Source organism: Mytilus galloprovincialis, chromosome 12 (assembly GCF_965363235.1).
Source record: "Mytilus galloprovincialis chromosome 12, xbMytGall1.hap1.1, whole genome shotgun sequence".
Classification (NCBI taxonomy): domain Eukaryota; kingdom Metazoa; phylum Mollusca; class Bivalvia; order Mytilida; family Mytilidae; genus Mytilus; species Mytilus galloprovincialis.
In genome coordinates this window covers 19962053-20106231 of record NC_134849.1, presented here as the reverse complement: position 1 = coordinate 20106231, position 144179 = coordinate 19962053, and the positions used below count along the sequence as shown (strand labels likewise).

General features: G+C 32.7%; 2 protein-coding genes across 4 annotated transcripts; one reads left to right on the top strand and one right to left on the bottom strand.

Moving 5' to 3' along the window:
* The first annotated feature begins 29194 nt into the window (after positions 1-29194).
* Positions 29195-86396, top strand: LOC143053522 (E3 ubiquitin-protein ligase UBR5-like). 3 transcript variants are annotated; one of them, XM_076226315.1, is made up of 35 exons: positions 29195-29300; positions 29588-29742; positions 30176-30367; positions 30952-31033; positions 31542-31664; positions 32219-32354; positions 32755-32945; positions 35748-35931; positions 36758-37084; positions 37541-37687; positions 38667-38791; positions 39908-40031; positions 44274-44379; positions 44849-45015; positions 45292-45472; positions 45943-46113; positions 54509-54623; positions 68217-68357; positions 68795-68887; positions 70184-70297; positions 70513-70763; positions 71207-71444; positions 71891-73121; positions 73890-74048; positions 74601-74817; positions 77754-77933; positions 78746-78815; positions 79437-79720; positions 80076-80206; positions 80649-80867; positions 82971-83199; positions 83874-83999; positions 84185-84329; positions 84766-84851; positions 85941-86396. In XM_076226315.1, exons 2-35 carry the CDS (start codon positions 29629-29631, stop codon positions 86151-86153), a joined length of 6612 nt encoding a protein of 2203 aa, XP_076082430.1. In that variant the 5' UTR covers positions 29195-29300; positions 29588-29628; the 3' UTR covers positions 86154-86396. The 3 variants fall into 3 exon arrangements, with proteins under 3 accessions (XP_076082430.1, XP_076082429.1, XP_076082428.1); XM_076226314.1 differs by having other exon boundaries at positions 68795-68941; XM_076226313.1 differs by having other exon boundaries at positions 68795-68953.
* LOC143053524 (uncharacterized) lies at positions 63296-66708 on the bottom strand. Its single transcript, XM_076226316.1, has 2 exons — positions 66609-66708; positions 63296-65051 (listed from the first exon to the last, which is right to left on the bottom strand). Exon 2 carries the CDS (start codon positions 65046-65048, stop codon positions 63411-63413), a length of 1638 nt encoding a protein of 545 aa, XP_076082431.1. The 5' UTR covers positions 65049-65051; positions 66609-66708; the 3' UTR covers positions 63296-63410.
* Positions 86397-144179: the final 57783 nt, after the last annotated feature.

Here is a 144179-nt window from a genome sequence, read left to right as displayed (position 1 = left end):
CAGGTTAGTGATCTACAAGTATTGCAGTAATAAGTAAATTTTTCTCCGTGTTGTTTACAAATGGGCGTTTTAATTTCCGGATTTGTAATGTCGGCATCTTGAAAGATATGATTCCTGCATGGTTTGGTTTTTAAATGTGATATTTCACATGTCTTACAGAAAAACTGTTCACAGTCTATACAATATCTACTCCCCGGAGAATTCTCACATATTTCACATGATCTAACAGGACACTGCGCCATTATGACATCAAGTAACACTTTTAACGTTAATCAGATATTAAATATTACGTGTTTAAACAAGGCTAAAGTTTGTTTATCAGGTTGTTATCTGAAGATAAATTAAATTTGTTCTGTCTATCGAGGAAAAGGGGTTAATTTTGATTTATTGTTTAATTTAACTAATATTTCATATAATTACATCAAAATGATCAGAGAACTTCAAGAATTTTTCATGTAGTAAATCTAGAATAGACATAAATCTTTCCATTGATCATCTCACTATCAATCAATCAAATTCAAGAACAAGCAATATACCCTCATGAGGAGTGACAAACTGAGAGAAATTCTCAAACTGACTCTACATAGTTATACCTTCTCATTCACAGTGTTTAGGGAGTATACTAAAAAAAAACATTAAATTACAGCGCAGTGTTTTTTATGTGCGTTTTTGTTTGGAGGGGGATGTTAAAAAAGCATTCTTTTTATAAATTTACAGCCGATTCTGTAATACAGTTTTATGAAAGAAGTCGGAATATGTATATTTTTTTAAACATTGAGGGGAGGTTAAGCTATAGGGGAAATACTAACAGAACTAATATAGTTTACGATTTAAAGCTCTATCTACCTTTATAGGCAAACCACTATGAGGCTTTTATTTGGTTGATTTAATGTTATTTGTTTCATGTTCAGTGGCGAATAGTTTAGGCTTGGTTCTGGCAAACTACAAAGTAATAATCAATATAGGAATGTCCTGTAATATGGGGAAATTCGGGTTGATAAATGTCACATTTGGAATATCGGTCGAAAATTAGGATCAATTGATTAGGGACAAAAATTCACAAGCCAATTTAGTAAACGAGAACAGGAGAATATTCAATTTTCGAAAAAGTCGAAATAATCAATAATAGTACAATGTAGATGACGATGATTATCATATTTTTTTTTCTCTAAAAAATAACACCTTTGGTGAATAAACTAAATGAGATTTTTTTTTCAGTGAAATACTGGTTACTGTAAATTTTTGTCAGAATCAGAAAACTACTTTGAAAAAATTTACTATAATATGATACGAGATCTACATCAATTTTTAGCAAAATTTCTTCGAAAAGTTCCAAATCATGTCGCATCATGATAAAATATATTGTGGAACAATAAATTCATCAATAGATTACCAAATATTCATCTCATCTGTATAACAAATAGTTGAATAGGAAGCAAAGAATGACTTAAGATGAATAAACACCACTGATGCACATCTTTGGTTTCTCTATTAGGTCCCTTTTTGTCCATGATACCTCTCATTCCCTCAAAAGTAACATTTAAGGCTAACAAATCAAGATTTTGGGGTAATTTTCAGATATTGATGTAAGAAATGTTATAATGAATAATTAATTAAAGTGTTCAAGCTGAATGAACTATCCATTTTATGTTTACTGACTACGTGGAGGTTTCAATAAATCATTCTATAAAATTTTATTTTACCCCGCGTTCCAGAGAGAGACATACATTTGTTCTGTCCAGTACTACAGTGAAAATGTCATACACTACTTTTGATTGCATAGATATATGTTCAAAGACTACTTACCATTGATGAGTTTTTTTTCGGATTTAGTCTGTAAGCCGGATGTGTTTTCGCTCAATCGATCTATGACTGTTGAATAGCGATAGACTAGTGTTGCCTTTATATAAAATAATCATCACCGGAAGAAAATAAAACCTTATTTTCCATTTACCGGCCTCAGGAATTATGTCACCTGAAGTTTCAAACTTTTTATAGAAACATATAAAAAGTACGATGTTTTCAAACCCTGAAGATATCTGTTTAGAACTCAGATTTGTTTTCTGCAAGGAAATGCAGGGTGAACTTCCCTCAACTATCAAATTCAAGGATTTTTTAAACCCTTTTTCGTATGAAACCGGATGTGACGTACAACGATTTGTTGGTATTACACTAAAACAACAATTGTTCATTTTAAAGACATTTTATGCTTCACTGTGTTATTAGAAATATACATATATACGATGTTTTATGTTCAGTTTTTCTCGAGATAACTGCATCAGAATTTCGATAAAGAATAATTTGGGAAAAAATCAAAACTTATCCAAAGATCTTTCGGTCACCAATGTTTGGAGTGTTTCATGAAGTTTCATAAAGTCCTTAACATGTTACTATTTCCAAAAATAAACTTATTTTTTACATCTGAGTACAACGAATTTGATGCGACTGTCATATAAATGAGAGTTTTTGCGCTATATAACCAGGTTCAATCAATCATTTTCTACATTTTAAAATGCCTGTTAAGAGTATGACTGTTGAGTCCATTCATTTATCATTTGATTTTACCATTTGATAAGGGACTTTCCGTTTTGAATTTTCCTCGAGGATCAGTATTTTTGTGATTTTACTTTTTCAATATATGAATATTGTCGTCAATATAAAAAATTTAAAATCTTTCTGTGCTGGTACAAAAATTATACATACATATCTTTATAAAGTACTAGTAGGTATATTTATATCCATTTGTTGTGGCTCAGGACATCCATTCATTGTGTTATTGTGCTGTAGTGAGTTTTTGTATTGTTGTCTTTCTTTTTTGCTAATGTGCTGTGTCTATATGCCTTTTTGTTTTTCTTTGTTGGTAATTTTGTTTGCTTTTAAATTGATTAATATCCTAACACAATGTTGAATGCAGTATCCCTATTTTTGAGATTTTTATTTACTATTTCTGGGTTTATTTCTGTTCACACAGCGTTGTCAATATAATAGAAGTTTATGCGACTGTCATACAAGTGAGAGGTTTACCTAGATATAAAACTAGGTTGAATCCACTATTTTCTGCAAATGAAAATGCTTGTACTAAGTCAGGAATATGACAGGTGTTACCTTTTGTGTGATATGTTATAGGAGGAAAATAATAACATCAAATGGAAGTTTTACTTTTATTTCATCTTATTTCTATTTTTAAGTATTAGCAGAACGTTTTCCCGTGCTATCATTGATAGTGTCCTTGCTAAAAGGGGACACTCATTGAAAATAACAAGTTTTCATTGTGTGCAAAGGGGGTGTTATATTATGTCACTTGAATTTCCAAAGCATAAACGTGAACGAATACACAAAACAATTGTTCAAACATTTCTGAACGTGCCACTCTATCTACACCAGGCATCGGAACAAACGTTCCTTTTCTAACCGGATTATAAATCAACTTGAGCCACATGGACGTCTAACTTTGGCAAACATTTTAATGTCGGTTGGAAGAAGTACAAAAGAAGGCAGTAGTTTTATATTAAGGTACATCTATCTTTTATGCACCATCAACTGATGCATACTATAGCTTTCATGTTATGCAAACTGCATTAAAATGAAAATAACACTGTAAATATTTGTTTCGTTCAAAGTGTGTGTTTTTATAGTTTCATCAAGAATACACTCGGAACCAAAAATTTGCAAACATAACACTCCCTGCAATATTTCAGTCATGCCGATAACATTGTTTTGACAAAAGAAAATAACAAGTAAACTTGAAATTAAGGATAGTTCCGACAGTAGAAAGTCCGCTTCATATCTTGATCTTTTCCTCAAAATTGATTCGGATGGACGTTTTCAAACTTGAATCTATGACAAACATGATGATTTCAACTATACGAGCGTCATGAATAGCAATGCGCTCGTTACACACAATCTGCTTGTACAAAGAAGAACAACTGAAATCGACACTGCATAAGTTTTACGGTTACGAATTGTTATACATATAAACGATTTATTGCTGTTTTAACACATTAGCAACAATGTGTGAGCGGTCCTTGATCTTTAGAAACCGATACAGTCGTCTGACTTGTAAGTCTCCTCCCGATTGTAACATTTTTGCTGAATGTTAATTGTACGGCGGTTGATGCTTGCATGACGCACAAAAGCAGACGCACATCCTGTCATCGCTACAGATCTCGCTCCTTTAAAAATTAATGTGATTCACAAAGTGTCTTTTTTTTTACCCTGATATATCTCTTCCTGAATTGGACATCAGAAACAACTGTCGCATCAATTGATACAGTTTAGTGAAATTAATCAACATAAAAAGAGGTTTGACGAAAGACTAACCAGTGCAAAAAATACTACGTATAAGATGATAAAAACAAGAGCCCATCTTAAAACAGGGTTGAAAAAAATAATGGTTTACTTTTTTTTTTAAATTGTTATTTGGATGGAGAGTTGTCTCATTGGCACTCACACCACATCTTCCTATATCTATTGATCCTATTTACTATGGATGGGTCAGCGGAACTTGTACCTTCTGTTTACATCAATCGTGTTACTCTTGTCAAAGTATATCGCTTAGTCTTTATCAGTAATTATAGTATTAGTTGTCTTATTTTTGATATTCAAATACGGCGATTAGTTATTCTTTTTATTACATTGTTAAATGGCTTTTTTTATGAAATTAATGTAGAAAATGTAAGGAACTATATCTTTTTCCTACGCATTAACAATTTGTTTTGATCCGACGTTATCGACGTCTTGACAACGCCTATTGTTGTATGACGTCAGAGAGTGAAATAACCACTTTTATTTCACATGTGAAATTATCGGTTTTTATCTTACTGGGAAATCAATGTAATTCATTGCAACCAATGAAATAATACAGCATCTTACAATGTTGGATTGATAATTTTATTCTGTGTATAACCATAAGACATCAATATGACAGATACGTATCAATACCATCGGTGAATGGAAAGTATGAAAAAAAAGAGGGTAATTTTAACATTTACTTGCCGAGATAACACACACATTACACAATACTTCCGATTACAACACTGAAATTTAAAGCAAAAGAAACATGAACTCCATTTGAAAAATAGTAGAAGGGATCTCATATGCTTTTGACAAGTTAGCAGAACCTGTTCCTCCAGAGGCACGTGTCGTGTTTGATAGAACAAATACGAAGATTGATCTATATCGGTAATGTCATAGTCGATGAAAAGTCAGTTCATTTATATACTTTAAAAATAAGTACTAATACTCAGTATGCCTTTTTGTAAATTACAGAGATTTTCAGTTTCACAATCATCCGCTGTTCATTTGAGTACAATATATTAAATGTCATGCGATTTTCTGTAAGTATAATGTCGATCAATTACATATATTAAAATTTAGAATGGTAATGGGGAATATGTCAAAGATTTAACAACCCGACCATACAGCAGATAAGTCGAAGGCCAACAATGGGTCTTCAATGCAGCGAGAAATTCCCGCACCCGGAGGCGTGCTTCACCTGACCCCTAACAAAAATGTATAATGGTTAAGTGATAACGGACGTCATACTAAACTCCGAAATATATACAAGAAACTAAACTTAAAAATCATACAAGACTAAAAAATGCCAGAGGCTCCTGTCATGGGACAGGTGCAAAAAATGCGGCGGGGTTAAACATGTTTTTGATATCTCAACCCTCCGCCTATACCTGTAACCAATGTAGAAGAACAAATACACAACAATACGCACAGTAAAACTCAGTTCAAAATAAGTCCGATGTCAGAATAGGTATCAAAAGAAACTAAACAAAATGACAATGATTCATAAATTAACAAAGGACTACTAGCAGTTACTGACATGCCAGCTCCAGACCCCATTTAAACTTATTGAAATATTTGTCTTCATCATATGAACATCAAACACAATTCCTCTCGTTAGGGGTTTAGTATTATACCATCATAAAAAAAATTTGAGAAGAACATAACCTGTATTGTGCCAACAACTGATTTTAGAATAAATCATTTAATTCAAGTGAACACTTTTTTGATTATTATGCCAGTTCCATTTCCCTTAGAAAATCTCCCCAATCATTCAATTCGGGAAACTATATGTTTACAACACTTCCTTCTACGGACAAATAGTTATCAAAGGTACCAGGATTATAATTTAGTACGCCAGACGCGCGTTTCGTCTACATAAGACTCATCAGTGACGCTCATATCAAAATATTTATAAAGCCAAACAAGTACAAAGTTGAAGAGCATTGAGGATCCAAAATTACAAAACATTGTGCCAAATACGGCCAAGGTAATCTATGTCTGGGATTAGAACATCCTTAGTTTTTCGATAAATTCCAAGTTTTGTAAACAGGAAATTTATAAAAATGACCACATTATTGATATTCATTTCAACACCGAAGTATTGACTATTGGGCTGGTGATACCCTCGGGGACGAACCGTTCACCAGCAGTGGCATCGACCCAGTTATGTAAATAGTTATCAAGGGTACCAGGATTATACTTTAGCACGCCAGACGCGCGGTTCGTTTACATAAGACTCATCAGTGACGCTCATATCAAAATATTTATAAAGCCAAACAAGTACAAAGTTAAAGAGCATGGAGGATCCAAAATTACAAAAAAAGTGCCAAATACGGCTAAAATAATCTTTGCCTTGGATTAGAAAATTCTTAGTTTTTCGATAAATTAAAAGTTTTGTAAACAGGAAATTTATAAAAATGACCACATTATTGATATTCATGTCAACACCGAAGCGCGGGAAAACGACTTTGAAGTCTCGGTTATTTTACTCAATGATTCCGTTACGCCCCCAGCATCTTTTTAGCTCCAACAAAATATTTTTAAAAATGAGCATTTAATTAGCCAAAAATACACAAAGAACTAGCCAGTTTAAACATGAACCAAAATCAACATACAAACATTCAGCTACATATATGTAAAGGGTTTGTAAGAAATGACACGTACGAAGTGAAAAGCACATCACCATTATCGACACCATAAACTTTGTATCGTGATTCGTGGTCCTGTCCACTGTAACATAAATGGAAAATGGCGAATTCAGAAATAAAAAAATCTAGTCGAGTGGGGAAAATCTTTTACGCTGTTGCCAAAGGCCACACTACGGGCGTTTTCACCTCCTGGAGCCTGTGTAGTAAAATTGTAGATAAATTCCAGGGACAAATATATAAAGGCTTCCCTGACATCAATAGTGCCCTTGACTTCCTGTCACCCTATTCCTTCAAATGCACAACAACACCAGTATATGACGACCTTGGAAAAAGGGAAAGTGTTAAAGAATACCAACATACATGTACATGCTGTAATTGTGATATATCATTGTCAACAGAACTTGTAAATGATCAATCAGAAAATTCAAAAAATTATAATATTAACTCTGTTTTAACGAGTAATTCAACATCTGAACTTATAGATTCTGACACAGATTCAAACATATCAGAACTCGAATGTCAAAATGACCTTGAGAGCACTATAATCTCAATTAACAACAATAACATAGCTCCACTAAAACAGCATAATGACCTTCAGTCACGGCAAACAGAGCTTTTTTTACAGAGTATTTCAACTTGCAAAGACATGCTGTATATGCCATACCCAAGACGAGTCAAGCATGATAACCTGTAATTCTTGTAACAAATGGACTCATTACTCATGTACAAACTTACCACCTTATATCCTTTTTACTTTAAGCTCAACACAAAGAAAATACACGTGCCGAAAGTGCGTTGTTATACCTGAAGATTTTATTCAAAAGTTGGAAAACAACAAAAATACATCGACCACCAACGCTTCATGTCAGACATCCATAGACAATCAATCGGATGGTTCATATCTAGACAGTGTATCCAGCAGATTTCAAGAATCAATAGTTACATCAATCAATGCATTAAATAGAGACTTGCCTAATCTTGAAAGTGACTTGACAGCAACCATAGAGAAAGTAAACAACATAGAGCAAATTCTAAAAGAAAAACTTGCAACAATCATTACAATGTTAAGTCACTCAAATGAAGAAAGAGCACGAAGTGACGCTACATTATTAGAAATGGGTAAAAAAAGTAAAACAAACTTCTGTGAAGCTAGATCAAATTCAAAAAGACATTAAAGTACTTAACTCACTACAAGAGCCATCACTCTACGAGCTAGTAGAGAAAAGCTGTATGATGATCCCTATAATTAAGAATGCAACACAAGACTTACCAAAAGATAGGAAGAAAATGGACGGAGTCGTACAGCAAGTTCAAAAATTAGGCAATCAAATCAAAACGTCATCTGAAGAACATCAGAGCAAGCTTGAAGATATAAATGATATCATGCACGCGTTAACAACACAACTAAACCAAGCTATGCATGCAAAGTTCAAAACAAATTTGAATTGTAAGAAAACGAAAAATTATGTACAAATATTGATGTTAAAAAGGTATGTGAGAAAATAAATAAAAGTGATGAAAATCTTTGTACAAATTTTAATGAAAAAAATGAGCACAATGATACATTTGCATCAGAAGGAAATTCGCCAAAGGGCAACACACAAAATAAAAATTCTGTAGGTATTTCACCAAAGGGCAACACACAAAACAGAATTTCAGGCCAAACTAGTCAAACAACAAAAAACACTGATCACACAAGGCAGAGTATAGATAAACAAACCAATAAAAGAGGTAGCATCAACAAACAAAACACACAAAAAAAGATTTTATTGTTAGGAAACTCTCACCCAAGACCAATTAGAACAAATGAGTTTATTAGAGCCTACTCAGTAAGAAAACAGTTATGTTACACAATTGAGAAAACCAAATCATATATTAAATCTTGTACTGAGGTATTTGATTGTATAGCCTTGCACCTCTTCACAAATGATGTAAGAAACAAAGAAAACATGGAGAACGCCTCTGGAGAATTCGCTTCCTTAGTTGATAGCATACATGTAAAATTGCCATCTGCTTCTATAGTAGTCTCATTTAGAATATGTAGAGGAGACTCGTATATCTTGAACAAAACAATACAAGAATGCAATATAATCTTGCAGCACATATTCATGCATAAAAAGTTCATACACCTTTGTGATAATTCTTCCTTAGGATACAGAGGCAATGCAAACTATAGATTTCTCAATTTTGACTAGGAACACCTCAACTTTGAAGGAACCAAAGTGTTTGTCACAAACCTCAAATATGCATTATATAAAGCACTTAATATTAAGAGACTTTAAATTGTTTATTATTTTTGCATTATTATAGATGATTATATATTTATAGTTCCCTACATATACATGTACTTCTTTAGTTATGAATTTAAGTACAATGGTCACTGTATATGGATTATTATTTAATATTTTAATGTGAGATTGAAGACTCAAAACACTGGTGCAAATAATATGTGGTAATACAAAAGTTAATAATATTAAAATCAGGACGGATAAAGTTAGTTAAAAAGACCATCATGACACTGACTTTTTATTTTTTATTTTTTATTTGTAAAACATGTTAAAAGATACATGCAAGAATGAGAACTAGATTTTAAAGAAAAAAATAAATAATTATATTATACATGTATGTCATAAGTACGAATTTTTGATTTTGATTTTTAACTCTACTCCTCTGCAGAGAGAGCGTCTGTCTACAATATCTTCAGACATGCTGTACGCATCTAGAAATACATATATGTACACACACGCAACAACTGATATGTATACATTTCCTTAGAAAATGTACAATTTTATGAATATAAACAAATGTATAATTATGTACTTTATTGTATACATCACAAATCTCTGTAATACACAGTTACATGCAACTCATACTTTTATGACTTATATTTACTGGTTTTAGTGTATGCTTATGTTATTGATCATTGTAAGCACACATGATTTATGCAAAAAAACTTGAAAATTTCAACATGGAATATCAATGGTTATATTAGTAAATTAATGTATTCATGTGGGGTTCTTTTTTGTTTTTTTTTTTTTTTTTGTTTTTTTTTTTTTGTTTAAATGTACTGTAATCATTCGAATCATTTTCTGTGCTTTATTTTGTAATTCATTCAATTGTATAGCTCAAATTTTGAGCACCATGATTGGTTAATAAAATTATCTTATCTTATCATTAGAATAAAAAAATGATATTCACTGAGGCCGACGGAAAGAAAAAAGACATTTAATTTTGTTTTTTAATTTCAACATTGGAAGAAATTAGAATTTGTTTACTTTTTTTTGTCTTTTGACATATGATTTTGCATTTTATACAGAGTTTACGTGTTTATTCATATTATATAACTAGAGTTCCTATATAATACTTTCATGGTTTAACGAAAACACATTCTGTATTATTTTAACGAAGTTATTACAACATTTTAAATTTAGAATACATTTATAATTTCATTATTTTCCGAATTAAAATGTTATAACACTTCCTATTGTAAAGTTTTGAAGCCATTCCAAGTCCGTATTTCTAATAAGTTTACTTGTATGAGGAAGGTTAACTTTGCAATATAGTTCAACGAATATGATATGGACCTCCTCAATTTTCTGTTGCTCATGGAAAAATTGTAGTAATGCTTCTGAACTTCCTGCCAACAAACTGTGAAAGGTCCTGTTAATAGCAGAATAAGTACTTGCTTTAAACAAATATCTGTTTATCCCATTTCATCTTGGTTTGGCGTTACAATAACACCATGAGTTTGGCTCTAAAAAATTGATTGAAAATCCAAATCTTGTGGTTTTTGTGCTTTAGTATATCAAGGTTAAACGAGGAGACGTTGAATGTTTACCTTTCTACAAGCCAACAGAACGATATGGACCTCCTCGTTATTCTGATGTTAATGGGAAGATTTTGTCTTATTTCATGGAAAACCTAGATATACCTGTCATGTTTTTAGTATTTCTGCGACTTTTTTCGAGACAGAACTTAGATTCGATTCCATTTTCTGCAGAAGCACTGAACAAATTGTTTCATTTTGGACCGGTTCTTACAAAAGGCTATCATAGGTTAAATCTGAAATTTCGTTTGTAGCCTATGCTCCGGTTATAGATGCCAAGCCTAGCGGGATGTCAATAGTATTTACGACTATGAAACATTGTTTAGATATGTCAAAACCTTTCCTGTTTTATAGTAACAGTTAGCAAGTTATTGGTATCGGCTGGACTTTATGACCTTCTTGTTTACTCTGGAACTTATGCTCCTAACACGGTAGATCAGATGATTGTTGGAAAACAGTTTTATCATGGTGGTCGAGGATTAACTTTGGCATATGAGACTCGCATGGTTCTTTTGTTTAATTTAAAAGCATTCTTCAATTGGTGGAAAGACGATAACCGTTTAAATGATATTGAACCAAATGTATGGAAGGCGTCCTTTGAACGTCACAGTTCATTTGCTGAAGCACCCAAAAGCCCTGAAGGTATTGAATTGAACAGTTCATTTCTGTTTTAACAGAACATATGTTGCCATTGTTTGATGATCTAAACAAGCTAAGAGTGAAATTTGCCACCACAAAGCATGCCAGTCTTTTGAAAATTCCCCCGTGTGCAATGCTTTAAACGCAAGTTTGAATTAACTCTCATATTGCTGAACCAGTGATCATACTTTCCAAAGACTCTGGTTGCCAAGAGGGTGAAAACGATTTGCTCTCGGTTTTCTCTGAGAGACACCAGTGATCATACTTTCCAAAGACCCTGGTTGGCAAGAGGGTGAAAACGGTTTGCTCTCGGTTTTCTCTGAGAGACCTATGTCAGCAGATTTCCTTCACGACCTTGTTTGTACGTATACAAACAAGGGAAAACAGCTTGCAAAAAAATTGTGTATTCAACCAACAGAATTTGGCGTGTACCAATATTTGTTAATGCGAAGGGTCTGATTGTTGTAGAAATTATCTATCTCACCGAGCAATATTGGAGGAAGACGACGATGAAAACGATGTCTGATGTCAGGTTTTCGAAAGTTGTCATGCCCTTTGTTTGTTAAAATACCCCTACAACCACTCTCTGAGAAGTTAATGTGTGCTTTTATAAGGCAAAATCTCATAAAACCTGAAAAGTTCATAGAGCTAGACTATACGTGACTGGCAATAAATATACATCAAAGCAAAAATCCAAATTGACTTCGATTCTTTTTATAAATGCCATAAAATTCAGAAATATATCTGTAAAAGAATATGCGATGTAAATAAAAAAAAATGATAGTCGGTTGTTGTTCCATCTAATATTATAGATCATATAACTATTCAGATAGTATTTGTGGAGACTTTTTATAACCTCTTGTGAAATAAATTGACAATAGTGAAAAACTCAATAACTAGCCTTTGACTTTTTAAAAACAAATTGCACTATAATTTTATTCTTCGACCAGGCAAAAATAAAATAAAGAATAAATATTTCTCTTTCCAAAAAGTATTGTATTAGCCTTTAGGTAGGGTGGTTCATTAAAGTTGAAAAAATGTTGGCTTTATCACTCCACTATGATACTGTCTTAAGCATCTAAAAAATGTTTATCCAAAAATAACCGGGCTTGGTTCCTGCATGGTTTAGTTTTTTTAGGGGATATTTTACATGACTTACAGAAAAACTGTTCACAGTCTATACAGTATCTACTTCCCAGATAATTCTCACAGATTTCACATGATCTAACTGAAAACTGTGCCATATTTATATTATCGGATTAAATTGAAGTTGGCTAAAGATACGAAAATAAATAATGTCACGGAAGTTTTTCGGATAAGGCTAAGTATTTATATTGCGTAATTGGGCGATATATCTGAGATTTATGAAATTGTTGAACTGCATCTGAAAATCGAAAAAAAAATCATATTTCCAAATTAAGATGCAATCATTCAATAATATATATAAAAAACATTGGTAAGTACTTTTCACATGTTTCATCATGTTTATGTCCATTGTATTAGTTTTAAACATGTTAAAAGATACCTATAGTTGTGAACACGTTCGATTAAGTGATATGATAAAATAATAAGGGTGACCGTATTCATGTTTACTGTCTAAATCATTCAATCTTGAGAGGTGTATGAAAAAGCAACGTTTCTGCAGCTTCATGCTGTTTCTTCTTAAATAATCGGCTTATAATATATATATAATCGCTTGATTGATTGCGTCCGGTGTATATTCAGGCCACCCTACAAATAAATGACACAAGTGTTATATTATTTAAAAATATAAAAATAGATTAAACACACCAAAATTAATCAAATGCAAATCACTGAACGGCAAATTAATTCGTTGTCATTTTAGCGGTAATTTAAACTTTGCCGTATAAGCGGGAGATTTTGGCTAGCCATACAACCAGGTTAAACCTTTTGTAAGTGATGACCTTTGACCTTGATTTACGGCAAGATTTTACCAGCTTTTATATTTACGACACATATTTTCAAAAAGTATACGATTGTAGCTTTCAAATGAGCTATTAAAATCCCATGAGGTATTTAGTTAATTAAAATTTCTAAAATTGTCCTTTCCGCCGCTCCGCTAATGGTATTGTTCATGTATAGGTTCATCCAGACCTTCTGAAACTGCTGGTTCAGTGTATTGTGCATGTATAACTTCATTCAGACCTTCTGAAACTACTAGTTCAGGGTATTGTTCATGTTTAACTTCATTCAGACATTCTGAAACTACTAGTTCAGGGTATTGTTCATGGATAGGTTCATCCAGACATCCTGAAACTGCTGGTTCAGGGTATTGTACATGTATAACTTCATTCAGACATTCTGAAACTACTTGTTGCGGGTATTGTGCATGTATAACTTCATCAAAACATTCTGAAACTACTACTTCGGGGTATTGTTCATGGATATGTTCATCCAGACATTCTGAAACTACTAGTTCAGGGTATTGTTCATGAATAGGTTCATCCAGACCTTTTGAAACTGTTGGTTCAGGGTATTGTGCATGTATAACTCCATCCAGACATTCTGAAACTACTTGTTCCGGGTATTGTGCATGTATAACTTCATTCAGACATTCTGAAACTACTAGTTCAGGGTATTGTTCATGGATATGTTCGTCCCGACATTCTGAAACTACTAGTTCAGGGTATTGTTCATGGAAAGGTTCATCCAGACATTCTGAAACTACTAATTCAGGGTATTGTATAACTTCATTCAGACCTTCTGAAACTACTAGTTCAGGGTATTGTTCATGTATAGGTTCATCCAGACATTCTGAAACTACTAGTTCAAGAAATTGTTCATGGATAGGTTCATCCAGACATTCTGAAACTGCTGGTTCAGGGTATTGTGCATGTATAACTTCATCCAGACCTTCTGAAACTACTGGGTCAGTGTATTGTTCATGTATAGGTTCATCCAAACATTCTGAAACTGCTGGTTCAGGGTATTGTTCACGTATAACTTGATCCAGACCTTCTAAAACTAATAGTTCTGGGTATTGTTCATATATAACTTCATCCAAATCTTCTAAAACTACTGGTTCAGGGTATTGTACGTGTATAGGTTCATCCAGACCTTCTGAAACTACTGGTTCAGGGTATTGTGCGTTTATAACTTCATCCAGACCTTCTGAAACTACTAGTTCATGGTATTGTTTATATTTTACTTCATCCAGACATTCTGAAACTATTTGTTCAGTGTATTGTTCATGTATAATTTTATCCAGAAATTTGTTTGGATTTACAAAGTTCAAATTTCCAATCAGATTATGAGCTTTGGGTTTTCCTGAACATGGAAAAAAACTGTACACGTTCTAGTAACTCTGTACTCATACTCACTAGAGAAGCTGACTTTAAAGTTTTTTTGTCATGTTGCTAAAGGCATTCATGAGAATGGTATTGTTTTGCCCATCTATCGAGCTTTTCATTTTATCCAACACTTCTACGCCATTTTCTGTCTCCTTCTCGACCTTCATAATTTCGTGGTTCATCTTCTGGACTTCTTTCATTCTGTGTTCCTCAACTGATTTCAAATAAGTATCTTTCGCTGGATCAAGAGCGTTTACGATTACAGCCACTCTTTCCACAATATTCCTTTTAACATGGTCTGTTTCGTCTTCAAAGTTTTTGAGATAATTTGCTGTTTAGCTCTACTGATGTTACCTTCAGTTGCTTTTACCGTTACGTCCAAGCTATGTCGCGTTTTTGACGCAGCCTCATCTATCAGGCAGAAATCGTGCTTTTTATGTGCTATCGGCAAACACATGTTACAAATCAATGATGTACAAGTATTACAGTAAAAGGTAAACTTTTCCTGGTGTTGGTTACATAAGGGCGTTTTTACTTCCGCATTGGCGTCTTCTGCATCTTAAAAAACATGATTCCTGCACGGTTTTGTTTTCAAATGTGATAATTCACATGGCTTACAGAAAAACTGTTCGCAGTCCATGCAAAACCTTTTTCCTGGAGAAGTCTCACAAATTTCCCATGATCTAACTGAACACTGGGCCATATTTATATTATCTGAGTGAATTGAAGTAGGTGAAGATATGAAAATAAATAATGTCACGGACGTTTTCCGGATAAGGCTAGGTATATATATTGCGTAATTGTGCGATATTTATGATATTTATGAAATTGTGCATGCATTTAAACTCTTTGAACTGCATCTAAATATCGAAAAAAAAATCATAAAGATACCTATAGTTGTGTACACGTTCGATTGAATGATATGATAAACTAATAGGGCTGGCCGTATTTATTTTACTGTCTAAGTCAATCTTGAAAGGTGTATGAAAAAAACAACGTTTCTGCAGCTTCATGCTGTTTCTTCTTAAATAATGCTTATAACATAATCGCTTGATTAATTGCGTCCGATATATATTCAGGCCACTCTACAAATAAATGACACACGTGTTATATCATTTAAAAATATAAAAATAGATTAAAGGGAAACTTCGCAAAAAAATCAAAAATTGATATTATGTTCATTCTGTACAAAAATGCTCAAATTCATAGATATTAAAGTTTTATTCCGCTAGATAAGCGATCATCATCGATTTTAAATTTAGAGTATCAATTCTCTGCGTTCGGCCATTTTGTCTTCTTTCCCGATTAATACCACAAAGGAACAAAACAACAGTAACCGATGTAGTCGTAATTGCGTGTCGATATCTTGTCAATCGTACGGTTGTTTTATCCGACTAACTATCTTGATACGGAAAATATTCTTATCTTTTTAAATTACCATGGTCTGTTGTTTTTAAACTGTTGATATTGGAATTAGGTAAAAAGTCAAAGTTGAAATCATAAAAAGTAAAATCACAAAAATACTGAACTTAGAGGAAGATCAATTGGGAAAAAGTCCATAATCACATGGCAAAATCAAATAACAAAACGCATCAAAAACGAATGGACAAGAACTGTCATATTCCTGACTTGGTACAGGCATTTTCAAATGTAGAAAATGAAATAAGTGTTCCGTGAAAATTGTTTTCGAAAATCTAATTTGTTCATAATTCTTTAAAGTAATAAACTTTTTTCAAATAAATTCTGATCTTCCCTCATCTGATCACCAGCATGGCTAAAGGTATTACTTCCAAAGGTATTGTGAGGGGTGTGAGGTGACACGTCCAGGTATTCAAGCGATTTCCTGTCGGGCTTGCAAGTTCATGCATCGTTTCACTTCTGCAGGTATTGATCAGTGTACACGGCCGATAACTTATTACTTTCCATTTTGAACTATCAGATGTATAATATACAACTCTGTCTTACTTGTCATTACTAAACGCATACGCTTGTTTATAAATAACATTTCTGGTGTAAAGAATATTATTCATAAAAATATAAATAATACCCAAAAAATAAGATTTGATGAAATTAAACTCTATCTAAATATTTTTTCCAAGGGTGAATTTGGGAAAATGTAATATAATGTATGTAATACGTTTCCCTCGGTTTTAGTTTGTTACGCCGATTTTGTTTTTTGTCCATGGATTTATGAGTTTTGAACAGCGGTATACTACTGTTGCCTTTAATATATACTCATTGTCAATAGTGAAGGACAGATTGGAACATACCAGAAATATTGATTTAAAAAAATGTACGCACTTGTCGACGATTCGTTTATACGACTGGGTAAAAAGTTACGGAACTATAGCGCAATTTAAAATATATACATGTATGCATTGAACATAAGAAAAAAACATATATTTTGAATAAATTGGGGTAAAAGACTTGTAAATAGACTAGTCCACGTATGCCAACAGTATGTAATCATCGAATGTCGATAGACTATTGTATACCAGAAGAAGAAGAAGAAGAAGAAGAAGAAGAAGAAGAAGAGAACCAATTTGATTTAAATGCAGGTCGATGTATAATTTGCTTTGGTTCATCGAAGTTGTGTACATATTCAAATCACAGATTTATATTTCAATAAGATTGTTCACGAACAAAGGAAGAAATTCGTCATCACAATTGTTGTGCCACTGGACGAACACTGATTATCCCCAAGGGATGTGAATATTTTGCTGGGAAACTATTGAGTATCAAAGTTTCAAATTAATTTCGGGATTAATTTTCTTTCTTAGTATTCAATAACAGAAAAAAAAGAATAAATTACTTGTCCGCTAAATAGGGGTATTTTTGTCAGATAAAAGACTTTTAGTTATATTTAAAAAATAGGGAAATATGACATTAAATTGGTTCTGTCTTTTTTTAAACATCGTTAAAAAGATGTGTGTCTAAGGTGAACGCCACAAGAACCCTGTAATACTAGTACGAGAGTATAGCATGTAAACATTCCTTCTCAATAATATGGTTGTATTGGAAAGCTTTTCATACAGATTGACAACTCATGATCCGATATGCATGTAATATTTGCCACATGACGCCCATAGTTCTTTCAACCATCATCATCTTATTCTTTGATATAGCTGTAAACATCGATGGTTCACACCCAAACAAAATGGGAGTAATGTACCTTCAGAGCTTCTCCGTGTTATACACTTGTGAAACTTAATATATAGACGAAATTTCTGTATTGAAATGAATCTACATCTCACAAACAGGATTTTCAAATAACGATTTTGAGTAATCACCTTACAAACCAATATAAACGTATGGCAAGATATAACCATGAAGGAATTTATAGTTTTTGTCAGACGCAAGAACTCATCACTATCATAAACGTATACGTATATATGCATGCAGTTTCAAATATCAAGAACAAGCGGTCGATGTCGATAGTCCGTTTTCTAACTGTTCAGAGTTAGACATGTCACTTGTTCATTCTTGGAAGCCTTCATATTCCCCGTCCAACGATGGGAACTCTTTCTGGTTGTGTTGACTATAAATGCTTGTATGGTAATTCTGTCGTTTATCTGTACAAGTGGTCGCATTTCCTCTCCTTTCTCAACAAACAAACTAACGAAACGCTATACTAGTCTGCTTTCTCTGGAGCTCATCCTCAATGGCGCTTATACGTCAGGAAACTTACATGTATACTAATAATGATTGTTTCAAGAACAACGATGTATGGACGAACTATTCTAAATTCGTCAATATCAGTTATGCATGACTAAAATATAAGTTTTATTACAACTGCTGTATTACTTATTTGGATTAATGACGGCTATCATGTTCAACATTGCACAAAAATTATCATAAAATTAAAAAAAAATGTACAAAAATCCTCAAAAAAATAATGCCTTAGCTTAGATAATTGGTATTCTTTTCACAAAACGTTCGTGTAAATGATTGTCAAATGAATTTAATTATGTAAGAATGAAATGTTAAAAAGAAACTAAAAAAAAAATCATGCGTGTTGTATGTTGTATTTTTTTCAATTAAAAACTTTAAAATTGCGATAGTTTTATGAGCATTTAAACACAGCCAGATTTTAATACAAAATAAAAAATTCCGGTAAAGTCAATGATATCAAACAGATGTGCAATGGTATATCAAATTGGGTAATATTGCATTTAGTTTTTATTAAAGATTAACACTACTATTTTTTACTTCATATTTGAATCTTTACGCCAATTACCGCTAAGAAAGTAATAAAAAATTGTTTCCTTTTATTTTTATACACTTTCGGAATTACGAATCTGAATTTTATTTTCAATTAATTTACACAATTTAATTATTGTATCTTTATTCTCATCGTGTATTAAATCTTAGTGTATTAAATACAGCATACTCTTTCTAATCCTTTCTGTCAAGTTATCCTTTCAAAATAACAACATTCATACCTGTGTACGCTTGAACTCACACCTGCGGCTAAATAGCTACAAAGTAAACGAATTGACCTCAAGCCAAGAAATATACAGTGACCTTTACAAAACAATATACACACTCTGCTCACACATTAGTTGCATTGAAATGATTATCAAAACAATAACGGTAAATAGAAATGAAATATTTTCAGTTCAATATCAGTAAAAATGTTCAATAAATATTTTATGAAAAAAATCTCAACAATAATTAATGAAATTTATTCGAAAACATTTACTAGAGATAATTTTATAGGAGTTTAATTCAATCAATACAAAACGGTATATGCATATTCATTTTCGTTCATTTTTATATTGTGGTTAATAACTACGACCATTCGTCAGCTGTGCGCTTTTAATTACGCATATTGTCGATAAGCTATAAGAGTTAAACAGATTTGATTTTTTCCCAGAATTCAACACATCGGGCTAAAACGTCACGACCCACTCGAGAATTCAACCAAAAAAGTTACAAATACTTGATTTTCTCCGTTATTAGAAGGAATATAAATTAAAAACTTTGCAAATGTGTTTTTTATGTTAAGATGAACATAATTAGATGATAAATAAAAAATCGCGGAATTTCCCTTTAAACACACCAAAATTAATCAAATGTGCAAATCAACGGCAAAGTAATTCGTTGTCATTTTAGCGGTAATTTCAACTTTGCCGTATAAGCATGCGACATAGTGACTTGGATAGAGAGTTGTCACATAACGTGTTTTATCCGCTAACCAGAGTCCTTAGCTGTAGACCTAACTGGAACAGAGGGCGAAAACACGTTAGTAGCATATGAGCTCAAATATAAGAGGTAAAAAGAGACATATGGTGTAGGATATCCAAAACGATTTCCCAACGTGTGGCTAGGTATATGGACCTTAACATTGTTTTTTATATTGCCATTATCTGCTGGAACATAGTCAATTAATTTCCCCCTTATTGGATTACGGTTATCTTTTTACGTTATATTTACAGGACCTGAAAGATTACAGAACATGAAAAAGAGATATTTTCAGCATGAATGATGCTAATTATTACTCCATTTTACATTGAAATACTAGTTCGAAAACTTTTCCGTCCCCACGACTCCAGCTTGTCTGGCAAAACAGCCGTTGGGCGTCAGAGTATTCTCGGACTGGTATGCATTACACTAGAAAAAAGAAAGATTCAGATTCATCACACAAAGTATCACAAACATGAACAAAAAAAAGAATAACACTTTATTTTACTGATTATTGTTCTTCGTCTCAAAGAAACAGCGAGCCCCGAACACGATGCAAAAACTCTGACTTTGCTACAAATTCGATGGTCAATCAACACCATGTCCTGTACCATATATTTAAATGTTGGTTAAACAGTTAAAGGAAGATAACTCTAATTAGGATTTGTCTTCAACAATTTCAATTACCTTGCAAACTTCTAACGCCAATCGCTTCTTTAGAATGCTTCTACATTTTGTTAAATAAAATAGTTATCCATTTCCATCCGTTGTTTCTTCTATGCAGAAAGGAATATAACTTTTAACACTTCAACACAGTTTTGAAGTTTAAATTAAGATTTAAACACGGGACAAAGAAGTTTTATTTGTTGAATATCGTATGTATAAATATAAGAAGATGTGGTATGAGTGTCATGCAATATGTGACAACTCTCCATCCAAGTCACTATGTGTAAAAAGTAAACAATTATATATAGGTCTGGGTACGACCTTCAACACGGAGCCTTATTAATCGCTGTTTTTTATTCAGGTAATGGCACATTTATTCACTGAAACTTTATTATTCGGAGAAGGGTTAGATCCACGAAATCCGTTTAAATACATCAAAATCCAGACAAGTATCACACTGCATGAGTTGATTTCGTCAACCCAAACTAATTTTTCAAAATATACACAAATATTCTATCCTCAGACGTTCAACAAACAACAACAATCGTGATATCAACAGTCCATCAAACTTATGTATTGGTAAACTTTTAACGTCCAGTGGCAAGTATTTCATTCATATATAAAACAGGAATATAATATAAAACTTATATGAACCTGCTTTATTCTAGAGTGACTTGCATTATAATTGGATAACTTATGACTTAGAGTAATAAGATACTTTAAATTAAACACGCGGCAAAAAAAGACGAATATATGTATTATATTCTATCTTGAATGTGTTTTTTTCTATAAACACCGATAGACTTTCTTTTTTTATAAAATCTTATTTCACAAATATTTATTGTTTTCCCGTACTCTTATTCGCCAACAGATTTTCTGTATTTTTAAATTACAATATTGTGATCGATAATGACAGGTCTTATCAAGTAAACGTGTAGGGTATGTGTGGTAGAAACAATATTTATGTATGTGCCTGTCCCAAGTCAGTAGCCTGCAATTCAGTGGTTGTCATTTGTTTATGTATTACATGTTTGTTTTTCGTTCATTTTTTTGTATATAAATAAGCCGGGCTTTTCTCGTTTGAATTGTTTTACATTGTCATTTCGGGGCCTTTTAAAGCTGACTGCGGTTTGGGCTTTGTTCATTGTTAAAGGCCGTACAGTGACCTATAGTTGTTAATTTCTTTGCCATTTTGGTCTCTTGTGGAGAGTTGTCTCATTGATATGACGTTATACATATAAATATAATCAGTTAACGTTACCAAGGAATTCGGTCAACAGAAGAATTTTTAAATGAAATCATATCATAAAACCAAATACAAAATAGAAATATAAAGTTAAAGCTTAAGAGATTACAAGTTAGGATAAGTAAGATGTGTCCACTACGAGCTCAAGAAACGAGTCTATAAATTTATAAAAAAAAATCGTGATAAATAAAGAGATCGCATCCAAATCAGGAATAGGCAGAAAGGAATGCATGAGCGCAAAAGCACGATGAATTGTATTATATGCAGTCTCTGCAATGACTACGTATTGTGGAGGGGAATAGGACCTTTACCGGGACTCCGGGATCGGGTGTTTTTAGGATCGGGATTTGGGGATTGACCCTTTCGGGACCCGGGAATTCTTTTTTCGACTTTCGGGATGTCGGGATTTAAATTGATTTATAATAACCGATTTGGGACCTCAGGTTTTCGTGTTTTTAAGCCCGGGATTTCCAACTTGCGGTGAGATAATTCTCATATCAAAATTACAAGGCATTTAAAAATAAGTTGAAAAAAGCTTGTCCTGGTCAGACTGACAATTTTCTGCATTTAAGAGCTTTAAGCCCCCACCTAGACCCTTTTGTCTAGATAAGTTCCAGTAAGTTTTATATAGACTAGTCACAAAATATATATAAACCCTTGATACCGATTTCGCTAAGACAAAAGATAGGTCTCGGTAGGAATCACGCGCTATTTTATATACTATAATTAGTGTATTGAAGAAAATGTGTTTTACAGTATTTTTAGGTAAGAAGTTCCCCCTCCTATGATTTTCATGTACATATTTTGAGTGACTAAAACTGGCTGGTTTTTGATCACGGTTTGCATTGGAGATTTAGCGGAAAACTTTGAATATTTACGTGTTGAGGCGTGAATTATTTAGAAAGCAGTTCGCTGGTTAAATTATGAGTTGAGTTTTTGAAAAGTTCTTTGAACTGAATAAAAGTTGTCAGTTGGCGAATAACGAGATTCGGTTAACTGTTCAGCTGTTCAGTTGTTAAGGTTAAAGTTATTTATAACTTGCGGGTTAAAGCAAGTAAAAGTTCGGAGTCATTATTTGTTGGCATTTACGTGAGTGACTCAAATCTATGACTTGAACTCAAGGACGGTAAATTTAAGTATTTCAAAAAGTGTTAACAAGCGAAATCCATATGCAAGCCCTGATCAGAACGGCCGCAGAGTGAGTCGTTAAAGAAAGTTAGATACTGAAAGAATTTATTTTTTGGTCTAAGAAATTTTGTTATAGACTGCAGAAATAGACCATTGACTCGCAAAACTGTAACTTATTAAATGTGCAGCTGATTCATATGCGTGTTGTTTAATAAAAGTGGTATCTTACTGAATTATTTTATTGCAGAGAAACGCCTTGTCCCTTGCAGGGGCGTAGCAGCCGTTACGGCAGGTACGGCAGCCGCCGTACCAATATTTTTTGTTGGTACGTTATGCCGTACCAATAATTTGCATAAAAAGTTTTTTAAAAACCCAAGGTTTTTGCATGAAAATAAAGAAAACAAGGTATTAAAGGAAATAAAAAAGATAGAAAATCCATTTATGAGTCATAAGTAATTTACCATATACATTCATTAATACCGGTACAATAGAAATAAGAAGATGGAGTATGTATGTACTTCGAGATTCCGCCAGTTGAGACGCACACCTTGATTGAGTGCAAGGGTACAGCGGATCCATGTACACTCCCTAAGGATTAATGGAAATGTGTCCTTTACAATATTATCCCATCACCAGAACAATCCCCACCCAACACCGCCCAAGGGATCGTGTAGGACACCGGGAAGTCTGGTATTATGGTGGAGGAAGCCGAACTTCTCGGAATGAACCACCGGACTTCTCGACGGGAACAAACAATCCGAAGAGATTTCAGAAGATTGATCTCCAGGTTAACCTGGGAACAATTTTGACCTACCGAGGCCCCGAAGTATCCAATCTAGTTTTAAACTCCGGTCTGGATACTAGAGATGGGTGTGGGAGGGTGAAAATCGTACTCAGGACCTTCAGTACTGTAGCCATCGGTCTTAACCACTAGACCCCGAACCCACATTTTTTTTATTTTCAGTTTGAGCGTCAATGAAACAACTCTCAATCCAAATCACAATGTGTTAAAAAGAAAACAATTATAGGTAAAATTACGGAGCCTTAGCTCTGCCACATCGATCAGCAAGCAATACAGAACCCCATCATAATTGACTAAAGTAAAACAATTCAAATAGATAAACGACAAAAGAGAAAATGTCAGCTTCCAAATTGTGAACTTTCCATTTCTTTGTAGCAATATTACAGCATCGCCTGCATACGGAGTATATAGAGAATAATACATGGCAAAATCCGTATCATATGTCGTATCATCCCGAGACATCAATATCAGCCCAAGGGCCTTTAGGCCCGAGGGATGATATTGGTCGAGGGTGATACGGCATGTGATACGGATTTTGCCATGTATTATACGCTTTATCATATATTTCAACAGAAGAGTATTATATTATATGAACTGTTTTCTGATCCCGATAGATTAGCACTGGGTTACCTTCAGTTCTGCTTTTGTCTTGGTTCAAAGCCTTAAAATAACTGCTTATACAAAGCACCTGGGTTACCTTACCATTTGCCTGCTGCTGTTTTAAAAATATTTTGTTTATTATTGTATTTATTTGAGTGTTTTGTATTTTTTATAGTTGCATTTAGTGTGCCAAAAAATATGCAAACTTGATGTTCGTGACGTCACATACAATATGAAAACTTGACGTTCGTGACGTTACATACCAAACAATGACGTCATTAAAAAAAATGACCTATTTTGAGGAAATTTTTTCTTAAGCAAAAAAAAAAACAAAAAAAAGGTATGCGATACGGGTTTTACCATGCGATACGGGGTATGCGATACGGGTTTAGCTATGCGATACGGGGTATGCGATACAGGGTAGGTGATACAGACTGGAAAAACAACCTTTATTAGATATACAAAATAGCTGTATTTTGTACTAAATATATGATAAATACATGTATCTCCCAATCGATACGATATTCCCTGGGTTGTATTTCCTATAATGTTTTCCTTGATAGAGGGTTGCTGCTTAAAAGGAAGCAATAAAACCAAGAGTTCCAAATGGTAAAGTTAAAATCATCCCTTCGTAAATTTTACGGATGCTATCACGAGTTGGTTGAATGTAACGGACTTTCCGTTTCACATATGAAATTGAATATGTTACTTAATTAATAACTACAATCCAGTTCCCTTTTCACGATTGTGACCTACCGGATTAGGCTATTTACCGGGTTCGTAAAACATGATCAACACGACGGGTGCCATATTGGGACTGAGCATGATCTGCTTACCCTTCCGGAGCACCTAAGTTTACATCCAGTTTTTTTGAGGGGTTGTGTTGTTTCGTCTTTAGTTTTATATGTGTCTTGTGTACTATTAGTTGTCTTTTTTCAGCCATGCCAGCGTTGTCATTTAATTTTCGATCTACGAGTTTGAATGTCCCTCTGGTAACTTTCGCCCCCTCTTTTCTACAATTATCCTGGCGTAAACATTTCATAACAACACTTGCATGACTTTTTTGTATGAATACTATGCCTCAGTGGCATGGAAGAACTATAAGTTATTAAGTACTCGGCTTCCCAACTTCGCTGTTTAAAGAGTTTCTGCAGAGAAACTTATCGAGCAAAACATACAAAAAACAAAAAGCGAGTTAAATTTCTCTTGTAATTTAACTCTTTCCTTGTAATACAACACTTTTTTATTGAAAATATACGGATTTTACGTCATTAAACAAAAGGTGTGAAACTAGAGGCAGATTTTTTTTTTAAATACCAAAGATGCAAAAGTTCAGTGAAGCAAAAGATTGAATAATATTTCCGTAATCTCGGAGTTTCACCATCTACAAATTTACAATCTACTGTGTGATATTGAAAAAAAAATGTAAGCATTCCATGACGATAAAACCTGTAACCATGCGTTACGAGTATACACCCTGGATATAAGTCTAGCAGTCACATTTACATGTAGTCGTCGATTTGATCCCTACGCCTTGTCCTTAGAATGGTACATTAAATGATAGACATCATTAACTCATTTTTTTATTATTTTTTTTTTAGTCATGATCACTGTCACTGACAGAAAAAAAAGAATGTGTTCATAGTACTCGGATGCCCAACTCTCACTATCATTTTCTATGTTCAGTTGACCATTAATTGGGATTAAAACTTTGATTTCAAAATATATAGATACGAAAACTATTACTTTTGGGAGCATGTGAACAAAGTTTCAAGGTGGTTGGCAGTGGCGGATCCAGAAATTTTCATAAGTGGGGGCCCACTGACTGACCTAAGAGGGGGCCCGCTCGAGTCACGCTTTAGTGATTCCCTATATAAGCAACCAATTTTTCCCCAAAAAGGGGGGGGGCAGCGCCCCCCCCCCCCTAAATCCGCCTCTGGTTGGAATTCAACTTCATCAACTTCATCAAAAACTACCCTGACCAAATACTTAACCTGAAGCGGCCACTATCATTTTTTCATTCAGTGGACCGTAAAATTGGGATTAAATCTCTAATTCGGCATGATCAAATTCAAATATCGATGAATATGCAAGTTTTCAATAATCCAGGAGAATTGACATCCACGAAAAATATAGGAATCCACAGTAAGATTTAGGTTTTGATAAATTTTGGAAATGACATAAGGAAGTTATAAAACTTTATTCTTTGAATATGTTTCAAGCATATTACATGCATGCTCGGCACCGCTTTTTATCAGGAATTTTATATTTTATGTCTTAATATTCGGGTTTTTTCCATTATAATAGGTGGATTTTCAAGTTAATGAGAAAAATGCTTTGTTCACTAATTCAGCAATGCTTATTAACTGTTGTGAATGTGAGTTCCTTTCGGCTATTATTAGAATCTAGATTTACATCATTCATTTTCAATGTCAGAGTTCTCCTTTCATTCAAAAGGTAGATTTCCATGTTTGCTGGTCACTTGACTAGAAACTGCATTCAGTGATATTGTTTGTCTCAATTTACGCCTGAATTTCAGATTTTTCCTAATTACCAATCACTAAAATAAATGTCATTTAATACGTATTAAATACATGTAGCATTGTATGTAACTATCATATTCATGTTTATTTGACATTATGTAGAGTTAAGTACTATTGAGATCCAGGATTGAGGCCCCTCATGGGGGGTCCTAGTAATCACATAATCACCATTTGTTTGCCAATATAATCACATAATCATTAAATATTTGCTTATCTTTAGTAATCAAATAATCATAAACTAAAAATACAGTCCTAGGTAATCAAATAATCATGAAATATTTGGCTTAATAATCAAATAATCATTAAAAAAACGGCCAAGTAATCACATAATCAAAAACCCCATGAGGGCCCTCAGGATTCTGACTTGAATAAACAGTGTTTGTAACACACATGGTTTTATCCGTTTCTTTCCCTTCCCTTAAAAGTATCTTTCAGTTTGAAACTACCTGACAATCATACTGAGTTCACACCTAATTTGAATTGGATTGCATTGACATTAACTTACTTGAATTAGTTTAATTCACATTTGAAACGGTTTACATTAACAAACACATAGTTCAAATGCGAATCGAATGCAAGTGAATTGTTTGTCTATCTATGGTCAACATGTTGGGGTATGACTATACCACTTTTACCAATTTTAAGAAACATTGTTGAATTTTATTTATGGAAGCTTACTTTTCATTTATATAAATGTAAGATTAATATTTCTGAGGTTATGGATTGTCTCTACTTTTAAAGGGGGAGGATTCCCAGTTATTTAATATATTTAATTAAATTGTATTCAGGCGTGTAGCTCCCTATATGCCAACACGCAACTGCGTGCATATCAATTCAGCATGCAAAAAAAATATCAAAATAAAAATTTATAGCATTCGGCATGCAAAAAAAAATGTCAAAATAAAAATTTATAGCATTCGGTACGCAAAAAAAAAAAATAACGTCAAAATAAAAATTTAAAGGAAACACAAATATGTTGTTTATAATAAACAAATCATTTAAAAATTGTATGTTTTTCGAATATCATAAATACAGTTGTGAAAATGAATAATCAGTCCCTTGCTTTAATGAAAATGAAAAATCTTGCTTCACTAGTGCAGAAAATGAATAATTTGTCCTCTTAGATTACAAAAATAAATAACCGATCAAAAACAAATCCTCCTGCCCCCTCCCCAGAATATCAAATGGTCGACCTCTAAGTCTATATATAGGATTTATTCTGCGACAAGTGCCTCAAACCATGTATTAAGATTTTTGGATAAAGGACCACAATACCGGTACATGTAGGTAAAAGTCCAATTTAATATTAAATGTTTTAAGTTCTTAGACTACATTCATTCTGTGTCAGAAACCTATTCTGTTTTGACTATTTGATCACAATCCAAATTCAGAGCTGTATCAGGCTTTAATGTTGTGTCCATATTGCCCCAACTGTTCAGGGTTTCGGCCTCTGCTGTAGTACCAAGCTGCGCCCTGTGGAGCATCTGGTTTATTTCAAGGGTAGATGTCCCGACCTGTTTATTAGTGGAATAGTGAATCAGGCCATTACTCTTCTCAATTGTATTAATGCATACTTTTCATGTTGGGACAGTTTCCCTCATTTTTGAAGGCTGTCATGGTTGCCTATAATTGCTTTGTCATTTGAACATTTGTGGGTATTTGTCTTATTGGCAATCTTATTACATAATTTAATTTTTATACGTATCCATCCTTCAGAAAAGTTGTTCCAAATGTAATGAATCCCATCCAGGCTTGCCTTTATCTTCATTGGAACAATTTTTGGGATACGATTGCTTTCAAGCAATCTGTAGACTTATACTGGTGGCTCAGAGCATTGCCCTCACGTCAATCGTTTTATTTTAAACATTAAGGAACATCTCAGATTCTTATGATTGTCTTGCTTTAAAGGCACTGGCTGCGGTTACATGGAAATGTAACAATAATAAAAATATTATTGTTACATTGGGGACTAAATGCCGGAATGCATGGTTGGATAAGGAACCGATTAATTACGAATGTAACAATAATTATTGAAAGAGACCAAAAGATGATCTAACTACCCTGCTCCAAGACTGTAGATTACTAAGGAAAGATGACTTACAGGTGAGTTATAACCAATCAAAACGGATTTTACCATCTAAAATGAGATATAACAATAAATATATCGAAAAATTTGGAAAAACAACTCGCCTGTCTATTACTACAACTTTCAAACTTTTTTCAGTTGTAATATTTATGCTAGATCAGATGAAATTAAATAAACAATATTATTGATAGACAAATATTTGACATTTTTCAGGTAGTGAAAAGTGTAAATGCCCCACGCTTGCCAGATTGCTTCCAGAAAACCCCAAAGAAAGTGACATTATCAGAGAATGGTCAGATATTGGCTGTAGCTGTAGATTCTGAAGGTTTGTTACAGCTTAAACCTTTTATGTGTTCACAAATCGTGATGCATCAAAAAAGTTTTTAGAAGTCTTTCATTAATTTATTATACATGAGATCAGTTTGCTTTGAATTTAATCAGTAGCTTTTGTTAAAATTGTTCAATATTGAAATTTGAATCAATAACATGACTTCTTGAATTAACTCCAAATCCTAAATAAATCTAGGGTTGCCCAAAAATTGCAGAAAGAAGCTGTGCCCATCTTTTTTGGACTTCACTCACATGTAACTCGTTAACTTATTCTATTTTCAGGAATACATGTAATAGCTCGGTCAGGATCAAAACTTAGTTATATGGTCTACAATCTAACGTCTGGAAAGGTAGACCAAGATGCACCATTCCCAACAGATACACAAGCATTCATGGGAAGTCTCCGTAGTGACATCACACTTCACAACACTGGAGATGTAAGTGGACTATAGCTTTTGTAGTTTTGGTTATATTGAACTTTTTAGCATTAATTGCACATCACTCCAAGAGTTATTGCAAAAAAAAAGATTTTTTAACAAAGAAAAAGAAATTAAATTCACTCTGAAAAGCGGCATTCCTTCTCTGATCAACCTAGCATGATTTTACCCCTGCTTTAAAAAAGTACGCATAACATCTGTCTGTCTGTCCATCAGTCTCATGAAAATTTTTTGTCACATCTTTCTCATGAACTTCAATTCATCATAAGGATTTCTGAAATTTGGTTTCAAGGTTTATATAAGTCAGTCATACCATGTATTGCGTTTTCAGATTCATCACTCAACAACTTCAATACTTGGGCAGGGGTATCATCAGTAGAGTGCTCGCAGTTTCACTCGTTTATTTTGTAATTTTAATTTTTTATGTTTTCAGGAACTTCTAGTCCAGCTGAGAGATGGTAACGGTGCTATATATCCTCTTGCCAAGGATAGTAATGATGGGATACGTGATCCCATGTGGTTAAACCTTCCACCAATCAGATGCCTTGGAATGAGGGTCCAGGGACTTACCAATACTATACTTAATCAGAAAAACAAAGCCGCTGTCATTGTACTGGCTGTTGAGGTAGGTAGCCATTTTGAAAGGTGAATTGTGGGAAAAGATGGAACTTTATCTTGTACAATGCAGACCATTTGAAGTGTTGTTGTCAATTTTGAGTATATTTATCTTGTACAGTTGTAAAGTGTTTATAGAAAAGAAATTTCTTTTTTTTTCTTTCATAAATCTCATCTAAAAACATTTTATGCTTAATTGAAAATCAGAATTTAAAACCATTTCCTTGCATAGTTGAGAAAAAAATGAAGAAAAAATTATGTCTAGTTTATTTTTTCAAATGGCAATAATCCAATAGAAAGGGAAAATGTTTCACTTTTTTCACAAAAGGGTTCTATCATATCCATAATTCTCTTTTAAATCATAGGCTCAGAATCTTATTCTTATTTATGTAGAATTAAAGAAAGCTATGGTTTCGGACCTTACCATTGTACAAAATTACGTCTTTTTAAATATTTAAGAATTGTATTTAACTTAAGGTTCTCAATAACTTACAATAGAAAATAATTGACTTAAAACATCTGGTGATTTTTATACTGATTTTGTTAGTAATTTTAAAAAGGAACATTATGACACAACTACTGTTTTTATTTCAGCATCAAACATTGATACAACACGTTTTACGCTGTGATTTGGAGAAAGTCAAATCAATCCTGTCAACATTAGAACAAGAACAGAGTAATTATACTTAATAAATTTATTTTCAATATCAGAATGTTTCTTTCTCCACTTTCATGACTTTTGAAATTTTAACTCAGTTAGATTATTTTCATCCCCTCCCCCTTTTCAACAGAATTTCTTCTTTTAAATTATATTGCTATGTGATTTATTGATAGTTTTTTGTAATTTAAAAAAAAACAACTTACAAAAGATATAAAAAGAAGATGTGGTATGATTGCCAATGAGACACTATCCACCAGAGACCAAATGACACAGTAATTAACAGCTATAGGTCACCATACGACCTTCGACAATGCTCAAAGCCCATACTGCATAGTCCGCTATGAATTGCCCTGAAATCACAAATGTAAAACAATTCAAAGAGAAAAACTAACAGCCTAATTAGTGTACAAAAAAAATGAATGAAAAACAAAATGTAACACAGCAACAAACGACATTCACTGAATTACCCATTAGTATATTTATAAGAAGTACCAATATTTACATTTATATTTTTTGTGTACAGGTACTCCTGGCGGTCAGAATCAATTGAAAGATATATTACATGAGCACTGTGATGGCAACAGAAATATTATACATACATGTGTAGCTATGTGTGTACCAACTTCAAATAAAGATTACGACGCAGGTAAATATAACTATACACTAGTACTATTCTGATAGTGACTGAATATTTTAGATACAAAAAACAGAAAATACATGAATGTTTATGAAATGTTTTGGAATATTCCTAATAATCAAATGTTGCAAATATGTTTTAAAAATTGGGTCTTCAAATATATAGATTTATCAAGAAATTTTAAAGAAAAGTTATTATTTTAATGCCCACAAGTTATAAAAGCCTGTATTAAAGGTTAAAAAGCCAAATAAGTTGGTTTACTGTCCAATTCACAATGAAGGTATACTTTTTGATAGCATTAGCATTAAACTAAACTTGGGCTTAGAAAATTGATAAAAACTGCTGATGGACTACTTTCAAAGAAAGAAATAACCACAATTTACCATAGGTTAATATCAATGGTTCATAAATAAAAATATCAAGTGATTCCTGATGTAGAGATTTTTGTAAAAATTGTCGCTTGGGTCAAATAAAAAAGAATTCAATCCCAAGTCTGAAAATTACAGAATAGGATAGCAAAATAACACTTGCATGTATTATGACTGTCGTCTGCTTAATTTCAGATCCACCCAGTCTGCCTACAACAACATCGTCTAGTAGTCCTTTCACATCAGCTCTAGAGGCTATTAATGCTGTCAGTAGTGCAGTGGATGCTTTAGCTGCAATTCAGTCTAGAAGTTCTCATTCTGAGCCTCGCAGGTAAGATTCTAAAAGTGTCAGAAGTTGTCTTTTTGTCCTTAAAATTTAATGTTATATGAGATTTGTAGAAAATTGAAAAAAGTGTGAGAAATTGTGGTTTTAGTGAAATCTGCATTCAGATATATATCAGATACTAGAATGTGACTATATTATTTCAATAATGACCAAGTCGCATTATTTCCATAAAAAAAAAACTTGCAATAATGTCTTTATTTAAAATACATTGAGTAATTGGATACACAATAAAATAAGTAAAAAAATTATTTGATTTTTTTTTTAAAGATTGATAGAAAATTATAGGAAAGATTTTTTTGTGTTTGAAAATGCAAATCTATTGGAGTAAAATAGAAAATAAGAATAATACCATGATTATAAAAAATAAATGGAATTAAATTTGCAGTGTTGCTAATAGAAATGAGATGATAAGAGATATGATGAGGATAACTACAGTAGCCAGACCTGGGAGTAGTACAGGGTCCAGAGCAGGATTGGACATCAGTGATTCAGACCGAGAGAGTGATCCAGGGATATGTGTTCCTACATTGTCATGGCCGCCAGACCCACCAACTTATGCTGAGTCATTGTATATGGGTAAATATTCAAACATTAATCATATAACTTGAGGACTACAATAAATAGAGATATTATTTCTTTTCTGTATTTAGCTATACTTAAGGTCCTTTTTGATTTGATCAGCTTTTCAATGTTGATTGTTCCTAACTAAATTAAAACACTTGTGTCTAATCCATTTGTTTTTTTACAATAAAAAATGTTTAAAGTAAAATAACTGAAGAGACATTGATTGTCAAAATGTGCTTGTAGTGCAATTAAATTCTTATTTAGGGGGAGGGGCTTCAATACTTTATTGATAGGAGTGCCGCTGGGTTTCTGCATCATTTGGGTTTCGTTTTGTGTGTAATGTAACAGTGGAATACCAAAGTGCCAAAAGAGAGAAAATTGGTTGATAAAACACAGCCAGGAACACCAAGAAGGATGACAGACAAAGTTAAGAGGACTTTATATATCATTATTGTTTGACGTAAATTTTATATAGAGGTTCTGCAAAAGGAAATCACGAATTCACCAACATTCCAACTGACTTCATTTTCAGAAAACGACATCTGTAACAAACATAAACTTTTAGCTACTTCTTTACAAGCAGAACCAAACACAATGAAAGTCCCAACTATGTACTGGCTTCCGAAGCTGCACAAAAAACCTTACAAATATAGATTTATTTCATCTTCCAGCCATTGTTCAACTACTAAATTGTCTGTTTTACTTACTAGTACACTTGGTACAATAAAAAACCTGATAATAAATTGTTCAAATAAGGCCTTTGAAAATAGTGGAATTAATTACTTTTGGAGTGTCAAAAACTCGTTGGAAGTACTTGATAAATTGCATGCATATATTGGTGATTTTGAATCTGTTCAAAGTTTTGATTTTTCTACCCTATATACCACTTTGCCTCATATTCTTATTAAGAAAAAATTCACATCCCTAATTAACTGGGCATTTAAAAAGTCGGAATGCGAGTACATATGTTCAAACTCTTTTAGATCATTTTTTAGTAGCAATAAACAAAAGAACCATGTCAATTGGACATGCTTTGATACTATTTATGCACTTGAATTTTTACTTGATAACATTTTTGTTCGCTTTGGAGATTCCGTATATCGTCAAGTTATTGGAATTCCAATGGGGACTAACTGTGCACCACTTATTGCGGACCTGTTTTTGTATTGTTATGAGTTACAATTTATGACTAAAATTAGCAAAGACCCATCAAAACAACATTTGATACAAAAATTTAACAATACTTTTAGATATTTGGATGATATATTGGCTCTAAATAATGACGACTTCAGTATGTATACTAAAGAAATTTATCCTGTAGAACTTACTTTAAATAAAGCTAATGATAACAATGACCACTGCCCTTTCCTCGATCTTGATATCTATATCATAAACGGGAAGCTTAATACAAAAATTTATGATAAAAGAGATGATTTTTCATTTCCTATTGTTAATTATCCATTTTTAGATGGTGACGTTCCCTTGTCACCATCTTATGGTGTTTATATATCTCAACTTGTACGATTCGCTCGTGTATGTAACAATGTATTAGATTTTAGCGAGAGAAATTTATGTATTACTGAAAAATTATTACACCAGGGTTTTCGATATCACAAACTGGTCAAAACATTTACTAAATTTTATCACCGGTATAAGGAAATAATTCGTAAATATAACTCAACATGCAGACATCTTATACGTTCAGGTATTTCACATCCAAAATTTTATGGAAATATTCTTTATAAAGCACAAAAATGTCAGTATTCTCCTCAGAAACTAACAAAACCTTTAAATAGACTTATTAAAAGGGGATATAGTTACGATACTGTTGTCAGGTCATTAAAGATTGCATATTTTGGCTTTAACATTGATTCACTGATAGGGTCTTTGCATCGGAACTAAACACATTTATTTATAAAAAAAACAGTTGTTGGCATGACACGGGTTATGTTCTTCTCATATATTTTATGATAGTATGATACTAAACCCCTAACGGGAGGGATTGTACCTGATATTCATATGATGAAGACATAATCTTTCAATCAGTTTAATTGAGGTCTGGAGCTGGCATGTCAGTTAACTGCTAGTAGTCTGTTGTTATTTATGTATTATTGTCATTTTATTTATTTTCTTTTGTTACATCTTTTGACATCAGACTCGCACTTCTCTTGAACTGAATTTTAATGTGCGTATTGTTATTCTTTTACTTTTCTACATTGGCTAGAGGTATAGGGGGAGGGTTGAGATCTCATAAACATGTTTAACCCCGCCGCAATTTTGCGCCTGTCCCAAGTCAGGAGCCTCTGGCCTTTGTTAGTCTTGTATGATTTTAAATTTTAGTTTCTTGTGTATAATTCGGAGTTTAGTATGACGTCCATTATCACTGTACTATTATGCATATTTTAGGGGCCAGCTGAAGGACACCTACGGGTGCGGGAATTCTCGCTACATTGAAGACCCATTGGTTGCCTTCGGCTGTTGTTTGCTCTATGGTCGGGTGGTTGTCGCTTTGACATATTCACCATTTCCTTTCTCAATTTTATTTATTGACCTTATCATTTATTTCTGATAGTTTTACAGACCTATTCACATATTTTCAAGCTTGAAAAGGTGACCTACTCCAGTTGCACATCCTATCACCTTGTATATAGGAAGTGCACTCAGGAGGCATTTCAAAAGTCAATACAATTGAAAAGCCAAAACTACAATAAAAAAAAGGTTTTCAAATGTTTGTAGGGTAAAATAATGACCTCTTAAAATATGCTATTCATTAGCTGCAGACTAATTTTAAAACATATGCATTTGTATTTGTAGATACAGGTTTACCCCACCCTGCTGGTAACATGGGTCCATTGGGTCCTCCAGAGTTCAGCACTGTGTGTGTTCCTCCAGTGAAAATGGATGAGAAAGAACGCAGGAACAAAGCCAATCAAATTCTTAAAATACTGTGTGATTCTCCAGTATTACAGCAGCATTTACCAGGTCTTTTGTCTGCAAAGTAAGACTACTGTATTGGGGCATATATTATATACTCGATTTATAGCCCAAGACACATAATTGGTAGGGTGGATCTGTATTGATATACATTACTTTATGCTTTTTAAAAACCCTTAGAAGGGATGATTTTATGATTATGTAAATATTGTGTGAAAAGCAAAAGAAACCCTGTTATTACTGACAGCTATATTTTAGCTGCTTTAATTTATTATTTCTACCTTTATATCTAATGTGGAGCAATTTATTTATGATATATACACAGCTATTCAAGTTACAAAACAATGTGTCTAACCATTATTAAAATTTACACAAGTAACAAGGTACTACATGGTGTTTGCATCTTTCTATTCTACCTACTATTATGGACAACAGTTAGTCTTACAAAAGTCTATAATAAAATATATTCTACGGTAAACAGTTGATTTCAAGGTTCACTTGTACCCACAAAATCCACAAAAACTGATCATCCAACAAATAATAATGAAATCATAGAAGATCCTTTCAGCATGATCATACAAATTGTTTGGAAGCTAGGAAGATGTGGTATGAGTGCAAATGAAACAACTCTCCATCCAATTAACAATTTATAAAAATAAACCATTATAGATCAAGGAACGGCCTTCAACACAGAGCTTTGGCTCACACCGAACAGCAAGCAATAAAGGGCCCAAAAAATTACTAGTGTAAAACCATTCAAACAGGAAAACCAACGGTCTAATCTATATAAAAACGTAAAACTAGAAACACTTATGAACCGCATAAACAGACGACAACCACTGAACATCAGATGACATGATTATTGACCATATACAAAATTTCTATTTCAGAAATGCAGAGGGATTAACTCCCTTTATGCAGTCAGTTCGAGGCTGTGCCTACCAGGGGGCACTTGTTATCCTTGACACATGTAGAAAGTTGACCAGTAAGGACGACACAGACAAAACAACATTCATGAAGATGATTTACCCTCCTGGCTCCACCCTCGACAGTTCTCCGCTACAGATGTTATGTTGTAATGACACGTGTAGTTTTACGTGGACGGGGAGAGAACATATAAAACAGGATATATTCGAGTGTAAGACATGTGGGTTGACTGGTTCCCTATGTTGCTGTACAGAGTGTGCAAGGGTGTGTCATAAAGGACATGATTGCAAGTAAGTTCTTAAATATCTACTGACATAAGAAAAGGCTGATGTTACATAAAAAACATATGTATAGGAACCAGGGACGGAAAGTCCCGATCTCTACAAAAGGGGATGAATAAACATTTTCTACACCATCTGACAGAAAAATATGTAGAAATGAAAATGACAGGAAATAATGTTTTTCTATAAATTTAATTGTTTATATGAATGATATTGGAATATTTAGGAAATTGAAACTGAAACTTCACCTACCTAGTATTAAGAAGACCAAGTCTACCAGGAGAATATGACTATTATTCTTATTACCATTAGTACTTGAATTTTTATCATCTCCCATACCTACACCTTTATTTTTCAGGAAGAGCTCTGATATTGAACCATTCTACAACTCTCCGCTATACATTAACAGAACCAGAATATTTATTTAAATTCTAGCTAAAAAAAAATTAACATATTTTATTTAAGAATGAAGAGGACCTCACCAACTGCTTACTGTGACTGCTGGGAAAAATGTAAATGTAAAAGTCTGGTTGCTGGACAACAGGGACCCAGGTTTGACTTGTTGAGCAAAATACTAACAGACACAGATCTGGTTACTCTCCCTAAAAGCAGGTTTGTTTAACAGATAGAATGAACTTCAAAACAGTGTGGCTGTGGCCATTGATTGACACATTAAATTCATCCATTGACTGGGACAATTTAGGTGAACGTTTGTATGTAACGACCACTTCTCACTATGTACTTTTTAAAGACACTTAAACTATGGGGTCACCAAAGGTTCTCAACACCTTAATAAAGTAATTCGAAAAATTAATCAGAAATAACACGAATAACCTTTATGTTTTGATTTATATAATTGATATAAATCAAAACATAAAGGTTATTCCTGATTAATTTTTCAAATTATTTTATAATTAAAGGCGTTAAGAAACCTTTGGTGACCCCACAGTTTAAATGTCTATCGTAGGTACGTCGTGTACAGTGGTCGTTACAGACAACCGTTCACGTAAATTGTCCATGTCAATGGATGAATTTAATGTGTCAATCAATGGCCACAGCCACACTATTTTGAATTTCATTCTATACACAGAAAACTGATATGTTTGTAAAATCCATGAACACTTTCAATGAATTATCCCTCATATATATACCCCTGCTAGAAAAAAGAAAAAAGAGGCTTTTTTATGACTGTCCGGTTTCTTTCAGTCATTCATAATCTGCCTGTTGACAATAGTTTTTGTCACAGTTTTCTTAAGAACTATAAATCATATTTTCCTGAAATTTTGTATCGAGCTTCATGTGATCATGTAGTACCATGTAAGACATTTACAGAATTTACACATAATCATATACTTGTATATTTTTACACTGAAGGATCATGTATGAAACTTTTGTCACCTTTTACATAGAATCTACAACTCATGGACTTCCTTTCCCATAAAATGCTGTTGGTGTTGAAATAAATTGTTTGAAGTTTTAAATAACATTAAAATTATAACAGTGATATTAATGCATCACTCGAAAAATACAAATTGCATCAACTTTCAGAGTTTTGGAGAAATATAGTTATGATCATTGTGATTCTTTTCAGAGGGGAGAATATTTTACTGTTCCTTGTACAGACTGTTGGTCGACAACTAGTAGAACAGAGACAGTATAGACCTGCAAGAACTAGAGCTCCAGGGACCAGAAATAAAACATTAGCCCAAGAATTAGGTAAGTTGGGATTGTGTACATAGTCTATTATTCTTTGTTTGGTGAAAGGAGTAAGTTCGGTAAGGGCCATATTTGGCCCCAATTATAAAGTTCATAGTTACAAGACAATAAATGCTTTAAGTTGCCTTAAAGACATGTGAGAAAGTTAAACAGAACTGTTTTTGTCAAAGTTTAATTCTAACACCTTGATTTTTACATCCCAAAAAGGTCAAGATAAGGGATTTTTGTGAAATTTGACAAAATCAGCTGGATTTCAACCAAATAAAGGACCAGGAAACATAGAGCGCAGGCGTTGACAAGCTTAATATTCAAATAAGACATGTGAAATGTCTTCACAAACATTATTTTAAAAGATCTTTGTTGTCGACGTATGCGCTCTATGTTTCCTGTCCAATAATCTATGGAAATTTACCCATTTTCATTGATTTTTTCGTGAAAAATCAATATGAGTACAACTTGTGACGTCATAATGAAACGCAGAAACGTGAAATTTTCAATAAAATGGCTTATATCCTATCTAGTCAATGTATTAGCTATAATTTATCGTGATATTGGTCAATAAATCCGAATTTGAAATTAACGCTAAAAAAGGGGGCCATTTTAGGACCTTATCGAACATACTCCTTTGAATTTGTGGTTTTAACAGAATTTGAATAAATATCTATAGCAAATTTATATTTGTTGAACACTTTAAGTTTGTGGTTAATTTTTATCCTTTTAATCTACGATAAACTTGTTTCCACAATCAGAGGATCATTATGGTTATATGATTATCACTGATAGAAATAATGTTGTTCATTGTGAGGAGAATGAAATGAAATGTGGGTAATTATTTTGTGAGACAACAACCCAACAACTTTTAAGTATAGTAAAATGAAACATCAGGATGTAACCTCTGATGCTCACATTTATGATTAAAATAAGGTTTCCATTACTCAGGCATAAACCTATATTAGCTGTTGTTGTTTACTCATCCTGAACATGAATGAAATATTTGCAACTGGAAATTAAGCAACCAAGAATCAATCAGGTGATGAAATTTGAAAATTTCTCACACATAGTATTAACGTTGTATTTTGATGACAAAATAATTGTTTCCCATTATTCTATTTACAGATATGGAGATGCCAGAACATGACCTTGAACCCCCAAAGTTTAGTCGTAGAGCATTAGAAAGAATTCTGAATGACTGGACAGCCGTTAAGGCCATGATACACAGTGGGAAGAAACAAAACACAAGGTAAGATTACCATAGTAACAGACTACACAGTTACTATAGCAACACTTTTACATGTGATAGCAACATCATAATCTTGCACTCTCAAAGCTTGTAAAGAAAAGGGGGGATGGATCTTTCAATGTATTTAATTTAGTAGATTGATGAAGGAGAAGTCACGCTAAACAAACCTTTCCAAGTGTTCAGTTTACTTGAAAAGTAAAGAAGTCTCAGGTAAAACCTTTCAAGATGTTCACTAAAATTGTGCATTTATGATAGAGTTTATTGAAAAAGATCCTAACTTTTTAATTTATTTCTTCCTGAGGATTTGTTAATTTTTAAAAGAAAGATCTAAGGCCTTAAATTTAAACGAAGAAGTTGTTAAACCACTATGAAAATAATTAATTTCATGCCGTGATGAGCTAGCGTTGCATATGAGATAACAGCACAACAGAAACTTATGCATTGAACTCTGTCTACATATCCTGAACGCATACAAATTGTGGAAAACTTGAGTGTATTTGACACAGTGATGAGAAATTGACTCATGAGTATAATGATAGAACGTGTGTAGACATTGAGATCTGTGTGAGTTACTGTTATGTGCTGCTGGTATGATACTTTGTATTACTTTTTCTGAGCATGGAAAAAACATCTTATAGGTGGAGAGTTGTAATTCCAAGTTGGTGTTGTTTGTATACTGCACTTTGACTCAGAATGGTTGACCCTTACGAATTGTGAATTGGATAAGAGAGTTGTCTATTGGCACTCATACCACATCTTCTTATATCTTTTGATTAGGTTTACCTTAATATTATCCACATTTTAATGCACATAGCCACCATGATATAGCATGCAATGGTTGTGATGGTTAACAGGAATGATGCTTTTGTAGTATTTGGGATCGCCTGATAGCCACATTCCTCTTCTGTTTGTTCCATTCTTCAAAGTCATGTTATTTTATGTTCAGAAATTATTGCGAAAAATGTGGCAACGTTATAATTGCAATAATTTAAACTTGCATTTTGATTTTTTTGTCGAGCCTGCAACTTTTGTTGCAGAAAGCTCGACATAGGGATAGTGATCTGTCGGCGGCGTTAGCTCACTTCTTAAAAGCTTTATATTTTTGAAGGTGAAAACCCTGAATGCTTCATACTTTGTATATAGATGCTTCATGTTACGAAGTTCCCGTCAGTCACATGTCCAATGTCCTTGACCTCATTTTCATGGTTCAGTGACCACTTGAAAAAAAAGTTCAAATTTTTTGTAATGTTGAATTCTCTCTTATTATAAGTAATAGGATAACTATATTTGATATGTGTGTATCTTGCAAGGTCCTCATGTCTGTCAGACAGTTTTCACTTGACCTCTACCTCATTTCATGGATCAGTGAACAAGGTTAAGTTTTGATGGTCAAGTCCATATCTCAGATACTATAAGCAATAGGGCTAGTATATTCGGTGTATGGAAGGACAGTAAGGTGTACATGTCCAACTGGCAGGTGTCATTTGACCTTGACCTCATTTTCATGGTTCAGTGGTTATAGTTAAATTTTTGTGTTTTGGTCTGTTTTTCTCATACTATATGCAATAGGTCTACTATATTTGTTGTATGGAATGATTGTAAGGTGTACATGTCTAGCGGGCAGATGTCATGTGACCTTGACCTCATTTTCATGGTTCAGTGGTCAAAGTTAAGTTTTTGAGTTTTGGTCTTTTTATCTAATACTTTATGCCATAGGTCAACTATATTTGGTGTATGGAAATATTTTATGATCTTTATGTCAGTCGCGAAGGTTTTATTTGACCTTGACCTCATTTTCACGGTTCATTGCACAGTGTTAAGTTTTTGTTTTTGGTCTATTTTTCTTAAACTATAAGTAATGGGTCAACTATATATGTTGTATAGAAGCATTGTTAGCTGTACATGTCTGCCTGGCCTGGTTCATCTGACCTTGACCTCATTTCAAGGTTCATTGGTCTTTGTTTAGTTATCTTGGTTAATGTTAAGTTTATGTGACAGTTGTAATAAAGCTTCGCTTATACTTAGGACTATCAACATAATATCAATGATTAGTATCGAAGGCAAGACATTTCAGCGTGTGCACTCTTGTTTTAAATTAAACAGGATTTTTCTCAATATCTCAAAAATTATAATCACATTTTAGTCTAAAATGACAAAATCGCAATAATAAATGAATGCCATTATTTCTGAATTTACAGTAGTATGTTTTTTTCTTGTAAGAATTTGGTAAGGAAAAAATTCCAGCAATGATGAACACATTTGAAGCTTAATGACCTTGCACTAGAACAGAAGTCTTCACATTGACCTCTTTCTACACATTCCTTACAAAATTGGTATTTGAGTGTATGTGTTACACACACAATGATAAAAAATGATAATAGTGAGTTGTAGATTCAATGATTCCTTGGGAGTATGTAGAAATTGAGGTCTGTCTGGATTCAATGTTTTGTAGTGCAGGTATGATATGCTTATGGTTGGTTTCTCTGAGCATGGAAAAAAGAAAAATATTAAGGGGCAATCAAAAAAAATTTAAAATGGCAAAAAGGATAAAAATGTTTAATACACAGAAAACAAAAAATTGTTGATCAGAAACAGTTAATCAAGATTATTGTAAACAAATTTCTTTTTGTAAGCGATTGCTTTTTTACCAACTTTTGCAATCAGAAAAATAACATTGATAAATAGTTGCTATATGCAGAGTTACACTAATATAAATGTGATAATTCATGCTGTGATGAGTATAGAAGGCCGTATGAACAGCATCATATCAGACTTCTATACATTGAACTCTTGTCTGCTTATCTCTTGTTTAGCACAAAATTGGTTTTGAATGTGTGTGTTACACTTGATGATGAGAAATTAATTGTGAGTTGTTAAAACTATGATAACAATGGAGGTCTGTAGGTATTGAGATCTGTGTAGAATTCTGTAAAGAGAGGCTGGTATGATACTTAGTATTACTTTTCTGAGCATGAATCTATTGTGACAGTTTTGGAATCTCCTCTAGGGTTTAAAAATGAAAAAATAAGTTCAAAGTACTTTTAAATATTTGGTTGTTTTTTTATGGCCCCGCAAAGAAGTTGTCGGTGCCATATAGTTTTACCCTTGTCCGAAATTCCGTAATTCCGAAATTCCAAAATTCCGTAATTCCCTCATTCCGTTATTCCGCAACAAACCATTATACAGAGTTTTTTTCTAAACACCTTCAGATATTGGGCTGATTTTTGGTTTGTGAGTTCACCATGATGAGTTACAGGTCAAGTTCAAGTTTTGTTACGCTCAACTAATTTTTGCCGAAATTAGGGGCTTTGGACTTTGAGAAATTGTTGAAAATCACAGTTATACAGATTTTTTTCTAAACACCTTCAAATATTGGGCTGATTTTTGGTATGTGAGTTAACCATGATGAGTTACAGGTCAAGTTCAAGTTTCATCCAGCTCAACTAATTTTTGCCGAAATTACGGGCTTTGGACTGAGAAATTGTTGAAAATCACAGTTGTCTGGATTTTTTTTCTAAACGCCTTCAGATATAGGGCTGAATTTTGGTTTATGAGTTCACCATCATGTTTGTGTCCATATGTCGCTTTGACACATCTAGTTTTAAATTGAATAGCTTAGCACAATAGTCAAGATTTCAAAGATTAATTTTTGGAGAAATTCAAACAGAATTGATGAAAGTTACATGCAACATAATATCTGATTATAAAATTTCCATTCCCATGCTGGATTTATCCCTCATATTGTGATCTGCATTTGAACTGGGACTTTGGGTAATACTAACATTACATGTATTTGTAGTCCACTTTAATGCAGTGATGGGCATCTTTATGTGAGCGATCTGAATAATTGTTGATAGAGTCAGCAATAAATGACTCGGTCCAATTATTTCAATGATTTAAAATCACATCTGAGCATAAAAGATTACATGTTGACTGGAATTGTATTAAACAACAAGACAAAGCTACCTGTGTACTGTAAATATAAAATAATTGCATACATGTATTATTGTGTTTTTTGTAAAATGGACAAAAATGTGAGGTTAAATATTGTGATTGCAGGAAAACTTGCATTCATGTCTTTGTATCAGAGATAAAAATTAAGTTTCTATTATTGTGATACTCAACCAGTAGCATTATTTCATGTATTTGTAGTAATAAAAACCTCACGATAATTCTGAAATAACGGTGTTTTTCCACCTCCACCATCAATCATTATAAACTTTAACATTGCTTTTTTTTCAGTTGCCCAGATGTTGTGTATGAAGATCAGTTATATTTAGACAGTCAAAGTGGTACAGCTCATCTAGACAAGTTTACACACAATCTGTTGGTCAAGTGTAGCGTAGAGGTAGGTATAAAACCAAATCACAGTTACCAAAAAACATTAAAATGAGATGGAAATACAATTTGGACATGTTATTGTGATTATTTCGTATCTGCTAACTATTATCGTTATCTTGAAAATAACTAAGAATAGGGGAGACTCCATTTCAGTCTGTCACAAAACAAAATGATTTCATAATTGTTTTTGTCCAGTGAATAGAACTTATAGATATCTGTCAATTATTGATGGCTGTATGTTGATTTGTAGATCTATGTCTTTTGTTTTTGCTGAGTTTGATGTTTGATCTTACATTTTGTCTTATGATAATCCCATGGTGCTTAAAACAAATCCTCTTATTCATACTCAAAAATTCAAACTCACATCATTTTATGTAATAAAAAAAATTCTAGTTCTTGGAATACATTGATCACTAAAGCATGGTGGAGTTTTGGGATGTTTTTTTTAAAGTCTAGAAATGCTTGTAATTTTTCAGATGTTAGAAACACTTTTGACAACATTGATCCGAGAGATGCAGAATGATAATACTGAGGGTCGTAAAGCCGAGGCAAAAACTGTGGCTCGTAGATTTGTACGATCAGTAGCAAGAATCTTTGTCGTCATCAGTATTGAGATGTCACCTGATGCTAACAAAAAGAAAAGGTATGACACATAAAAATTCTGGCAATGCTGAAGAATACAGTCTTTTCTATATCTATCAAAATGAGGGGGGGGGGGGGAAAAACTTTTTGTTGCATGTTAATGAACTAGCATAAAAAAAAAAATTACATCTGAAAGAAAAATTAAAGTTTTAGAAACAAATTACAATGTCGGTATTTATGGAATTATTTTTTTTTTAGTAAAAAAGTATAGCATTTGTTTGTAAGAGTGGAGCTGTTGTCTTAGTATTTGCTGTACTATGTTACTTTTTTCTTGCAGTTCAACATCTAAGTCATGTGAGGCATTAGTGAGATGTAAAAAGGCTTTCCAAGCTTTGATAAATATAGCTATTGAAGAACTTTGTGAGATTGGTAACTCATTAATTGCTCCTGTAAGAATGGGAGTCACAAGACCTACTGCTCCATTCTCATTGGTCAGTGGAAATATTGAAGCAGTACAGGTTAGTATCAAATTATTTTGGAGGTCACAAGACGTACTGCTATACAGGTTTAAAGTATTTTGTAATATACATGTACAATGAGAATAGTATAAAGTTATTAACAACAGTTTTGAATTCATTAGACAAAGGTTATATTGAAATAGGGGTTGAAATATGTATCAAACAGCTTTTATATTAGATATCAAAATCAAGCGTTCATTAGTATAAGCTCCACCGCCTCTGCAAAAATTTTGTGCGACCTGAATAATTTCCCTTGTAAACAAAAACTTATTTTCCTTGTTGGAATTCATGGACACAATTTATTGAGAAATTTTTTTCTATCAGACAAGCAACATTTAAATTGATAAATACTTTTGGAATTGGGTACAAACTTTAACAGAAGAAAGGGCAGGCCAGGGAACTTGACAATGAATTTGAATACTGAAAGAAACAAACAAATTTTCACTTGGATTCTGTATCTATTATTACAGGGAAGTGAGGAGATATTTAATGTTGACCCACTTCCAGCTAGAACAAGTTCTTCAGACACTGGAACTGGTTCCTCTTACATTTCTCACTCAAGTGTGCTACCATCACACCAGAGTAGCAGGGATCCAGTTGAAAGAGATGACGATGAGATAATGCAAGCAGACGTTGAAGAGGTAGGATTAATTATATCATTTGATACTTGGGTTAAAAAAAATAATATATGTGTTTCCTATTACATCTGCGATAAAAATAGGGTTGGTAGGTAGGGATTTTTTATTTTTGTATTTTACCATTTCATTTAGACTCTGGAAGGGACATTCTGACTTTACAGTGCTTTTTGAAAAATAACCAAAAAAAGCTTTTTAGGGTAGGCTATTTTTTTATACGACCGCAAAATTTGAAAAATTTTTCGTCGTATATTGCTATCACGTTGGCGTCGGCGTCGTTGTCGTCGTCGTCCGAATACTTTTAGTTTTCGCACTCTAACTTTAGTAAAAGTGAATGGAAATCTATGAAATTTTAACACAAGGTTTATGACCACAAAAGGAAGGTTGGTATTGATTTTGGGAGTTTTGGTCCCAACATTTTAGGAATTAGGGGCCAAAAAGGGCCCAAATAAGCATTTTCTTGGTTTTCGCACTATAACTTTAGTTTAAGTTAATAGAAATCTATGAAATTTTGACACAAGGTTTATGACCACAAAAGAACGGTTGGGATTGATTTTGGGAGTTTTGGTTTTAACAGTTTAGGAATTAGGGGCCAAAAAAGGGCCCAAATAAGCATTATTCTTGGTTTTCGCACAATAACTTTAGTTTAAGTAAATAGAAATCAATGAAATTTAAACACAATGTTAATGACTACAAAAGGAAGGTTGGTATTGATTTTGGGAGTTTAGGTCCCAACAGTTTAGGAATTAGGGGCCAAAAAGGGACCCAAATAAGCATTTTTCTTGGTTTTCGCACCATAACGTTAGTATAAGTAAATAGAAATCTATGAAATTTAAACACAAGGTTTATGACCATAAAAGGAAGGTTGGTATTGATTTTGGGAGTTTTGGTCCCAACAGAATAAGGGGCCCAAAGGGTCCAAAATTAAACTTTGTTTGATTTCATCAAAATTGAATAATTGGGGTTCTTTGATATGCCGAATCTAACTGTCATGACTGTGTATGTAGATTCTTAACTTTTGGTCCCGTTTTCAAATTGGTCTACATTAAGGTCCAAAGGGTCCAAAATTAAACTTAGTTTGATCAGGGTTTAAGCTAGGATTTTGAGGGCTTTAGTCACTTTTGCGCGCTATTAAAATCAACTTTATTTTGTGTATAAGCAATAGAACAATGATGTATATTACTAGCTTCATCTTTTGACTTGGTCAGATTTTAAGGGATTGAGGCACCAGCATGATTGGCAGTTATTTTATGATTTGACTGTATTGGCCATTATTATGAAAGATTCTGACGTGGAATCCAGAAATTTAGTTCACAATTTCTCTTCAGTTTATTCCAGGGGTCATTCCTGAACAACAAAAGTTGGATTCTATTTTTTTAAAACAAGGAATCACAGCAGAAATTAATTTGCAATGATTATTTCACTGCATAATCATTATCCTTATAAAACGTCTAAGTCGATATTTGGATATCATTTCTATCAAGTTGGAAATGTATTATATCCTTTTTGGAACGATTATAAGGACTGAAAGGAGGTTGTAAACAAATCAACAATAGATCACGTTTACTACTTTCGGTTTTAAAATGAAACGAAAACGGGAAGTGACACGTGGATAATAAATTCAAAACGAGTCCGGATTCATCAGGAAATTATTATTTTTCGATTTAAATTCCTTTAGTAAGAGATATATATTTGTCTCTCTCGTTTAATTGATTCTAAATGATTTCGTATTTTACGTTTTTAATGTCTATAAATAGTCAAAGGGATACTTTCACGCATGCGTAGAACACAATACAGGAAGCACCTGTTTAAAACATTTCTCGTGAACTTTTTGAATAAACACATGAAAGTTCTTTATTTTAAATGGAAATTGTCGAAAATTTTTGATGAAAATTTAAATCAAATATGACGAAAATGCCTTCGAATGACGAATCTACGACAAACTAACTTCAGATTGTGATCGTTTGGGAAATATTGAAATTCAAATGCGAACTGTCCGGGTTGTTACATTTTTGATTAAATGACGAAATTATACTCCTGGTTGTTGAAATGCCAACTGACTGATTTTCCTGGGGAAATAATTATGATGGTCATTCAATTATGGGGTTAATTAATAAATTACTGATAAGTGACCCATCTGATGGCGATAAGCGGATTAGTTGTAATCACAACTTGTAACAACTGTTGAAAATGTTAATTACCTGGAGGTCATAAACTTGTCAAAAGATGAAGACAGGTAGATTTATAGTTTTTATTGCGAAATTTTTTTTACACTTCCAAAATTAAAGTGACGAAAATGATTTGAAATACTTTCATCAATGAGAAAACCCTTTCGTAAAATACGAAAGTGACAGGCGCTAGCAAAATCACTGGTTTGATTTTGACAAAAAATGAATCAGTTAGGTTCTTTGATATGCTGAATCAAAAAATGTACTTAGATTCTTGATTATTGGCCCAGTTTTCAGATTGGTCCAAATCGGGGTCCAAAATTAAACTTTGTTTGATTTCATCAAAAATTGAATAAATGGGGTTCTTTGATATACCAAATCTAACTGTGTATGTAGATTCTTCATTTTTGGTCCTGTTTTCAAATTGGTCTACACTAAAGTCCAAAGGGTCCAAAATTAAACTTAGTCTGATTTTAACAAAAATTGAAATCTTGGGGTTCTTTGATATGCTGAATCCAAAAATGTACTTAGATTTTTTATTATGGGCCCAGTTTTCAAGTTGGTCCAAATCAGGATCTAAAATTATTATATTAAGTATTGTGCAATAGCAAGTCTTTTCAATTGCACAGTATTGCGCAATGGCAAGAAATATCTAATTGCACAATATTGTGAAATAGCAATTTTTTTTTTAATTAGAGTTATCTTTCTTTGTCCAGAATAGTAAGCAAGAAATATCTAATTGCAAAATATTGTGCAATAGCAAGATTTTTTTTTAATTGGAGTTATCTTTCTTTTTCCATAATCAACTTAAATCTTTGTTTTATACAATATACAATGTATATTCACTTTTTACTACCAACTGATAAATTAAAATAATCTTTACCATTCAGTGACAACAAGCAGTTTTTTTTACATCTTATTTCCTTATCTTATCTAAAATGTTTTAAGATAATGTATGTTGGACATTTGCCAGACATGACTATGATGTCATTTTCTATTTTTATTTGCCAATAACTTTATGTAAATAACTTCATTGGAAATTTGCCAATATAAAATGTTGCTGATGAAGTTTTTAGTGGAAGAAGACGTCAAGTCTTCTGAAGACTTAAGGGGCCGACCATTGGCTTTGAGTCTCCGTATGCCGCATTCATTTCGTGTATTACAATTTCAAAACAACTTAGATTCCTGACACCGATTTTTACACATGATTGGGCATCTGAATCATTTAATTTGTAAATTATGATTGTAAAACAATCACTATCGTAAATATGACCCTTTTATTTATGTAAATTATTAGGTTTCATCTCATCCACATGAACGTAATTTGTTTACTTGTAACAGGATGTTTTAACTGTAGATATTTGTATTACGCATGCGTGAATTTGGTATCGGTACAACTCGCCCTGTTTACAAGTTCGCCCTTGAAGTTACGAATTTGCAATCCTGCAGACAAGAAGATTTTATTTTTATATAAATAAAAAGGATATATAAAGTGTTATCTTTATTCATGGGTTTCATTTGTCATGTGAATTAGATGCCCTTCGTAACATACATGTGAACCTCCCGTTTAGGAGAACAAACTCCCGTGTATGAAATTTTTCAGACGCCATATTTGATCATTTCTTACTACTGTACGGGTGTAATTGACACCTGTGTTAAATTTTACCTGAACATCAAAGAAGATGTATAATTATATGGCTTCACTTGACAGCTTGGGTGTCAAACATACTGGTAATCAACGATGTTTACCTCCGGCTAACTGCCGTTGTGTTATCAAAACGATGTGTATTGGGAATATTGAAATACTTTTTTGTTACTTCCCTTTGTTTTATCCTGTTTTCAGTTATTTTGCTGTAAATGGTAAAAAGACTATAAATGATTAATATTTTAATCAAATAATCATAAAAGGATGTTGATTAAATGAATTTAAATGATTTTGGACAAATAAAAAAATTAAAATTTATAAATTATTTTATTAATTTAGACCTCCTTTCAAGGATTAAATTGAAGTTTATATATTAAATTTGTTTATAACTGGTTATAAGTCAACATACAATATGTGCAACCAGGCAAATAGTCTAGCTTCTGCTAGCTTCATGTATAATTTTTCTACCGATTTAATATATAACTAGAATTATGCAAACAGACTTAAGGAAAAGGCATGTAAGTCATGTAAGTTCATACAAATATGACACTTTTTCTAGACAATCCAGATCTTGCAAAATATATCGCTAAAAATTGTAACCTTTAATTTTGTTGTTGTGCAGTAAAAACCCATATGGGAACTTTCAAAAGTTGGCAGGTATGTAACAAGTCTTACTATTTTTATGCTCCATTTATGGGCAATATGTTTTCTAGTCTGTCCGTCCGTCCTGCTTCTGGTTATAAAGTTTATGGTCGAGGTAGTTTTTGATGAAGTTGAAATCCAATCAACTTGAAACTTAGTACACATGTGTTCCTCTTGATATGATCTTCTTAATTACTGCCAAATTAAAGATTTTACCTAATTTTCATAGTCAACTGAACATAGAAAATGATTGTACGGATGGGAAATCCATGTACTTATGACCTTTTCTTGTTTGAAGAAAAAAAATACATTTTAACGATAATGGAACAAAGCAGCCTGGGTAAGTGGGGCTGCTTTTATGGTAATTCAAGTTACCTTTTATTCACCTTCTTCCACTTCAGAGCTATCAGCTCTTTGATTTTTATTGTTTTATACAATAAACAATGTATATTCACTTTTACTACCAACCAATCTTTACCATTCAGTGATAACAAGCACTTTATTTTACATTTTAATATTTTATGATGTATTTAAAAGAGTAGTTATTGTTGCAAACTCCATTAGAAATTTGAATTGATATCAGTTTTGGAAAAAGGGAAACGGGGATGTGAAAAAAGGGGGGAGGTTAAATTTTTCTCATTTCAGATTTCATAAATAAAAAGAAAATTTCTTCAAACATTTTTTTGAGAGGATTAATATTCAACAGCATAGTGAATTGCTAAAAGGCAAAAGCAAACTTTTAAGTTCATTAGACCACATTCATTCTGTGTCAGAAACCTATGCTGTGTCAACTATTTAATTTTAGATTTAAAAAGTTTGAAGAAGAAATCTTTAATTGTAAAATTTGTAAAATCTTGACATTTGTTTTGTGTAAAAAAAACCCATGTAATGTCAAAAATTTGATCACAATCCAAATTCAGAGCTGTATCACGCTAGAATGTTTTGTCCATACTTGCCCCAACTGTTCAGGGTTCGACCTCTGCGGTCGTATAAAGCTGCGCCCTGCGGAGCACCTGGTTTTAGCTTAAAAAATAGTGACTGTAGGGTAAACACAAATTCTTTTTTATTTAGCCTTTATAATTGTTTTCATTCTTGCATCTAAATTATTTGAGTATAAATATGTCACATAGAAATTTATACAGGCGCGGATCCAGAGGGGGGGTTCCGGGGGTTGGAACCCCCCCTTTTTTTTGGACGATCAATGCATTTGAATGGGGACATGTAATTGGAACCCCCCCTTTGTCCTGGGTTAGGAACCCCCTCTTTTTAAAATGGCTGGATCCGCCCCTGTTTATATATAAATAAGGAGATAGTGGTATGATTTTTAGCTCACCTGTTCCGAAGGGACAAGTGAGCTTATGCCATCACTTGGCGTCCGTCGTCGTCCGTCGTCTGTCGTCCGTCGTTTGTCGTCGTAAACTATTTCAAGAATCTTCTCCTCTGAAACTACTGGGCCAAATACTTTCAAACTTTAACTGAATGTTCCTTAGGGTATCTAGTTTGTAAAGTGTATCCGAAGTTATGATCTATCAACAAACATGGTCGCCATTGCTAAAAATAGAACATAGGGGTCAAATGCAGTTTTTGGCTTATAACTCAAAAACCAAAGCATTTAGAGCAAATCTGACTGGGGTAATATTGTTTATCAGGTCAAGATCTATCTGCCCTTAAATTTTCAGATGAATCAGACAACCCGTTGTTGGGTTGCTGCCCCTGAATTGGTAATTTTGAGGAAATTTTGCTGTTTTTGGTTATTATCTTGAATATTATTATAGATAGAGATAAACTGTATACAGGAATAATGTTCAGCAAAGTAAGATTTACAAATAAGTCAACATAACGGAAATGGTCAGTTGACCCCTTTAGGAGTTATTGCCCTTTATAGTCAATTTTTAACCATTTTTCGTAAATCTTAGTAATCTTTTACAAAAATCTTCTCCTCTGAAACTACTGGGCCAAATACTTCCAAACTTTAATTGAATGTTCCTTAGGGTATCTAGTTTGTAAATTGTATCCGAAGTTATGATCTATCAACAAACATGGTCGCCATTGCTAAAAATAGAACATAGGGGTCAAATGCAGTTTTTGGCTTATAACTCAAAAACCAAAGCATTTAGAGCAAATCTGACGGGGTAATATTCTTTACCAGGTAAGATCTATCTACCCTGAAATTTTCAGATGAATCAGACAACCTGTTGTTGGGTTGCTGCCCCTGAATTGGTAATTTTAAGGAAATTTTGCTGTTTTTGGTTATTATCTTGAATATTATTATAGATAGAGATAAACTGTAAACAGGAATAATGTTCAGCAAAGTAAGATTTACAAATAAGTCAACATAACGGAAATGGTCAGTTGACCCCTTTAGGAGTTATTGCCCTTTATAGTCAATTTTTAACCATTTTTCGTAAATCTTAGTAATCTTTTACAAAAATCTTCTCCTCTGAAACTACTGGGCCAAATACTTCCAAACTTTAACTGAATGTTCCTTAGGGTATCTTGTTTGTAAATTGTATCAGAAGTTGTGATCTATCAACAAACATGGTCGCCATTGCTAAAAATAGAACATAGGGGTCAAATGCAGTTTTTGGCTTATAACTCAAAAACCAAAGCATTTAGAGCAAATCTGACATGGGATAATATTGTTTATCAGGTCAAGATCTATCTGCCCTGAAATTTTCAGATGAATCAGACAACCTGTTGTTGGGTTACTGCCTCTGAATTGGTAATTTTAAGGAAATTTTGCTGTTTTTGGTTATTATCTTGAATATTATTATAGATAGAGATAAACTGTAAACAGCAATAATGTTCAGCAAAGTAAGATTTACAAATAAGTCAACATGACGGAAATGGTCAGTTGACCCCTATAGGAGTTATAGCCCTTTATAGTCAATTTTTAACCATTTTTCGTAAATCTTAGTTATCTTTTACAAAAATCTTCTCCTCTGAAACTACTGGGCCAAATACTTCCAAACTTTAACTGAATGTTCCTTAGGGTATCTAAGATACCCTAAGGAACATGATTCTAGTTTGTAAATTTTATCCGAAGTTATGATCTATCAACAAACATGGTCGCCATTGCTAAAAATAGAACATAAGGGTCAAATGCAGTTTTTGGCTTATAACTCAAAAACCAAAGCATTTAGAGCAAATCTGACGTTGGGTAATATTGTTTATCAGGTCAAGATCTATCTGCCCTGAAATTTTCAGATGAATCAGACAACCTGTTGTTGGGTTGCTGCCCCTGAATTGATAATTTTAAGGAAATTTTGCTGTTTTTGTTTATTATCTTGAATATAATTATAGATAGAAATAAACTGTAAACAGCAATAATGTTCAGCAAAGTAAGATCTTCAATTAAGTCAATTTGACCAAAATTGTCAATTGACCCCTTAAGGAGTTATTGCCCTTTAAAGACTTTTTTCACAATTTGTTCATCATGTTGACTTACTTTAAAAAATCTTCTCCTTTGAAACTGCTGTATCAATTTCAGCCAAACTTAGGCTAAATGAGTTTCAGAGTATCTAGTATAAATTTTATATTTTATTTCCTTGTATGTCAGAAACATAGCTCCTATGGCTAAAATAGAACATAGGAGAAAATGATTATTTTTTTTGGCTTTTGAAGAAAATAGGACGATCCAAAAAACATTTAAATAAATTGAAAAGCCAAAATAATCATTGATGAGAGATTTAACCAAAAGAATTAAGGTGAGCGATTCAGGCTCTTGAGAGCCTCTTGTTAATGAGACAACTATCTACCAGAATTAAAATGAAGTGGATGTTAGCAATTATGAGCCTTCAACAATGAGAAAAATCCATTACTTTGTGATTTCGTCTGACCCAACAGTTAGTCTGGTCCACTTGTCCACACTGTACTAAATCTAATCTTCAGAAAATTGACGGATACATATGATGAATAAAACATAGCTGTAAAATTGTTTTTGTAGGTTGAGGTTGTTGATGGGTTGGAAAGAGATGATGACGGATCAGATATTGATCATAATGAGGACCATCAGTCAGAACACTCAGATCAGGATCAAGGTCATGGTGATCATGAAGAAGGTCAGTAATGTCTATTTATACAACTGCAAAAATTGAAAATTTTTTGGTCGTATATTGGTATCACATTGGCATCGTCGTCGTCGTCCGAATACTTTTGGTTTTCGCACTATAACTTTAGTTTAAGTAAATAGAAATGTATGAAATTTAAACACAAGGTTTATGACCATAAAAGGAAGGTGGGATTGATTTTGGAAGTTTTGGTCCCAACAGTTTAGGAATTATGGGGCCAAAAAGGGCCCAAATAAGCATTTTCTAGGTTTTCGCTCTATAACTTTACTTTAAGTAAATAGAAATCAATGATATTTTGACACAAAGTGTATGACCACAAAAGGAAGGTTGGGATTGATTTTGGTTGTTTTGGTTCCAACTGTTCAGGAATTAGGGGCCAAAAAAGGGCCCATATAAGCATTATTCTTAGTTTTTATACGACCGCAAAAAATGAATTTTTTTTTGTCGTACATTGGGATCACGTTGGCATTGTTGTCTGCGTCGTCGGCCAAAGACATTTGGTTTTCGCACTCTCACTTAGGGGTCATCCATAATTGTCAACCATTTTCCAAAGTGTACAAAACGTACACTCGGGGGGAGGGGGTTAAAAAATCAACATTTTTACCGTACGCTTTTTTTTTTATTATTTCCGAAATTTATTTCGTGTCCGTAGGCATGGTAGGGAAGGTCGATGTATAAAATTAAGAATTGGCTTGGATGTGTTTCTCTTCTTATTTCTTCTTTATTATTTTCACTTGATGATATTTATTTCGTTATCATAATTCTCCTCAATCCGGATTGAACGATCAAAAGATCAAATCATATGAAAACTAAATTTTTCAAAAATGTGAACTAGTAAAATTATTTAAACAAAAAGTTTGCAAGCATTTCTCAGTACCCCCTATTGTCAATTTCACCTGCTTTATTATAGATCGTTCTCGTTTCACTCTGTTTAATAAACAAAATCGATGGAAACACTAAATTCTTTGAATGTTTTGATTTTGACAAGACGCCATTTTGTGAAAAGATTTTAAACTGGTCCATTGATTAATTTTCTTGTAATGCATTCCAAAATAGTAAACCAGTAAACCGGAAGTAAACTTATTTTTCTTAGCATAAGCCTCTTTTAATTAGGAGCACCTCCATATGAAGTTTAATCTTAACTTAAAAAATATCCAGTATATATATACATAAACAATAATAGTGCCATGAATGGCAAATTTACAGGGACCTTTTAAATAGAAATACAGGCGGGAAATTTAAAAACTTTAAATGTTTTAAAACATTACTCTTTTATTTATTGCTGTCTTGAGCTCTGATTCTACAACAACTGTCAGTCCATCCTTTACCAATGCAATATAACCATGCACTTCCCTTTATTTGATTCTTTATAGCATAATTTATGTGCCCTTTTGTTTATCTTTTGCATGCTCTAGGTGCCCTTTTTCATTGGAGTTACCATTCCAACTGTGTGATAGGGGAAACACTAATCTTTGTACTCTTTATTCTGACAAAACACAAGCATCACAGACAGATGTCATCAAATAAAACAGTCAGATATGTTTTAGTTTATTTTCAATGCAAATTTCTATATTAAACTAAAATATAATAAACAGGATCTTCTTTTTATTAAGAATGATTGATTCCTCTCTTGAAATCTGAAAATGGTTGATGTACACTTTTTGAGGGAGGGTGGGGGGTCTGAAAAAGTGTACGTTTTGTACACTTTGGAAAATGGTTGACAATTATGGATGACCCCTTAAGTAAAAGTAAATAGAAATCTATGAAATTTAAACACAAGGTTTATGACCATAAAAGGAAGGTTGGGATTGATTTTGGAAGTTTTGGTCCCAACAGTTTAGGAATAAAGGGCCAAAAAGTGCCCAAATAAGCATTTTCTAGGTTTTTGCACTACAACTTTATTTTAAGTAAATAGAAATCAATGATATTTTGACACAAGGTTTATGACCACAAAAGGAAGGTTGGGATTGATTTTGGGTGTTTTGGTTCCAACTGTTTAGGAATTAGGGGCCAAAAAAGGGCCCAAATAAGCATTATTCTTGGTTTTTATACGACTGCAAAAATTTGAAAATTTTTTGGTCGTATATTGGTATGACGTTGGCGGCGGCGGCCGAATACTTTTAGTAAAAGTGAATAGAAATCTATGAAATTTTAACACATGGTTTATGACCACAAAAAGAAGGTTTGGATTGATTTTGTGAGTTTTGGTCCCAACATTTTAGGAATTAGGGGCCAAAAAGGGCCCAAATAAGCATTTTCTTGGTTTTCGCACTTTAACTTTATTTTAAGTAAATAGAAATCTATGAAATTTTGACACAAAGTTTATGACCACAAAAGGAAAGTTGGGATTGATTTTGGGAGTTTTGGTTCCAACAGTTTAGAAATTAAGGGCCAAAAAAGGGCCCAAATAAGCATTATTCCAGTGTTCTCCCCAGAAATTTTGGATAGCAACACATTTTGCGTAAAAAAAATTAACTGTATTTTTTTTAATGTCATTTGTCGCGTCCGTTGATGCTGTATTTCCTGTTTCCTATTGTTCAATTCATAACTAAGAATACAATATAACTATAACCACAAAAACAGTTGTTTCAGTTTATGTTTTCTTTATTTATTTATAGTTACAGAATTATTTTTTTCCTTTTGTGCCAAATAAAAATAAATATGTGGTTTCATTTACCCAACAATAAGTCAAATGAATGAATGGTTCATTATAGTGCAACCTGTATATATACGAAACTAAATATCTAGTACACAAAATTAACTATTTTATATATTATATTAAGTAAAGATAAAATAGCAAAAGTAGCAAAAAAAAATCAATTTCAAAACTTTTTTTTATCATGTTTATGAAATTCATTGTTTCATGGCACTCACTGAATTAGTCCCAGTTGTTTCTTATCTTTACATCAATATTATATGTATTTTTAACAAAGTTATCTAACAAATAGTTTGTTAATGCGTAGTTTTCTCTCTTGGTATATTTTTTCTGTCTACTGTCCATCTGTTGTCATTATCGTGAAAATGCGAATTTTTGTCATATCTGGTCCGGTTGCTATCTGTAGTTTACACAAATAATGTGCAATGGCGGCCGTTGAAAAATTTATGAAAATGAGTCCGAGAATAAACATTGTTTGACAAGAGATTGTGAATGAATAAGACGCTTTTAATGCATTAAATGGATTAAACATAAACTTAAGCCAATTATGATAACTTTTTAAAGAAGTATTAAACTTATTTTAGCTCTAAACCAAAATTCTCGCTCTCGTATTACCGGAAGAGAAAGAAAGTAATTTTTGGAGAGTTGCACAAATAAACGACCTTTTAAAAAAAAAAAATCGTTTCAATCTTTGAAATTTCGTAATACAAAACGTAGATTTCGAATTGTTTTGTGATTGCATTTTTCCATGTAGAAATTGGTGATTGCAGACACGTGGTATTAGTCATGTCACAAGTGTCAGCTTGGGATATTCGCATCCAAACAGTTATCACCCTGAGGGCAATTAACATCTACTGTAGCTATTTAATCTCTTAATTGCCTTTAGTGTCCGACTTAAAGGGATTACAATTAAAGGTGATATATGATCATAATCGATAATAGATGAAAGTTCAAAATTGAGGACAAGTAAAATAGCATCTTCCAAATAATTATAGTGTCGCGGGATTTATTATAGCATCACGGTGAAAAAATATAGCGTCGCGGTACCGCGACGCTAAAACAGCCTGAGGAGAACACTGATTATTCTTGGTTTTTGCAAAATAACTTTAGTATAAGTAAATAGAAATCAATGAAAATTAAACACAAGGTTTATGAACACAAAAGGAAGGTTGGGATTGATTTTGGGAGTTGACATCCCAACAGTTTAGGCCAAAAAGGGCCAAAATAAGCATTTTTCTTGGTTTTTATACGACCGCGAAAATTGAAAATTTTTTGGTCGTATATTGGTATCACGTAGGCGTCGTCGTCTGCGTCGTCGTCATCCGAATACTTTTAGTTTTCGCACTCTAACTTTAGTAAAAGTGAATAGAAATAATCTATGAAATTTTAACACAAGGTTTATGACCACAAAAAGAAGGTTGGGATTGATTTTGGGAGTTTTTATCCCAACAGTTTAGGAATTAGGGGCCAAAAAGGAGCCCAAATAAGCATTATTCCTGGTTTTCGCACCATAACTTTAGTATAAGTAAATAGAAATCTATGAAATTTAAACACAAGGTTTATGACCATAAAAGGAAGGTTGGGTTTGATTTTGGGAGTTTTTGGTCCCAACAGTTTAGGAATAAGGGGCCCAAAGGGTCCAAAATTGAACTTAGTTTGATTTCATCAAAAATTGAATAATTGGGGTTCTTTGATATGCCAAATCTAACTGTGTATGTAGATTCTTAATTTTTGGTCCCGTTTTCAAATTGGTCTACAATAAGGTCCAAAGGGTCCAAAATTAAACAAAGTTTGATTTTAACAAAAATTCAATTCTAGGGCTTCTTTGATATGCTGAATCTAAACATGTACTTAGATTTTTTATTATGGGCCCAGTTTTCAAGTTGGTCCAAATCAGGATCCAAAATTATTATATTAAGTATTGTGCAATAGCAAAAAAATTTCAATTGCACAGTATTCAGCAATAGCAAGAAATCTTCAATTGCACAGTATTGTGCAATAGCAAGAAATTTTCAATTGCACAGTATTGTGCAATAGCAAGAAATCTTCAATTTCACAGTATTGTGCAATATCGAGTATTTTCAATTGCACAGTATTGCACAATAGCAAGAAATATTTAATTACACAATATTGCTCAAAAGCAAGAAATTTTCAATTGGAGTTATCTGTCTTTGTCCATAATAGTAGTTGAATCAACTTAAATCATTGTATTATACAATATACAATGTATATTCACTTTTACTACCAACTGATAAATTAAAACAATCTTTACCATTCAGTGATAACAAGCACTTTTTTTACATTTTAATATTCTATGATGTATTTAAATGAGTAGTTATTGTTGCAAACTCCATTAGTATTTTGAATTGAGATCAGTTTTGGAATAAGGGAAAGAGGGATGTGAAAAAAAATTGGGGGGGGGGGATCAATTTTTGGGGAAGACGGCTTCAAGCCGTCAATCCCCAATGGGGTTGACCAGAGTGACATTCCCTCACATCATTCATTTTGTTTTTATAGTGTGGAAAACCCCCCAACAAATCTTACTGACATTGATGAGAAGGGTAGATACAAATGAATAGATTGACTGTAAACACTTTTTTACACATTTCCCTTCTGTTTCTCTTGAAATTATCGTATATTTCGCTTTCCTTTACACTATTTACGTTTCTTTTACAATCCGGAAAAATCAGTATGACGAGATATTCTAAATATATCCAACCTACATTATATTTTATAGTGACGTCATTGTTGGAATGCCACACTACGTTGAAGCAGGGATATCCTTCACTGGTTATTTTAAATCATTGAATGATTGCATGTGATTCTTCCGGCGGGAGTCAAAATCTCCCGCTTTTAAGACCCTCTTCCGTCCCTCCCGTTAAAATTTGAAATCTTCCGCTTTTTGAGAATGTCAACCTCGAAAAATCTTCAGTAGAAATTTTTGTTTACAAAATTGATACTGACAGGGAAAAAGTCCGAGAAACTCAAAATTCATATCGGAAAAGTCCGAGAAAAACGGAAGTTTCCTTTAACTGTTTTGATGTCAAAAGGTAAATAGCCTTGAGTTATCTATGAAGGTGTTAAGGATTAGACTGTATAAACAGCAATAAAAGAGTATTGGCAATTACCTGGTGATCAACTAGCAAGTTTAGGACACATGTCTGGATGATTAAAAGTGAAATACTGACAATGGATTAATTAAAGTTGTATAAACAACGACTTTTTGTGTACTGTTAAAAACATTGAACAGTTATATTACTTAACCTCAAGACAAATGACTTAATGATCTCAAATATGATATGTGTGCCTACTACACTTATTGCAAAGCTGACTATGGTGACCCTAATGACTTGACCAAACATATGGCAAACCCACCAGAAAGCGCAAACAGTAAATAATCTTCAGATCATTGAAGGACTACTGAAAAACTAAAGAAGAGAAGAAGAACTCTATCAAGTCAACACCACTGTTCAGTTAGTGGTACCAAAATTGACAATGTAGCTTAAGCAGAGATACTTTTTACCAACTATATATGATGGCTAATCACTCTATCTTGAACTTTATATATAATAAATAAATATTTAAAAAACCCTTATCTTCTATTTCTATCAAGTAAAAATGGCTATGGAGTTATAGAATCATTAACAAAAAAGGAAAATATGCAGTTTAAACACCAAAAAACCATTGTGTACGTCGATAAAAATGTTGATAAAAAATCTCCAGTTATGAGGCACAAACTCCAGCTGAAAATTTCTAAATCTCCAGTTGTGACTTGACAACTCTGTCACATGTCTCAGACATGACAGACATCCTCCAAGATTGTGCACTAATTAAAAAATCGTATTTGTTTAATTTAAACATAGTTATGTTTGCTGTAGATAATTCAAACATCAATATGCAATACTTTAATTTGTAGGTCAACAACTTTCAAAGTAAACAAAGTCCGAGGGCTACATGTGATTGGGGAGAGAAACGATATTTTTCATTTTTTTCTGCAAAACTTTGTTTTGAGAATCTGCCTCCAAATCAGGAGCACCTCAATTTATGAGTAATTATCCACTAAAATAAACACTTAAAATGTAACATTTAGTATATGATAAGTAGCTATATATATAGTCTTCCATTAAAACTTAATTGTGTGTACCAACATAATCATTGTAATGGTAACAAGAAAAAATTAAATTCCAAATGTTGCATTTTGTTGTTTAAACCTATTTATTCATGAAATTTTACAAATATTTTAAAATGTAGTATTTGGAAACAAGCTTCACACAGTTTACATTAATCATATTGTTTTTTTTTATTAGTACCTGTACCTGTATGATGAGAGTTTTAACTGGGAAGTTTTTCACTGGAAATTTAAAACTGAATAGATTTTTCAGTCCTAACTTTCTTAAGAAAAAAAAATAAAAATCTTAAGAATACTGTCACAAAAAATGGAAAATGGCCCTAGCCTGCAGTTCAGTTGTACACTATTAAGATTTCAAAAAACATTGTAGTTGTTAAATGACCAAATTCAACTAGTTGAATTTTAGATAATTAACTATCAACTTTAATTGAATGTTAAGATTTAGAAGATGCAGATCTCTTCCATTGGTCTAAATTGAATCCTAAACTAAAGAAACAAAATTACATTAAACAACAATTGATTTCAATATTGTCAACCTTTCTACATGTTCCTAGCTGTTCTTTTTTTCATTCTTTATATGAAAACTATCAAACGATACCACACCCACCCCCCTCTCCAAAAAAATGAAATAGAAACAAGGGCCGTCTTTCCCCTCAGAGCTATTCAGCTCTTTGATTCTCATTTCAGATTTCATAAATAAAAAGAAAATTTCTTCAAACATTTTTTTGAGAGGATTAATATTCAACAGCATAGTGAACTACTCAAGGGCAACTACAAATTTTAAGTTTATTAGACCACATTCATTCTGTGTCAGAAACCTATGCTGTGTCAACTATTTAATCACAATCAAAATTTAGAGCTGAATCCAGCTTGAATGTTGTGTCCATAATTGCCCCAACCGTTCAGGGTTCAGCCTCTGCGGTTGTATAAAGCTGCACCCTGCAGAGCATCTGGTTTGGTTTTGTTATGTTTCCAGGTACATTAATCAATAGGTTAACTACCTTTGATGAATGAAATGTTTGTAAGGTATGTCTGTATGGTAGGATTCACTTGACCTTCACCCCTTAATTAGTACTTGATTATGGTTCAAGAAAAAGCATGCAACTTTGATTGATAATTGTCTCATTGGAAATCATACCACATCTCCTAACTTTAGTAAGACATTTCAGGGTGTGCAAACTTGTTTAAACCTTGAGGACCAGAAAAGTACTAGGGTGTTTTAGCCCAGATTTTTTGTCAATGTATATGTATTGTCATCTGATTCAGTCATGAATGCAATTCTAAGGTGCACAGTTTTCTATTCTTTCAAACTATTTATATTTGAATCCATCCTGGTTTTCTAGCTACAACTGAAAACGTCATGTGACATATACCATGTAAACTATTGGTGACATATAGAAAATTGAACGCCGTAAAATTTGAACCTGGGTCAATTTTCCAACCAGGGGTCAAATGTGGAAAACAATAGGACCAGAGTGGTGTTGTTTTTAATCTGTCCTACATTATTCTTATTTAACATTGTATCCTTTGAATCTCTGTTTTAACATCATGACAGCTGTCAAATTGGATATCAATAATTTAGAAGTATAGATGTTTAAAATTATGAACATGATGGAGAGATCTAACACAGGATATGTTCCAAAATAACTGATACCAGACTCAACTTATATAAAAAATTAGATGATTGCCAATGAGACAAATCTCCACAAGAGACCAAAATAACACAGATATTAACAAATAATAGGTCACCGTACGGCCTTCAACAATGAAAAAAGCCCTTACCGCATAGTCAGCTATAAAAGGCCCCGAAATGACAAATGTGAAACAATGCAAACGAGAAAACCAATGGCCTAATTTATGTAAAAATTGAACAAAAAATAATTTTACTGATTGTGTATATAATGATATTAAATAAAAAGAAATAACAAGTTGTTAGTTGTAGTACATTTATCAAAGTCAGGTAAAATCATTGGACTTCCCAGTGTATATTTCATTAAGATGAGAAATTGAACTTTGTCAAGTTTTTGCCAAAGACATTACATATAAAACCTGAAGATTCACAATGTTTCAAACAAATAAATTGAGGATGCTCCAGTCCATCACTAAGTAGTACTTTACTCTCCTTTCCATCTTTTGATATAACTATTATTCTATGAGAGTTGTAATCTGCTACAATAATGTTACCATAAGTATCTGTACAAAGTCCCTTTGGTCCTGATAAATCCTGTTTATATTGCCAGATCTGTTTACCTGATCCATCAACACAGTATACTGCTTTACCATAATAGTCACTATAGATTACTCTGTCATTACAGTAAACAAGGTAATACAGGTCTGATTTACACTCAACTTGTATTGACTTCAGTGTATTTCCTTCTAAGTCTATAATACTGATTTCATCATGAATCAAACCTACAACAAGAGAATCATCTGATGATGATAATCCCCAGCAACCTTTGTCTAAAGTGATAACTTTGGTAACTGTTTCATTCTCCATATTGAAGATCTTAATGGCTTTCTCAAAAGGATAAGTTATGGCTATAGTGATCTGATTGATCTGTGTAACACTCCAGACCTGACCAGGTATAGGTAACTTTTTCAGTAGTTTGCCATCAGGAGTAAGTAGGTTAACTTTGTCACCCAATTGCACTATTATAAGTCTTCCATCCATCAGACAAATCATGTCACTGATATTTTCAATGTTGATGGTCATGTTGTTTATGTTTGATTGTTCTTGTGATTCTACTTGTGCTTCCCTTCTCACACCTGTTTCTTTATTCAAATCCATATCTGATTTCACAACAGTTAATTCTCCTAAGGATCCTAACTTTTTTATTATCTTTTCTGTTTCATTGTTTTTCTCCATTTTGATGGTAAATTCTTTTGCCCTGTCGTCTTTGTCCAGATCATCTATGTATCGTTGACATTGATGTACTTGTTGTTCAATCTGATGTACACCTAGAAATGATTGGAGTTTTGAGGCATGGGGTATGACTGTATGTAGTTGGTCTTGCATTTTCTTTAAGTTTTTCTGTTTTCCTTCAATTTCGGCTATTAAATCTGTGGCTTTTGATTTTTCCTGATTCAAGATGGTATCTGCTTCTTGGTAGATCTTCTTCTCTAGGTGGGTTAAATGTTCATCTATTTCATTGCGTATTTTTACAATGAATTCCTTAATGCTTTTATGTTCTTGTTCTCCTCTTTTAATGTTTTGTGATTTGTTATTTACAATTTTATCTAAGATATGTAAGATGGAATTGACATCTTTCTCTACTGATTCTTTCTTTTTTTCAATCTTGGTTATTTCCACAACGCTAGCTAAACTTTTTATTCCGGTACATTTCGGATGACTATTGGATATACATTCATCACAGCAAGGCATTAAATGACTCGGGCAATATAAGTTGAGCTGTTGACCATGTTTGTCACATTCTGTTTTGATAGCTCGGACAGAAGGGTTATAACTTTTAATATCAATAGTCAAATGATCACGTGACAATCTATATCTTTTGTGATGACCAGAACATGTTGAACACAATCCTTCATCACAGTTGTAACACCAGATGTCAGCTTTAGTGGTAACTTTTCCTTCTATACAAGGTCCACATGGAATAGGTTTACTGGATGCCATGACCTGAAAATTTCCAAGATAGAATTATTTTGCATTCTTGTCGAGGTCCAAATAGTTCATGGTGAATTGATAATGATATTTGGCCAGAAATGACCAATGTAAAAAAATTCAAAGGAGAAAACTTAACACACTGATTTATGGACATAAAAATGAACGAAAGGAAATATAATGTACAACAAACTTCAGTCACTTAATTACAGGCTCCTGACTAGGGACAGGCACTTGTTGAATGATTCAATGTTTGTCGTTTGTTGCTGTATATTTTATTTGTTTATCTTGCATTGATTCACCCTGTTGTATTGGCCACTAGCTGTGCTTCTTGTTAATTACATACAACAAAACTAATTTGAATATATAAATCTCAATCACACAGGTAAAAATGATGAATTACATCATAGATTATAAAGGAGTTAGTATGGTAAGGACCATATTTGGCCCTGATTATAAAGTTAAATGTTACAAGACAAAAAAATGTTTTAAGTTGACCTTAGAGACATGTGAGAAAGTTAAATAGAACTATTGGTGTAACACCACTAATTCAGGCCTGGCCAGAAAGCACATACCAGAAAGTAGTACATATTTAACACAAAATAGTTCCTACGCATGGACATAACTTTCAAAATATTTAGAATATTTAATTAATTTTGGTATCAAATGAAAGCTGCATGACTGGTGATCACTGCAGAACAATTTTTGACTGATAAATTTGAATAATAAAAAAATGGCATGAAATTTAAAAAGGAGGGTACATTTTGCCTTTTTGTCAGATCGGAAGTACCTGTTTTGGTACATCCGAAGTTCCAGGAACCAGTTCTTTCTTATATGCCATGTAAGGTATGTTGATTTTTTTAGTACAGGACACCAGAAGGTGTTGCTTTGACATGCAATGATTGTCACTTTATTTGAACTTAAGATACAAGAGCTGTGACCACTCAAAATTGAGGAATTTAACATAGAAAGCAATGGGGCCATTAATTAGTGGTGTACTTCCTATTTTCTAACACGTTGATTTTTACATCCAAAAAAGGTTAAGATAAGAAATTTTAGTGAAATTTGACAGAATCAGATGGATTTCAACCAATTTAAGGACCAGCATGACCAGGAGACCTAGAGCGTAGGCGTCGACAAACTAAATATTAAAAAAAGACATGAAATGTCTTTACACACTTTATTTTAAAAGATATTTGTTGTTGACTTATGCCCTCTATGTTTCCTGTCCAATAATCTATGGAAATTTAGCCATTTTCATTTATTTTTTTGTGAAAAATCAATATATGTATTAGTACAACTTGTTACATCATTATAAAACACAGAAACGTAAATTTTCAACAAAATGGCTTATTTGTATTACATTGTAGCTATAATTTATTGTGATATTGCTCGATAAATCCTAACTTGAAATTTACGCTAAAAAAGGGGGACATTTTAGAACCTTACTGAACCTACTCCTTTTAACAATAAGACATATTTTTTACAATGTATGCACATGGGTTACATACACATTACCCTGCATTTTATACCTAGTCATTAAATAAAATAACTATTAATTTAACCAGATACCTGTTGATTTTGTTATGACAAAAGTTTAGTTCTCTTTCACCGTTTGTTCAATGTCAACCAACAAGGAAGTTATTTAGGACATGCCTATACTTGATTCAAGTTAACTTATCAGTAAATATTTAAATGACACGGAAAATAACTGATCCAAATAATAAAAGCTAAAAATAGATTTTAATCATCAGGATATCGGATTTAAATTTTCTATTAAGGAAAATTGTTATTCTTGTTTAAAATTGATTCTACATGCAGAAAGAGGGGGGGGGGGGGGCATTATTTGCTATTTCTATTTACTAAAGATTTCTGATAAATTTTTTCAATCAACTGATCAATGTGCATTAGAAAATTAAAACAAATGAATACATCAGTATTAGGGAAAATTAGTATACTTGTTTAAAATTGATTCTACATACAGAAAAGTGGGGGGCATTATTTGCTATTTCTATTTACTATTTCTGATCATTTTTATGCGACTGCAAAAATAGAAAAAAATTTTGTCGTATATTGGTATCACGTAGGCGTCGTCGTCTGTGTCGTCGTTGTCGTCAGAAGACATTTGGTTTTTGCACTACAACTTGAGTATAAGTAAATAGAAATCTATGAAATTTTAACACAAGGTTTATGACTATAAAAGGAAGGTTGGGATTGATTTTGGGAGTTTTGGTCCCAACAGTTTAGGAAATAAGGGGCTAAAAAGGGCCCAAATAAGCATTATTCTTGGTTTTTCACACCATAACTTTAGTATAAGTTAATAGAAATCAATGAAATTTAAACACAAGGTTTATGACCATAAAAGGAAGGTTGGGATTGATTTTGGGAGTTTTGGTCCCAACAGTTTAGGAAAAAGGGGCCCCAAAGGGTCCAAAATTAAACTTTGTTTGATTTCATCAAAAATCGAATAATTGGGGTTCTTTGATATGCCGAATGTAACTGTGTGTGTAGATTCTTAATTTTTGGTCCGGTTTTCAAATTGGTCTACATTAAGGTCCAAAGGGTCCAAAATTAAACTTATTTTGATTTTAACAAAAATTGAATTCTTGGGCTTTTTTGATATGCTGAATCTAAACATATACTTAGATTTTTGATTATGGGCCCAGTTTTCAAGTTGGTTCAAATCAGGGGTGTTCAATTTTCTTATTTCAGATTTCATAAATAAAAAGAAATCCAAATTTAGAGCTGAATCTGAATGTGGTGTCCATACTTGCCCCAACTGTTGAGGGTTCAACCTTTGCGGTCGTATAAAGCTGTGCCCTGCAGAGCATCTGGTTTTATATTGGCATGGTTTTCAACAGAAGTTAGTTATACAATAACTGAAAAAGTCTTTTAACATAACTTTTTAATTACAATATCAAATGTTTTGAATCAGTATATTATATTTTGCAGGAAATTTGTGATTTTAAGTAATGGCAGACAAATTTGTATTCAAGGGTAAACATGCCAATTTTTTTAGGGTCTAGCTGAAACCCCCCACCTGGGTGCTGAAGATTTGTTTGCTGTGTTGACCTATTGGTTGCCTTCAGCTGTTTTCTGCATTGTCTTTGGTCTGGTCGATTCTCAATTTTGCAATTTAGAAATATATTATTTTATTTTTTTTCCTGACATCCCTTTTAGGTGCTGCTGAAAGTGACATGGATTTGGATTTGCTGGCAGAATCTGAGAGTGACAGTGAAAGTAGTCATAGCAACCAGGATAATGTTAGTGTACAGAGGAGTGCTGTTACCGCAGCAACAGCGGGTTCAGATGCAGGAACAGGTAAGTGTTGTTATAGCAACCATAGCAACTCTTTGAGGGATTACCTTTAATTTGGACATTTGTCTTGGAACAGTCAAACATTTACAGAAAATTCAAATGTTGATATTTGAAATATTTCAAAATTTGCTTTGTTGAGCACAATATCATTCCAATTAATGTCTTACCCAAACATTTTGAAGAAGAAAAGAATTATTCAATAAAGATAACAAATTATAAAAAGGCACAAGTTTTTAAACTACCTTTGAATGTTATATGTCAAACATTAGGGCATGCAATATTTATAAGAAAATGGCTTTCTGATTCTAATTTTCAAACTCATATAGTTGAATTGTATGTCTTAAAAAGATCCTTAACTTTTTAAAGCAGTCCACATTTTAAACTTGTAGAAATCAGTAACTTTTTCATAGCAGTTAACTTAAAGGATTATTTCTATTTAGGACCATTAAGTCTCGCCCATTTCTCAGAAGACAGTGGTGACTCTCCGGACTCGTCAAATCAAGAGGATGATTATGAGAGCGACGAAAACCAAAGTGAGGCTAATGATGCGGACGATATGAATTTTATTGATGAACAGTTAGAAAGATGTAATACATCAGGTTAAGACAGTACATTTACTTGCTTGAACAAAACATGGACAGTCTTTTCTAAGATCAGGTTTCTGTTTTACCGAGGCTAGTAAACACATTCTGACAGCTTTCGTCCTGAAATTGCATGAAATATTTGCCACTGGACATTAAGCAAACCAAAAACATGGGACAGTCTTTTCTTAGATCAGTTTTCTGTTTTACCGAGGCTAGTTAACACATTCTGACAGCTTTTGTCCTGAACATGCATGAAATATTTGACTCTGGACATTGAGCAAACTAAAAACATGGACAGTCTTTTCTAAGATCAGGTTTCTGTTTCAAGCAGGCTAGTAAAAACATTTTGAAGTTTTAGGTCTTTGTCCTGAACATGCCAAAATATTTGCCACTGGACATTGAGCAAGCCAAAAACATGGACAGTCTTTTCTAAGATCAGGTTTCTGTTTCAAGCAGGCTAGTAAACACATTCTGAAGTTTCAGTTCTCGTCCTGAACATGCCTGAAATATTTGCAACTGGATGTTAAGCAACCAGAAATTAACCAATCAAGTTTCAGCACACACCTGACAAATTTAGTCAGGAAAATGTGTAGCAGCTATAAATTTATAAGTTTAGAAACATGTATATTATCCTTATGCCTATGATAGGTATGGACAAAAGCAAATGTGGGTCATATTTCAATGAGACAACAACTGCACAACCTGAAAAACAAAGGACTTGGCTATTAGAAAAGTATTAAAAGTGGTAAATTTAACAGAGTCTGTAAGTCATAAATTGGATATCAAACCAATATATATATATATATATATATATGTTTTAAGTCAAAGAATACATGGTTTGAAAGTCTAGGCCTTCATTTCACAAAAAAAATGTACAACAAAAATAATTAAGTAATGAACTTCTCAGATTGCTTAAAATCAATTCTAATGGTTACTTTTTGGTGAAATGTTGGCCTAACTTTTGATACTGATATTTCACTATCACAACAAGAACTTATCCTAGCATATGTGTTACATTACACAAAAATTGCTAGTCTTGCAGTGATAAAGAGAGACTAGACCTGGATGTTGGATCATTGCTATTCTCAACTTTAGAATGGTACCTGAATGTATTCCACCTATCATAACTGGTAATTGTAAATAACAAATACAATTATTATTGTCTTGACATCCTTAGAACAGTTACTAGTAGTAGACTTTTTTAAAGACCTTATATTTGAGAATTGAAATGTTTTTTTTTCATAGGGAGCCATGGACAGAGAACTCTTCAAGCACCACAGACCATGCAGTGGGCCATTAGACAGAGGGACACAACATCCTCCAGACCAACACCTTCTGCTGCGACTAATACTACCTCTGGTGAATATACCAATCTTTCTGCTTCTTTCTTTTTGTACATTGTATTATTTCAGTTTTCTTTATCTAAAAAAAATTAACTTTGATCAAAACTCCTTTGCCTTGGAAAATAGGTAAACAATCCAGCAGTTGTGACATTAATGTTCAAGTTCTTGACTAACTATATAAAGCCTACTCAAATTTAACAAATAATACCTGTTTTTTTTTTTTTTTTTTAGGTGGAACAAGTGGTCTGATATATATTGATCCCTCAACATTACGAAGAACCACAACTGTGACGACTACTTCTGCCCAAAGTCATGACAATGCTGTAACCATGACTACCACTGCCAGTCAGCTTGCCAGAGGGTTCGGAATAATTGTGCGTCAGATTGCTGACCTTCTTACCATGTTACAGGATTACCATGCATTAGCGCCAGGATTGCCCAGGACGCTAGATATATCTGACCAAGAAGCTATAGATTTACATGTAAGTTTACTATAGACAGGTAATTACAATAAATACACAGGGTGATTGGCATTTCTAACCAGGAAGTAATAGATTAATATGCAGGTTTACTATATACAGGTAATGAGAATAAATACACAGGATGTTTGGTATTTCTTACCAGGTAGCTAAAGATTTACATTCAGGATTACTATAATCAGCTGTTCATAATATCCGAATCAACCTTAACACTGTTTTTGATAGGAAGCCATAGTTTCACATTGAAGTTTCTAAACTTTTTATTGCTATTTTTCAGACAAAGTCAATGAAATTCTTGGCTTAAGATGTCATCACATTTGTAAGCTTTGTAACTGATCCTAGTATGGAAGAGTTGCAACCTTAACTTAAGCACAATAAAACAATTGATTAAAAACTAGAACTAGGAGTTCTATGAGGCATACAACATACTTTTGTTATATTTACAGTTTTTCTCTGAGTGGAATTTACGCCATACCTGGGAGTGGTTATTTGATGTGATGGATTCTACAGAAGCTCAGCTGAGATTTGGCTCAGCATTAAGTAATACCTCGGATCAATCTAACCCTGTACATCCACTGCACTCCAACTACATCAGGACTCAGAGGGAAAGAAACAATCAGGAAGAATCTCATCCAATATCACAATTCTTAGAGAGACGTAGAGCAAGATTCGGCACTATAGCTTGTAAGTCACAACAGAATCATTTTGCACCTATTTCTGATTCAAGTAATAAAATTATTGAAATTCAAGGAATAAAATTAGTTTACCACCATAAAATGCACAACTTTTTTTTAACCAATTTATTAAAGTAAATCCAATAAGTAATAAGGAGATATGGTATGATTCCCCACAAGACAACTATCCACCAAAGTTCAAATGAAGTGGATGCAATCAATTATAGGCAAAGGAATAGCCTTCAACAATAACAAAAGGCCATAAACTTATAGTCTGCTTTAAAAGGCCCCAACATGAAAAATATGAAAGACTCAATTGAAGAAAACATATGGCATAATTTGTACGATACAATTTACAAAAATCAAATATGACAGACATGAACTAAGCATATTTAGAATGAAAAGGTTATTAAAATTAATGTATACAAAATTAACCATCATGCTTTATTTTTACAGCAGCTGATGGCAGTGTTGCTAGGAGAGACTTTCTAAACTATGCATTGTCATTAATGAGGTCACATAATGACGAACATTCAGACTCACTTCCAAGTTTGGATATATCAGCCATGCGTCACGTTGCTTATGTATTCGATGCCTTGATATATTACATGAGAAGTGGGACAGATTCAGACACTGACGTCATACGTGATGGGATATCGGTAATATCATGTGATCATGATGAAAATGAAAATGAGGAAGACAATGACGAAATAACGGGAAACAGTTTGTCTGGAGTTGAAAATGAAAGTATGGATGGTGAGAGTGAGACCACTGGGAAGTCTGGCAGAAAACATCCATTTTTTCATCGTTCTGAATCTACTATATTTTTAGGATGTCCTCCTCCAGATCCTTTCAAAACACCTTTAGTAGAAGCTCTCCCATTGGCTGACCAGCCACACCTTCTCCATCCAAATTCCAGGAGAGAAGATTTGTTTGGAATGGCCAGACAAACAGTAACTGCTGTTAGTTCATGTGAAACCAAAGTTCAGCCTGCATTCACTGAGCCATGGAACCTGTCTGATAAAGTTCCAGTACGAATGGCCTTGACTGCTAGACTTTCTGACATATCTGTTCCCACAGCTACAACTGCAGTGCCGGGTACCAGTTCAACAACAGCTCCACCTGTGACAACATCTGCTACAGACTTGTCATATAACAATGCTAGTGTCATAGTCAAACCTCTGTCTCATATCCCATCAACTAGTTCCCTGTTTAATCAGAATCTACCGGGACCATCTCAAAGTAGTAGAGTCCCAGAGGCACCATTTCACAACAGATTTCCTACTGAAGAACCAATGAACTTATCCTCATCACATGACGTCAGTCTTTCTAGTGATTTATCTCAAGCAGACACACAGTCACTGGAGCAAAAAATAGAAGGACAACAAGCTAGTGTTATAGTGCATGCCAGTTCTGCACAAGCCTCTTCTTCATCTGTTTCAAAGTTGTCGTCTGCTAGCTCAACTTCCTCACCATTAAAATCTTTGTTGTCGTCTCAAGATGATAAAATTACTTCGGAATTTCCTTCTCAGTCTTCACATGAAAGGTCAGACAGTGAATCTAAAGGTCAAAGTTCACAGAGTGTAAGGTCAGATGAAACACCTTGCAGTATGGACACTGTTGTATCAGGAAGTGCTTTGTCAACAGAAGGCAGCACAGGTCCACAAACTAGTAGTACTCTAAGTGGGTGAGTTAAATATAATATACAGTTTCATTTATACCTTAAATATTTTTTCTGACTTTCCTCTTAGGAATTAAAAACTTTCTACAAAAATAAAATACTATAGTTCATTGGTTGCAATGCTAGTAAAAGAACCTAAAATTAAATATTCAATTATTTACATTTGAATTAAAGTGTTACTTGTTTAAAGGTTGTGCTTTTAAATTCCAAGGATTACAATTTATTCTTTCTTCAAAATAGACGCTAAGATACCAAAGGTATATTCAAACTCATAAGGTGAAAAGAATCCCATGGCTTAAAAGAAAGACGACTGAACGACAACTTTATACAAACCACAACTTAGAAAACTAAAGACTGAGCAATAGAAACCCCATCTATAACCGGGAATAATTTCAGGTGCCACTGAAGAGTATGCAAATTCTGCTCCTCACATGGCATCTGTCGTGTAACATAATGTTGCAAATAGACTACTGTAAATTCAGAAATTATTTCTTGAATTTATTATTGCGATGTTGTCATATTTGACCAAAATGTGATTTTAATTTTTGCAATATCGAAGAAAATCCTATTTTATTCATAAAAAAAAATTGAAAATGTGAGTTCAAATTATTGCGATTTTAACCCTGTCACATTATTGCAATAATAAAAAACCTCACTATAATTTCTGAATTTACAGTACTTAAATCAGAGGTTTAAATTAAAAATAAAAAAAAACATATAAAATTATGACTTTCATCATAATTTTATTCATAAATTGAAATAAATATATTTTAGAAGTCTTGGTGCAAGTGTACCCAGTTCAAGTACAGAAGGACCTGTAGATATAGTAGGAGCCAATGAAAATGTTGCTAATACTGTTGTCATAGAAACATCTCAAGCCTCCACATCTGGCTTGTCACCAGCTACTGCACCGTTTCCATTTACATCAACAAGGTAAAATTTGGTCACTGCAACCCAGTGATTCCATGAAATTCCCCATTGGCTGAATGAAGAAGATTTAAAAATGAATTAATAGAGAAAAGTGAAGAATATGCATGCTACACTATTAATTTTTTACCGTCCTCACTTTTACAAAATTTAAAGACAAATTCAAAAGAGACATCACTTTTACATATACACATTTTGATTTACAGATATTAGAAATAGATCAATATGTGATATGATTTTTTTTTCAAATTTATAATGCAGCTATAAGAAAAAGGTCAAATACATTTCATGATTACCTTTATATATCATATATTTATATATTTAAAAAAAATAATCTTAAAATATCTGGCTTTGACCAAATCATATCTGCAGTTTCGTGGATTGCTTGAAAAGATTTTGTTTTTGTTTTATGAGGAAGTAATTTTCAAGGAAAAGCTAAGATAGATTTGCAACTCAATGAAGCTCAAAATTTAATGCTCAAAGAAAAAAATAGTAATTTATGTCATCAAATTTATCTAGTGAAAAGGAATATATAAATAATATCACCTTCAATTGCAGCAGACAGAATCCTATTGGTCAACAATTGTCACATGATGTTCTCTTAGGAAGATGGCGTCTGGCTTTAGACTTATTTGGGCGTGTCTTCTGTGATGATGTTGGGGCAGAACCTGGATCTGTGATCAGTGAGTTGGGGGGATTCCCTGTGAAAGAAAGTAAATTCCGCAGAGAAATGGAGAAGATTCGTAATTCTCAACAGAGAGATCTGACACTTGAGGTAAATAGATAGTAAAAAAAAATACCCTCATATCTGTTTTCTGATCCAAATATTCTGGAAAAAAACTGCTAACTGGTTTCTGATCCATTTATTCTCGAAAGAAATCCCTGTATTTGGTCTCTTTATGGTTCAGATTTTTCATGTTTAGTTTAATGTCATCTTTAAATTGATAAATAAGCAAAGTTTGTAGATTTAAACATTAGATTATATTTGAGCTGTATTGTATAGAAATCTACCTTCTGGAAGTGCATGTATAATACTTTGATTGATACCAAGCATTTGAGAGGGCCCTCATGGGGTTTTTGATTATGTGATTACTTGGCCGTTTTTTTAATGATTATTTGATTATTAAGCCAAATATTTCATGATTATTTGATTACCTAGGACTGTATTTTTATACGACCGCAAAATTTGAAAAATTTTTCGTCGTATATTGCTATCACGTTGGCGTCGTCGTCGTCGTCATCGTCCGAATACTTTTAGTTTTCGCACCCTAACTTTAGTAAAAGTGAATGGAAATCTATGAAATTTTAACACAAGGTTTATGACCACAAAAGGAAGGTTGGTATTGATTTTGGGAGTTTTGGTCCCAACATTTTAGGAATTAGGGGCCAAAAAGGGCCCAAATAGGCATTTTCTTGGTTTTCGCACTATAACTTTAGTTTAAGTTAATAGAAATCTATGAAATTTTGACACAAGGTTTATGACCACAAAAGAACGGTTGGGATTGATTTTGGGAGTTTTGGTTTCAACAGTTTAGGAATTAGGGGCCAAAAAAGGGCCCAAATAAGCATTATTCTTGGTTTTCGCACAATAACTTTAGTTTAAGTATTAAAGTAGAAATCAATGAAATTTAAACACAATGTTAATGACTACAAAAGGAAGGTTGGTATTGATTTTGGGAGTTTAGGTCCCAACAGTTTTGGAATTGGGGGCCAAAAAGGGACCCAAATAAGCATTTTTCTTGGTTTTCGCACCATAACGTTAGTATAAGTAAATAGAAATCTATGAAATTTAAACACAAGGTTTATGACCATAAAAGGAAGGTTGGGTTCGATTTTGGGAGTTTTGATCCTAACAGTTTAGGAATAAGGGGCCCAAAGGGTCCAAAATTGAACTTTGTGTGATTTCATTAAAAATTGAATAATTGGGGTTCTTTGATATGCCAAATCTAACTGTGTATGTAGATTCTTAATTTTTGGTCCAGTTTTCAAATTGGTCTACATTAAGGTCCAAAGGGTCCAAAATTAAACTAAGTTTGATTTTAACAAAAATTAAATTCTTGGGCTTATTTGATATGCTTTATCTAAATATGTACTTTGATTTTTGATTATGGGCCCAGTTTTCAAGTTGGTCCAAATCAGGATTCCATATCAAGTATTGTGCAATAGCAAGAAATTTTCAATTGCACAGTATTGCACAATAGCAAGAAATATCTAATTGCACAATATTGTGCAATAGCAATTAAATTTCAATTGGAGTTATCTTTCTTTGTATAGAATAGTAGTTGATAATATATGTTGGAAATTTGCCAGACATGACTATGATGTCATTTTCTATTTTTATTTGCCAATAACTTTATGTAAATAACTTCATTGGAAATTTGCCAATATAAAATGTTGCTGATGAAGCTTTTTTTCCTTATCTTATCTAAAATGTTTTTAGATAATGTATGTTGGACATTTGCCAGACATGACTATGATGTCATTTTCTATTTTTATTTGCCAATAACTTTATGTAAATAACTTCATTGGAAATTTGCCAATATAAAATGTTACTGATGAAGTTTTTTTTATTGTTTTATACAATAAACAATGTATATTCACTTTTACTACCAACGAATCTTTACCATTCAGTGATAACAAGCACTTTATTTTACATTTTAATATTTTATGATGTATTTAAAAGAGTAGTTATTGTTGCAAACTCCATTAGAAATTTGAATTGATATCAGTTTTGGAAAAAGGGAAACGGGGATGTGTAAAAAAAAAGGGGGGGGGGGGTTTAAATTTTTCTCATTTCAGATTTCATAAATAAAAAGACAATTTCTTCAAACATTTTTTTGAGAGGATTAATATTCAACAGCATAGTGAATTGCTCAAAGACAAAAAAAACTTTTAAGTTCATTAGACCACATTCATTCTGTGTCAGAAACCTATGCTGTGTCAACTATTTAATTTTAGATTTAAAAAGTTTGAAGAAGAAATCTTTAATTGATTTGTAAAATCTTGACATTTGTTTTGTGTAAAAAAAACCCATGTAATGTCAAAAATTTGATCACAATCCAAATTCAGAGCTGTATCACTCTTGAATGTTTTGTCCATACTTGCCCCAACTGTTCAGGGTTCGACCTCCGCGGTCGTATAAAGCTGCGCCCTGCGGAGCACCTGGTTAGTTTATGATTATTTGATTACTAAAGATAAGCAAATATTTAATGATTATGTGATTATATTGGCAAAAAAATGGTGATTATGTGATTACTAGGACCCCCCATGAGGGGCCTCATTTGAATACGAAGTAAAAGATGAGATTTAGTCTTTTATGTAGGATTCTTATATCAATTCAATTTTCAAATAGTAACAGACTTTGATTAAAGATTTTTTTTTCAACCCGAAATCAGTTAACACATGTGCTGATATTCATTTGCTGACAGTTGATTTCTATCTGATGCAGCTCATGTGTTGATTAAAAGTATTTATTAGATGGACAAAATCTACTATTATGGGAAATTAACAGTCTGCACTGTTAACCACTAGTCTGATGCCCAAGATTTGTAAAAGATATAAGAAAATTGTTGGAATTTTGGTCTTCTTACTAGTAATTGGGAAAGATTTTAGTACAGACAGTTGAATAATATCAGTTCATAAAAGCACTAGCAATGATATATATTTGTATTATTATGTTTATGTAAAGACAATTTTTTTCTAATTTAACAGGTAGAGAGGGACAGAAACCAGTTAATTGTCCAGTCTTTCAAGCAACTAAACAATCAATTCAACCGAAGAACAAATACCAGTGGTCAACCATTGGCTGTTCATAGGGCAAAGGTTACTTTTAAGGATGAGCCTGGAGAAGGCAGTGGGGTCGCTAGGAGTTTTTATACTGCCATTGCTAATGTAAGACTTATTTAGTATATGATCGAATAGTTTTCAGCTAAAGATGCTGGTTTCTACCCAAACCTGGAGCTTTATGTTGGGATCTCTAGATTTATTGTTTTACTTTTAATTGTGAATGCTTCATATTATATAAACAATGTACTTATTTTGGGGATTTGTTTTTAGAAATTACCTGTTAAAGTCTGAAAAATACTGTGTGTCACCAATGAATATCATAGTTATTTCAGAAATTATTGCACACCATTATATTATTGCAATTCAAAAATATAAATTGTATTTTAATGTATAATTTTGTATACAAGCCCATAGCAATAGGAAATTTATACTTTTTCAACTTTTAAATTCTGTGTTTTACAATACCCACAAAATCATGGAAAATTGGTACCCCTCAAATAATAATGATTCCACAGTAATAAGGAAATCCTAATCTGTAAGAATTTACTTTCTTAAATTCATAATTTATTATTATGCCCCATTAATGAGCATTATGTTTTCTGGTCTGTGCGTCCGTCCATCCATCCATCCATCCATCCGTCCGTCCGTCCGTCCGTCTGTTTGTCCCACTTTAGGTTTAAGTTTTTGGTGGAGGTAGTTATTGATGAAGTTGAAGTCCAATCAACTTAAAACTTAGTACACATGTTTCCTATGATATTATTCTTTTAATTTTAATGCCCAATTAGAGATTTTCCCCCATTTTCACAGTCCACTGAACATAGAAAATTTATAGTTCAGATGGGGCATCTGTGTACTGAGGACACATTTTTGTTTTATTTAAAATCAACAAACTTGAAATATTTGTTTTTAATTTTCAGGCTGTGTTATCACAAGAGAAGTTACCATCTTTAGACGGTGTCATGATTGGTCAGAAATCATCATCATACAGTAAGTACCTTATCACATCAACAGGATTTAGGGGTCCGTAATTGCTTACTGTATCTCTAGGCTGTCAACACTGAGGTTGTGAGTTCATTTCCTCAGAAAGTAAGTGTGTTTGACCCCAATATTAATTGACTAAGGTTGCCAGTTTTCCTACCAAATGTGTTGATTTTCTTACAGGACCTTGGCTTAATCCATCAATAAAAACTAAACATCATGCATAGCCAATAGTAAAAGAAGTAGTTTTAAGCACCAACAATCAAAAAAAAATTGTTTAAGGTGGTACCTAACACTACAGGGAGATAACTCTGTAATGTCAGCTAAACGTTTTAATTACGTTGTGGTGTTAAAGGAATATTAAGCTTCTCAATGATCAAAATTGGTGTTTGTCAAATTGCTATATAACCAGTGTTGTGACAAATCGGTTGGTTCAAAATTTTTAAAACTTTTATATTTTTGTTAAATACTTTGACAAAATTTTATGAAAATTAAACGAGCCAAATTAATTTTAGTGAAAGTGTTAGGTACCACCTTAATTGTTAAATAATTTCGATTGTATATGTATACACTTACAGTTCATTTTTTTTTTAAACAAAACAAACTTCTAACATGCATCTTTTATTCCAGACCTGATTCAAAGAGCAAGATCTAGGGACAAAGAAAGACAAAGACAGCAAGCCAACATCCAGAGACGTAGAAGTCGTGACAGAGAATTACGATCTACACTATCATTGGATGCTCCACCATTTTATATGCCCTCTGACCCCGCTGGCACCAACAATAACAGCACACCTACCACGGTTCCCTCTAGTGAGAGTTCGTCTGTTACAGATAGCGGGAGTGATACAATATCTCAGTATAGACGACAGCTTGGTGAACGGTTGTACCCAAGAGTTAGTGCATTACAAGCTGTAAGTATTCATGAATATTCATAAGAAATTAATTCAGCTTGCTCAGTACAAGCCATTAGAAGCAGTGATAAGTCATTTTCAAGTATTTTATGGGTCTATAATAACACTGAGTAAAAAAATAAATGTCCAAATCAATCAAGTTTGGTGAATAAAAACATCAATAAGGTAGCTACCATAACAGCACAAAAACTCACAAATGGCAACTAGAGGTCAACAATTTTGATATAAGATTGAAGATTTTTTTTATTTGAACCATATACTCTATACTAAAAATCTGAAGGTAAAAAAAGTTGAGAAACAAATCTCAATATTTAATTGAAAGTTTATAGTTATCAATGATTCTCTTGTTTCATAGTCTTTAGCTCCAAAGATCACCGGTATGTTGTTAGAACTGTCTCCTGCACAACTACTGCTGATGTTGACGTCAGAAGAAACACTGCGACAGAGAGTGGAGGAAGCTGTAGAACTGATACAGTCACCAGGAAGGTCTGTATACAATATTTCTCCCATTCTTTAAATCTGTTTTATACTCTTTCTGAAACGTTGATTGTTTTTTTAATTCGCTTCATCTTAGCTCTTATTTGGTCAAAATTTTTATTATGAATAAATATTTTCTTGCATGTCGTCCTCTTATATGTCATGTAATGAAGACGACATCACACAGAAAAGGTATGGTTCTTTTTTGCTTATCATAGAAAAGGAAAAATGATGTATTATTATTTTATATGCTGGTGACTGATTGGGAATCCAAAACATGGGAATTTTGAAAAAAATATCAAAATCCTAAAAAGAAAAATTAATCTTATTTTATCTAATTTTTTTTAAAGAAATCTCTTGAAGTCCAACACATTTGAGTTCACAAGAGTTGCAGAATTGAAAGCATAATTAAGTTTTATACTTTTTCATGAATTTTGACTATAAATTTCAGAGAACTGAGTGCTGAAGCATTGTTAGATTTAGATATATTTAATTTATCTGCGACGGATAAGAAGAAGAAGGTAACAGATAAACGTATGGATATAGATGAGGAGGAGGACTTAGATGACAGTTCACCTTTGTTTTGGCAACCTGGAAAACGTGGTTTTTACTCTCCACGACCAGGAAAAAACTCACCTGAAAGACTCAATGCATTTAGGAATGTCGGAAGGTATGTTTTTCCCTTGTGTGTTTCAATACATAGGAAATTTTCTTTTTTTTAGAAGAAAAAAAGGACTGGACAATTTGTCACCTCTTTTAGTCCTAGCTTAATTTTAAGGGAATGCACACAGCAATTTTCATTTAAGTATCAAGATTTCCTGAGTATTCAATATTCTTCAATATAATGTCAACTATTACATCTGATGTGTTTAATCAGATTTTTCTGTCCCATCCGTAAGCAATTTTAGTTTTTGTACTCTTAACTTAAGTTTGCTTGAGGCAAATTTAAATTTAATGACCCTTGTACACAATTTTAAGAATCACAACACAAAGACAGAGTTAGAATTTGGATCGTGAGTCATTTCCCGTTCCGGAGTTATCTTAAAAATTGCAAAGCTTGAGTGGGGACATTTGTGTGTGCATTCATATTCTTCTTTTAGTTGTTGAGATCATTATTCATAGAATAACTAATCGAAGAATTCAAATAGAGATAAATATTCAACGAGTGACCGAACAACACAATAATTCACGAATGCGCATAGCACATGAGTTAATTATCAGTGTTGGTCGGTCACGAGTTGAATATTTTTCGATATTTGAATTCTTTAATTAGTTATTCTTTTTATTACATTGGCAAATGGCTTTTTTTTAAGAAATTAACGTAAAACATGTAAGGACCTTTATCTTTTTTCTACGCATTCACAATTTGTTTTGATCCGCTGTTATCGACGTCTTGACAACGCCTATTGTTGTATAACGTCAGAGAGTGAAATAACCACGCTTATTTCACATGTGAAATTATCGGATTTTATTTAACTGGGAACTCAGTGTTATTCATTGCAACCAACTTAGAGCTCTGTCCATCTGTCTTTCTGTCTCTTACACTGTAACACATTGCTCATACCTGTCAACTGACCCGGATTCTGCGGGTGTGACCCGAGATTTTCACAATTCTGAGGGATCACCCGGATCACCCGTCGGGTCATTGAAATAACCCGGGAATTCCGAAAATGACCCGATTTCACCCGTATTTCTTAGCCTTGAGATTGATTTTCATAAGTAATATTCCTTTGAAATACCGGCAAATTCGTAATTCTTCCATGAACAGGCAGTTCATCTAGCTATGTAATTTGTCAAATTAAGTGACCCATTAAGTGCATGGCTTCACTTGACAGCTTTGGTGTCAAACACACTGTTAATTAACACCAATTACCTTAGCTTTAGGTCGTAAATAAATTGCCCTGTTGTTTTACAAAGATATTTCAACTAAGAGTTACTTCCCCTTATTTGTCACCATTCAAAATTATCCCTTATATTTACGTTTTATGGGTGAAAAAGATTAAATCATAATAATATAAAATTCAAATACATATTGAAAAATAACTTTTCATTATTTTTATACCTTTATACAATTTTTTAAAAAAAGTTGAAAATTATTTTTTACATTTATACTTTCTTTAACTGTATTACTATATTTTATCATAGTCTAATTTCCTTGTCAATTGAGAGATGATTGATCATACATGTAATCCCTCTACATGGTATGTTGAAAGGCTAGTAGTCTCATTTTAAAATTACATTTGAAAAATAAATTTTAGATGATGACAAAAAGTAAAGGACATAAGACTGTGATACACAAGTATATTAAAATCTTTAAAAGTGTAATGAAATAATAATAAATAAGATTTAAAATGACTTAACCAAGTGAACATGCATTGATGTTTTGGTATCTTTGATATACATTATAAGAAAATGTACCATTAATACTGAAATTCAGCTCGAAAAAGTTCGTACGCGTCATGACCTGCATTTTCATCGTCACAGGTTGACAGGTATGATTGCTGTTCAATTTTTCTCTGAAACTGCAAATCATAGCAAAGACTGTTGATTTACCAGTTTTATATGATGTGATTAAAGAGATGATGATAAAATTGAGACAGGAAATGGGGAATGTGTCAAAGAGACAACAACCCGACCAAATAGCAGACAACAGCTGCAGACCACCAATGGGTCTTCACAGAATATATTTTATAAAACACTTTCCCTAGGAATTGTAATAATACCAATGAAATGTGATAGGACATATTTTTAAGGTTGATGAATTTGATTTCAGAATAATTGGTTTATGTTTGTTACAAAACGAAATGTGTCCGCTCTTCTTCAATCGTCACGTTTTGAAGTATATCCTTGGACGTAAGATCGGCTGGCATGACCTTGCATTCTTTGATTCTGTGATGTATGAAAGTTTACGACAATTGGTGCTAGACTCTGAGAAAAAGGATGCCAGTTTGTTATTCACTGCCCTGGATATGAATTTCTGTGTGGAAATGAACCCTGAATTGGTAAGAAATTTATATGTTAATGAAGACTACAAACATTTGATTTTCCACTGCAGGAAATAGGATAATTACAATGTATATATATATATATATATATAAACACACAAAAAAATGATTTTCATGATAAGGCACACATGAAAAGAAGATTTGTTTCAAGTGGAGTTGTAGGTATATGTTAACAAGACAGCTACCCAACAGTACTAAAAAATATTTAGTGGTAGACACATGGTCTTCAACAAAGCAATAAGTATCCATACAATATGTAAAACTTGAAACCCCATAAGCTCTAAATCACAATAAGTTGTGAATGAATTGAGAACAGTCTACGAAAATTTCATAACAGCACCAAATTCTTTACCAATACAAAACATTTAAGTTGTGAAAAGAAACAGTTTGAAAAAAAAAAATCATTTTGACTGGTTGCACAAATTTAGTTAGAGTGCAAAATTTTCATCGTTTGTGACATTATCAAAATTAAAGATTTATCTCTATGGAAACAAAAAGACAAACAAAAAGTGATGTAGTAAATAGTTTTCATGGAGGAGTTTCAGCTTTGTTTTTTCCATATGACTTTCATACCTTTAAGTTATAGTTTTTTACCTATCAATTTTGATTCAAGAGTTTAAATCACATGTATGAGATAGACGAAGAATAATTGTGTACTTTGTTGATAACAGGGTGGCGAGTCAGTAGAACTAATTCCCGGTGGTGCTGATATAGAGGTTAATGCTCAGAATGTACATGATTATGTTAGAAGATATGCTGAACTTAGGATGGTCAAAGTTGCTGAGAAAGCTCTTAAGGTAGGTCCAAACTAAGATATGCTAATTAGAGATATATGAGGGTCTGTAAGGGGGGGGAATGTTTTTTTTGTATTTTGACAAGATATAAGTTCTTGTAACTTTTATGTCGTTCGATATCTGGTTTAGAATTATCTCATTGGCAAACACACTTCATTTTCTCATTTTGATAACTTATTTGTTTTCAGAGTTTACAACAGGGTGTGTTTGATGTTATACCTGCGGCTAACTTAGAAGGACTGACGTCAGAAGATTTACGATTGTTACTAAATGGTGTGGGAGATATCAATGTACAGACTCTGATTAGTTACACATCATTTAATGATGAGAGTGGTTAGTGTATTTATATTCGTAAAAGAAAAGATGTTATATAAAAAATGTTACAGTACGTTGGATTCATTTATCATTCATTTGCGATACGAAAATGTTGTATTGGTAAAAGAAAAGATGTTATAAAAAAAATGTTACAGTACGTTGGATTCATTTATCATTCATTCGCGATACGAAAATGTTGTATTGGTAAAAGAAAAGACGTTATATAAAAAATGTTACAGTACTGTGGATTCATTTATCATTCATTCCCAATACTTAGATTTTGCATTTTTGCTAGGTGTCAGGGATTCACAATAATTTTACAGTAGATATAACTGGTATTTAGAGGGATAAATGTATTGTCCAATATTGTACAGAATTAAATTATAAAAATTGTTGTAGAATAAGCTTTCTATAGCTTTTTGATATGTGATTTTTTTCTTCAATATTATAACAGGTGAAGGTAATGATAAGGTACAGAGATTCAAAAGATGGCTGTGGTCTGTTGTGGAAAAAATGAATAATCAAGAAAGACAAGATTTGGTAAGATTATCTTCAGTCTAAAACTGTTATCAATTATATACACAAGATATAAAATCAGGGAGATGTGCATAAGTTTATCAAAATAAGAAAATGTGGTAAGAATGCAAATAAAAAAACAACTCTCCACCAGAGACTATATGATAGAAGAAAGTAACTACTGGTCACAATACAGTCTTCAACAATGAGAAAAACCTTCAAAGCATAGTATGTTTTAAAAGACCCTGAAATGACAAATATATTTATAACAATTCAAATGAGCAAATTAACTGGCTGATTTGTGTACATAACATTAAATAATAAAGAAATACGATAGACAAACATTAAATTATAGGCTCCTGAATTAGGACAGGCAAATGCAAAATTGGCTGTTTCAGAATCTTAAGCATCATGGGTAATTTCATTGTTCGTATCCCAAAATGAAAATAACGTCACGTCATTGGTTGAATTTCCATTGTTTATGACATTTTTGACCAATCAGGACGTTTTGGTGTACACTTTCGAAAATATTACCTGGGATGCATAAGTTTCTGAAACGGCAAATAGGCATGGTTGAATTTATGAAGAGGCTCCCAAAATTCTCACTAACCTGAAACAGTGGTGCATCAGAACAACACAAAAACAAACTCTACATAACAGTTACAGCTAATTTTCTAATGTATGTAAAGCAAGACTTTGGTTAGCTTGCTTACCATGTTTGTATATTGTACAATTGTAATTGGGATAAGGTCCAATCAAATTTAAATATAATTAAAATATGCTTTTATTTATTGTTTGAAGATGTCAATGTTAATTGCATAGCTAGAATTGACATTTATACAAATAGAGCAAGCAAGCCTTCCAAAGTTTTACTCTACAAGCATTAAAAAATTAGCTGTAAGGAAACACAAATATGATAAACAGTAACAAACAACCACTGAAATGCAGGCTCCTGACTTGGGACAGGCACATATCAAATGTATACTGGATACAAAAAAGATGGTATTGCTTATCATAGAAATGTGACTTGGAAAAATTTGGGGATATCTTAATTCTAAGATAACTTAATGATGTGTTTTTTAACTGAAATTTAATTTATACTCTCTATTGCAGGTATATTTCTGGACATCCAGCCCAGCATTACCTGCCAGTGAGGAGGGATTCCAACCTATGCCTAGCATTACACTTCGCCCGGCTGACGATGATCACCTGCCAACAGCTAACACGTGCATTTCAAGACTTTATATTCCATTATATTCATCAAAAATTATTCTACGAAGTAAACTGTTATTAGCAATTAAAACCAAAGCATTTGGTTTTGTATAATGAGAAAGAACATTGACAATGCAGTGAATAGTGTTGAATGTTAGCCCATAATGAATTAATTTGCCATTTTATATTGATTTGGACTTTTTTGCCTGAATATTAGTTAGGTTTTCTTTACAATGTAAAATCTCAATTATCTTGAGATTAACACCAAAATAGATGAAACAGGATTTTATCTTAAATTTTATACTACAAGCAATCAGATTCAAAATTTGAACTGGACTATGGCATACAAAATTTTTTTTTTTTAATTTACGAAAATGTGTTTTATTATGATTTAGATATGATGAATAGAAAATTACAGAAGGAGTCTGTATATTAATGATTTGGGTGTTTTTGGTAAAATAATGAATCATTTAGAATTTGGGAAAATTAAGGTGGTACCTAACACTTTAGCTAAAATTAATTTGGCTCGTTTATTTTTCTTAAAATTTTGATAAAGTATTTACTTTGACCCTTTTACAAAAATATAAAAATTTCAAAAAATTTGAACCAACCGTTTTATCAGAAAAATTACACTGGTTATATAGCAGTTTGACAAACTCTTATTTTGATCATTGAGAAGCTTAATATTCCTTTTACAACACAATGTAATTAAAACGTTTAGCTGACTTTACAGAGTTATCTCCCTGTAGTGTTAGGTACCACCTTAAATCTTGTATTTATAACTGTAAAAATATAAGTAAACCAACAATTGAAGTGGTGATTGTGTGATAGGGTAAAAACTTGTATTTGTAAGTACAAATATTGAATTCATTGCTTTGTACATATATCAGTTAAAGAGACTTCTATAGATATAAGAAAAAATATCTTTTATTAAAAGATTTAAGGAATATGTTTTGCATTTGTTAAAAACAGAATAATATTGATATAATTTATGAGGATTTTGACTGTACTCAGTTTGGAATTAATTACACAAAATGTAGTAAACGTCAACATTTATTTATAACTCATTCCCATTAAAACATTAAATATTGTCTTGAATCTGATGTCCTCATCTATAACTAAATAGGTGTATATGATGAACAAGTTATGGTTCAGCATTGTATTAAATGGTTCAATTTGATGTAAGAAAGTGATTTGTTCAAAATTGTATGGTTCTTCAAAACATGTGTTCAAACACACCTGATTACAGAAAGTGTTCTTGATTTATAAACTGCTATTATTTAAAAAGTTCTGTGAAAGTGTTTCAGAAGATATTATTCAGACTGAAAATTTTGTTTGTAAATTAAATAGGTTCAACACCATGTCTAAAATGCACAGACAAATTGGACAAATGAGAATGACTTACTTGACTATACCAAGTACATGTATATATTTCATCCCAAAATATTTAAACATAAAAAATATGCTGCTTTGAAACATTTTTTTTAATAATTTGGTCTTAAAAAGCAATATTGTATTTTTTCAGCAGATTCTGTATTATAATTATCAGATTCTTTCTGTTCATGTATTCATTGACATGAGGTTGAAAATATTAAAAGGGAAATCTTTTTTTTTTTCAGACAAACTTCAAAAAAAAATTAATATTGAATCAAATCACCAAAAAGTGTGTTATTATATGAAACTATCAAGTACCATTTATATATATAAAAAAAGATGGAAGCTTTTGGCAGATCTACTAACTCATTTGAAATGTTTTAATACTTTTATTTTCAACCTCAAATTTCACCTTTTCACACTAGAATTCATATATTTTTTTTATTAGTTGCTAATGAAGCATATTTGCTGGTTGACAGTTTATGTAACATAAATGAGACTCTGTCTGTGTCATATTTGAAGAGTGTGAATCATGGTTTAATTGTGTATGATTGAGTATATAGCTTCTAATGTGTGTGTATTTAATTTGATCAAAGTGTGAGACATGGAGAATTCCTTATTATATTACAATTTCATCCCGGAATGATATGTGATGAATCTTCTCAAAAGAAGATGTCGATGATGTATCTTTTTTATTGGCCAATGGACTTTTTTGGGTCAACAGTTTAATAATTTGTCTTGTTAAAGATGAAGCATTTAATTATTTGAATAAAAGAAGTTAAGTAAAAATTTCACATTTCAAACTCTGTAATATAAAAGCTAAATACATCTGTAGGAGTTTGTTCATGGGAGAATTAATAAAATCTTCGGAACTAATACCTCCTATGGTTAGTTTAGGTTGAATCCCTTCAAATACAGAATAAGAAGCCCTTTAAAAGAAGTTAAATTTTCAACAAAAGTCGATAGGAAATGCATTGTATCAGCTAACATAACATATTGTTAATAGAATTCATTCATGTAGATGCCATAAAATGTGATGATTCCAATAAGCATAAGCAATAAAGATAGTGGTCTGGAAGTGCTAGCTAATATTAATGGGTTACCTGTTTTAAAATCTATTTTTAAACAAACCATCTTTCTAAATTCAGCACAATTTTAAAGTTCTTAAAAAAAGGCGAACATAAAAACCTGTAGGGTTGAATAACTATAACCCACACATCTGTCTTAAGCAATGAAAATTGGACTGACAAATATCTGAATATAATTAAAATCTGCATCGCTCAAAGTTCTTTATTTTAATTAACCAGAATTTTATCTATTCTGAGGGATCAGAGATTGTTGTAATGTTCATTCACTTTTCACTTATATCATTACTGCCATTTGTGTTCTAGGAGTTTTAAGCCAGATGATGTTATTTACGTTTTGCTAAAAATCTCTCAGAACCCAAGAGATCGGTATATCACCTGCATTTTAATTTTGTTGTTATTATTATAGAACTGTTTTGTATACATTTTACTTACATTAAATTTATTGTATGATCATCATCAGCAGCAAAGAAAAGCTATAAAGAATAAATGAGTGAATCCAGTTTTGCTGTTTATCATTTGTGCACCAAATAAAACCATGACAATGTTTATCATTAGTGTAACAAATAAAAACCATGACACTGTTTATCACTAGTGCAACAATTAAAACCTTGACACTGTTCAATAAAGTAACAAAAAGGGAAGACTATAAGAACTGAAAAAAATGATTGAATCCAGTTTTGCTGTTTATCATTAGTGCACCAAATAAAACCATGACACTGTTTATCATTAGTGTAGCAAATAAAAACCATGACACTGTTTATCATTAGTGCAACAAATAAAACCATGACACTTTTCAATAAAGTAACAAAAAGGGAAGACTATAAGAACTGAAAAAAATGAGTGAATCCAGGTTTGTTCTTATCATTAGTACAGTGTAACCTGTGTTATCAGACACACTGTAGGACCAGAAAAAAAATGTCGGATTAAGGGTGTCGGAATTCACAGGTTTTTCTACAAAGATAGGCATATTTTGGTACCAAGAGAATGTGTTGGTTAAAACAGAGTGTTGGAACACTCAGGTGTAAGTTAGACAAATTACACTATATCAATTCAAACCATGACCCTATTAAACCTGTTTACATAAACAACAAAATTTAATTGAATAATTGGCATTTTGTATTACCATTGTCTGATTATCTTATTATTAATTTGTTGGATCAGCAATCCAGTGTTACTGTTTCTTTAATAAAACTATGATACAATTAAAGAAATAACCAAATTTATAATTGTGTATGCCAGAAGCCTGATTGGTGTATAATAGACTCGGTAGTGACTCTCAAATAAAATAGTTGAAGAGGACAGACAATTTACGTTATGAAGATGAATAGCATTGAGGATAAAACATTACTAAAGGTTATTATGGTTTTGGGGTATGAAGACATTAAATGCATATACAGGACAAGAACATGTAATGTAAACGTACTAAGCGAATACACATCTACCTTTAATGTTATTTCCTTCAATTGGATAAATCATTTACCCTGATCAGTATATACTTTCAAGCCTACCAAATCTATATTGTAGTCATACTCTAGCCTTTTGTCTTGTGCATTTGATGCTTGTCAGCATAGGCTTATTTAGAGCGTTTAAGTGTGCCCCCCTTTTTTTGTGGGACTAAAATGGTTGATTATATAGGGGATGACTGGAGCGGTTCCCCTCTTAGGCAGTCAGTGTGCTCCCCTTATGAAAATTTCGGAATCCGCCACTGGTCAGATAAGGCAGTTCATACAGCCCTCATTGTAAGGGTTCTTTTACATATAGAGATAATCTCGAACATTGGTGTACCAGTCATGGTCCCCATTCTAACCAGATCAGATGTGACTGTATATTTTTACATCCTACAAATCAAATGGATGCCGTTCAAATCAGGTATTACACATAAACGCTGAGCGTCACTGATGAGCCTTCTGTAGACGACACGCGTCTGGTACACATACACAATTTGAATCCGGGTATATATGATGAGTTTATTGTAATACTGATTTTTTTAGTGGAAGAAGACGTCAAGTCTTCTGAAGACTTAAGGGGCTGACCATTGGCATTGAGTCTCCGTATGCCGCATTCATTTCGTGTATTACAATTTCAAAACAACTTAGATTCCTGACACCGATTTTTACACATGATTAGGCATCTGAATCATTTAATTTGTAAATTATGATTGTAAAACAATCACTATCGTAAATATGACCCTTTTATTTATGTAAATTATTAGATTTCATCTCATCCACATGAACGTTATTTGTTTACTTGTAACAGGATGTTTTAACTGTAGATATTTGTATTGCGCATGCGTGAATTTGGTATCGGGACAACTCGCCCTGTTTACAAGTTCGCCCTTGAAGTTACGAATTTGCAATCCTGCAGACAAGAAGATTTTGTTTTTATATAAATAAAAAGGATATATATAAAGTGTTGTCTTTATTCATGGTTTTCCTTTGTCATGTGAATTAGATGCCCTTCGTAACATACATGTGAACCTCCCGTTTAGGAGAAAAAACTCCCGTGTATGAAATTTTTCAGACGCCATATTTGATCATTTCTTACTACTGTACGGGTGTAATTGACACCTGTGTTAAATTTTACCTGAACATCAAAGAAGATGTATAATTATATGGCTTCACTTGACAGCTTGGGTGTCAAACATACTGGTAATCAACGATGTTTACCTCCGGCTAACTGCCGTTGTGTTATCAAAACGATGTGTATTGGGAATATTGAAATACTTTTTTGTTACTTCCCTTTGTTTTATCCTGTTTTCAGTTATTTTGCTTTTAAAAATGTAAATTGTAAAAAGACTATAAATGATTAATATTTTAATCAAATAATCATAAAAGGATGTTGATTAAATGAATTTAAATGATTTTGGACAAATAAAAAAATTAAAATTTATAAATTATTTTAGCAATCTAGACCTCCTTTCAAGGATTAAATTGAAGTTTATATCATAATTTTGTTTACAACAGAATGTTCTTTTAATTAATTTACGATGTTGCAAATATACATGTGGAGCTTATTTCTTTCTTATTTGTCTATACATTTACAAATGATAAGGAGATAAAGACATGAACAAAAATATATACAGATAAGATATATAAATATAATGATTCATTTGCTAGCAGTGAACAATCATTTGTCAAAAACAAAACAAAACAAAACAAGAAACAGATTCTTCTTATTATTTTATTTTATTCAAATAGAGAGGCAATAATGGAACTATAAACATTACAATTTGATGGAAATTTGAAGAAAAAACACAATTTCTACATCATTTGGTTACATTTATGACAAAATTTATGTCGATAAAAAAAACATGATGTTTTGACCATTCAGTACTTAACCCTTTCCTCCATAATGACGCTTTTTGACGCCACCCCCTTTACTCCATAATGACGCCTTTTGACGCCTGTGTAGTACCTCAGTTGAAACACTTTGACTACAAAGTGTCTGCAGTAGACTCAATAAAATTTGTATCCAATATGAAAAGGAATATCATAGGAATATTCTACTTAAATTTATTTAATGAAATATTTGTTTTTTGCAATGCATTTTAATACTTTAAAGCCTATTTTCAGCATTTTATTGAAAAATTCTATTTTGTGTTCATTTTTTACAGTGGGTTGTGATGATCTTCCAGTTAGGTTACCCTCATTTGGAGTGTTGTTCCCAACCTGTTAAAGGTCCATCTTTGTGCATAATTCAAAATTGGAAATTTCAACAAGCATCTAATATTCTTAATCTGGAAAATAAACCCTGGTCTGCTAGCTTCATGTATATTTTTTCTACCGATTTAATATATAACTAGAATCATGCAAACAGACTTAAGGAAAAGGCATGTAAGTTCATCATACAAATATGACACTTTTTCTAGACAATCCAGATCTTGCAAAATACGTCGCTAAAAATTGTAACCTTTAAAATTGTTGTGCAGTAAAAACCCATATGGGAACTTTCAAAAGTTGACAGGTATGTAACAAGTCTTACTATTTTTATGCTCCATTTATGGGCAATATGTTTTCTAGTCTGTCCGTCCGTCCTGCTTCTGGTTATAAAGTTTATGGTCGAGGTAGTTTTTGATGAAGTTGAAATCCAATCAACTTGAAACTTAGTACACATGTGTTCCTCTTGATATGATCTTCTTAATTACTGCCAAATTAAAGATTTTACCTAATTTTCATAGTCAACTGAACATAGAAAATGATTGTACGGATGGGAAATCCATGTACTTATGACCTTTTCTTGTTTGAAGAAAAAAAATACATTTTAACGATAATGGAACAAAGCAGCCTGGGTAAGTGGGGCTGCTTTTATGGTAATTCAAGTTACCTTTTATTCACCTTCTTCCACTTCAGAGCTATCAGCTCTTTGATTACATGCAGTCAAAAAAATATACGACATTTATTCAAATATATCATTATTATATTCGCTATGGTTTGTTTTGTATACTAGAAGTCTCTTTCGGAAATTAAACTATAGTTTATACTAATTCCATTTCATTGATATAGCCTTCCCAGCAAGAGTAACTTGGGAATTTAATGTGTATCAGTCCACTGGTATTAGATGGTATGTCAACGACCGTGCCGATACTTTTATGAGAGACACCAGGTCCCCATCCTAAGGTCGGTTTCTTAACACTAGATTTCACACGAACTCGATCACCCACTTTTATGTTTGGTTTTACTTCGGCGCCACTAAATTCTACCAATTTAATACTTCCAATAAGTTTTTCTATTGTCCCAGATTTCGCTGCAGCTGGAAAAAACTTAGCTTTTGCTGTTGATTCCTTATCAAAGATATCAAGGAGACTTAATTCTTTCAAAGTTTTTGTAAAGTCACTGAATAAATCCAAAAGAATAATATCATTTTGCCCATCAATCAAGCTTTTTATTTGATTCAGTGACTGTATGTCATTTTCAATAGCAATTGTGTTCTCAATCTTATCAATTTCATCTTTCATTTTACGAGATTCTTTCGATTTGTGCTCGTCAATTGACTTGAAGTAAGAATCTTTTGTGTCGTTAAGGGCTTTTGTGATGACAGCCACCCTTTCCGCAATATCTGTTTTAGTATTGTCTGCTTCATCTTCAAAATTGTTGAGATTCAATCGAAATGAGACCACTTTCTCTTTAGCTCTTCTGATTCTGTCTTCAGCTACTTTCACTTCTCTATCCAAAACTGACCTCGTTTTGGAAGCAGCAGCATCAATCAGACAGAAATCATGCTTATTGTGTGTGGTTGGCAAACAAATGTTACAAGTCAATGATGAACACGTGTTACAGTAATAAGTATACTTTTCTCCATGTTGTTTACAAATAGGTGTTTTCACTTCCGGTTTGGCTTTATCAGCATCTTGAAATACATGATCCACGCACGATTTAGTTTTCAAATGCGATATTTCACATGACTTGCAGAAAAGCTGTTCACAGTCAATGCAAAACCTTCTTCCAATAGAATTGTCACATATTTCACAGGAGTTAACAGGACACTGTGCCATTTTGATATTATCTGCTACGTAAATTATGTGTTGTTAATTATCATGTACGTTTGCGGATATTATATGATGTAATAACACACCTATCTTTGCAGCTAATGTCACGGTCGTTATTCGTTACATAACAAAGGCAGAGTCTGTTAGTCGAGATGTAAACACTTTAAGAATACATTGATGGTGATATTTGACACATGTATTGATATTGATTTGATGTATTCATGGTATTTGGTGTGGAATTTTACTTATTTTACAAAATATTATTACGAATGCCAACAATATGAATTGAATAGATATCGTTGAATGAAACAAATAATAAATAATTCATTGATCCCGGGATTGAAAATGTGTACGCCAGACGCTCGTTTCGTCACAAAAAAACCCTCATACGTGACGAGCGAAAAAAAGTTAAACAAATGAAGTACTGAATGTTTTAATTAATGGATGTTGTAGTTAATTTGTATAATTATGAAATAGTATAAATCCTTGAAAATGTTTAAATAATAACTTTATAATCTACACACATATTAAGGTATACACCGTCTACAAAAGACTCAGCAGTGACGCACGAATCCAAAAAAAGTAAAAAAGGCCAAATAAAGAACGAAGTTGAGGAGCATCGAGGACCAACATTCCTTCAGTTTGTCAAATACAGCTAATTAAGGTAATCTATTCCTGAGGTAGAAAAGCCTTAGTTTTTCAAAAAAATCAAAGTTTTGTGAACAGTTAATTTATAAATATGACCATATCAATGATAATTAATGTCAGCACCTAAGTGATGACTACTGGGCTAGTGATAACCTCGACGAATTAAAACTCCACCAGCAGTGGCATCGACCCGGTGGTTGGTAATTAACTCATCATAGATACCGGGATTTTTTTTTTATTAACGCCAGACGCGCGTTTCGTCTACAAAAGACTCACCAGTGACGCTCGAATTTCAAAAACGTTTAAAAGACCAACTAAAGTACGAAGTTGAAGAGCATTGAGGATGAAAATTCCTAAAAGTTTTGCCAAATACAGCTAAGTTAATCTATTCTTGAGGTAAACAAGCCTTAGTATCTAAAACATTCCGAATTATGGTACCGGTAGACACATATTAAATATTTAATCTGACCACACACCATACAAAGAAAGAGGTGGTTCTGAGAAAATATCTTCGGTGTGCTCCTCCGCGGCTACAAAGGATGTTATTAAGGTTACAAAAATATGACTTCTTACTAAAGTGATACCAGGGAAGGGCTTTATATTTCCAGACATGTTATCACGCGCGCCGATAAAGATCAACACAAATAATGAAGTGGTAAATGATCAAGAGTGTTTCGTGAAAATGGTCATATAAACATGATAAATACATCAACGTCTTATAGAAATCTATAACAAATAAGGACAGAAACTTTAAGAGATGGTAAATTACAAACATTGACCAGGCTATCTAATAACAGAGTGGTAGTCAGATCATAAAAAATGAGGTTCCGAAGGAGTTTTATAAATATTGGAGTTGTAGGGAGGAATTGTGCAATATATATGAAACTATCATAAAAGAGGATTATTCCGGCGAGTATGCGAAAAAATATGTGCGAAATATACAAAAATTGGGAAGAAACTCTATTTTTTGTTCAGATATTTATGCACATATTACTTACTTTATTTCGAATTGTTGTGTGTAATTATAAAGAAGATCAATACGAAAGAACCAATGTCAGAAAATGAAATTCGAAACTGCCTTTGGATGACAGTTGGTACATGTATCTTTTATTTGAACAATAACAACTACTTTCTTATTGTCGATTACTACTTCAGATATTTTCCAATTGTGAAATTAGAATACATACTTGTGTCATCTGTTATAACACACATAAAATCCTATTTAGCGAGACACAGCATACCGTCAATTTTCAGTGTCATCTATATCAACCACTTTGTGGTTGTTTTCATTGACTTCTTCTAGAGATGTTGGTTCGATTTTGTCTTCTTTAGTTTACAATAAATGTTTTCTGTGTCGTATGAATATGTGTCCTTCTGGTGTTTCGATGACGTATGAGTGCAGCTAGGGCACACCCAGTTTTTGGTGGGTTTCGTGTTGCTAAGTCTTAAGTTTTGTTGTGTCTTGTGTACTATTTGTATTAAATATTTTTAGCAATGCCGTTGTCAGTTTGTTTTCAATTTATAAGTTTTAATGTCCCTCTGTTATCTTTCGACCCTCTTTTATTATATCTAACGCCATTTTCTTGGTTTTATTTTCCTTTCGGGATGTGCTGGAAACATAAAGTGTCACTAGGTTGTAAATGTGCCAGCTAAGGTTGAACTTTTATCGTAGTATATATTTTGATTTTTTTGATTTTTTACTTCTTATTACCACATTTTTGTTCCAAACGGTTCTTTATTGTGTGAATAGTTGTACTTTTATCGTAGTATATATTTTGATTATTTTCATTTTTTACTTCTTATTACCATGGTCGCCTAACATTGGGCAAAGTCTAGTACACATTGGTTAGTTCTAGCAAAGTGATATGCATATGTGACGCCTATGAGATTGACCTTGTATGTATGTCATTCAATCTTTTGACATGACAAACAGGAATGCATATTGTTTAGGAGTTGGTATTTCAATCTTTTACAAGTTCTCAAAACACACAAGAGGGGGTGGGGTGACCCTAGGGACTACCCCTATATTTCATTTGATTTTTTATATTGACCCATACATGAATATATATGGTTAGGGGTGGGGATCTCAACTGTTATCAAGTTTTCAAACAGAAGGGGGTGGGGTGATCCCAGTGACTTTCCCTATATTTCATTTGATTTGTTTTATCGTCCAATTCATGAATATATATGGTTGAGGGGTGGGGAATTTATCTGCTTCCAAGTTATCAAACAGGAGGGGATAGGGTGACCCTAAGGACTCTCCCTATATTTCATTTGATTAGTTCCTTTGTCCCATTCATGAATATATATGGTTTAATTTAAAGGTGGGGATCTCGAATGTCTCCAAGTTCTCAAAAAAGGAGGTGTGGGGAGACCGCAGGGACTCCCCCTATATTTCATTTAATTTAGAGGTGGAGATCTCAAATGATTCCAAGTTCTCAAACAGGAGGGGAGGAGTGACCGCAGGGACTCCCCCTATATTTCATTTGATTTGTTATATAGTCCTATAGGGGTAAATTCAGTAAATAAATATACCTCATCAGGGACCGCCCATTTAGGGGAGAGCTTTCTGTATAACACTGAAGTCATATGCTCTTCTGATTGGTAGATGATGTTTGTAATAAATATTTTTTGGCAGATGGATCAAAACTAGAGTTGAAAAAAAAATGCTGAATGTACTAAATATTTTTACTACAGGGTTTAAAAGTAATAGGGTCAGTATAGGAATTCAGTGCGAATCTACATTGTTTGTAAACAAGGCCATGTGAATGCCCAAAAATGCCGCATGACCCTATGTTTTTATTGTTGCAAAAGATAGGGCTACATTTGTACTTTCATGAATGTTATATGAAAGTTTCCAATTTCTAAAGGTAAATCAGGTATAAATTTAATTCCTTACATAGATTAGCATTAAAGTCAATGGGAGATTTTTTACTGAATTTACCCCTATAGGAAAATATGTACTCTTTCACTGTACTTGTCCAAGGCCACACAATAATCAACAAACTCATTTCCTGTAAATGTTAATGTAATGGAAGGATTCTGGAACCATTTGAAGTTGTTTTTCACACAAATTTCTATCTTAGCTGCGGCTATCCAGGATGCACTGAGTGTACTGTGAGAGGAAGCATGGGGTAAATGGTAAAAATCAGTTTTTGTATGCAGATTGAAAGAAACAATAGAAATTACACTATAGAGTTATGATATCAATGAAAGGCATTAATATTCTTCCAATTTACATCACATTTTGCACATATTTCTCCTCATAATGTATATAAAATCATATGAAAAAACCGGATTACCTCCCTTTCACATAGTGATTTTTTTTTAGCTGTGTTCCCCATGTTTAGTTGTAGAACAAGTGGTAAACAAGCACTTTTCTAGTATTTTAACACTCGAATAATCTGACCGCATGAAGGTATTCATCTATTTTTACATAACGCATTGCGTTTCTTTATTTAAAAAATATACTAGACAACTTTTCATGATTACATGTCCTTCATCTAGGAAACTAGTGTTGAAATGTTTGTAATTGGATTTTTATGTTAAATAATTGCTTTTAATTATTCGTAATTGTTCCTTTAATCTTCCAAATGCAAAGTTTGATTATACTTAGTCTTATTTATTCATATTTGGCACTTTTTTCTACTTCAGTTCTTGCTGTCTAATTTTGGCGAAGAATCCATCCTGATGTTGGGGTAACAGGAATTTCTGCAGAGTGATTGTCAATGACATTTTGTGAACTTTACAAGTAATTAAAACACAGCTTTAGTATAATGAAACATAATTGTAGTTTGATTTGGTATCAAACTGCTTAAAAAAGCCTTTGAAAAGTCTTTTTGTGGTCTTTTCAGGGTATTTAATCAAAAACTTCCATATAAGGAAAAGTTTAACTAAGAGTACACCAAGTCTTTAGTTTCTATGTGTACTTGCAATACTGGTCAAAGCAAACACAGAAAACAAATCATATTTATTCAACATGAGTATTTTACACCATTCTTTTAAAAATAGTCAATGTGCAACTTTATATAACAAATATACATTGGCCGCAGTATGGGCTATAGTAGAAATTTTGCTCTATCTTTACAAATTCAGCATTTATTAATATTGTTTTGAAACTGGAACTTGAAAATTGGATACCTTACATGTTTATTACAAAAAAAGTGGGAAAAGAAGTAAAAAAGTCCCTTATACATGAGTATATGTATGCTTACGGGATTAGAATCTCGACTGTTGCCAAGTTCTCAAACAGGAGGGTGTACAGTGACCATAGGGACTCCTTCTGTAATTCATTTGATTTGTTATATTGTCCCATACATGGATATATATATGGTTTAAGGGTGGGGATGTGGACCGTTTTCAAATTCTCAAACAGGAAGGGGTAGAGTGGCCCCACGAACTCCACCTATATTTCATATAATTTGTTATATTGTCCCATACATGAATAAATATGGTTTAGGGGTTGGGATCTCGACTGTTTCAAAATTCTAAAACAGGAGGGGGTGGGGTGACCCTAGGGACTTCCCCTATATTTCATTTGATAAGTTATATAGTCCCATACATGAATGTATATGGATGAGGGGTAGTGATCTCATCCCTTACAAAGTTATCAAACAGGAGGGGGAAAGTGGCCCAAAAGGACTCCATCTATATATCGTAGGCATCATATGATGAATCCGGGTCCGTTCGCGCCCATTCACGTTCGCACCCACTCATTTTCGCTCCCTTTCACTTTCGCACCCTACATGTTTAATTGGTTTTGTTTTTAATAACTCTGTAAACAAAGTTTGGCAATTGTATCCTTACAAGTATATTTGTTGTCATTGTCTCAAAATAAACATGATAAAGTAAGACAGCATTTTTTTTGTGTTAAATAAATCTTAATCATGTTTTGGATAGTGTATTGTTAAAAAATGATAATCCTTTCTGAATTAAGTGGGATTCTGTCAGCGTTTTCTTTTGTGTTGAATAACTCTTAATCATGTTTTGGTTAGTGTATTGCTTTAACTTTGTTTCATTGGCTTGTTTCAAAATAAAGTGAGATTCTGACTACGTTTTTTTTGTGGCGAAAGTGTATTGGTTGCGAACGGACCTGATACCTCATAGTATTTGCTTACACTCATGTATCATATAATCTAGTAAGTTGTACTATTTGTGAAAATAAAGTAAGAAACTTCCAGATGTTTTAACTGACCCATCAATTTGAGGGGGAAAAAACCATTGAAATTGCAGTAATATGTTTACACTTTAAAAGCACTGTTCCCAGCTGTCACATTGTATTGGATTTTGACATTAAAATTTGTCAAAAAGTAATTTTGACTTTCTGTACAAAATATTTTCTGCTTTTTCTTTCTTTTCCATTTATCTTTTGGTTTTCAATTCTAGTGTTTATATCTATTTACCATGCATAGATGTATTTTGTTACCTGTCAGGTTGTTTTTAGTTGATCGCCAAAACCCAGAATTATCCTTATACGCTTACGGAATCGGATCCGATATTCTAATTGTCATCCATTTTGTTTTCAATGTTGTTTTTGTCAGATACGGTTTTACTTGAATTTACACATTATTTGTCGGCGATTTTCAGTATAAAGCTAGCGGTTGAACAAAATGAACATCGCTGTCATGAATTATAATGATGAAAATAAGTTTTGAGATCGTTTATTAGGAGACTTTGGTAGAAAGGTTTGCAAAGTTATTTTTTTTATTTTCTTCCAAGTGCCAGTGGAAGGTCCTTTTGGGCATTTCAGGATTAGCTAGTAATCAAGTCGAAAGTCCGACTGCAAAAGTGGGAGGTCGCAGACTTCGGTTCACCGCTTATTTGAACCACTGCCTCTAAATTGAAAAGATACGAAAATTTCGTCTTCTAATTTTAAATTGCCGCCAACAGCTGACGTAGATGACTACGTATTGACGACAAATAATATTCCTACGACTTTTGTCATTTGGGAAATCTAAACTACTTATCTTTAGAGATTTTCGGGGATTAAATATTTCATACATTTGTTCTTTGACATCTTAGCCAAAAGCTCAGGGGATAATAAACTACAAAAGAATTCCTAATGTGCTCTACTTCCTATGTGCAACTTTAAAACCTTTGGGTGATTCGACGATCATTTAAGGTTTTTCTGGTCATATTTTTTGTAATCCAGAATGAAAAGTATGAAAAAACTGCCCAATTAGTTGTACATAACATAGTATCCAGCTAGATAATAACAATGGCACATATTTCAGCATTTATTGGATAGAACACAAATCTAGAGTGCTCGCATCAGGCAGCTTAAATGCCTAAAAATGAACGAAAAACAAATATGTAACACATATGTTTGTATGAAACTATTTAAATAGTTAATCACAATTTCTTCAAATTTCTTAGTTTAATTTAGTATACGTTAACCTCTCATTTGAGAGAACATTTTCTCTGTTTGCTTTAACATGTTTAAGTGATTTTCTAAAGTTATTTCGTATGATCGTTTAATTGTAGATGTCTGTAAATATTTATCTTTGTAAATTATATCTAATGTGACTTAATGAACTGTGTTAAACTAAATGCTTGTCTCAAGAGGGAGATTGTAATGATATTGCTATATCATCTTATCAATCTGTCTACATTTATAGAGACTCCGCCTATCTTTTTTTGATTGACATTTTTAACAGTTACATGTGCTTAAAGTTCATTGACTTTATCTATATATAACACACTTATGTTTTGTAACAGGTGCAGTTCTATGTCATGTTGTCTTACAATAAGCATGTGTATACCATATAACTCGATTGGCCTATAACGACGGTAACAATACGTAAATTGTCTAAATTTATTTACTGTTTAGTTACGATATATTTCATACTCCTTAACCTAGAAAACGGGCCAATTATGCCAATTCAACTTCTGAAAGACATCCACTCCATGAAGAAATTTCGGGAAATTTTACAAGTACATTGTTCCTTTGTATATATAAAACCTTTCCGATACTTTCCTGCGAGATTAAGCGATGTGTTGGATTTTTTAGAAGAACTCTATCACCTGCTTTAATAGTAGTATCTGGTTTTATAAAACTAACAATGTCAGCCCCTATATTAACGATATTTGATTTTGTAATGTTCATATTTCCAATCAGTTTTTCTGCTTCGGGCTTCGTTAAAACAGGGTAAAATTGAATTCTTTGTGGGATAGTTGTCTGCAGACTTGCACGTGAAATTGTCTTTAAAGTCTTGGTCATGTCACTAAATGAAACCAATATCATTACATTATTTTCTCCAGCAGTGGAGCTTTTCACTTTATTTAAAGCTTTTCTGTCATTTTCAGTTACTTTTTGACGAACCATAATTTCTTGTTTAAACTTCTGTGATTCTTTGAATCTGTGTTCTTCAATTGACTTCAAGTAGTCATCTTTTGTATCATTAATGGCATTAACGATAACACCTACCCTTTCAACAATATCCTTTTTGACCTTTTCTGCTTCATCTTCAAAGTTAGCTAGAGCCAATCGTGAAGAATTAACTTTGTCTTTAGCCCTTCCGATACTGTCTTCCGCAGCTATTACATCTTTATCCAAAACTGACCGGGCTTTTGAGGCTGCAGCATCTATTAGACAGAAATCATGTTTATTATGTGTGGTCGGCAAACAAATGTTACAAGTCAATGATGTACACGTGTTACAGTAATACGTATACTTTTCTCCGTGTTGTTTACAAATGGGAGTTTTTACATCCGGTTTTGCAATGTCTGCATCTTGAAAGAAATGATTCCTGCATGGTTTAGTTTTTAAATGTACTATCTCACATGACTTACAGAAAAATTGTTCACAGTCTATACAGTATCTACTCCCCGGAGAATTCTCACATATTTCACATGATTTAACAGGACACTGTGCCATTATGATACTAAAACACGACTGTAAAGGTTACAATGTACCAAATAAAATTACTTGGGCGCAGCCATTTTGAGAAGGGAACATGTCATAGAGATAAAGATAGAAGGCTATCTGTGATTGGTTGCTTTCTCCCCAATTAGAACTTCTATGACGTCATCATAATACCTGTTACCATCATGGTAACCGGTATTATGATTAACCAATCTGTCTGTCTTAAAGACTAGACTACACGAAAGAAGGGTAGTTTATCTAACATAATAATGACTTACGGTTTAACTAACAAGGAAACTAACCAAAGAATCAACCTATACCTACATACTCAATGCATACTTCTGTAATAACTATTATATTAAATAATTTATAACGTGTAGTTTTCATTTTTTCATACAATCTTCATTGTTAGGGAAAGATAAAGAAAAATTGTTTTATACCCTGATAAATGACACACTCTTAGCTTTCTTTCGGATACCAATATAATATGTTTGATTGATTCGATCGTTAAATGGAATTTGAAGCGACAGTAATACAAGTGAGAGGTTTACCTAGTTATAAAACCAGGTAACATCCATCATTTTCTATATAAGAAAATGCCTGTTCAAAGTCAGGTATATGACAGTTGTTATTCATTCGTTTGATGTGTTTGAGCTTTTGATTTTGCCATTTGATAAAAGACTTTACTTTTTAATTTTCCTCAGGACTCAGTATTTTTGTGTTTTTTTTTTAATATTAACGAATAAAACGTTGAGAATAAGTTGACAAATAAAACCAGATGCTCCGCAGGGTGCAGCTTTATACGACCGCAGAGGTCGAACCCTCAACGAACAGTTTGGGCAAGTATGGACACAACATTTAAGCTTGATACAGCTCTGAATTTGGATTGTGATTAAATAGTTGACACAACATAGGTTTCTGACACAGAATGAATGTGGTATAAGACCTTAAACTTAAAAACTTAAAATATTTAAATTGGACATTTACCTATTATGGTCCAATATCCAAAATCTAAATATATGGTTAGATTCAGCATATCATAGAACCCTAAGAATTCAATTTTTGATGAAATCAAATAATGTTCAATTTTAGACCCTTTAGACCTCAATGAGGACCAATTTGATAACTGGGCCCAAATATTAAAAATATAAATACATGGTTAGATTCAGCATATTGAAGAACCCCATATATTCAATTTTTGTTGAAATGAAACAAAGTTTAATTTTTGACTCTTTGGACCTTAATGTAGACCAATTTGAAAACGGGACAATACTGTGCAATTGAATATTTCTTGCTATTGCGCAAAACTGTGCAATTGAAAAAATTTCTTGTTATTGAGCAAAATTGTGCAATTAGATATTTCTTGCTATTGCGTAATACTGTGCAATTGAAGGTTTCTTGCTATTGCACAATACTGTGCAATTGAAGATTTCTTGCTATTGCGCAATACTGTGCAATTGAACATTTTTTGCTATTGCACAATACTGTGCAATTAGAGATTTCTTGCTATTGCGGAATACTGTGCAATTGAAAATTTCTTGCTATTGCACAATACTTAATATAATAATTTTGAACCCCGATTTGGACCAACTTGAAAACTGGGCCCATAATCAAAAATCTAAGTACATGTTTAGATTCAGCATATCAAAGAACCCCAAGAATTCAATTTTGTTAAAAGTTTAATTTTGGACCCTTTGGACCTTAATGTAGACCAATTTGAAAACAGGACCAAAATTAAGAATCTAAATACACGGTTAGATTTGGCATATCAAAGAACCCCAATAATTCATTTTTTGATGAAATCAAGCAAAGTTTAATTTTGGATCCTTTTAGCCCCTAATTCGTTGGGACTAAAACTCCCAAAATCAATCCCAACCTTCCTTTTGTGGTCATAGACCTTATGTTAAAATTTCATAGATTTCTGTTTACTTATACTAAAGTTATTGTGCGAAAACTAAGAAAAATGCTTATTTGGGCCCTTTTAGGCCCCTAATTCCTAAAGTGTTAGACTAAAACACCTAAAAGCAATCCCAACCTTCCTTTTATGGTCATAAACCTTGTCTTTTAATTTCATAGATTTCTATTTACTTTTACTAAAATTAGAGTGCGAAAACCAAATGTCTTCGGACGACGACGACGACGACGACGCCAACGTGATACCAATATACGACCAAAAAATTTTGAGTTTTTGCGGTCGTATAAAAACTGTTTAAGTTGCACAAGTTGCAACAGTACGGATGAAGTAGATCCATTTATTTTTAATTTGAAATCAAGGGAGACAAAATAACATATCATATGTTTGCAGTTTTAATGAGTGTAAATGTAATCCTTATTCATTTAGTTTTGTATGTCAAACGGTTAAACGCTTGCAGCTATTTGAGTGACGTTTTATGGCATGTATAATTGCATTTAGAATTAATATTCTTCCGCATGTCCTTGTAAATATATCATCCTTACACATGCAAACTTTAATTGCATTAAAAAAGGCTTTAAAAGATCTTTTTTTCGTGTCACACAAGTATTTAGAAAAGAACTTTCTTGAACATAAATTATAAAATTTCTTTTTAAAAATAGAACTGACCAAGACCCTGAGAGACTGTTTAAGTGATAGGAAATAAAGAGGGCAAATTAATATCCCTCTTATTTTGCCTGTAATTTTGTTAAGTTACATATACATTTTAGTTAATAAAAAAACGGCCGTGTAACTTAGTTTGTTTATTCAAAACCTTGAGAAAAGTAATTGACCATTGCCGAAGGAATATGAAGCTCAGCTCTAAGAAAAGATGTCCCCTATCTAAACTTTGGGTTCCTTTAGTTCTTGTGTGCATTTTCTACATAGAAGGACGTGGATTCGAAAAAGACATCAAGTCTAAGTACCCCCTTCCACACAAAAAAGCCTACCCAAAACAAATAGAATCCCCCCAACCTGTAAACCATTTCGACGTACCCGGTACCAAAGTTAAATGAATAAAGTTATTTTATTGGCGAAAACCGCGGTTGTCGAGCCCCATAATAAGGAGTATTAAGTTATTCTTTTGTTTCAATATTATACTAACTGATATAAGAGGTTAAGATAGAAGGCAGAGTAGATTATCAATATTTTTTGGGCAAGATTTGGAAAAAGTCCTTTTTTATATCACGGCAATTCTTGATTACAAAATCCTAGTACACTAAGATAGGACTCATTATAGGAGCTAGCTATGTGTCGGTGCTCAAATGTTTGCTATTACGGATAGATTGTGCAGAATGAACTGTTGTTTAGAAGTCGTTACTACCATGCATTTTACAGATTTTTTTCCTCGATTTTCGAACAATGCAGGTGTGTCCTGAGAACATAAGATAAAATCTAACGCGTACTTCAGAATACTATATCAAAATTGCATCTAAATGTCTGCACTTACAAAAAGACTAACAATACGTACTCATCAATGATCTATCAATCAAACTTTATGCAATGGATACCTGTCGTTCTGTGAAGTTCAATACAAATAAATTATTACTCTATTGTTTACGCTAATAAAATATAACAGTCTGCTATTAAGTCATAAACTCTCATATAATGATCAACTTGGGAATATTCTCGTTCGATACAAAATTGCATTGTAATACTGAATGGTGTTATATCTTCATTTATAAAATATGTGAACCGCTTAGTATAGATAGATGTTCCTGCAGAAACGTCAATGGATGAAAAATGATATATTAAAGGCGAATCTTCACTTTATATACATTATACATTCCCCATTTCCATTCTCAATTTTATTATGTAACATAAGTATACCAGATGCTCCGCAGGGCGCAGCTGTATACAACCGCAGAGATCGAACCCTGAACGGTTTGGGCTAGTATAGACACAACATTCAAACTGGATACAGCTCTGAATTTGGATTGTGATTAAATAGTTGACACAGCATAGGTTTCTGACACAGAATGAATGTGGTCTAATGAACTTAAAATGTTTTTCTTGCTTTTGAGCAATTCACGATGCTGTTGAATATTAATCCTTTGATATTTGAAAAAAAATTCTTTTTTCATTTCTGAAATCTGAAATAAGAAAAATTGATCCCCACCAATTTTTTTTCACCTCCCTCTTTCCCTTATTCCAAAAATGATCTCAATTCAAATTTCTAATGGAGTTTTCAACAATAACTACTCATTTAAATACATCATAAAATATAAAATGTCACACAGTCATGATATAAGTTGATTTGACTACTATTCTGGACAAAGAAAGATAACTCCAATGCAACATTTTATATTGGCAAATTTCCAATGAAGTTCATTAAACTAAAGTTTTTGGCAAATTTCCAATTGAATTTATTAATAACAAAGTTTTTTGCAAATTTCCAATATACATAATTTAAGAGCAGTTTAGGTGAGCTATTAAAATGAGTTTCAATTACCAACCTTACACTGCTTTTAAATTATGTTTTGTACTTAAGTAATTGTCCTTTAACCTGGAAACCCTTTCCCCCTTTTTGGCACCTTATTCCTTAACGGTTTGAGCCGTAACTCCCAAAGTCAATTCTTACCATCCCTTTGTGGTATTCCAATATCCAAAAGCTAAATACATGGTTAGATTCAGCATATTGAAGAACCCCATATATTGAATTTTTGTTGAAATCAAACAATGTTTAATTTTGGACCCCGATTTGGACCAACTTGAAAACTTGGCCCATAATTAAAAAAACTAAGCACATGTTTAGATTCAGCATATCAAAGAACCCCAGGAATTCAATTTTTGTTAAAATCAAATAAGTTTAATTTTGGACCCTTTGGACTTAAATGTAGACCAATTTGAAAACGGGACCAACAATTAAGAATCTAAATACACGGTTAGATTCGGTATATCAAAAAACCCAAAATAGTTAAATTTTTGATAAAATCAAACAAAGTTTAATTTTGGACCCTTTTGGCCCCTAATTCGTTGGGACCAAAATTCCCAAAATCAATCCAAACCTTGCTTTTGTGGTCATAAACCTTGTGTTAAAATTTTATAGATTTCTCTTAACTTATACTAAAGTTATTGTGCAAAAACCAAGAAAAATGCTTATTTTGGGTCCTGTTTTTGGCCCCCAATTCCTTAACTGTTGGGACTTAAACTCCCAAAATCAATCCCAACCTTTCTTTTGTGGTCATACACCTTATGTTTAAATTTCATAGATTTCTGTTTACTTATTCTAACGTTATTGTGCGAAAACCAAGAAAAATTCTTATTTGGGCCCTTTTTGGCCCCTAATTCCTAAACTGTTGCAATCTGCAAAACTCTCGGTGACAACTCAGAATACTCATCCCGCACTAGAAGAAGGAAACTTTTTGAAGAATATATCAAAATTTTTGTATTTGCATGGATATGAATTTGAATGATGTACATACATGTATCAGTAAATTGTCGAATGTCATTCACTGTCTAGTCATGACATATATAGGACTACTTAACCTAGAAAACGGACTCATTATGCCAATTCAACTTCTGAAAGATAACCGTCCCATGTAGATATTTCGGAAAAGTTTACAGTTATGTTACATTTTTGTATTGATAAAACAATTCCTATACTTTGATGCGAGACACCGCCCCAGTCAAGTTTGGGGTTCTTTATACTGGTCTTCACACGAACTCTGTCACCTTCTTTAATAGCGGTAGTTGATTTTATCAAATTAACCGGGTCAACTTCTTCGATAATAGAATTTTGTTTTGTTAAGTTTAAATTTCCAATCAGTTTTTCTGCTTCGGGCTTCGTAACCGGATGAAATTGAACTCTTGGTGGGATCGTTTTCATCCTGCTTACGCAAACAACAGTTCTCAAAGTCTTTGTTATGTCACTAAATGATTCCAAAAGCATGACATTATTTTCTCCAGCAATTGAGTTTTTCACTTTATGCAGAGCTTCTTGGCCATTTTCAGTTGCAGTTTCACTATCCAAAATTTCTTGTTTCAACTTCTGTGATTCTTTGAATCTGTGCTCATCAATAGACTTCAAATACGCATCTTTCTTTTCATTAAGAGCATTAACGATGACAAACACCCGTTCTACAATATCCTTTTTAGTCTTGTCTGCTTCAGCTTCAAAGTTGATTAGAGCCAATTGCGAAGAAAGTATTCTTTCCTTAGCCCTATCGATACTGTCTTCTGCTGCTAACACATTTCTATCCAAAAGTGACCTGACATTTGAAGCTGCAACATCTATTAGACAGAAATTGTGTTGATTATGTACGGTCGGTAAACAAATAATACAAGTCAATGATTTACACGTGTTGCAGTAATACGTTAATTTTTCTCCGTGTTGTTTACAAACGGGCGTTTTTAATTCCGGATTGGCAACGTTGGCATCTTTAAAGATATGATTCCTGCATGGTTAGTTTTTAAATGTGCTATTTCACATGCCTTACAGAAAAACTGTTCACAGTCTATACAGTATCTTCTTCCCGGGGAATTCTCACAGATTTCGCATGATCTATAAACAGGACACTGTGCCATTATAATACTTTATGTCACCTTGAAAGTTAATCAGCCATTAAATGTGGACGTTTAACCAGGTCGAAATTTGTTTATCGTAATGTCCATTAACTTCTTCTTTAGTGTATAATCCTCCTGTGAGTAGGAGCACCTCCATATATAGTAAATATCCTTAGTAATTTAAATCAATTATGTACAACATATACATATAAAAGGAAACAAATAAATCATATCTTTTATGTCTTTAAAAGGCATATTTACTCGGTTTCATACAAAATGATCTCATACATAATTAAGTACTGATTTTTAAAATCAATAACTATTGATTAGAATATGAGTAAAAGTAAAACACATTTTGTTAAAAGATCAAAAGTAAGGTAAAATATCATAATGAATGATAAAATATGAATTTTTATTTTGTTCCTAATAATAAACAGTTTTCTAAAGATAAATTTGGTTTCTCATATAAAGTCTTGATGGAGTAAACTAGTAATGGCGTTAAATTTCTTTAAACTAAAATGCGGTTTATGGTGTTAACTGATAATTTTACCTGTTCTTGTCAAGTTAAAGTAAATATTTGCTTTATTTGTTTGTTGCTTTAATGTTAACTTGAGCAATCATTGTTTGTCCAGTTATCATAAGTGGATGCAAGATAATTTGTTTGTTTATCGATTCAAAGGGAGACAATCATGAATGTTTGGAATGAAAGCTAAGAGCATTTAATCCAAATAAAATAAATCGTTTAGATTATAAATGATATACTTACCGTCAGACATCATAGATCGAAAATAAACTGACAATACCATTGCTAAAAAAAGAGAAGATAAATAGATACATGACAATACACCAACAACGTACATGGTGGTGATGTCAGGTGCTCCGGAAGGATAAGCAGATCCTGCTCCACTTGTAACATCTATCGTGTTGCTCATGTTATTACAAACCCGGTAAATAGTCTAATGCGGTAGATCACATTCGTGAAAAGCGAAGGGGGTTGTAGTTAAAAGATAAGGAACATATCCGATATCATCTGTGAAACGGTTATTCCGTAATGGTCAACCAATCTAACTATATCTGTTGTATCTTAACTCTAGTTCGATGGGATAGATGCATTTAACACATTCACCAAATTTTGAAATGTTTAGTAAGGAACATCACCTAAATAGCGAAAAGTAAAGTTAAAGAATATTGCTAACGTTTGAAATAACATTAGCAACATATGGAGCAGGATCTTCTTACCATTCCGGAGCACATGAGATCACCCCCAGTTTTTGGTGGGGTTCGTGTTGCTCAGTCCTCAGTTTTCTATGGTTTGTCTGTCTTTTTTTTTCATCCATGGCATTGTCAGTTTATTTTCGATCTATAAGTTTGAATGTCCCTCTGGTATCATTTGCCTCTCTCTAGTGTATAGTGAACATGAAACTGAAGTTTTTTCCAGTGGTCATTTTGAGATACATGCATCTCATTGTTGCAGTTTTAAAGCAAAGTCCCAAAGTGAGATCACTTTTTCGGGGCATACTTTAGTTATTAGATGGTAATTTACCTATAAGATTAATACACAGTTAAACACCCGATAACAGAATATCAATATGTTTGAACGATTTTCGTTGTCATATCTTTTTAAAATATATTTCGTTATATGAAAGCTGAAAACTTTTAATATCATAATTGCAAAAAAAGTTGAATTAGGCAGTTTGACCATACACGGAGTCATTTCATGTCAATATAGACTGTATTTTTTGGTTTGTATTCTTTTAATTCAAAAGAAGGTCAAAGATAAAAAAAAATATAAGTTGTTTCATTTACAGGCTCCTGAATGGACCTCGAATCAAATCAACTGACTTTTAAACATAAAACACCGATTTCTTGTGCACTTACACTAAAACCATGTAAGTTCATTACCCTAACTAATAGAAAAAAAAAACCATCCGATTCGCAATCATGTGATTATAATGTCATTCTACCATATTTCCTACTCCCGTGCTATTTCCTTCCATTCAATAAATCATTGACCTCGATATTTCTGTTCTTTTGTCAACCCTTTCAAATCTGTATTATTGCCGAACCTATAATCTGTGTTTTTGGAAATCATTCAGACAACATTTGAGGCCAGGTGTAACTCCGAAAAGTCGAGACTTTTTTTCCATCTTCAATATGAGGTAATAGGGATTTATACATTTCATTGCATTATCCAATAATTAATGCACAGGGAAACTTAGCCCAATGCGGATATCTAGGTCATTTTTAAACAGCATTTAGTGCAATAAAGATAGTTGTGTTAAAAAAATATTATCCTGATTAACGATGTATTTTATAGAATCTGCGTCCTTGGAATTATTGATTTTATCAATAAAAATGAAATTAAAATGAGTTATAATATGGCAATATTTTTATTTTTATTATATTTTTTTTTTTTTGCACTGGACAAGAAGGATTTAGGACTTTTAATACATAATATTGATTTGTCATTGTAAAACCATTTAATATCTAAACATATACATAATATATAAAACAGTATTAACAAAAATACCAAAGTTAAAGATAAATTAAAAAATAAAAAGCGAACGTCCATTTACCATACATAAACGATAAACGTTTTACTCTATCAACCAACAGAACCAATGGAAAAATGACTGTCATATAGTCTTCGATACTAAAGAGTGCCAGAATAAAGCACCAACATAAAAGAAGATTTGGTTTCTTTAACCTTTATCTGTTTAGATTAGACCGTTGCCTATCCCGTTTGAACGATTTTAAACTAGTAATTTTTTGGGCCCTTTATAGCTTGCTGATCGATGTGAGCAAAGGCTCCGTGCTGAAGGCCATACCTTGACCTATAATGGTTTACTTATATAAATTGTTACTTAATTGGAGAGTTGTCTTATTGGCATTCATACCACAACTTCCTATATATAATAACAATACACATATGTTGTTGCTGATAAAAATTTTGTGCTTAATTTTCATAATTCAAAAAATATTATGACAAACAGAACTAACTCTGCCATTGTAATACTAGAAATCTTTTACCTGCAGTTATCAAGTAAGTTCGACATCAAAACACATATACGTATGATTATGTTTATCAGTTCTGCTTTACAACAAATAGTATCTTTAGGAAATGGAATGTTAACCTCTGTGTATCAATACCATCGGTGCTTGGAAAGTATGACATGAAAACAAGGTCAACAAAAAAGAAGAAAGTTTTAATATTTACTTGTCGAGAAAACACACACATTAAACAATAGCCCTTATTAAAACACGGAAAACTAATGCAAAAGAAATATAAACTTCATTTGAAGAATAGAAGAAGTGATCTCATGTGCATTTGACAAGCAATCAGAACCTGTTCCTCCAGAGGCACTTGTCGTCTTAATTACTGATAGAACAAGTACGGTGATTAATCTCAATCGGCAAATTCACAGTCGATAAACAAGTGAGAGGTTTAGCTGGCTATAAATTCAGGTTGAATCCATCATTTTATACATAAGAAAATGAATGTACCAAGTTAGGAATATAACAGTTGTTGTACATTCGTTTGGTGTGTTTGAGCTTTTGATTTTACCATTTGATTATAGACTTTCTGTTTTGAATTTTCCTCGGAGTTCAATATTTTTGTCAAAGTATTTTTCATTTATACTTTTAAGTACGTACAAATACTCATTATACCAGTTTTGAAATTTACAGATATATTTTCAGATTTACAACCATTCATGTGAATTTAAGAACAATATACCAAAAAGGCGTGCGATTTTGTGTTAGTATAATGCCTATCAATTACTTGTATATATGATTCTCGTTGATGATCGTCGATTCTTTAACTAACGCATGATATCTTTTATTCGAACCAATACCTATCTATATGAATAAACCAAAGATTGGCGTTATGAAGACTTGAAAATAAAAACTTTGTTTTTATATATTTCATTCGCTTATATATAAAAAATGAATCCTGTAGCAAATTGTAGAGTGAGTAGCTTGCAGTACAAACTTGTTTGTAAAATTTAATAGATAGGTTTTACTATACTCATAAAGTTTGAGAACTGAAGAAAAAAACCACAAAAGTCCGAATTGAAGTTTGCTTTTCTGAAAGAGTTGAAAATTGTTTTGGTATTTTAAACTTCGTTGATACGTGCTTAACTGACTAGTCTTCTGCAGACGAGACGCACGACTGACGTAAGTAATTGTAGGCATGTATCTATGTTTAGTCTCTCTAAAAACATGACAAACGTGAACACTTAGGTTTTCAGAAAGAAACTAAAACAATCTACTATAGTATATGTTTAACATAAGTTCAATTAACAATAGATCATAACATTTTACAATATTACTCTGCTTTAGAATATAATCATGTGATTAAGTAAATAAAGTTTCAACATTGGCATATCTGATTTGGTTGATTTGTTAGTAATGTTTCGAGGTAATATATTCCTTTTCATAGACTTTTACAAGAGTACATTGTTCGAAGATGTGTTAGTCAATATTACAAAACATGGAGAGTTTACTCGTTCATTAATATCTGAAGACAATAAACTCATCATAGATACCAGGATTAAATTTTGTATTTACACCAGACGCGCGTTTGTTCTACAAAAGACTCATCAGTGACGCTCAAATTCAAATAAGTTACAAAAGGCCAAATTAAATACGAAGTTGAAGATTCCGAAGTTGATAATTATTTTTAAGGAAAAGAACATTATGTCGTAAGTATCAATAACTTTGCTAATTACAGAACTGTTTAATCATAATTCAAAAGCACACAAAGTGTGTTTGATGTATCATTTGATGTATTATGCCATTTCCACTATCCTTGATAAACCTCTCCAATCATTAAATTCAAGAAACTGTATACGTACAACACTTTCTTCGGACAAAACTACATCAACACTACGCTATGAGATACAGCCCAAACAATAATGCAGGCGTTTTACACTGAGCTTCACTCTTACTCTATCTCCGATTTGTCACAAATACAAAATAAAACCACATAAGATGCCACAACACACACGGGAATTTAAAATTTAGGATGGTAATATTTGGGAATAGAATGTATATTCTTTTAGAAAAAAAAACAATCCGCCTTAATCTTAAATGATTTGTTATTCCACTGCTGCTGCAGCAGTAAAATTCAAAATGACATTTTATAAATTTAAAGCGTTTAAAGCGTTTTGATTCTCAATTTCTAATCCTCAAGAAAGCTCAAAATAAATAAATCAAGCATAACACTGCCAACAATACCCGGTGATGACAAGGAGAATAACAATTATTATAATTAGGACCCTTGCCTGTAGACATGTACATTAGAACTATGATGTTGTATTTCCATTCCGTATCTCATTTAAATAGTTCAAAATGTTTCGTTTTACAAAATTTCAACAAAATGAATTCCAAAAAGGAATTTCATAAGCTGTCAAATTTACATATGCAAACAAATTTCATGGAATTCCTCTCTGATATTGATATGACCTATATACTTGACTCATTGATATCAAAAGAATGTCAAATCACAAGAATTCATCTTCTCAGAATGACTGTCTTCCATCATCGTTCATAAAATAAGTACATACGAATGTACATTAATAACACAAATTAAATCACAAAAGAGGTTCAAATTGAAATACTACCAGTTAAAATAAATTTTCTGTCAGACATTTACGATTTCCACAATCATAATAATTTATGTTACAGGTGATATATATTCATTCTGTTCAGAAAAGAGAAAAATAAAAGAGTAATGCAATGATTTAACTATTTTACAGTCTACAAATATGAAAAAAGTAAAATCACAAAAATACTGATCTCCGAGAAAATTCAAAACGGAAATTCCCTAATCAAATTACAAAGCAACTGATAAAACACATCAAACGAATGACTGACATAATCCTGACTTGGTATAGGAAAGCACCCTTTTTAGTAACATTTCAAAATTTCAACAAAACTAATTACAATAAGGAAGGAAATTTATAAGCTGTCAAAATCTACATATACAAACACATTTCAAGGAATTCCCCTCTGATATTTTTATGACCTTTTTACTTGACCCAGTGATATCAAAAGAATGCCAAAATATTGCATTGTCGTTTTTTTTTTTTTTTTTTGTCGCACTTCAGTTTTTTCTTTTGAGCTGTTGTTTTCCTCTTATAATTGATGTGTTTCCAACGGTTTTAGTTTGTAACCCGGATTTCTTTTCTCTCAATTGATTTATGACTTTCGAATTAGCGGTATATTTCTTTTGCCTTTATTTAGTCAAATTCCATTCTTAGGATTATATCTACAAAAAAAGTAAAATCACAAAAATACTGAACTTAGAAGAAAATCAATTCGGAAAGTCCATAATCACAGGTCAAAATCAAATAACAAAACACATCAAAAACGAATGGATAAGAACTGTCATATTCCTGACTTGTTACAGGCATTTTCAAATGTAGAAACGAGTAATAATAGCAATATACACGAAATGCTAACATAATGTGGGATACTTTTCTAATTGAATAAAAGATAACATTGTTGGAATTTGTATAAACATGAATGTGTGTGACTTTTGTGCATGTATTTGTCATTTCTCTGTTGTTATGGCATAAAAAAGCCAGGAGGAAAACGGTCCTCATCTGCCAATTGAACTTGCGAAAGTAGACATCTACAACGTGAACACTCTGGAAAATTAATGCATACTAGGATCCCGTTTATACTGAAAACCTCCCCTACACTTCCATGTCTGACTCCATTCCGGAAGTTGGAAAGGTCAACATTGGGTTTCATTCGAACTCTATCACCTACTGTAATAGCGGTTTTCGATTTTACGAAATTGACAGTGTCCGCTTTTGAAGTAATCGTATTTGGTGTTACAAAATGTATATCTCCAATCATTTTTCCTGCTTCGAATGTCGTCAAAACAGGGTGAAATTGAATCCTTGATGTGATCGTCGTCTCCGTACTAACAAGAGCAATCGACTTTAAAGTCTTTGTCGTGTCACTTAACGAATCTAATAGTATGATATTATATTCCTCAGATATTGAGCTTTTCATTTTCCTCAGAACTTCTTGGCTATTTTCAGTTACCTTTTCAATCTTCAAAATTTCCTCCTCCAACTTATGCGATTCCTTATTTTTGTGTTCGTCAATTGACTTTAAATAAGCCTCTTTTGCGTTATGAATGGCATTAGCGATATCAGTCACTTTTTCAGCAATATCTCCTTTTGCTTTGTTTGCATCATCATCTATCGATTTTAGAGTTAATCGTAAAGTACTAATTGTTTGTTTAGCACAACTGATGGCGTCTTCTGCTGCAAAAACATCTGTAAAAAGTGTAAATACAGAGCCACGTCAAATACCAAAATGGACTAAACATTAAAGTTTGACAGTTTGACATATACAAGGATAGAAAAAACTAAACCACTATTACCCGTAATTAAGACGATAAAAACATAGTTGTTATAATTCATATTTCCCCTATTTCATTTGGTGGCTATTTGTCCTAAATTATTACCACACCTTAATACGTTTATTATATGATTCGATGGAGGGGTTATATTTATTGTCTTTTCATTTGAATCATAACTATTTTTTATAAACGTTTTACAGTTGTTTTTGGATGATAAATTTTCAGACTAGAATTTAGGAATCTTTTACGATTGGAATCGAAAGTCATTCTTATAAGGGATATTGAATGACATCCCCCATATTAGATTGAACAAGAATGTGTCCCCAGTACACGGTTGTCCCACTCGCACTATCATTTTCTATGTTCATGATCAGTGGACCGTGAAATTGGGGTAAAAAGTCTAATTTGATCATATCATAAGGAACATGTGTACTAAGTTTCAAGTTGATTGGACTTCATCTTCATCAAAAACTACCTTGCCCAAAAACTTTAACCTGAAGCGGGACGAACGGACGGACGGACGAACGGACGTTTAGTCTGAACGAACGAACAGACCCACAGACCAGAAAGCATAATGCCCCTCTACTACCGGTCGTTGCATAAGTATTGCTATAACTTTAGAAATGAATAATTTTATACATGTTCATGCGATTTTTTTTAAAGCATGTACATACATTTTGTAAATGGTTTTATCAACAATATATCTGAAGGATAATAACATTTATGATTTTCAAATGAAGACATGTACATACACATTGTAACTTTTAATTGATTGATTGATTGATTAATTGATTGATTGATTGATTGTTTAATTGGTGATAACTTTCGGCCTATTTGACAATCATACGACATCCCTTATTTCGAATACAGTTGAATCATTATTTGATATTTCAACAAAACCGTTTGGAATGTGTTTCAAAGTAAATAATACCAAAAGGAAGGAATTTAATAATGCATTTACTGTTCAAATCTGAATATGCAAATTAACTTAGAAAAAGTCGTTTCTAGTATTGATAAGACCCATTTACTTGATCCAGTGATATCAAAGGTACGCAAAAATTACCAGATTCTATTCCATAGTAGAATGACTGTCTTCGATCATTCAAAAAACATTCGGTTTATAAAATGTGTATGCAAAAATACATTGACCTTGTTAATAGCTATGTATCTATAGAACTAATAACATACAATGATTCAAAACGATAGATTATAATTGAATGCTACTAGTTGAGTTTGACAACTATAATAGTTAGTTTCAGTCAGTAACTTACTATTTCTGTAATCAAAATACAGTTAGTATGTAATTAACTTGTTAAAAAAAGTGTAATAAGTAAAATTGAAATATAGTAAATATTCAACAAACGAAAAAGCACACTTGTTTGAAATATTCCATTCTGATGATTAATTTTACTAATCAAGGTGTAACACAGAAAATACACAAAGAAATAACTTGAAGTGGGATACTTTACTGCGTGAATAAAGATAACAAAATTGGTATTCATATGGACTTGAACTTATGTGAAGTAAGTGCATGTTATTAAAATGACTTTTACGTAGCTATGATAAACATATGCGAGCCTCTTGTACAAAAAGCACGAACTTTCGATGCCAATTCCACGTTCGATATTGAACACACCAAACGTGAACACTGGGGAAAGTCAATAAAAACATTGTTACTATGTATGTTGATAACCTTGCCTATACTTGTATGTTTGACACCACCCCAGTGAATATTGGGATCGTTTGAACTTAAACTGGCTTTTACCCGAACTCTGTCACCTACTTTGATAGCGGTATTTGGTTTCTTAGAATTTACTCTTGCAACTTCTTTAATACTGATATTCGGTTTTAAGAAATGTACATTGCCAATCAGTTTTTTGCTTCGGGTATCGTAGAAACAAGGTCACAATGAATTCTTACTGGTACCGTTGTCTCCATACTAGCTAAAGACACTGAATTTAAAATTTTTGTCTTTACGTAGTGAATCCAATAGAATGACATAATGGTCGACAGCTATTGAGATTTTCACTTCATTCAGAACTTCTTGGTAATTTTTAGTTGCCTTTTCAATCTTCAAAATTTCTTTTTTCGACTTCTGTGATTCTTTCATTCTGTGTTCTTCAATTGACTTCAAATAGCATTTTTGGTTTCATAAAGGGCATTAATGATTACATCCACTCTTTCACCAATATCCTGTTTAGCCTATTCCGCTTCATCTTCAAAGTTAGTGAGAGCCAATCGTGAAGAAACAATTTTTTCTTTAGCCCTCCCGATACTATCTTCTGCTGCTAACAATTCTTTATCTAAAAGTGACCGCGTTTTTAATGCAGCATTATCTATCAAACAGAAATCATGTTTATTGTGTGAAGTCGGCAAACAAATGATACAGGTCAATAGCGTACATGTATTGCAGTAATACGTAAACTGTTCTCCGTGTTGTTAAACAAACGGGAGTTTTTACTTCCGAATTGGCAATGTTCTCATCTTTAAAGACATGATTCCCACATGGTTTAGTTTTTGAATGTGATATTTCACATGACTTACTGAAAAACTGTTCACAGTCTATACAGTATCTACTTCCAGGAGAATTCTTACAGATTTCACATGATCTAATAGGACACTGTGCCATTATGATTCTAAGGTCGCCTCTAAAGTTATTCAGCTATTAAGTGTCATGGGTTTTAACCAGGTCGAAGTTTGTTTATCGGGTTATTATAGGGAAAACGGTACTATTTATTCTGCCATAGGCGACAATATTAACCATGTTAACATTTTCCAAATTTACCACTTTTTAAGATAAAAACCTGGATAAAACAGTTATATGTTGTGTTAGTACTTTATTATTTTGTATTAAAAATATAAGCCAAATAGTATCATGACCAACTTCTAACGGAGCTTGTTTATGTTATCCATGCCCACCGTCATTTTGCACCAAGTTTATGAAATTTTGGAAGTCTTTTCGAATAAATCTCTAGAAAATATTTCAATAGGTTTCAAAATTTATATTGTAAATATACACACTGCAGTTATTCATAGATAAATACAAAATATATTGTACCCTTTCATCCAATCACAGCGCTTCTAATTTGACTTCCTGCACCTGCCTTGTGTACACAAAAGGCCAACCTAATGCTGGGAAAATTTAATACTACCGTTTTCCCTATACTGTGACATAAAGTAATAAAGAATTCTTAGGACATTATTAATGCAATACTTAGCTATGGTGAAAACCTTGGCTATAATAAATACTTGTATGTCCCCATTACTTAAAGAAACATAGATCATTTTATGCCCTCACCCCTACATGTTGGTTTACCTCATTCTCTACTCCTTTCAGAAAAGCCTTAATAAACAACCTGTATCCAATCATACCGTATCTTATTAAAAAGAATGATAAATAGTTCCATTTAAACAGATACAATGGACAGTTCCATTCAATTTGTATCCATTTTATCAAAAATTTACAACAAATGCACAAATTCAAGATTTTTCATACTAATCTCCATTCCATGCTTTAGTATATGCCATAGTTTGGTTAAAAATTTCAGAGCTTGTTATAAAATCAATTATTCTGTCTTGAGATGATAAAAACAAAGATATTAGACACTTTAAACATTAAATATGCAAAATAATCAGCTGTAAAATTGCCTTTGGTGCCTGTATTAATCAATGAAAAAGCTGAATTATGTCCCTTGGCAGTATTAATTTCCAACAAAAGTCCTTTCAAACAGTAGGAAATGAAAAATTATTTACGTCTGATATGATAAAAGAAAAACTACAAAATGAAGCACTTTTAAAATATTTGCTGCATGAATTATCAAGAATGTGAACAATTCTTTACACAGGAGAGTATAAATTCTATGTAAATTTAGCCTCAAGTAGACCTCTTTTTTTCTTAGACAATTCTAACACTGAAAATGCTTCTAGTGTGATCAAATATTGCCTAATTCCATAAACAGTACAAATTAAACAAGACAATTTCCAAATTTAATAGGTTATGTTAACAGAAATACCCAAGTGATACATTTAGGGAATTATGCAGCAAAAAAGGCAAACATTTCAGTAAAAAATATTTGTCGCGACTTGAATTCTGGTGTTTCCAATTGAAAAGATCATTGCGAAATGTGAAATCAAATACAAAAGTACTATAATATGGTGCATTTTATACAAAATAGTTAATATTGACATCCTAGAATAAAGTTCAATATCATTACCAATCCATTTGACTTATCATGATGACTCAGCACTTTTTTCAACACAGTACTGTTCTCAGTGAAAAATTTCTATTCTTTGTGATAAAAATCAAATGTACTAATCAAAAGCTTCAAAATAGTATAAAAGAATTGAAGTCTGATTGACTTTGATTTCCCTTGCTATCTTCAGTATAGGGAAAACGGTACTATTTATTCTGCCATAGGCGACAATATTAACATTTTCCAAATTTACCACTTTTTAAGATAAAAACCTGGATAAAACAGTTATATGTTGTGTTAGTACTTTATTATTCTGTTTTAAAAATTAAAGTCAAATAGTATCATGACCAACTTCTAACGGAGCTTGTTTATGTTATCCATGCCCACCGTCATTTTGCACCAAGTTTATGAAATTTTGGAAGTCTTTTCAAATAAATCTCTAGAAAATATTTCAATAGGTTTCAAAATTTATATTGTAAATATACACACTGCAGTTATTCATCGATAAATAAAAATATATTGTACCCTTACATCCAATCACAACGCTCCTAATTTGACTTCCTTCACCTGCCTTGGGTACACAAAAGGCCAACCTAATGCTGGAAAAATTGAATACTACCGTTTTCCCTATAGGACATTACGGCTATTAACTTCTTCTTTGGTGTATTATCCTCCTGTGAGTTGAAGCACCTCCATATATAGTAAATATCCTTCGTAATTTAAATCAATTATGTACAACATATACATATAAAAGGAAACAAATACATCATATCTTTTAAGTCTTAATAAGGCATATATACTCGGTTTTATTTAAAATGATCTCATATATAATTAAGTAACGATTTTTAAAATCAATAACTATTGATTACAATATGAATAAAAGTAAAACAAATTTTGTTAAAATATCAAAAGTAAGGTAAAATATCATAATGAATGATAAAATATGAATTTTTCATTCATTTTACATATTAAAAGTATCTGGTTCATAATAATTAACAGTTTTCAAAAGATAAATTTTGTTTCTCCTTAAAAGTCTTGATCATGTTGATGGAGTAAACAAGTATTGACGTTTAATTTCTTAAACTAATGTGGTTTCTGGTCATGCTGGTGTTAACTGTGAATTTTACCCGTTGTTGTCAAGTTAAAGTAAGTGTTTGCTTTATTTATTTGTTGTTTTAATGTAAACAAGGGCAATCATTGTTTGTCAAGTTATTATAAGTGGATGAAAGATGCTTTGTTTGTTTATCGATTCAAAGGGAGACAATCATTAATGTCTGTTTAAAGTGCATTTTGCAAAACGAAAATGAATGAAAGCTCAGAGTATCCAATTCAAATAAAATAAATCGTCTAAATTATACATGATATACTTATCGTAAGGCATCATAGTTTGAAAATAAACTGACAATGCCATGGCTAAAAAAGAAAAAGACAAAGAAACAAATGATAGTTCACCAAAAACTTAGGGTGATACCAAGTGCTCCGGAAGGGTAAGCAGATCCTGTTCCACATGGGACACCCATCGTGTTGCTCATGTTATTACAAACCCGGTAAATAGTCTAAATCGGTAGGTCACATTCGTGAAAAAGGAAGGGGATTGCAGTTACGACATAAGGAACAAAACCGATATTATCTGTGAAATGGTTATTCGTAATGGTCAACCAACTTTGATGGCGGCCGTAATATTTACCAATGGATGATTTCAACTTCACCATTTGGAACTCTTAGTTTAATAGCTTCCTTGTGAGCAACACTCTATCAAGGAAATCAGGGAGATATATATATCCGTATGCAGCTGTCACTGCTGGAATGTTGCCACATAGAAATAGAAAGTTCACAATTTGACAGCTGAAATAATCTCTTTTGTCATAACGTTTTATTTTAACCGACCATGTCATTTTCTAGATGTAAATCAAGATATGAGGTAGACCTAACTGTATCTGTTGTATCTTAACTCTAGTTCGATGGGATAGATGCGTTCAAGACAGTCACCAAATTTTGAATTACTTAGTGAGGTCACATCATCTATATAGCGGAAAGTAAAGTTAAAGGATATTGCTACCGTTTGAAATAACATAAGCAACATGTGGAGCAGGAGATACTTACCCTTTCAGAGCACCTGAGATTAGCCCCAGTTTTTGGTGTTGTTCCTGTTGCTAAGTCTTTTGGTTTCTATGTTGTGTCATGTGTACTATTGTTTGTCTCCTGTTTTGTATTTTAGCCATGTTGTCAGTTTAGTTTCGATCTATGAGTTTGAATGTCCCTCTGGTATCTTTCGTCTCTCTTTGGTGTATAGTGAAGATGAAACTGAAGAATTTGTTCAGTTGTCATTCTTAGATACATGCATCTCATTGTTGTTGTTTAAAATCAAGTCCCAAAGTCGCATAATGTTTTCGGGGCATATCTTAGCTACATGTATTGCCAAGTAGTATACCGCTGTTCGAAAGTTATTAATAGATTGAGAGAAAACAAATCCGGGTTACAAACTAAAACTGAGGTGAACACATCAACTTTAAGAGGAAAACACCGAAACAACAGAAACACTGAAGTGCATAAAAAAAACGACCATGCAACACACACAGAAACGAACTATAAGATAACAACTGCCACTTTCCTGACTTGGTACAAGACATTTTAAGACAAAATGGTTGTGTCAAACGCGGCTAAGGTTATCTATGCATGGGATAAGAAAATCCTTAGTATTTAGAATAATTTGTACTTTTGCAAGCAGTAAATTTTTAAAAAATTACTTTATAATTGATATTTATTTCAACACCGAAGTGGTAACTAACCTCAGAATAACGAACACGTAAAACCACCTAGGACAACACATAAAACCCTGCATTGTCACACGATGACAACGCTACAAACATGACAAAAGTGACTTCACAGGTAAAAATGACGTCACAGGTAAAAATGACGTCACAGGTAAATTTCTAAACTTTTGATAAAGTTCATTATCAGGTTTGTAATTATGGTATTTGATGTCTGTTTAAATATCAACCCTCCAAACTCAACAAATATATTGTCATCAAAAAGTCCAGCATTTTGATAATATCATCTTCAGTATATTTTCTTGTAGTTACAGTGTGGTTTTTCACAAAATAAGAATTCTTATAATTCAAAACAAGAAATTTGTATCTACGATTCCCATTTTTATAGAAAAAGCTCTGTTTAATGAGATTGTGAAATCGATCTTTCAATTAAGCATGGGGAATAGTAGAGTAAATCGTAAAAAAATCAAAAGTCTTAATGTTGCTTTGTGATATATATACTGTGATATAAGACTAAGCAGAAGGTTTTTAGAATTTTTGAGAATCCCCATCTGCATGGTTAACACCACTTGAAGAATATATCTTATCACAATATTTTTGAAGGCAATCTTTTACTGTAGAACATTTTGAATGTCATAATAACAACAAAATTTATTTAGGCAGTATGCAAACACACGGTGTCATTTCATCATATTCATGTCAAAATACCGATATCTCTTTAGTATAGATGATTTAAGATTTGTTTGTATTCTTTTAAATACAACAGAAGGTCAAAGATGACAAGCTTATTACGCACGTTTCGTCCACAGACTTCTTAGTGGCGCTCGAATTAAAACGACTGTTATTAATTTGACTTTGTAAGGTGTTTTCTGAAGAAAATAGATTAAAGTCTTCCATACCACATCTTCTTTTTTATATTCGATACAAAAAAGTGCCAGCATAAATCAGCAAGATAAAAGAACATTCAATTTCTTTAACCTTATTTATTTGAGGATAACAACATGCACAATACACATATTTGTTTTGCTGATTAAATTTTGTGCCAATTTACAAAAAAATAAAAAATAAAATCGGAACTTACTCTGACAATCGTAATACTGGAAATCTTTAACATGCTGTTATAAAATAAGTTCGACAAAAAATTCAATTAACGAACACATATATGTATGATTATTTTTATCAGTTCTCCTTTACAACAAATAGTCCCGTTAGGAAATGAAATGGTTAGGTTGGTGTCTGCCTTTATGAATGTGACCAATGTAATATTTCTTCTGTCATTCGAAAAATAAACGAAATTATTATACCAATTCCATCTCCGTTAGTGTTCCTTTCCAACCAATATTTTCTGGAAAATTTAACAATAAATCCTGTCCTTGCATGGATGTAACAATGCCTATACTTTGATGCGATTCATTGCCCCATCCATGTTTTGGCTTTTCTACACTGGGCTTCACTCGTACTCTGTCGCCTACTTTAATGGTAGTACTTGGTTTTACAGAATGGTCTCTTTCAATGGTACTTGAGCTTACAAAATTAAGATTTCCGATCAGTTTTTCTGGTTCGGGTTTTGTTGAAACAAGACCAAATTGAATTCTTCCTGGGGTCGATGTCTCTGTTCTAGTGATAGAAACCAGCTCTATTGTTTTTTTCATGTCACTTAATGATTCCAATAGAATAACATTAGTGTCCACGGATATTGAGCTTTTCATTTTATTTAAAATTCCTTGATCTTTATCAGTTCTTTTTTTAATATCCAATATTTCTTGTTTCAACTTCTGTGATTCTTTCATTCTGTGCTCATCAATAGTCTTCAAATAGGAATCTTTTGTGTCATTTAGAACATTAACGATGGCATCTACCCGTTCCACAATATCCTTCTTAACCTTCTCTACTTCAACTTCAAACTTTCTAAGAGACAATTGAGAAGTGCTTATTTTCTGTTTAGCCTGCTTGATGCTGTCTTCTGCTGCTGAAACATCTTTTTGCAGAAGTGACCTCGCTTTGGAAGCAGCAGCGTCTAGCAAGCAGAAATCATGTTTATTATGTGTGGTCGGCAAACAAATGTTACAGGTCAATAACGTACATGTATTACAATAATAAGTAAACTTTTCTCCGTGTTGTTTACAAATGGGCGTTTTTACTTCCGGATTTGTAATGTCGGCATCTTTAAAGACATGACTTCTGCAAGATTTAGATTTCAAATGAGAAATTTCACATGATTTACAGAAAAACTGTTCACAGTCGGTGCAGTATCTACTTCCCGAAGAATTTTCACAGATTTCACAAGATTTAACAGGACATTGTGCCATTATGATATTAAGTGACACCTCTTTAATAAGCGGATCAGCTATTAGATGTCACGGTTTATAACAAGGTCAGGGTGTTGTGTGTAGATAAAAATAGTCTATCTAGACAAAGGGAGATAATCATGATTTTATTTATATTTCATACGGTTACATCAAAATCAATGAAGGCATTCAAGAATGTATTCCAATTAGTAAATTTAAAATATGCATAAAGTCTTTTTTTTGTTGTACATCTTTCAATCAATTGATTAAGAGCAAACAGAAAATACCCCCAGGAAAATAAATACCTTACACAGCGAAATTCCCGTACTTAACTTTACAAATACAATACAAATACAAATATTTTATTGGCACAAACTCAATTACAATAAATGGCAACGGCCCATACATCTAGTATACAAATAGTAATGATGCAGCAATTAAACAATACTCCATAGCATATCATTGGGCACATTTCGAACAATGAAATGTACAGTTATAAACATGTTGATAAATTGTGATTCGTTTCTTTCATTCAAATTTGAGTCTATATTTTATAATAACCGACACATTGCTAATTATCTATAGATGTATTTATAAACCGGATGTTGTGTCTGTAATTAAATATTCCTTTGTCTACAATACACATCATGATAGCAAGTTGATGTTGTTATTCTGCCTGAAGCAATTCTTATATTAATGAGCCTTCCTGTCCGATTATACCCACAAATAACATGGTGGCAGCGGTGAGCAACGTCTGAAACGTTATAAAACTAACAATTATCAAAAACATTTGCGTAAATGGTCCCGAAAGCACCAAACACAAAATAAATCTCCACGTGGTTGAAAGACGCTGTTTCAGCAATGGCCGAGGCAACAAACACTTTCCGTCTACCCCCACAATTAAATGTCACAGAAGGGAATGTGTCAGAAAACTTTAAAAAATGGAAAAGGCAAGTTGAAATATATCTTGTGACCAGCGGAGCTGTAAAAAAGGATGGTGCAGTCCAAGTAGCAATAATTTTGAATTGTGCCGGTCCCAACATTGTAGACATATTTGACCAAATTCAATGGACATAGGGAGGTGATGAAAAGAAACCCGATAAACTTTTAGAAAAACTAGAGGCCTACTGCAACCCAAGAAAAATGAAGTTCTAGAGTCCCATAGATTTTGGATGGTACCATACCAAGAACCTTTTGACAATTTCTTAACTGAATTGAGAACTAGAGCAAATTCGTGCAATTTCCAAGAGAAAGATCGTATGATGCGTGACAAAATTATTTTTAGTGTCACAGGCAAACTTCAAGAACTTTTATTGAGAGAGGACAAGATAAACCTAGACAAGGCAATCAAAATTTGTAGAGCTTATGAACAATCAAATAAACATGTTAAGGAGTTGAGAGAATCTACAAGTTCTACTCACACAGTCAATAAAGTCACACACCATGATAAGTTCAAAAAGAAAGCTTACCAACCTGAAAGTAAAAGACCCCAAACAAGGTACCCTCAATCACAGAGTAAAACTTCTTACAACACACAAACTAACAACAAAGAATGTAATTTCTGTGGTTACAAACATGAAAGAAGAAAGGAAAAATGTCCGGCATGGGGAAAAACATGCGATGCGTGCAAAGGTAGGAACCATTTTAAAGCTAAATGCAAGAAAATACACTCAATCAGCTCAACACAAAGTGACCAAGAAGAAGATGACTGCTGGTTGAATGCTATCACTGGCCATACATCTGAAAATGTAATTCATGCAATAGGTGCAGAGTCTAAAAACATTTCAGCTTTAATGAATGTAAATGATTGCGATGTTAGATTTCAATTAGATAGCGCAGCCGATGTAAATACGATTTGTAAACGATATATCCGTAAAGAACAAGTAAAACCAAGCACAATCACACTGCGTATGTGGAACAAAACACCTATGAAACCAATAGGAGAGGTACATTTGAAATTGATAAATCCGAAAAATGGTGACGAAACCATGGCAACTTTGGTCGTTGTGCCAAATGGACATATGAATTTACTAGGCCTGGAAACAATCCGTAGAATGGGATTAATAACTGTCAATGATGACCGTTTTATTGCAAAAGTTGAAACACAGAAAATTGGCGACCTAGGAGAGATAACTCTGAAAGTTGATGAAAATGTACCTGCAAAAACATTACCAAGTAGAAAACTACCGCTCTCTTTACAAGACGATGTTAAGAAGGAAATTGACAAGTTAGTTGAGAGACAAGTTTTAATTCCAGTAACCGAACCGTCTAAATGGGTTAGTCAAATGGCCGTCGTTAGAAAACCGAATGGAAAATTGAGAATTTGCATTGATCCGCAACCGCTTAATACTGCATTAATGAGAGAACATTATAAACTACCAACTCTAGATGACGTACTTCCGAAATTAGCAAATGCTAAGATCTTCAGCCGACTGGATGTCAAAGAGGCATATTGGCATGTAAAACTAGACAAAGAGTCTAGTGATTTAACAACAATGATAACACCATTTGGGCGATACCGTTGGGCGAGACTTCCGTTTGGTCTCAAAGTTTCAAGCGAAATATTTCAACGAAAGCTCACAGAAGCTCTTGGAGATATAGAAGGAGTATTCACAATAGCAGACGATATCAATGTTGCAGGTTGTGGTCGTACGAACGAGGAAGCATTAATAGACAATGATCGAAAGCTCAAAAAGTTGTTTCAACGTTGTAATGACTACAACATTCTTCTCAATGAGGAAAAGAAAAAAGTTGGATTAACCGAGATCACGTTTCATGGTCACCGTATTACAAGAGAAGGAGTAAAAGTTGATGATGTTTAAGTAAAGGCGATACATGAAATGCCCTGTCCGACCGACGTGTCAGGAGTGAAAAGATTGTGTGGAATGGTACAGTACATGGCAAAATTTCTGCCAGATCTTGCAAATGATCTAGCACCGATCCGTGAACTCACTAGAAAAGATGTACCGTGGATATGGTCCGATGAATGCAATATGGCATTTAAAAGAGTTAAGAAAAGACTTACCGAAGCACCCATATTGGCTTATTTTGATGTCAACAAAGAAGTTGTACTGCAAGTCGACAGTAGTAAGAGTGGTCTGGGAGCCGTACTGCTCCAAGAAGGGAAACCTGTTGAATTTGCGTCAAGAGCACTTAAACCGTCAGAGTGTAATTGGGCTCAGATTGAAAAAGAAGCATTATCAATGTTATATGGTCTCGAGCGTTTTGACCAATACACATATGGACGTAAAGTTATAGTTCAGAATGACCATAAGCCACTTGCTGCGATATTAAGTAAACCGCTAAGTCGTGCACCAAAAAGATTACAAGATATTATGATGAAATTATTCAGATATGACATTGAATACCGTTTTGTAAAAGGAGTCAACCTTGTATTAGCGGACACTCTAAGCAGAGCATATTTGGAAAATGACAATGCTACAGAGACAGCAAGACCACGAATTATGCAAATAAATACTTTTGAAGATATACCGGATGCCCGACTGCAAGAAATAAGAACAGCGATAGAAGAAGATACCGAATTACAAAAGCTTGTAAAAATCTTAAATGAAGGATGGCCACAGCACAGAGATACTGTGCCATACTGTGCATTACCGTATTTTGAATGGCGAGACGAACTAAGTATTCAAGAAAATATAATTGTAAAAGGAGAAGCCATCCTGATACCAAAAGCATTAAGAAAGGAAATGAAAAACCGTTTACACAGCGCTCATTTAGGATATGATTCAATGATGAGGCGAGCCAGAGGAACGATATTTTGGCCAGGAATGGCAAAAGAGATGAAACAAATGACAGAGTTATGTGAAATTTGCCAAGAGTCAAAACCGAAAAATCAACGAGAACCGTTAATACAACATAGTGATGGTCAATCACCATGGGCGAAAGTAGGAATGGACTTGTTCGAAATAAAAGGCAGACCATACCTAGTGGTCATTGATTACTTTTCGAATTTTACCGAAGTAGACTACTTATCGAAAACAACCTCTAGTCAAGTGATCACAATACTTAAGAAACAATTTGCAAGATTTGGAATCCCAAAAACAATTGTATCCGATAATGGACCTCAGTTTAGTTCCGATGAATTTCGACAATTTGCAACAAAATGGGGAATAAATCATACGGTGTCGTCTCCAAATCATCCTCAAGGAAACGGAAAAGCCGAATCCGCCGTTAAAGTGATTAAGAATATGATCAAGAAAACTCTTCAAGATGGTCGTGATCAATACGAGGCTCTTCTTGAATTGCGAAACACACCTACTCAGAAAACTGGTCTCAGTCCGACCGAAATAATGTTCGGAAGAAAAACCCGTTCGATGATTCCATCAATTAACACAGAGCAAAAAGTACCGAATGCGAAAACCACAGAATCACGATCAACAAGGAAACAATCTGTCAAGAAATGTTATGACAAACGTGCTAAGAACTTACCACCGTTAGGATCTGGTGACTCAGTGTATTTCGAACACAAACAAGGACAGCACTGGAAATTGGGAAAAGTAAAAGAAAGATTAAGCGAAAGAGCATACATAGTTAAAAGTCAGGAAGGAGTTCCGTACAGACGTAATCGATCTCACATGCGACCGACAAGTGTAAATGTACAAATCCGTGATGTATCACCACAACGGGAACTATTGAACTTTGATAACATTTCAGAAACAAAAACTTCTGTACCGACAGAAGCACCAATTACTGCAGAACTGCAAATGAACTCAGACAATTTAGTTAGCGAGTGCGAACCAATTGAAAAGGAACAAAAGCGTGTCAATCCGATAACTAGACCAAAGCGTACTACCAGAGAACCAGCCTATTTGAAAGACTATGTGTTTTAAAGATATGACAATTTAATTTGTTTCAAGTAGTTAATTTTCTAGTCAATAATTTAGTTTCTAGTCGTCTTCATAATTAGTTTTAGTTATAAAAAAAAATGAACTGCTATCACAAACTCTAGATACAGATTTTGTTAAAAACATGTGGAAAAGACTTTATAATTGAGATTATTATTTTTGGTTAAATTGTTTTGATAATAGTTGCGAATTTTAAAAGTAAATATCTTTCTTAAGAAAAGGGGATGTTGATAAATTGTGATTCGTTTCTTTCATTCAAATTTGAGTCTATATTTTATAATAACCGACACATGGCTAATTATCTATAGATGTATTTATAAACCGGATGTTGTGTCTGTAATTAGATATTCCTTTGTCTACAATACACATCATGATAGCAAGTTGATGTTGTTATTCTGCCTGAAGCCTTCCTGTCCGATTATACCCACAAATAACAAAACATATCAATATATATAGGTTAATTTATAAGAATAGACTACTGACATTAGTATATTGTATCTTATAGCTTCAAATTGTTCATATTACTCATTTATAAGGACATTTTTCCTTAATTCAAATGATTGATTAATAATAGATGATATTAATCTAAGTGTTTTTCTACACTTGCTATTACGTAATAGTTTGATATATTCATCCTCCGTTTTGGATTGTTTGTCATAACTTTTAAGATAGGACAATTTTGATATAAGAACATTTCTTTGTGATTCATATTTTGTGCAGTGCAAGATAAAATGTTTTTCGTCTTCAATATTTTTATTATGACATAATTTGCACAACCTTTCTTCTGTGTTAACTTGCATGTACCTACCTCTTTCAATTTCAAGATTGTATGCACTTATAGCCTTAGTTTTGCCAAAGGTGCCCTATCTTTCAACATATTCAATTGGTCAACATAGTGTGCACGTTTATTTGAAAAACAAAAATGTCGAAAAAATGATAATTTTGATGATTCTGTAATATATGAATTCTGTTCTTGTAAAATTTGGTCATGCATTCGTTGTTTTATTTGAGCAAGCATAGGTGTAATAGGTACATTAAAAGATGTTAAATATGAGAAACCAAGATTATAGATACATTTCTTCATATCACTTGTCCATAGGTTGTTTTCTTGTGTTTGAATAAATATGTCATGAGCTAAGATTTTGTTAGATAAGATTAAATGATCTAAATATTTCAAAGAAGACAACAAAATTTTAGCTTTTAAGGGGAGTCTACCGAGCTCACTGCGACATGCATGGTTGGAAGTTTTACAGTGAACCCCAAGAATTTCTTTCATAAATTTTATATGAAACTTTTCATATGGTTCATTCTCAGCATTTTTTTAAATTGATTCAATACCCCAAACTTCACTTCCATATAATAAAATTGGAAGTACCATTGTATCAAAAAGTTTTTCTAAAAGTCTACATGAATTGTTAAGACTAAGAGATTTCTTTATTTTGAATAGAGCTTTTCTAGCCTTTTCCATCAATAAATTGGAGGCAAGATTAAATTTGCAATTGCATTTTAAAGTTATCCCAAGGTAACAATATTTATCAACTGTCTCAATATAACATTTGTTGATAGTAAAAAGGTTTTGAAATGATTTGCCGTTAGAATTAAATATTAGGACTTTTGATTTTGTAAAATTTACTTCCAGCTTCCAATCTGTACATAATTAAAACTTTCTCATTCACCACATATGAAAACTGTATTTAAAAAAATGTTCTTTTCCATCGCAGCGTTTTTTAACGAGTACTCTTTTTTTGTTGTTGAAAAAAAAGTTAATTGTATATTTACAGCAGATTCGTACTATAGTTAATACAAGAATTCGGAATCTGTATATTTGTTAATTTATTAAGGGTAGTTGAAGATAAAGAGAAATAATAATAAAAATAGAGTTACGGGCCCCTTACTTTTCTTCTTATTTTCTTATTTTAAGTCAATGATATCAAAGCTTTTCATAAATTATTTAAAATTTTCTGACTTTTCGTCTAAAATTTGTATTTGTATGTATAATTTATTTAAACCCTAAATATTTTGCACATTCTATCAGTTGCAATAAAATTACACGACCCATAACATACATAATTTAAATTATATTCAGAAAATAGTATGTTATTGTAAAAATAATAATATCGCTTATAATTTATAGCCCCATCTAATTTTATAGGCAAACCACAATGGGGTTTTATTTGGTTGATTTATTGTTATTTGCTTCATGTGCAAAGGCAAACATTTTCAACAAATTAATACTCAGTACAATATGCGAGTCCTGGATAATTGGGTGATTCGTGTGCAAGGGTCCCGTTTGGAATATCTGTCAAAATTGGGATAGATTGTTTTGGGACACAATTTGCTTTGTTACAAGCCATACTATTTTGACAAAATGTCCTAAATGGGATAACTTTGGAGAATTTAATGTAATGTTTTTTAAAAGAACTGATTTATTTAGCATTAAAGCTTTTGAATAAAACACGTTTACGAACCAAAATTTGAACTTTCTGGTGTTTTATGATTAAGTTGATATTTTAGGCAATTTTGTGCCCTAAGTCAGCCTTGTCCTTTTCCCCTTTTATTTTTCTTTTACCTGCTCCAGTAACCATGTCACCTCAAATTTTCAAAATATTTTAGAAACATCAAATAAAAAAAATTATGGTGTTTTCAATATGAAACCAGATGTGACGTACAAAACCAAAACAACAATTGTACATTTTATAGAAGTAATATGCTTCACTTTGTTATTAGAAATACTATGAGGAAAGCGCTACCTTAAATGCTAGCTTTTGACCAATACAATGTCCTATATATTGATCGGTTGTTGGTTGCTTAACGTCCATTGGCAAATATTTTATGCATGTTCAAGACATATGGCCTAGGCTACATTGATATATAGTTTTTGTCTAAAATAAAATAATAAGTTCAGATGGAAAATGTTTTGGGAACAATCATTGAATTTCAAAAGGCAGAAAAGGGTATGGTATTTTTCTTTTTTATAAAAACTATTCAATTCTTAAACTGATGGAAAAAAATCTGTTCAAGCTGAGGACAAAAAATATATTTTGAATCCAGATCTTCACCAAAAACAATTTTATCTTTCAGATATGCAAAAGAAATTCAACTTTTATATATCTATAAACATTTTTAAAAAACTTCCCAAACCGCACAGGTAAGTCTGTACACAGTAGTTTTTTAAATGTTTTTAAGGTGAAAATACGGCCGTATTTGCCAAATTGTTATAATGAACCTTAATACTAGTGTTAAATTTTGACTAAATGATTTTAATTGATAGTGCTGAAGGGCTTTAGTGAAAAATATCGGACTCGAACAAAACCCATTCGTAGTCCTGAGTGATCATCTTCAGTTTGTGGGTTTAGTTCTATAACATATGACCTCGGGGGCATTATTTACTATTTCTATTTACTGTTTTGATATATATTTTTTTACTATCAATGTGCCACCCGTTCGCATTAGACGAAAAATAAAAAATGAAAATATCAGCATGAAAACGTTAAATAGTGAATATATAATGCGAAGGCATATATTATAGGACTATTTGTGGGTTCTACGTCAATTTCATGTACTAATTCAGAATCAGTTTAATGTCATTTCTTGTATCTATTTTTTTTTTGTTAGGTTACTTTTTCAAGTTTTTTTTTGACAGAAAAATAAAATTGAGAATGGAAATGGGAAATACAAGCATGTCAAAAATTTGCTTTCGAGTAATGCTTAATCATGTCGTAGTTGTTTTCAAGAAGACACTTGGTTTCCATACAATAACTTTAGTATAAGTGAATGGCTCTCTTTGAAATTGTACTAGTAGGTTAAATATTTTAATTTTCATACCTTTATAAAATAGGTGGTTCTTAACTTGTACATCCGTTAATTGTTTTATTCTGCAATGGTCAATTTTTGTATTTTTGTCTTTCGTGTTTTTTTTCTATATGCAATTTGTTTTTCTTTGTTGATTTTTTTTTATAATGATTATTATCATAACACAATATCGACTGCATTATCCCCATTTTGGACATTTTTATTTATTATTCCTGTTTTTGTCTGTTCACACATCTTTGTCAATATAATTGAATTTTATGCGACTGTCTTACAAATGAAAGGTTAACCTAGACATAAAAACATGTTTGATACACCATTGTCTGCATAAGAGGAAAATAATAACATTAAAAAGGAAGTTTTATTTCAATTTATTTTTATTTTTAATTATTCATAAAACGTTTTCCCGTGCTATCATTGATAGTATCCTTGCTTAAAGAGGACACACATTCATTGAAAAAAACTAGTTTTCATTGTTTGCAAAGGGGGTGTCACAACAAAAGAGCATTTACACATATACATGTACGGATACCTGAAAAAAGTTGTCCCAATGTTTTTGAACGTGCAGACTGTATGCCATTCTCTCTACACCAGGAGTCGGGACAAACGTTTTGGCTATGACCAGCTGATAAATCCTGCATATTAGCCACATGGACGTCCAACTGTGGCAACCATTGTACTGTCGGTTGGAAGTGTAGCAGTATTTTATATTAGGGTACGTTTGTTTTTTATTCACCGGCATCAACTGATGCATAATCTAGCTCACATTTTATGCAAACTGCATTTAAAATAAAAACAACACTGTATATATTTGCTTAGTTCAAAGTATTATTTTTATATCTTCAGCAGGAATACACTGAGAACCAAAACTTTGCATATATAACACTCACTGCAATATTCCAGTCATAGCGTTAGCATTCTTTTGACTAAAGAAATTAACAAGTAAACTTGAAATTAAGGATAGTTCCGACAGCAGAAAGTCATAATCATAATCTTGATCTTTTCCTCACAATTGATTGGGATGGACGACTTCAAACTTCAATCTATGTCAAACGTGATGATTTCAACTATACGAACTTCATGAACAGGAATGCACTCTTTATACAACAACTGGTTCTACAAAGAAGAACAACTGAAATTGGCACTGCATAAGTTTTACGGTTACGAATTGTTTGACATATAAACGATTTATTGTTATTTTAACACACTAGCAAAGATGTGTGCGCGGTCCTGGATCTTTAGACACTGAAACAGTCGTCTGATTTGTAAGTCTCCTCCCGATTGTAACATCTTTATTCAATGGGATTTTGAATGGCGGGCGATGCCCGCACGCTCTAAAGCAGACGCACATCACATCTTGTCATCGCTACAAATCTCGTTCCTTTTAAAATAAACGTGATTCATAGAGTTTCTGTTTTTACCTGATATATCTCTTTCTTAACTGAACATCAGAAACAACTGTCGCATCAATTGATACAGTTTAGTAGAATTAATCAACAAAAAAGGGGTTCGACGAAAGACTAACTAGTGCACAAAATACTTTGTATAAGACGATGAAAACAAGATCGCATCTAAAACAGGGGTGGTCCTATTTACTATGGATGGGTCAGCGAATCCTGCACAATCTGTTTACATCAATCGTGTTACTCTTGTCAAAATATTTCGCTGAGACATTATCAGTAATACAGCACCTTACAATGTTGGATGGATAGTTTTATTCTGTTTATAACCATAAGACATCAATATGACAGATACATATAAATACCATCGGTGAACGGAAAGTATGAAAAAGAAGGAGGGTAATATTAACAATTACCTGTCGAGATAACACACATATTACACAATACCCCCGATTACAACATTGAAAACTAAAGCAAAAGAAACATGAACTCCATTTGAAGAATAGTAGAAGGGATCTCATGTGCTTGTGACAGGTTAACAGAACCTGTTCCTCCAGAGGCACGTGTCGTGTTTGATTGACCAAATACGACGATTAATCTATATCGGTAATGTCATAGTCGATGAAAAGTTGGTTCATTTATACTTTAAAAATAAGTACAAATACTCAGTATGCCTTTTTGTTAATTACAGAGAGATTTTCAGATTCACAATCAACCACTGTTCATTTGAGTACAATATACCATACTGGCGTGCGATTTTGTGTTAGTAAAAGGTCGATCAATTACATGTAATAAAATTGAAAATGGTAACGGGGAATATGTCAAAGATTTAACAACCCAACCATAGAGCAGATAACAATCGAAGGCCAATAATGGGTCTTTAATGCAACGAGATATTCCCGCACCCGAAGGCGTGCTTCAGCTGGCCCCAAACAAAAATGATTAAGAGTTAAGTGATAATGGACGTCATACTAAACACCGAAATATATACGACGAAAAATTGAAAGTTTGTATCTATGTTTAGTCTCTCTAAATACATGACAAACGTAAATATTTAGGTTTTCAGAAAGAAACTAAAACAATCTACAGTAGTAATAACTTCAATTAACAATAGATCATAAAATTTTACAAGATACTAAACTTAAAAATCATTCAAAAACTAACAGATGCCAGAGGCTCCTGACGTCTGGCGTATAAAATTATAATCCTGGTACCTTTGATAAATATTTACACCACTGGGTCGATGCCACTGCTGGTGGACGTTTCGTCCCCGAGGTTATCACCAGCCCAGTAGTCAGCACTTCGGTGTTGACATGAATATCAATTATATGGTCATTTTTATAAATTTCCTGTTTACAAAACTTTGATTTTTTCGAAAAACTAAGGATTTTCTTACCCCCAGGAGTAGATTACCTTAGCCGTATTTGGCATAACTTGTGGAATTTTGGGTCCTCAATGCTCTTCAACTTTGTATTTGTTTGGCTTTTTAACTGTTTTGATCTGAGCGTCACTGATGAGTCTTATGTTGACGAAACGCGCGTCTGGCGTTTTAAATTATAATCCTAGTACCTTTGATAACTATTTACACCACTGGGTCGATGCCACTGCTGGTGGACGTTTCGTCCCCGAGGGTATCACCAGCCCAGTAGTCAGCACTTCGGTGTTGACATGAATATCAATTATATGGTCATTTTTATAAATTTCCTGTTTACAAAACTTTGAGTTTTTTTGAAAAACTAAGGATTTTCTTACCCGCAGGAGTAGATTACCTTAGCCGTATTTGGCATAACTTTTGGAATTTTGGGTCCTCAATGCTCTTCAACTTTGTATTTGTTTGGCTTTTTAACTGTTTTGATCTGAGCGTCACTGATGAGTCTTGTGTTGACGAAACGCGCGTCTGGCGTTCTAAATTATAATCCTGGTACCTTTGATAACTATTTACACCACTGGGTCGATGCCACTGCTGGTGGACGTTTCGTCCCCGAGGGTATCACTAGCCCAGTAGTCAGCACTTCGGTGTTGACATGAATATCAATTATATGGTCATTTTTATAAATTTCCTGTTTACAAAACTTTGATTTTTTCGAAAAACTAAGGATTTTCTTACCCCCAGGAGTAGATTTCCTTAACCGTATTTGGCATAACTTTTTGGAATTTTGGTTCCTCAATGCTCTTCAACTTTGCATTTGTTTGGCTTTTTAACTGTTTTGATCTGAGCGTCACTGATGAGTCTTATGTTGACGAAACGCGCGTCTGGCGTATTAAATTATAATCCTAGTACCTTTGATAACTATTGACAATGGCGCAAAAAATGCGGCGGGGTTAAACATGTTTTTTTTTATATCTCATCCCTCCGCCTTTACCTGTAGCCAATGTAGAAAAACAAACACACAACAATACGCACAGTAGAACTCAGTTCAAAATAAGTCCGATGTCAGAATGGGTAACAAAAGAAACTAAACACAATGACAATGACAATGACAATGAAACATACATTAACAAAGGACTACTAGCAGTTACTGACATGCCAGCTCTAGACCCCTTTAAACTTATTGAAAGATTATGTCTTCATCATATGAATATCAAGCACTATCCCTCCTTGAGGGGTTTAGTATTATACCATCATAAAAAAATATGAGAAGAACATAACCCGTATTATACCAAAAACTGATTTTAGAATAAATTATTTAACCCGGTTTATTTCCGATACAAAGACCCTATAAGTATAAGTGAATCAATATTAAAGCCAAATATGCAATCTTTAATTACCAGACAACAGTATCGTTACTATATCCCTTCTTAACTATTCTGTTTAAAGGTTTTGTTAGCTTTTGAGGTGAATGCCGACATTTTTGTGCTTTTTAAAGAATATTGCCATAAAAAATGGATGTGTGATACCTGAACGTATAAGATGTCTGCATGTTGAATTATGATTACTAACGTACATTTAATTATCTTTGATGATCGTCTAATCTTTAACTAACGCATTGTATCTTTTCATCCATAGAACCAATATGTATATCTTTGATGATACCAAACATTTGCGTTATGAAATAAGAATAAGCATAACTTTGTTTCTACAGTTTTTATTCATTTATCCTATAGCAATTTGAAAAAGCAGTAGCTTATATTAAAAGCCTTCATATAGCATACTAGAACTTGTTTGTAATTTTTTTTAGATTTACTTTACTCATTAAATAAACTCATCATAGATACCAGAACTAAAATTTTACACTTACGCCAGACGCGCGTGTTTTCTACAAAAGACTCATCAGTGACGCTCGAATAAAAAAATATGTTTAAAAGGACAAATAAAGTACGAAGTTGAAGAACATTGAGGACCAAAAATACCTAAAAGTTTTGCTAAAAGTTTGATAACAGAAAAAAAACCCCACAAAAGCCCAAATTGAAGTTTTCTAAAAGACTTCAAACTTTATTTGGCATTTTAAACTTCGTCGATTCGTGCATAATTGGTAAGTCATGTGTAGTCGAAACGCACGTCTGGCGTACAAAATTGAAAATCTGTATCTATGTTTAATCCATCTATATACATGACAATACTTATCAAAGGTACCAGGATTATAATTTAGTACGACAGACGCGCGTTTCGTCTACATAAGACCCATAAAAGTGATTAATTTGGTTTTCAGAAAGACACCAAAAACTATTCTATTATATATAGTATATGTTTTATAAGTACGCCTACATTAATTTGTAGGATCCTTTACTATAGATAATTTAGCTGATCTGTAAAAATAACATCTCCATGCCTTATATATCATGTACTGTAGTACGACGCTAGATTGAAACTGACGTAGAAAGGTAACACATGGCCACCGAAAGCTTCATTTTTATGTGTTTTTATGTCTAGCGGGACTGCTGCATAAAGATATATAAAAAAAAAAAGCGGGACTGCTGCAGTGCAGGCGATTTGGTGTCACGATATCTCAGTAGCATGGGTTCGAATCCGGGCGAGGGAAGAACAAAACATTTGCGAAAGCAAATTTACAGGTCTAACATTGTTGGGTTGATGTTTAGACGAGTAGTATATGTTTTATATATAGTATATGTTTTACATCAGGTCAATGAACAATAAATAATATAATTATACAAAATTACTCTATTTTAAAATATTCAACATGTGATTCTGAAGTAAACATAGTTTCAACTCTATATTTGATTTTGTAGATTTACGTTTTACACTGAGATTCACTCTTACCCTGTCTCCGACTTTTCACAAATACAAAATAAAACATAAGATGCCACAACACACACGGGAACTTAGAAAATTTAGGATGGTAACTTTTGGGAATAGAATGTATATTCTTTCAGAAAAAAAATAATCGGTCTTTATCTTTAATGATCTGTTATTCCACTGCTGCAACAGCAGTAAATTTAAAATGACATTTTATAAATTTAAAGCGTTCAAAGCGTTATGATTCTCAATTTTTAATCATCAAGAACGCTTAAAATAATTAACCAAGCATAACACTGCAAACAATACCCGGTCATGGCAAAGAGAATAACAATTATCATAATTAGGATCCTTGCCTGTAGACATGTACATATTCATTAGAACTATGATGTTGTATTTTCATTCCGTATCTCATTAAAATCGTTCAAAAAGTTTTTCAAAATTTCAATGATATTGAAATGACCTTTTTACTTAACCCAGTGATATCAAAAGAATGCCAAAATGACCAGAATTCATCATTCTCAGAATGACTGTCTTCCATCATTGTTCATAAAATGAGTACATACGAAAAATACATTACTAGCTGTTTATTTATAGAATTTGTACATTCATAACACAAATTTAATCACAAAAGTAGGTTAAAACAAAAATGCTACCAGATAAAGTAAATATTCAGTCAGACGATTTCCACAATCATAATAATTTTTGTTACAGGTGATATATTGTCATTCTGTTCAGAAAAAGAGAAGAAAAATAAAGAACCAGTACAATGTTATAACTATTCTACAATCTACAAACATGAAAGCACCTATACTTCCATGTCTGACTTCAACCCGGAAAATGGAAAGGTCAAAATTGGACTTCAATCGAACTCTATCACCTACTGTAATAGCGGTTTTCGATTTTACGAAATTGACAGTGTCCACTTTTGACGTAATCGTATTTGGTGGTACTAAATACATGTCTACAATCATTTTTTCTGCTTCGAATGTTGTAAAAACAGAAAGAAATTGATTCCTTGATTGGATCCTCGTCTCCGTACTAACGAGAGCAATCGACTTTAAAATCTTTGTCAAGTCACTTAACGAATCTAATAGCATGACATTATTTCCCTCAGCAATTGAGCTTTTTATTTTATTCAGAACTTCTTGGCTATTTTCAGTTACCTTTTCAATCTTCAAAATGTCCTCCTCCAACTTATGCAATTCCTTAATTTTGTGTTGTTCAATAGTCCATTTGCCAATTCCTGTGGTTGACCCTGTAATTAGAGACCTTTTTTGTAGTAGTCTCCCTTATGAGGGACATTAGTTTTTATTAACAATGGAGAGCTAGCAGAAAGAGCAAATTTACCTGTAAATAATGTGAGTAATCTTTTAATTACATTGATTTGTTGTTTAGCTAAATACTTACGACATCAGAAATTATTTTTCATAAAACATTAGTTAAACCGCCGATACATCATTTTCAATTCATCATTCTTTGCATTGACAAAAGCCAATATTGTCCGGTATAGAACCAGTCTAAGATTGACAAAGGGAAGTAATTTGCTTAAAAAGTGTGTAATAACAGAATCAAATCGGTAATTGGCAAATGGACTATTGACTTAAAATATTCATCTTTTAAGTTATGAATGGCATTATGGTGACTTGAGTAACACCGGTATCACTCAGATTACAATTATACATTGACAGGTACATGTTAGTTTATATTTAGCCTATAAAATACTTATTTAGCCTTGACAATTGAAAGGTCAGTTTATCCCATTCATACAATAGAAGTTTACCTATAAGGGTCAGAATGGGGTTTACAGAATAGAGAACACATGTAATAGCAACAAAAAATAGAGAATAGAGAAAATGAACACTAAAATAGGGAATAGAGAATAATTTAATGCGGTTCAAAAGTATAAAGAATAACTGTGCAAAATAAAAAGGTAACTCAGATAACTGTAATGCAATACTGATAATATAATGATCAATGTACAGAATTGATCAATAATCTTGTAACAGAAAGACTAAATAGTAAAATCATTTTCATGAGAATTTTACAGAATGAGACTTCTTTTTAAGGCTATTAAAAGAAAAATGCCCTAAAAATTTAAAGAATACAGATATTAAAAAAACCCATGCAGGTCCTCATGTTATTTACATTGTCAAAATATAGGACACATCTAGTCAAACTGGTTTTAAACTAGACATCTAGTCAAACTGGTTTGGTATACCTGACTGTTTCTTGCCTTAGATGTTTATTTCACAGAGACCTTATGTGTTTGTGCTAAGAGTACATTGTACTGTCATATTCATTGATTTTCTGTTGGGACATGACCTACATTATTACCATGCAAAACAGTGGCTTGAGATTTCAACTGATATTAGTATAATAAATTAATATTTGGAATGTTGTATCCTGGTTGATATTTTTTGGGGACCAAGATGTTTTCTTCATTCTTGTTTACATTATGATTATTTTAACCTTCAATGCACATTTAAAGATAGAAAAAAATTCAGCTCGCATTTAAAATATTTTGCAACTAAATAATAATCTGTCAGATTTGGTGTAAACAAGAAACAAGACAGTGTAATATATAACCTGCAAGCATAGTCTATTTCTATAAAGTCAAGCAGATAGTTTTTTATATCTAAAAACAAAACTACCATGTAAAGAAATATGCAATTAAAAGGCCGAAATAACCCCCAAAATTCAACATTAACAGATTTTTAACAATTAAATCAAGATGCACAAAGTTTGAAGTATTGGTCAGAATATAGGGTTCTTTTGTACTTTAACGATATCACAATAACAATATAGTGACCTTAATTCTGGACAAGGTAAATGGCATGAAGCCAAATTTATCAACTTCTATTGTATGAATGGGATAAACTGACCTTTAAATTCTCAAGGCTAAATAAGTATTTTATAGACTAAATACAAACTTACCTGTCAAGGTAGAATTGTAATCTGAGTGATACCGGTGTTACTCAAGTCACCATAACGGTATCAGTCACTGTTTCGTCAATATCTCCTTTTGCTTTGTTTGCATCATCTTCAATCGTTTTAGCGTTAATCGTGAAGTACTAATTGTTTGTTTAGCACACGTAATGGCGTCTTATGCTGCAAAAACATCTTTATTTAAAAGTGACCTCGTTTTGAATACAGCATCATCAATCAGACAGAAATCATGTTTATTGTGTAAAGTCGGCAAACAAATGTTACAGGTCAATAAGGTACATGTATTGCAGTAAAACGTAAACCTTTCTCCGTGTTGTTTACAAATGGGCGATTTTATCTCCGTATTGTTAATATCGGCATCTTGAAAGATATGATTTCAGCATGGTTTTGTTCTTAAATGTGATGTTTCACACAGCTTACAGAAACATTGTTCACAGTATATACAAAAACTTCTTCCCGGGGAATTCTCACATATTTCAAATGATCTAACAGGAGACTAAGCCTTTATTGTATTTAGTGACACCTTTAGATATAGGAATTTATGAATTAAATTTCACGGTTGGTAACCAGGGTTTAGTTTTTTTGTCAGCTATTTAGGTGTACATCAATTTAAATTGGTGTGTTCCTCGAGACAAGGGGTGAAAATTATGTGTTTATTTTTGTTGAATTCAATTCACGTATATATATATGATTCGTCCCCGAGGGTATCACCAGCCCAGTAGTCAGCACTTCGGTGTTGACATGAATATCAATTATGTGGTCATTTTTTTTTTATAAATTTCCTGTTTACAAAACTTTGAATTTTTCGAAAAACTAAGGATTTTCTTATCCCAGGCATAGATTACCTTAGCCGTAGTTGGCACAACTTTTTGGAATTTTGGATCCTCAATGCTCTTCAACTTTGTATTTGTTTGGTTTATAACTATTTTGATATGAGCGTCACTGATGAGTCTTATGTAGACGAAACGCGCGTCTGGCGTTCTAAATTATAATCCTGGTACCTTTGATAACTATTTACACCACTGGGTCGATGCCTCTGCTGGTGGACGATTCGTCCCCGAGGGTATCACCAGCCCAGTAGTCAGCACTTCGGTGTTGACATGAATATCAATTATGTGGTCATTTTTTTTTTATAAATTTCCTGTTTACAAAACTTTGAATTTTTCGAAAAACTAAGGATTTTCTTATCCCAGGCATAGATTACCTTAGCCGTAGTTGGCACAACTTTTTGGAATTTTGGATCCTCAATGCTCTTCAACTTTGTATTTGTTTGGTTTATAACTATTTTGATATGAGCGTCACTGATGAGTCTTATGTAGACGAAACGCGCGTCTGGCGTTCTAAATTATAATCCTGGTACCTTTGATAACTA

Bases quoted from the DNA above. Each gene is read 5' to 3' on its own strand.
- LOC143053522 (XM_076226313.1), top strand. From the start codon at position 29,629: ATGGTCTACAATCTAACGTCTGGAAAGGTAGACCAAGATGCACCATTC. The intron at 68,358-68,794 runs GTAAGTGTTGTT...ATTTCTATTTAG, and splicing joins GGGTTCAGATGCAGGAACAG to GACCATTAAGTCTCGCCCAT. The intron at 77,934-78,745 runs GTAAGACTTATT...TTTAATTTTCAG, and splicing joins TTTATACTGCCATTGCTAAT to GCTGTGTTATCACAAGAGAA.
- LOC143053524 (XM_076226316.1), bottom strand. From the start codon at position 65,048: ATGGCATCCAGTAAACCTATTCCATGTGGACCTTGTATAGAAGGAAAA.